We start from the raw sequence: 144,179 nt of genomic DNA, 5'->3' as shown, positions 1-144,179 counted from the left end.
TTCTATGTTTAGTGCCTCTTTCAGGAGATCTTGTAAAGCAGGCCTGGTGGTGATGAAATTCCTGAGTAATTGCTTGTTCATAAAGGATTTTATTTCTCCTTCACTTAGGAAGCTTAGTTTGGCTGGATATGAAATCCTAGGTTGAAAGTTCTTTTCTTTAAGGATGTTGAATATTGGCTCCCACTCTCTTCTGGCTTGTAGGGTTTCTGCTGAGAGATCCACCATGAGTCTGATGGGCATCCATTTCTGGGTAACCCAACGTTTCTCTCTGGCTGCCTTAGCATTTTTTCCTTCATTTCCACCCTGGTGAATCTGAAGATTATGTGCCTTGTGGTTGCTCTTCTTGAGGAATATCTTTGCGGTGTTCTCCATATTTCCTGGACTTGAATGTTGGCCTGCCTTGCTAGGTTGTGGAAGTTCTCCTGGATAATATCCTGAAGAGTGTTTTCCAGCTTGGATTCATTCTCTCCATCACATTCAGTACACCTATCAAACGTAGATTAGATCTTCTCACATAATCCCATATTTCTTGGAGGCTTTATTCATTTTTACTCTTTTTTCTCTAATCTTGGCTTCTCATTTTATTTCATTGAGTTGATGGTCAATCTCTGATATCATTTCTTCTGCTTGGTCGATTTGGCTATTGAAACTTGTGTATGCTCCATGAAGTTTTCATGTTTTGTTTTTCAGCTCCATCAATTCATTTATATTCCTCTCTAAGCTGTTTATTTTCACTAGCATTTCATCAAACCATTTTTGAAGGTTCTTAGTTTCTTTGCATTGAGTTAGAATATGATCTTTTAGCTCAGAGAAGTTTGTTATTACCCACCTTCTAAAGCCTATTTCTGTCAATTCATCAGACTCATTCTCCACCCAGCCTTGTTCCCTTACTGGTGAGGAGTTGTGATCCCTTGGAGAAGGAGAGGCATTCTGGTTTTGGGTGTTTTCATCCTTTTTGTGCTGATTTCTTCCCATCTTTGTGGATTTATCTGCCTGTGGTCTTTGTGGTTGGTGACTTTCAGATGGGGTTTTTGAGTGGACATCCTTTTTGTTGCTGATGAAGTTATTTATTTCTGTTTCTTAGTTTTCCTTCTAACAGCCATGCCCCCCTGCTGTAGGACTGCTGGAGGTCCACTCCAGACCCTGCTTGCCTGGAGATCAACTGCAGTGGCTGCAGAACAGTAAGGGTTGCTGCCAGTTTCTTCTGTTATCTTTGTCCCAGAAGGATATCCACCAGATGTCAGCCTGAGCTGTCCTTTATGAGGCATCTCTTTGGTTATACAGGGAGCAGGGAGCTGCTTGAGGAGACAGTCTGTCCCTTATAGGAGCTGAAGTGCTAAGCTGTGAGCTCTGTTTTTCTGTTCAGAGCTGCTGGGCAGGTATGTTTAAGTCTGCTGCAGCAGAAGCCATAACTGCCTTTTTTCCCCAGGTGCTCTGTCCCAGGAAAGTGGGGCTTTATTTATAAGTTTGTGTTATGCTGCTGCCTTTTTTCAGAGATGCCCTGACCAGCAAGGAGGTAGCCTAGTCACAGTCTGCCAGCAGAGGCATTGCTGAGCTGCCGTGGGCTCTGCCCTGCTGCTGTGTGAACTTCCTTGCAGTTTTGTTTATAGGAGTATAGTTAGAACTGCCTCTGTAATGGCAGCCTGCCTCAGTAATGGTGGACTGCTTTGGTAGTGGTGGAACTGCCTCATAATGGCGGATGCCCTTCCCCCCACAGAGCTGGATTGTCCCAGGTCCAGCTGTGTTTGCTGTGAAACTTTCAATCCAGAGCATTTCGGATTGCTGGTCTTTGTGGGGGTGGGACCAGCAAAGCCAGATCATGTGGCTCCCGTTTCAGCCCCATTTTTTCAGTTAGATGGGCAGCTCTGTCTCCCAGGCGTTCCAGGGCACCATTTCCAGTTGAAATGGTGCCCAGATTTGTGTGAGTTTTTGTGCGGAGACTTGCTGTGCTGGCTGAAACAGCTGTGCTGGAGACTCACGGTGCTTTTCTGCCCAGGAATCTCCTGGTCTGTGAGCAGTAAAAATTCATTTGGAAATGCTGTGATCACTCACCTTCTGTGTTTTCGCTGGGAACTGCAATCCACAGCCATTCCTATTCAGCCATCTTGGATTGAGTTCCTTTCTTTGGTGATTTTTAAGGTAAAATTTATAGGTAGTAAAATACACAAACCCTAAACATATAATCTGATGTTAAAAAAATTTTAAGTTGATAAATAATAGTTGTACTTATTTCTAGGGTACACAGGGATGTTTTCATACATATAATGTATAATGACCAGATCAGGATATCAGTGTATCCATCACCTCAAACATTTGCATTTTTTTGTGTTTGGACCATTCAATATCCTCCTTCTAGCTATTTAAAACTAATGATATATTATTGTTAATTATAGTTATCCTACAGTGGTATAACACTAGAACTTATAAGGAACATATACTCGCTCCTGTTAAGGCATAAAACATTTCTACCCTTTAGAAACTCTCTTTCTCGGTCAATCCCCCCGGAGCCAACCACTTTTCTGGTTTTGTTTCACCATTGACAGTTTTGTCTTGTGTAGAACTTTATATAAATAGATTCATACAATATGCACTCTCATAATTGGCTTCTTTTGCTTAGCATAATGTCTATGAGACTCATCTATTACACAGAAGCAGATTTTTCCCATTTGTTTCTGAGTAGTATTCCATGTTATAAATGTACCACAGTTCATTTATCCTTTTCCTTGGATTTGAGTTGTTTGCAGTTTGACTGTTATAAATAAAGCTGCTATAAATATTCTTGTACAAGTCTTTTTGTAGATATACATTCTCATTTCTCTTGGGTAAAAACCTAGATAAGTGCTGAGTCACTGGGTAGGTCCTTATTTAACTATAGAAGAAACAAACCTTCCCAAAATTGTTTTACTGTTTTACACTCCCACCAGCAATGGATGAATGTCCTGGTTGTTTCACATCCTCATCAACATTTGGTGTTTTCAGTCGTTTTATTTTTAGCCATTCTAGTAGTTTTAATTTTCATTTCTTTGACGACTGATGGCTTTGAGCATTGGCCCAAGTGAAGATTTTTGAGCATGGGCATCTCCAGGGCTTGGGTTTGGTTCTACTGTGTTCTCTCCCTTCAGTTGGATTTAGTTCAGGGAGTGGGAGTAATGGTATTGTTCTTAAAGATTTTTAGAATGAAGCTTGAAGAAATAGATCAAAAAGTTCAAGAATGTTCTTTACATTCTTAATTCGGATTTACATAACTTTTTGTTAATGAGATAAAAATTTTGTAATTAATCACGTGTATATAATTTACTTGGGCTCGTTCTGTTTTGTAAAGCTAATTTCAATTATAGATATTTATAAAGAAAATGAATATCTGGCATTGTTTACATGCTAACACTTCCAGAGTTTTTATGAAAATTATGCAAGTAGAAAGATGAATTTTCTTAGCAGCCTTTTTTATTTTTAGAAAGTAATACAAACTGTTCAAGGCTAGCATCAACATATTGCCAGACTGATAATTGTACTTGGTGTTTTCATACTTTTCTTTTATGCATTCATTTAGTATGCCCACCACATCCCTATTTGGTATTATCTACATTTTACAGATGGAGAAATGGGAGCCTCAAAGAGGTGAAGCAATTTGACTAAAGTCTCCCAGTTGGTAGCAGATCAGGAATTAAGATGAACAGGTCCGGGTCCATGCTGATTTTATTAGTAGTTATCTGGGTCTCCTCATGAGCCCAATGAGTTCTTCGACCTTAAGAAAGCAGCCTATTTGTTTGCTTCCTTTAAGTAGCATCATGAAACAGCCCAGGGGACCAGACCCAGCCAGGGATAGGGAAGGTCTACATTTGGTTAGAGGGAGGAGTGGAGGACCCAAAACTTTCAGGAAGGGGCAGATGTCTCTGTTGGCTCTTCATGGAGAGGGACTTTTCTACAGAGCATCAGAAGAGAACAGCAATGAGAACTGGGCCTTCTTGACCCTCCTTGGAGAAACAGTTGCAGGGCTGGGGTCTAGAGGAGCTCCTCTTCTATTCCCAGGTCTCAGGAATCTCTGTCAGCACAGCTAAGGTCTGGGTTGCAATGTCTCAATGGGCTGAGCCGATCCTCTGCTTCTGGATGCAGCGTTAACAATGTCTTGACCATCTCCTACCTGGTTCTCTGGCCAGATAATTTCAGTTCATTTCAAGGCAATTTCAGTTTATAGTTCTAGGCCCTTCACCTATGTCCACATCCTGGTGTTAACATTCTTATTTAGATTTTTTGTTCCTTGTTTCCAATTAAAAGGGACAGCTCAGGGAACACCCTCCAGCTACAATTTGCAAATTATTTGCCCAAAGGAAATTGATATTGATATATCTAATAATATACTTGTCCAGTGTAGATGTTTCTCAGACCACAGAACAACTTTGACTGGAATTATAGCACAGGGGGTACAAAATACTTTGTGAGGAAAAACTCTAGAAAATATTGCACAGATATGGGACTATATCATTTGTTAGTATAGACTTTTGCAAAATATAAATCTAAGGATAGGCTGCATGGGTATCCATTAAAATACGGTATCATTGGATGGTAAAAATTAGTCCGCACTTACCAGCATGAAGTATGCCTGAGGTACATAAGCGTGCCTGAGGTACGTAAGAGACTGTCGTTAAAGAGAATTTGGCTACAAACAGAATAAGAATGAAAGCACTTAAAAATCATTATGTTAGAAATGAAATCTTACTTTGTACAGTAAAATCTCAGTTATGTGATAGATATATCCCTGAAAAACTAATACTTGAAAGCATTTTACTAGACACATAAAGTCTATGGGAAGTTGGGAAATGGAAGTGTGCTTTGATGCTTGTCATTCATGTGTTAGAAGTCTGAGTAGTGCAGTGAAGCCAACAGCGATACTAACACCTATTGGTAGAGGCAAAAGGGCATCTCAGGCAGTGGTAGTTACTGGTATTAGAGACCAGATAGAAACAAGGGCTGGGATGAGGTTTGGACCTAAAAAGTCTGGAGAGACAGGGTGGGACAGTCTCAGGCCTAGGGCTTTGATGGGAAGAGAGAAGGAACAGCTATTGCAGAAGGCAGCATTCTGGGCAGACAGGCCTGGGTGCAAACAGCAGTGTGGGGACCCTAGCAAAGCATGGGAGCTCTGAAGCTTGGAGGCTAGAGAAGGAAGCCAGGAGGCAGGAGCTGGGACAAGGAGGCCTGTCTCATCTCCCTCCCACTCCTCCTTTCCTTCCTCCTCTGGAGCTGGTTGTTTAAACATCACAGAGAAATTTGCACAGCCTGGTAAGTTCTCCCTACGTGATTTCCAGCTTACAGACTTAGTTAAGACAGAAACAGCTCCGTGACGTGGAGCCTCTTGCTTGTCACAGAATGGGACTTAGCACACTAGTGACTACGATTAAAAGGAAGCCTGTAAGAGGGTTTGTTCTTTCCTGGGCAGTGTTGTCTCTGTGACCCCAGCGTGGGTATTGGGAAACATGCCATCCAAAATGAATAGTACTGACCCACCTAGCAGGATTACAATCAATCCACACAGGGCTGTTTGCTTTCCTTTCCTGTCTGAGATAAGCCTTAGAGCATCAGGAGGAGGCATTTGCCAGGGGTTGAGAACCTAGGTGGGCAGAGCCGGTGGCCATCATGGTGGACCACTGTCATCCTGGCCTATTCAGAGCACCCTCACCCCCACCCATGGCTTCCACTGGGAATTTGCTCACCCTCACCTCAATCATGCAGTACTCATGGGGTACCACATAGAGCCTATCTCCCTGCTGTCCCCAGTCCCAAGAGAACTGGTCTAGAACGGAGTTAGAGAATCTTTGCCGGGGCCAGGACTTTAAAGGGAAAGACTTTGTTAGAGCCAGAGGAGGCTTTATTTGCAGCAGTCTTCTCAAATATGCCCCAGGCTATTTGGTTTGGGTAAGATCTAGCAGGTCACATCAGTAGTCATAGAAATAATGGTGTTTACATATTTTGATCTTCAGTCAGCCAGCGCTAAAGGACTACTAATACCTACAGGATGTCAAATCCTGCTAGAATAAAAACCTAGGCAGTAGAAAGGAAAATTTTAACTGCTGTTAGAATAGTAAAATTTAGTCAAGTCCAGAAATTAAACAGCTGAGGGAAGGCCAAGTTTGGGGAAGTAGAATACCATGAGTTATTCTCCTCACCTGGCCTCTGGAGACACAAGATCAGAGAGTGTTTGTGGAGGCAGCAGCAAAGGCTAAGAGAGAGTTAAGGAAAATATGTGGAATGTGGTTGACTTCCTCTCTCCCTCCCTTTGGGGAAGGAATTGAAAGTTGGCAGCAGGCTGTATATATGTTTGTACTACTTGAATTCTTTATCATGCTAGAGTGCTGGTTTTCTATAAATAAAAAGTAATGCTGTAACAGTAACATTCAATGTGAGTGAGTTGGGCTGAGATAGACTTTCTTAAATATTGGCCAAATGCTAGAAAGTAATTTGGCAACATTTTTCAAAAGCCTTAAAACATGCATATCCCTTTTAGGAATTTATCATAAGGAAATCATCCTTGCAGGATTTTTCTAAATAGAAAAAATTAAAAACAACTTTGGAAATATCCAACAATAGGGAAATGAAAAATCAGATTAGATACCAAAATGTGAATGTGGGTCATTTCTGAGTGTGGGTCACCTCTAACTTAAGACTTTTTGGTTCAGATGGTGTTAGAATCCAGAAATTTTTTTGGAGTTCAGAAAGGTTAACGTAGACCCCTGGGGCCAGGAGAAGTGTCCTGTTATCAAACTCATTAATAGTTCTGCCTTGAAATATAGGATATTCACATTATGTGGAATAAATAAAACTATAAACATTTTCCATCAGTTCAACTCAAGTTTTGTCACCAAATTTTCAGTCTTCAGAGCTCTCACATTTCCCACTTCTGTGTAGAAAGTGCCCCAAGACAAGGCCACCTTCAAGGGGCTGATGGCCACTGAGTACCCCGTAGGATCCTCTGCCAGCAAGCAGGTGAGCCAGGGACTGTGGGTCTGTTCTGCAGGCCTGCCTTTCAGGTTTAGGGGAGCCATGTGATGGGGAAGGAGTAGAAAACCATTTTATTTCACATTTAGCATTTTCTCTGTACAGACAGTTCTCTTAGCATCAAACCCCAGAGGGGAGAATCTGGGGATCCATCCTAAACTCTCAACAGAACTTTGCATTAATGTTTAATCAAGGCACATGTTGGATATTTGCCCAACATAAGTCATTGGTTTCATCAGATCACTGTCTGAAAACACCAGCTATCTTGCACCTTCTCTTGTTGATGCACATGTTGGCTCTACTGTCACTGTTATAATCTCTCTTTATTGTCCTTTCTTCACCTGGTCACACTGCCCTGCACGTGCTCCCCTGACGCATATACACATTGTGCCTAAATCTCATTTAGTCTCGTTTTCACATCTGTCTTAAATGCCTAAATCCCCAACTTAACTCTTTCTCATTTAACCTCTTTATGGGTAGAACTGTTTCCAGGATAGAGTTCATTAGCCTTCTCTAGGGAAGTGAACTTTTTTTTGTAGTAAGTTTTTTGAGTTTACTCTATATGGTCATTAAGGCTCAAAATTTATAGCATTAGATGCTAGCTTAGAAAAATGGAAGGGGGGTGAATGATTTTTGCCTGGTTGAAGTGAAAATGTTTCTGTTTGGTAGAGAAGGGAACCCCAAGAATGATGGTTTTATTGCTATGTAGTGCACTAACTAGTTTCGTATCTAATTTAGCGATCTCATTCCCCTGTTCTCTTCTTATCACCGACTCTCTCTATATATCATTTCCTTGTGTCATCCTTTGAGCCAGTTTTTCTCATCCTGCCTTCTCTCATTAATGAATTATGTAAATCTTTTGACACATGCTCCTTATATATTTATATGAAAGTTACATTTTTAGCATTTTGAAATTGTACATTGACACCCCCAAATGTGACTGAGATTGAATTTCTCACCACTCTGGAGATTCATCAGAGCTGAATTATTCTGTGTTAGAAAAATGAAGTGATCTGGAATTTTTGCTCCTGGATATGGTGGTTTAAGGACCAGTTTCAAGAGTGGGAAATTACAGGGCCAGGGAGCAGCCCCCAATCATCATTCAAGGACAATGTTTAAAGCTTAAGACAATAAAATGGAGTGGATGGGATGGTTTCCACTGTGCAGGCCTATTACATATTTATTCATTTATTCAATCAATTTACTCACCCAGCACACATTTATCGAGAATCTACTATTTGTTAGGCACTGTCCTAGAATCTAAACAATGGGTTTGGGAAGGCAAAAGTGAAACTCCTGTTCTCTAGAAATCCTCAGAGTAATGTGGTGGGTAGACACCTAAGGGGTCAGTGGTGTAAGCATGGTGGTCAGTGCACAGAGGGTTATGAGAGCAACGTGTTGTGAGTGAGAACATGGGGATTACGAGAGCTTGCAGCACTGGCTCCTGACACATCTTGAGAGGAGGCTTCAGCTGAATCTTAGTGTAGGAATAGGGCTTAGCCACATATGAAGATGAGAAAAGACCATTCTGGGCAGAAGAACATTGAAGAAAGGAAGGAAGAGAAAACAGCTGGGGATATGTACAGAGGTTCTTGTCCCCAGAGCATCAGGTGTGATCAAGGAGTATCATGTGCTCCATAAAAAAGCTTTTATATATGGTTAATTTTCTGTGTCAACTTGACAAAGCCTGGGATGCCCAGGTAGCCATCCCAGATAGCCATTTCTGGGAGTGTTGTGAGGGTGTTTTCAGCTGACAGTGACATATGAATTGGTGGGCTGAATAAAGCAGATCACACTTCCCAAGGTGGTAGGCCTCATCCAAACCCCTTGAGGGCCTGAGTAGAACAGAATGGCAGAGGAAGGTTGCATTTCTTCTCTTTGCTTAACTGATGAGCTGACACATTGGTCTTCTCCTACCCTTGGGCTGAGACTTACACCATCGGAGTGGCTGGTTCTTAGGTCTTTGACTAAAGTTTATACCCTTGGCTTTCCTGGGTAAGGAGGGAAGCTTGTAGATGGCAGACCATGGGACTTCTTAGTCTTCATCATCATGTGAACCGATTCCTTATGATAAATCTCATTTTAAAATATATCCTCCCTCCTATTGGTTCTGTTTCTTTGGAGTTTTTAATTGATGTTTTCCTCTACTCCTACCACGTGTAGATCTTTTTTATTTTTATTTTTTCCTATCCTGTGGACATTCCTCTCTGCCAATGGAAGGAAGGGAATGAGAAATTCCTTCTCTTTTCTAATGGCATTTAAAAAAGAGTTAGCATCTTCTTCAAGGGGAAAGAATCAGAAAAGAAGCCACATTTCTGGTTTCACCTTCAAAGGTCTCTGTGTAAGAGAACTTTGTAGGAAGAAGAGTTTTCAAGGATTATGTGAGCACATTTTCCAGCCCTTCAGATTGGAAATAACTTTCGTGACTTTGGGGAAAATAACTTGAGTTTCCAGCTTAGTTTTTCTATTTTCAGAAATCCTGAGGGAACCAGTTTCAATGAACAAGTCTAGTTGTCCACTGAGTGAGGCCAGTGAAGAGTGCCCGTAAGAGGCATTTCCTTTTAGGGACTCCATTCCCCCAAACTTGGCTTGGTATCCAGCTGACACCCATGGACAACCTACTTTCAGTGGCCCGGAACTCTGGAGGCCCACTATATAGCAGAGAGTGGGGCTGAGGTGGTGATGGGTGAGGTGGTATGGGGCTGAGAACTCCTGCACCCGGGCAAGTCTGGAGGAGAAAGAGCTGGCTGAGGCTGAGATCACTCCTCTAGTGGAATGGAGTGGACTGGCTTCTTTTATTACAGCTAGTACCAGTGTCTGCTCTCCAGTCTACAGGAAGCTTGCTGCATGTTTCCCACATGTCCAGAGGAAGGTAGTGAGAGGAGGAGAGAAGCTGTGCCTCTCAGGAAGGGATTTTAGCAGGTTGGAGAGTGCAGGTCTTCTAGGCATCAAGTGTGGTCATTCCAAGTTGGCTCTTTAGGTTCTGTATCAGTTAGGAATTGAGTACGTCTATGTATTAGTTATTTATGGCTGCATAAGAAATTTAGTGTCTTAGAACAACAATAAACGTTTATTATCTCACATAGTTATTATGGATCAAATGTTTGGGAGCAGCTTACCTTGTGATTCTGACTCAGGTCTCCACTGGGATTGCACTCAAGATATAACTGGGGTTTCTGTTGTCTGAGGGCTTCATGAGCCAGGGGCTCTGTTTCCAAGTGTTTATTCACAGGACTGGCAAGTCGATGCTGGCTATTGGCAGGAGGCCTTGATTCTTGGCCATGTGGACTTTTCTGTAGGGCTGCTTACATGTCCTCATGACCTGGCAGTTGGCTTCCCCTAGAGTGAGTGATCCAGGAGAAAGCAAGGCAGAACCCAACTTGTCTTTTATGGCCCAGAAATCAAACATTGTCATTTTCTTAATATCCTGTTGGTTACACAGTTCAGTTCTATTCAACGTGTGGAAGGGCTTTACAATGGCATGAATCCTCCCAGTGGTCTCAGTGAGGACCACTGGGAGCCACCTTGGAGGTTGGCTACTAAACTCCCCTAGATTCAGGCCTGAAACAGCAAGTGATAGCGCTTTATTTTTCTCCTGTATAAAATAAGTCTGGAAGTGGAGATCGTCATGACAAGGACCCTTTATCTTTCTGTGCTCTCGTCCTTAGGGTTGCCTTATGCTTCCAAGATGGTCTCTGCAGCTGCTGTCCTCATGTCTGAGTTCCAGTTAGCAAAGGAAGGAAGAAATGCAAAAGGGCTTCCCGGATGAATCTGCTGTTTCTTTAAGAGCTTTCCTAAATGTCTCATTCAATAGCTTATGCCTATATATTATTGGCCAGAATTTAGTTTTGCGGCCATTCTTATCTACAGGTAGGCTGCAGAATGGCCTACAGGTAGGCTGTTTTTCTTCTGGGCACATTAAATCTCTGGGTGCCAGGCTTTCGTTGGTTAGGAAAAAAGGGAACATGGATTTGGGGAAGGCTCCCATTCTGTTCCCACCCCTTATCTAGGTCTTAAGACATCATGAGTCCCCTCCTGCTGACATTCTTCATACCCTTAGGGTCCCTGGTACAGACTTGGACCTCAGAAATGCTCACTCAGCTCCCTACGTTCATTCAGCGTGCTATGGTTTGGTTGTGACCTGACAAGGAGGTTGCCTTCTGAAATCGTCTCTGATTTGGCTTCTAAGCTATAAAACCGGAGGATTAAAAGTTACATCACTTAATCCTCATGACATCTCCATAAGATAGGTAGCATTATCCTCATTCTCCAAACAAGAAAAGAGATCCACAGCTGGTAAATGTAAAACAGGGCTTGAACCTGGTCCTCTCTGGCTCCAGAATAAGTGCTCTTTCCATGACAGCACTTCCTATGGACTGGGAGGGCTATTTCAGGTGGGATAATGGCAGTAATAAAGGGGCCGTAACAAGCTGTTGATAGAGGGTGTGGTTTGCTTGTTCCAAGTGGAGTACATCAGTGAAGTAGACTTTTACGATAGTCTATTTTTCCAGGATGTAATATATTTATACTAGGCTGTTGCACAGATTTCCCTTGCTCCTTTAAGGGAAATCCATTGGTTTGCCCTGACTGTGTCACAGGCTCATAAAACAAGGCAGAGATTCATGAGATAGACTGAGATCAAACTCTGATGGCACAGTCATGATCAGTGTAGTGAGTGGCTTCCAGAGGTAGCCTTGTTCTTGTTGTTGGCTTCAGGGCAGAAGGCAGTACAATGTTACTTATCAGCCAGCCATCTATCAAGATGTGGGATTTGCTCTGTGTGTTGTGTGCATGGAGGACAGAGGAAAAGAAGAGAAGAAATACAAATTTCTGCAATAAATACATGAAAGATTAATGTTTTTAATTTTTTTTATTTAACCAAGATAAATTAGTTGATACGTGCATTGGAAATGGTTCCTGGCCTCAAGAAGTTCATGATGGCATCTCTCCCATCCCCTGGGTGCTCACTGGAGGCCCAGGCCCCTCTCTGGGTGCCTCTCAGCTCCAGGGAGGTGTAATCAGCATATCCTTGGAGGGGAGCTCTTCCAATACTGACCCCCTGCATCATCTGTGTCTATTTTGACTCTTTCCTCAAATAAGCCACCCACTCTGGAGTTGGCTTACAAAGGAGTGTTGTTTCCCAGCTGTGTGTGGTCATCCTGTTGTCTGAAAAGCCTGGAGGGAAAAGGGCACAGTAGTATTGAATAACATTCAGATCCATGCTTTAGAAACATGAATTCCAGTGGAGGATGCTCTAGGACCCTTCCCTAGGGGCACTTACCTTGCTCTTTCAGAAGCTTCCTTAGCTTCTAAGTTTCGGCTCTGGCATTGGCACATCCAGGTGTGTGCACATCTCGCTGTCCAGCTCCTGAACCTCCTCCCAGCTAAGTGGGGGAGGCCTGGCTTGGTGATGACACTCGGTATGAAACAGACGACTTTGCTGTGGTCTTAACCTCCTTTCTCCTCAGATAGGTTTGACCTATGTAAAATCTCTTTCTCATGACTTTGTGATCAATAAACCTGCATGTGTCAGCTCTGCTCCGGGGCTCACAGAGTTTTTCCTCTGGCTCCTGCATCCATGTCAGGCTGAGGGGACTACTCCCCTGGGAAGCCCTCCTGATGGCAGCCGGGCCTTCTGGTAACTTTCCCCACACTCTCTGGCTGTCCTCACCATCCACCCTGTGCCCTGTACACCACTGTTTTCCTTAATGTCATTAGTTCCCTAATGTGAAATCCCAGTGGGTTCTCTATCAGTCATCCTGGGTTCTCATACCCGCAGTTGCAATCATGTTAACAGCTCCTAAAACTGACAACCGTGTGGAAACAGCTGTTATTAGTCCATACTTGCTTACAGTGTTATAAACCACAGCCAAATGCCCGCAGTGGTGGTAATAAGAGCTGCCATTTATAGAGAGCTGATAATGTGTCCGGCACTAGCATTTTATATGCTTTTAAACTTCAAGATAACCCTATGAAGTAGGAGCTGCTGTTTACAGTTGGAGAGACTGAAGTTCAGGGAGGTTAAGTACACTCCTGAGTATCACACAGTTAAGTGTCTGTCTGACTGTGGGGCTCAATACTCCCCGACTGCTGCCAGGGCAGCCATGCTACATAATGTCCCCCTGCTGCTGCTGTGACCTGTTGCCCTCTTCTGAGCATGTCACACCCAGAGTGGCTGTGGGTGGAGGCCTGGGGTCCAGCTAAGATCAGTCCAGGGAAAACTAATAATAAGACTCCTCACAGGACCCAGAACATCAATCCTGACTTGAGCATCTTTTCATACTGCCATCTTTTCTTCACCATGTTGGCTATTAGAAGAATGGCAGGGAGGAAGTCACGGCCAGGAGTTAGTTGTAACTGAAAGTTGGTATATTGCTGAAGTTTTTCAACTCCTGGTATAGGCAAAATCACGATGTGTTTGGTGGTGGAGTCAGGGAGAGGGTAAAGCAGTTTGGTTCTCTTGATTTCTTCAAGGACAGGAGGTGATGTTTGTCTCAGCCCCAGAAACAGCCACTATCTTTCTTGTTTTCATATCAGCATGGCTTTGCAGCCAGCTAGCAGCTAAGGGTGTTGCTTAGGCTCTTGAGAACCTAAGAAAGAACCTTATCTGTCCAAATAAGACATGGACCAACTATAAGGCATTATTGCAAGAAAAACTTGCCTGTGCTTTATGATTCTATATATGGTCATTCTAGTAGCTGTTGTTCTGTCCTACAAGGAAGAGGAAGGTTTGTCAAACTTTCTCAAGAAGTGAATTGCAGCACAGAATTCTGTTGACCTGTGTTCATTTTCCTCTTGAAAATTCTAGGCTGTCAAAAGCAGACAGCTTTTCCAACACAGCTGCATTATCCACAACAGCAGGACAACAATAACTCCCGCTGCCCTGGCTGTATTTCTTGGGGAGTTTGTGTGTGTATGTGTTTCTTATTCTAGTTTTCCATCTGGTGACTTTTGTTTTCTTATAAATGATGCTGTTTAAATGCTTTCCACAAATGCAATCTTGAAAATAAACACATTGAATGGACAAGAACAAAAGAGAATTCATTCTTGATGCTGATCACTGCTGAGAGATTTCCTCAGCTGCAGGGAGATAGATGAGTGGATGAGCGGATCATCTCTGTGAAATGCTGCTCACGGGTGCTGTTGGGATTGGATCCAATCAGAATGGTATTGATGGTGCCCTGTTCCTGGTACATACAGAAGGCTCAACAACTGGGCACCCATGAGCTACCAGTGGGCCTTGAAAATTTAGGAGGCTTATCTCCAGTTGGCAAGTCAAACAAGCCTGGTTTCATGACTTCTGGAACTTACTAGTTAAAAGAACCCTAAGGCTTGATTGCACTTCACCCGCAGAGATTTTCCTGTCAATTTCTTTTCCCACATTCTTCAACCACTTCCTTATGATCACTGCCTTAGTTTGGGCCCCCCAGAAGTGGATGCTGAGACAGATTTGAGCACAAGCAACTTATCTGGGAGGGGCAGAGAACACCAGTAGGGGAGGGGGACCTGGGAAACTGATTCGGGAAGGAAGGCAGCCAACAAAGGATGCAGTTCCACCAGCTTTCACAGCGGGCAGGTGGAGCTTAGTCTCCTGGGGAAGCTCTGGAAACCAATATCGAACACATACCTCAGAATATTACCACCCAAGGGAGAGGATGGGGCTGTTTATACACCAGGTTCCAGGTGCATTGGTGGAAGGCTACTCCCTAGGGAGTTTATTCTCCCGGACTTCTGGCTTTCCTTGCATGTGATTTGAGGGGTTTTCCATAGTTTTGCAAAAAGTCCCAGGCACAAGCATACAGACACACAGCTTGACGTTAGCTCAAGTCCACTGAAAGGCCTGAGGGATGTGTCTGGGGCACTGACAGCCTCTTTTTTCACTATATGCACGGCTTCAGGTGAGCAACTCCCTGGGAGTTAGAGTGATGGGGCCATGTCTGAAGGGTTTTCTCCCACTAGTGTTTTCCATTTTTTTGTTTTACCACCATCAAATTACCACACATCAGAACTATGCCCCACACACCCCTGCCTCCATCCCCTGGGTGTGAATTCTTGCTAATTGTAAAGAATCGATTCCTTGCCTTTATGGGGGAAGATGTCGAGAATCATGTTTTGACAGCTCATGCATGAACCACCATAGGGACCCCTGACCCCTAACTGCCCCATGAGGCAGCAGCTGTCTGCTGGCAGCAGGATGTCAGTTATCATGGATGGTGATGCTCCAACCCTGGCTTCCTTCCCAGGAGTATGCAACCCCCCAGAGACATGGCAGATCAAGAGTGCTGTATCAGTTATGCTGCCTTTAGTGACAGTAACAGAAAATCCCAATCAATTTGAACTGATTTAAGCAATACAGAAATGTATTTGATTTCACCAAACAGAAAATTTGGGGTAGAGTGCCCCAGGTTAATTCAGGGTCCCCAGTAGTTTCCACCTCTTTGTCTTGCCATCTGCAGCGTGGCGACTTTGTTTTCTGGTATCTCCATTGCTTGCCAAGTGGCTGCTGCAGGGCCAGGTCTCATGCACATAACGCAGACCTTCCAGACCCAGCCGCCATGCTGTGGAGGAAGCTCACACCACCCTACACAGGAGACCACAGGGAGAGGCCAAGTGTAGATGTTCTGCCCAGGAGCCAGCTGAGATCCTAGCTGACAGGCAAAATGTGAGTGAGGACACCTCTGTGTGATACCAGCTCCTGTCATCCATCACCCCCAGCCATTGAGCTTTCCCAGCTGAGGGTCCAGACATAATGGGGCAGAGACAAGCCACCCCCTTGGTACACTCTCAGAGTAACTGACCCGCAGAATCCCAGAGCGTAAGAACATAGTGCTTTATGTCACAGAGTTTTACGGTGGTTTTTAACATAACAATAGAAACTGGAACATTGCTCCCAGTGGCATTTTCCTCATTTCTGGGGAAAATCTAAGGGGAAGTTGAAGAGCTTTTGATGCTCATTACCTGCAGCTGTTTGTGTCTCAGAGAGTGGCCCAGAATCACTAGGGAATAGAAAAAAAAGTTGGCCCAGTGCCTGAACACTTGGTACGGGCCAGAAAGGCTTCTTTTTCATGGGTGACGTGTTCTGTTATCCTGGTGACACCAGGTGAGGGCTTTCTAAGAACAGTTATTGGGATCAGGCCCCACATTGGAGCACTCCTCAAAGGATAGTCTCAAAGGTTTCTGCAGACTCCAAAATCCCCGAATCTCATGACTTCTCCCCAAAGCTACTTGCCACACTGCTCCAGGTACCACCATCTCCTGTCTGAGCTACTGTAAGTGGCTGCTGAGAGATTTTCCTTCCCCACTAGACTTCATTAGCCATGAAGTGACCACAGTGGTTCTTTTACCCAAGTCAGCCCATGTATTTGATCTGCTCAGGACCACCCTCGAGTCACTCAGCATGGAAAGTCCCACTGGGTCTGTACCTCCGGCCTCTCTCTGACATGTCTCTGACATGCGTGCCCTGGTACAGCCACGATGGCCTCCTGTTGCTCCTCAAACATGCCAAGTGTTCTCTCACCTTAGGGCCTTTGCACCACTGTTCCCACCATCCAGAATGTTCTTCTCCCAAAGAGCTGCATGACTTATTCCCTCTTCAGGTTTTACATAAATGCCCCTAAATGGGCCTTCCCTGACCACCCTAAGTACACTTGCACCCTCCACCCCCATCCTTGGCTCTCTGTATTCTTTGTCTCTTTAATTTTTCTCTATGGATCTTATTCCTAGCTAACATACTATATATTTTACTTATTTATTATGTTTAGCATCTAAATGCTCCACTGGAATTATAGCCCTACAGGAGCAGGGATTTTTGCATATGTTATTCAGCCTAGAACAGTGCCTGACATATAATAGGTCCTCCATTATTATATGCTAAATGAATAACATTGCTGACGTCTCTTTAGCATCAGTTCTACATTTCAGCTTCTGGCTGGACTGTGCTGCCTGGAGGTCCTGCCAGCACCTCGGATCCACCGTCACACCCTAGGATCTAAGATCAGGCCTCCCAGGGTCCTCCACACACAGTGGGGTTGATTGGCTTAGCCTGGGTTTAAATCCCAGCTCCTCGTCACTTCCCAACGCACCCCCTCATGAGACTACCCTTTAGCATGTAATAAATGAGGAATGTAATGACAGGATATGCTGCACCCTGGGCACCCTGCCTAGCAGAGAACAAATGCTTAATAAGTGCCAGCCATTACAACTGCCATCACTGGCTACTTCTTCTCTTAAAAGAAATTCCTGTCCAGGCATGGTGGCTCACACCTGTAATCTCAGTACTTTGGGAGGCCAAAGTGGGTAGATTGCTTTAACCCAGGAAGTCAAGACCAGCCTGGTCAACATAGCGAAATCTTGCCTCTACAAAAAATACAAAAATTAGCTGGGCCTGGTGGTACCCACCTGTGGTCCCAGCTACTGAGGAGGCTGAGGTAGAAGAATTGTTTGACCCCAGGAAGTGGAAGTTGCAGTGAGCCAAGATCATGCCATTATATTCAAGCCTGGGTGAGAGACCCTGTCTCAAAAAACAAACAAACAAACAAACAAATGAACAAACAAAACAAAAGGAAAGAAAGAAATTCCTTATGTATCTTTGTTCCTGTGGTTAAGAATCATAAAGTACTTCTTGCTTTGATAAATTAATGATAACTTGACTTCTTTTTAGATTGGTTCTATTTTTTGCTTCACCTAAGGAGGGTTACAATGAATTTTTTAGGTCATGGGAAAATAATAGTGATAAATAGTGCTCTAGAGACCAAAAGACCCCAGAGCCACAAGCACTTACTCAATGCATTCTCTACCAGAAGCTGCAGTGTCTCACTGACAATAACAATGAAAATAGCTGCCGTTTATCACATGTTCAGGGCAGAGATGGTACCCAGAACCTTAGATACATCACCTGACTTAATTTTCACACTGCTCTTCCCCTACACAGGGAGTAGGTGCTGTGGTATCACTGGCATTTTAAAGAGGAAGAAATGAAACTTGGGAATTGGAATAACTTGCCCAGATCACAGAACTAGGAAAGGGGCAAAGAACCCAAACCTCAGTCCTTCGGGATCCTGTGCTTGCACCTCCCTAGAAAGGTGCACGGTTTTCCTTTTATGCACCACCGAACTCCAGCGATCCAGTTTGGTCCCTCAGCCCCTAGGCAGCCCACGGTGGGGCCCACAGCTCTGGCCTTGCCAGAATCCCTCCCTACTTATTGTTTATTGCCTTTGGTCCAGCCAGAGGTCCTTCTAAAATCCACCCTGCCTTCCACTGTCCATGCCAACCCTGGCGAGGAAGTGGAGCACAAGGCCAACCTGGGTCCTGGCCTCGTGCCTGCCCTGTGAGGTCCACGCGGCCTCCTGCCAGCAGACCTTGGTACAGCAAAGAGGGGGCCTTCCTCAGGAAACCAGGGGCCGCACATCTGAACCTGACCTCTTCCTGTATGATAGAGGATATAGTCTTTTAAAATAAGCAAAGTCATGGTTCTCAGGGAAATGTAAAATGAACACATATCAAATATTTTATTTAACTCCCTAGTTGAATGAGGGAGCGGGTAAGATGTTATATATAATTGGTTCAAAGAAGTCAAAACAACTGCAGGTTTATATGGTGTAAAGAAATGTTGAAAAACTTTATATATACACTTGAAACTTACTTTATTATTGGGGGGCAGTGCACAGAAACCAGAATGTTCTGCTGTGAGATTCGGCCACATTGCTGTATGTAGTTGAAGTTTGTTCGTTCTCATTGCTGTCTGAAAATACAGGGTGTATGCACCCATTCTGCAACTGGCAGACATTGGGGCAGTTTCCAATTTATGGTTTCAGCATCTATCTTTTGGCCCACAGAGGTACACATTTTTGTAGGGTCTGCTTAGTCTTTGAAAGAAAAGTGGTGAGTTGTTTGGCCAAGATATTTTCTTGACCCAGGCTTAACAGATGAATCAGCCTGTTTTCTCCTTTGTCATAATCAGCAATTTTTCTTTTGTACTTATTCTTCCTTGAAGTGCACCATTTCATCTGCAGGCCTCTTCAATATTGCTGAGCAAGGGCAGTGGCTGCCCTGTTATATTTTTAACATATGCAGGTGACTTATTTACATCCTGGCTCCAGACTGGCTCAGGGGTAAGGGGACATGAGCATCAGCTGCCTGAGCTGGCCAGTGAACCTGGACGCTTGGCTGACACTGACTTTTTCTCTGTTCAGACACTCAGTTGTGTTTTTCCACTCCGGAAACAGTGATTTCTGCCCCCTGCCTGTCTCTGTCTCTTGGTGGGAAATCTATGGCTAGTTGGCCTCTGCCTCTTGCTCTGCTCCTGAAATGGATACAAAAAGCAACTTTTCTCTGAACCTGTGCTTTTCAGCTTATACTTCCACATCGGGCCTTTCTTGTTTTCTCTGCCCACATGATGGGCTGGACCTTGGCAAGGTCTTTACTTTCACTGTATTTTCTTTCTTTCTCCCCAGAGCATCTGATCCTGTCTTTCTCAGAGGAATTTTCATTGTTGCTGTTTCTCCTCCATCTCTCATCCCCTCAGGCCTCATTAGTCCCTTCCTTACCTGTAAATATTTTTTTTGGTTGGGGTGGTTAATGGCCCTCCTTTCCCTAAAGTGCTCTGCTCTGACTTCCCATCAGCAAGGCAGCAAGCCCAGACCCCGGCATGGAGCAGGTCAGGCAAGAGATATATGCAGTGACTTAATAATTAGAATAGAATGGAATACAAGAACTAACAGAAAAGAGGTGTGCAGAGCCTCTGGTCCTGAGGATCAAAACGGCAGCAAAGATCGACCTTTAGCTTTGGTGCTGAGCTTCCTGATAACAAGGGCAATCAAAGAAATAAGAGATTACAGTGTTGATAATAGATACATGACAGAAAATAATTATAACCTTTTTGAAGGAGCATCTTATTTTTCTAACACTTGGGTCAGGGCCTTAAGCATAATGGGTGCTCAATAAATACTTATTTAAAGGATGAGTTAATAAGGTAAAATCACTTATTATTGCTGGCTAATATGTATTGATTACACACTATGTAGCAGAAAATTTCAAATTTGTTTCACCCAACAACCCCAATAGGTAAGCACTATGGTTCTCCCCATTTCAAATGTGGAAACCACAAAGTAACTTCTTCAAGCTCACAGCTCTTCAGTGACCAGGTTATGATGTAATTCAAGTGCCCTGCTTGGAGCCAGCCAGTAGGGAATCTCAAATGATGGAGCAAATGAGCATGTAGGGGTATTTTCATTTTACCAGACAGTAATACCAAACTGACTGGCTTTTTACTGCTGGCCCCTGGCAGGCAGCCAGCCGAGTTCAGTGAGCAGCCCTGGTAGAAACGAAGGCAGGAACACTCCCCTCTGCCGGGAGCTGCCAGGCTTCAAAGCCAGCAAATCTTTTCCCTGTGTACACCCTGCTGGCAGATGTGAGCATAGCAGGGCTCTCTCCCCACTCCTTGCAAGAGCATCCTGGAAAAGAGAATGAGGCTGAGTGAAGCTCCAGCTGCTGCTGCCTGGGCTTCCATAATTGTAGGGGAGTGGTGAATTGCCGTAACCCCAAACTGGGACCTGGGCTCTGACAAATAGAAATGTCTTAGGATCGGTCGGTTAAAATTGGTTGCTGTCCTGGCAAAACTAGTTTATGTAGTTACTAGATGTGGGGTGGAAACAATGGGACTTAGGAGAGGATGGTGAGAAACTGAAGATCATTTTTTAAAGCATTATAACACCATTCAGGGGACTCTGGGTTCTTGTCCAAGGGCCACCTACTCCAGTGTCCAAATTTGTTAGATGAGGCATTAGACTACATGACATCTAATGGTCCTTGGGTCTGAAATCTCTACCTGTAAGCTCTTTAAAGATTTGTTTAAGTAGGTCTTCTGGCTGGATCTCACATTCTCTCCCCAAAGCTGCTCCCCAGGCCTCATACCACATCTCCAGTGCTGCTCATCTGCACCCCTCTGTAGTTGGGCAACTTGCTGACTTCAGCTGCCCACCCTGACCCTCAATTTGAGCCACCATTGTATGAGGTCCCCAGGCCCTGTTCACTGAAAATGGAAATCTTATGGTTCAGAAAGAAACTAGGCTGTGCTCCTTGGTGTTGAGGCCAGCTTGCCTCTCACTTCCTGACAAGACCAAACGCAGGACAGTGGAGATGGCAAGAGCTATCAAGAAGTGAGGGGAAGGCAGCTGCTGGCACTTTCCATTGAGCAAATGGCTGAAGTTCCCAGAAAAGCTGGAGCCAAGGAACTCTGGGGAGGCACATAAAGTTGTTGTGGTCCAGGAGTGGATGCCTGAGAAGCCCAGAAATTCCCAGGGGAAATGTTGTGGGGGCCGGAGTTCCTGTGCCAGCAGTGGTGGGAGGTAGAACCAGCCATACATGGCTATTGCTGTTAGTGTGACCTCATGTTCAACCCTGGTGTTTTCTAAAGAAATAAGACTTTCCAGAGAATTTTTGTGTTTACTTTGGACCATACATATACACACATATGTTCAGCCTCAGCAGAGTCTAAGGCAGGGTTCCTGGGGTGAAGGACAAATTATTTTTCTTAATTTTCAACCCATGGGGACTGACACTTTAAAAAAATACAGTAAAATTAAATTATTAGAAAATGAAATGAAGAACACCCAAACCAGTCTCTACTCTTTTTCCTTTTCTTTCCTTCCTTCCTCCATCCTTCCCTTTTTTCTTTCTCTCTTCCTTCCTTCTCTCTTTCTCTCCTCCCTCCCTCTCTCTTTCTTTCCTTTCTTTCTCTCTATTTCCTTTCTCCCCTCTCTCCCTCCCTCCTTCCCTCCCTCCCCTCCTTCCCTCCCTCCCTCCCCTCCCTCCTTCCCTCCTTCCCTCCTTCCCTCCTTCCCTCCTTCCCTCCTTCCCTCCTTCCCTCCTTCCCTCCTTCCCTCCTTCCTTCCTTCCCTCCTTCCCTCCTTCCCTCCTTCCTTCCTTCCTTCCTTCCTTCCTTTGTCTTGTTCTGTCACCCAGGCTGGAGTGCAGTGGTGTGATCTCGGGTCACTGCACCCTGCATCTCCCAGGTGCAAGCAATTCTCTTGCCTCAGCTTCCCAAGTAGCTGGGATTACAGGCATATGCCACCATGCCTGGCTAATTTTGTATTTTTAGTGGGAATGGGGCTTCACCATGTTGGCCAGGCTGGTCTCAAACTTCTGACTTCAAATGATCCATCCCTGGCTTGGCCTTCCAGAGTGCTGGGATTACAAGCCTAAGCTACCATGCTCGGCTTCTACTCCTTTTCATGAGGCAAGTTCTCTGGTGATGTGCTTCATGATGTGGTTGTTGTTACATTGCTGTACATTTTCTAGACAGTGACTCTATAAATATGTTTATCTCACCAGGAACCCCCAAAGAGTTTGCACACTGACCCCAGCCTATGTGGGGCCAATGTGCAAACTGTTTGGGGGTTCCTGGTAAGAGAAGACATGGTCTAAGTCACTCTTACTTCTGTATTCTCTGGAGATGAAGGACAGCAGTGGGGATAGTAATTTTTAACAAATAGACATTTCCACAAAGAGCAGAGGAGCATTCACAGCACTTTATTTGTTAACACCACATTTATCAAATAACACAGCCACATTAAAGATACATTTTGTGTGCAGATGACCATGGCACTCTGAGGAATGATTGAGTTTCTTCTCGGCATCACTAGGACTCGTGTTTTCCTACTTTAAACTTGAACGTGCTTGGGATATCAGACAGTAGAAAGTACAGGAGCAATAGCACACTACGACATTTTTCTAAGACTCTACTATACTCACCCTAAAAGTCCACATCCATTTTACTTTATTGAGAAAAGCATGTCCAGAAATGGCCACAAATAGGGGCTGGCTCTTATGGGACAGTAGTCAGCTCATCACCTGTCTTTCCTATTTTCTGCTTATTTTCAGCTTTGAAGTTTAGTAACTGCATTTCATCTGTTTCTGTTTTGGTTTCAGCTACAAAGTGAATGACATTTTTAAAATTAGAAAATAAGAGTTTCACATCATGTTTAATGTTTTAGGTACATTAGCAATCTGGCTTCAAAATGTTGGGAAACACCCTGAAAATATGAAGGAAAAGACAGTCCTAAGCCCCTGAATGAAGTGTGATTTTAATGGAATGATACTGGCTTTCAGTAGACATACCAGAACTTTTACATTAAATTTAGGGATCATACAGTTATTCTAATGATACTGCCACTGCTTGGAACAGTTTTGAAATGAATTTTTGTTTCCTGGGATTGCCTTCACTGGACAATTTTGAAGAGAAATGAGTAAGAAACAGGGTTGGGCTATGCATGACAGAGGCCACTAGCCTAAAAGGCTCCATTTGAGCCAATGATTTCCTAACTTCCTGTGTCGACAGCACAATTCATGCTACTAGTGCCTTTATTAAAATAACCAAGGACCCCAAACACTGCTAAAGACATTGAAAACGATGATGAAATTAAAGTATAGTTACCAGTACATGATGAGGTTGTCTCAGAGGGCTTCTAAAGGCACACATAGTTATGGCTCTATTCATTTAGTCATCTGGTCACAATTTAAAAAGAATCCTTGCCACCCTGATCAGTCTCACTCTTTTTTTTCTAAATCAAAGACAAAGTTTGTGCATGTTCCCTGGGTGTCCTTCCCATAGTTGCTGTGTGTTACTGCCCCTTCCTCTTAGAAGTTACAATGCCTAAATTCTGCACCACATACATCACACCACTTAGCTCAACTCCAAAATCATATGTAATAAGTGGTTTAGGATCTGGCTTCCATAGGTTTATCTGTGTCATGCAGACGACCCAGTGGTCTAGAAGTTCTGGCCAACATGCCAAGTCTCCAGCACAGATGCTTCAGAGGATTCCAGTGTGAATCTACTTTAGCTTTCTTGTCGCTCCTCTGTCCCATCATGTAACCCACCCTCTCTTCCTCCCGCCTGCTTCCCCTAGGCGACATGCTCTCCAGGTTCTTCAGCCCATATCCTTCAGCTTCGTCCAGCCATTTTCCCCACTTCGTCATTGCACATCTGCTGCCCTGTCTAAATCAAGGGAAGACACCAGTCTGGAGGAGAAGTAAGGGACAATGGAGGCACAGATCACAGATCTAGGAACTGGGGGTAGAGAGGGGAGAGCCAGTGGGCAGAGGGGTCAGAGGCAGGAATGAGCAGCAGTGTGATCTGGACACTTGGAACAGGGTCTTCCTCTCACTTTATAATCTTCCCTGTGCTTCCCAGGGTCTGTGCATTTGCACCTGCATTTGTGGCCAAGCTCAGAGCACCTTTCCTAACCCATCCCTCAGTCACAGCAAAACAACCTCAACTGCTGGCTGCACTTTGTCTCTATAAACAGTGCCTCAGTAATATGAACAGAAGCAGGTTATTTAAGACCATGGATTAACAAATGAAGGTTCTGGCCAGATGATAACATAATTACTTTGGCAGACATTTTTCATTTCCCAAGAAACTACACAATATATGTCCATCACTCATAAATAATTTCTTACTCAAAATAAATGTAAATGAACTTGGCTTCTGGGCTATAAATGCAAACTGTTTAGAACTATGGTCAATCACCAGCATTTAAAGGATATGGGGTAAAAGATGGGGTCCTGACAGTAGCTTCAGGAAGTAGCTTTTCAAGCCCAAGTTGAAGCTGCAGGATTGGTTGTTTGGACAAGAGAGATGGAAGCCAGGCCTTGTAGTCAGGTCTGAGGAGTTCAGCTAAGGAAGGCAGGGGTTTGGTTATAACAGAGACTTCTCACCAGCTTCTTGCCTAGTCTGGCTGCTGGGCATAGCTACCTCTATCTAGATCAGCCTGGGCAACAGGAGACACTGTCTCTACAAAAAAATTTTTTAAAAAATTAGCTGGACATGGTGACTCGTACCTACTTAGGAGGCTGAGATGAGTCCACGAGTTTGTGGCTGCAGTGAACTATGACTATGCCACTGCAGTCCAACCTGGGTGTCAGAGCAAGACCCTGTCTCTTAAAGGAAAAGTCAATTTTCAACCACCTCACACCCATCAGGCTGGCTACTATTTAAGCAAACAAAAACAAGGCCAGGCACAGTGGCTCACACCTATAATCCCAGCACTTTGGGAGGCTGAGGCAGGCAGATCACCTGAGATCTGGAGTTTGAGACCAGCCTGAACAACATGGAGAAACCCATCTCTACTAAAAATATAAAAGTAGCTGGGCGTGGTGGCACATGCCTGTAATCCCAGCTACTTGGGAGGCTGAGGCAGGAGAATTGCTTGAACCCAGGAGACGGATGTTGCAGTGAGCTGAGATTGCACTATTGCACTATAGCCTGAACAACAACAGCGAAACTCTGTGCCCCCCACCAAGAAAAAGATAACAAAAAGAAACAGAAAATTGCACTGTTGCTGGTAATAATATAAATTGGCATAGCCATTATGGAAAACAGTAGGGTAGTTCCTAAAAAAACTAAAAATAGAATTACTGTATGATCTAGTAATTCCACTTCTGGGCATATATCTAAAATAATTGAAAGCAGGGACTTGAAGAGATATTTGTACATGTATGTTTGTAGCAGCATTATTCACAGTAGCCCAAAGTTGAAAGTAACCCAGGTGCCTATGGACAGATTAATCGATAACAAAATGAGGTATATGCATACAATGAAACATTATTCAGCCTTAAAAAAGAAAGGATATTTGGACACATGTCACGACATGTATGAAACTTGAGGACATTGTGCTAAGTGAAATAAGCCAATAAAGACAAATCCTATGTGGTTATACTTACATGAGATATCTAGAGTCATCAAATTCATAGAGACAGAAAATAGAATGGTGGTTGTCAGGGGCTTGGGAGGGAGGGAAAATGGAAATGTTTAGTTTTGCAAGATGAAAAAGTTCTGGTGAGTGGTATAGAACAGGGTGAATGTGTAGTACCACTGAGCTGTATTAACAATGGTTAATATGGTACATTTTATGTTATGTATATTTTACCACAATGAAAAAGTTTTTTAAAGGGAAAAAAAAGAGAGGCTCACGTCTTCCCATCTGTGCATCTCACAACTGTGTTATTACTGAGAGCTTGATGCCAGTCCCTTGGAAACACAAGGATGACTTAAAAACTTATGTATCAATTAATTTCCTCCAATTTTCCCTGTAATAAATAGAACCATAGTTCATCAGGAAAAGAAAAGTAACTTGAATGTAGGCCAACTAGACCAAGGCTGGCCCATGTCCAGACCTCAGAGGAGGGAAGTGCTGGAGCAATCTGCTGCATTCATCAATGGGCAAGGCCTCTTTTGCCATTTTTGCCTTGCCTTGCACAGGCAGGCTGAGATGTGGTCTTGCTTTATGGTTCAGGAGATAGGGCCAGAACCAGGCTGGCAGGGCCCTGTGCTGGGAGGCGGCCTCCAGGGCTGAACTGAGATTTAAACCCCATCCCTGGCGTGGTGGCACCACTGCAGAAGCAGCAAACAGCCTTACAGCTGGCAGCCAGTAGCCCGAGCTTCCTTGCAGGGAAAGCTAGAGTTTACTGAGCACAGCCCGGACTGAGAATAGGGAGGCCAAACTTCCAGTCCTCGCATTGCCCCAAAGAGCTCTGTGGCCACATGCAAAACATTCTTAAGCTCCTTAGAGTTTGTAGATGGTGGATTGTGCCCATTCTAGCCAGAATGTTCCATAAATCTTTGAAAACAGTAAAATCATATAAAGAATTTCCCTGAAACCCCGAGATATGATTAATTTTTAACAAGAAAAGCTGCCGGTGTTTCATCCTAATGAACCTTAGTAATTTTTATTTCCAGAATCTATATGAGGGTTTTTGAGGCTCTGACTCATTTGAGATATTCAGATGCGATGCCTGGTACTGATGGTAATTTTAAGTGTGGAAGAAAGCTGGTTATGGAGCAAAAGTTTAAAGAGGAAAATAGTAATAAGTGCAGGTATCAGTTATGTCTGTCTTGTGTGATAGTCAAATGAGCACTGGACTTGGGTTCAGAAGAGCTGGGTTCAAGTCCCCCTGATTGGGTTCAAGTTTCCCCCCTCCCCCAGCTGTCCTCTCATCCCCAGGAGCAATTCTCCACACAGCAGCCAGAAGGATTATCTTAAAACATAAATTAGGTCATAACAACCTCTGGCTTAAACCTTCTAGTGGCTTCTTAGGGCACTTAAATTGCACATACACCAGTGGTGTGCTGGTAAATGTTTAACAACTGGCTCTCTTGAAAGAGAGATCTGGGAGAAGAACCTGAGTTTGTTGTATTTGCCAATTATCATGGTATAAGTACTGCCACTATGGCCAGTTTCAAGCTATCAATTTGACATTGTTCAGTTCTCAAAACACCTGAAACTTTAAGAAGTGGCTCTCATGAGCTAGAATGAGCCAGATCCAGCAACTGTGTTTAAAATTCAGCTTCTTTCTGAGACCCTCGTGACCCAGTGTGTTCTGTCCATACTGCCAGCTTCACCTTGTTTCATGTTCCCCCTCTGATCATGACATTGCAGCCACTCTGCTTGTGTACCCTCAAATATTCCAAGCTTAATCTCACATGAGGGCCTTCTCTCTTGCTGTTCCCTCTACCTGGAACTTTCTTCTCTAGATCTTGACTAGTTATTCTTTGTCAATTTGATCTTAACTTCAGTGTGTCAGGGAGGTCTTGCCTGAGCTTCTGCTTCCAAAACAGAGCCCCCTTCCCCATTACTATCTCATCACCCAGTTTATCTGCCTCATAGCCCTTGACACTGTCTGAAATGATCTGCTTCATTATTTGTTACTTTGTTTTCGGTTTTGACATACAGGGTGCAAAGGTATAAGCACTAAGAACAAGGTCCAGCACAGAATACGTGGCAATAAATGTTTGTTGAATAAATAAATGATTAATAGGTCAAAAATAAATTATTTTTGTTATAAGGTGGGGGTTTTTTAAGCAGTAGAAAATTCCCAAATTCATTCTGACAATTTATAAAACTGGTTTAAAATTTTTTTTTTCCAGTTGACATAGTTTTCTTTCGATGTGGAGAAAAGTATACATACTCTTTTATTTTTTTTTTTGAGATGGAGTCTCGCTCTATTGCCAGGCTGGAGTGCAATGGCGTGATCTCGGCTCACTGCAACCTTCGCCTCTCAGGTTCAAGCATTTCTCCTGCCTCAGCCTCCCGAGTAGCTGGGATTACAGGCACGTGCCACCACACCCAGCTAATTTTTGTATTTTCAGTGGAGACAGGGTTTCACCGTGCTGGCCAGGATGATTTCAATCTCCTGACCTTGTGATCCGCCCCCTTCAGCCTCCCAAAGTGTTGGGATTACAGGCGTGAGCCTTCGCACCTGGCACATAACGCTTTTAAAGACAAGATTAGGGACAGTCTTCTCTTCAAAATGAATGGTTTGAAAGCCCTCTAGGCCAGGGAAAAGGAGGAGGAAGAAGAAAACAAAAATATGTAATTGGCCTATTCCTTTTCCTAAGAGCCGTGTAAAGAGGACCGACAGAAGAGTAAAGGAAGGAAACACTCTCTGAACATTGTTTTGCTGCCCCTTACGTGTTGTGTTCTCTTACTCAAGATCTACCTAACTGAAGAGCCTGGGGGCATGTGTTTTACAGATGAGTAAAACTAGGCTAGAGGAAGTTAAGCAACTTGCCCCAGGACACACAGCTGGTAAATAGTAGAATTTAATTCTAAGTTGATCAAGTTCAAGTTTTGCCTGATTATGTTATCTCCTACATAATAGGAGGTAGGCTGGCTCAGGAGCGTCTCCTCCAGAGGAAATTCTATGAATAAAGAAGCCTCATAAGAAATGATGGCAGAAATCTAACAGAAGATTTTAATTGTGAGAACCTCCGTTCTTAATTCACTGGTATGAAAGAAGAGACACATTTTCATAGTTTGAATCCTTATGAGTAGAGAGTTTGATGGGAGCTTCAGAAGAGTAGAAAAAGCACTTTTTTTTTTTTTTTTTTTTTTTTGAGACCCAGTCTCACTCTGCTGCCCAGGCTGGAGTGCAGTGGCGTGATCTAGGCTCTCTGCAACCACTGCCTCCTGGGTTCAAGCGATTCTCCTGCCTCAGCCTCCTGAGTAGCTAGGATTTCAGGCACCCACTACCACGCCTGGCTAAGTTTTGTATTTTTAGTAGAAACGGGGTTTAACCATGTTGGCCAGGCTTGTCTTGAACTCCTGACCTTGCTATCCATCCACCTTGATCTCCTGAAGTTCTGGGGTTACAAGCGTGAGCTACTGTGTCAGGCCAGTAAAAGCACTTTTAATTGATCACTATATCCAAAAGAAAGACCAGGATTACAGGGAGACTTTTCTAGTGATTTATTTGAGCAGGATAAGATCCTGCTTGGTAGCTTCCATATGTGTCACAGCTGCTGCAGCTTGATGGAATTAACAGTCTTGGGACATATGGCTACTTGGTTTGGGGTGTAGATTGGGGACATTTATGCAATAGAACAGTGTACGAGGGAAGACAGTGTTAATTGCCTTCCAAGGGCTTCCACTTAGGGTCACAGAGGAGTTATAGTCTGTGCAGGGCTGCAGAAGTCCTGCCCCAATAAGGCTGAGGACTCCACGAAGATAGGGTGCAGAGTATGATTAAGAGAGGTCTTGGATATAAAGCATGAGGATTAAAAACACCTTCTAGACTAGATCAGTGCTTCTCAATCTTTAACATGCAACCAGAGCACGTGAGGATCTCGTTGCAGTGCAGATTTGGACTCAGCAGGTCTAGGTGGGGCCTGGGCATTCCTGTTCCAACAAACTTCTAGGCAGTGCTGCTGCAACTGTTCTGGGAATCACACAGCTACATGTTTGGCTCACCTTGCTACTCAAAATGTGGACCGCCTACCTCAGCATCAGTGTGACCCAGGAGCTTGTTAGAAATGTAGAACCTCTGGCTTGGGGAGGGATAGCATTAGGAGAAATACCTAATGTAGATGACGCTGTGATGGATGCAGCAAACCACCATGGCATGTATATACCTATGTAACAAACCTGCACATTCTGCACATGTACCCCAGAACTTAAAGTATATGTAAAAAAAAAAAAAAAAAAGAAAAAAAAAAAAAAGAAATGCAGAACCTCAGGCCCTCCCCTATACACACCCACTGAGTCAGAACCTGCATTGTATCAAAATCACTAGGTGATTCACACATTAAAGCTTAGGAATTACTGCTCTAAAAATTGAGAAATGCTAGTCTGTTCTGGGGGTTCAGTGAGTCAAATGGGGCCCCAAAAGACAAGTTCACATCCAAATCCTGGAACCTGTGAATGTGACCTGATTTGGATAAAAGGATCTTTGCAGATGTAGGTTAAACACCTTGATATAAAATCATCCTGGAATACTTGGGTGGGCCCTATATCAAATGCTGTGTCCTTAGGTGAGAAGGCAGAGGGAAATTTGAGACAGAAGAGGGAAAGATACAGACAGAGGAGGAGGAGGCAGTATGACCACAGAGGCAGAGATTACAGTGATGCAGCCACAACCCAAGGCAGCCTACAGCCACCAGAGGCTAGAAGAGGCAAGGAAGAATTCTCCCACAGAGCCTGCTGACACCTTGATTTCAGGCTTCTGGCTTTCAGAATTATAAGAGAATACATTTCTGCTGTTTGAAGCCACCAGTTTGTGGTAATTTGTTGCAGCAGTTTTAGGAAACAAATATAAGGATGAAGGGCTACATTTAATCTATACAAGAGCTCATCATGATAAAATGAGGGTGGCTGCCTCTGCTTCACCAGCTCAGAATAAAAGGGTGACCTCAACCAGAGCAATTCAGGATCGTGCGTGCAGAGGGTGAGAGAAACAGGAAATAGATAACAGGAGGCTCAGAAGGAAATGAGGGAAACATGGAAGATGTATCTGTAGAGGTAGAAGAAAGAGAAGGACGAAAAGCAATTACACAGCAGGTTTGTTAGGATGGCATTCAACAGTAGGGAAAAGATGGCAAGCCTGGGGCTGGGAGACAGGCTGCTAGAGCACAGTCCTCAGAGCTGGTCCTGAGACAGGCCAAGGGGAACTGCAGAAGGAAAGAACTACAGAGGGTATTCATTATGGAAGGAGCCACAAAAGACCTGCAAGAAGTAGATATACAGGCTGCTGAGAGAGGTTAGAATGAGACCCAAGAAGGAGAACCAGGAACAATTGTGTAAAGTAGGATAAAATATGCTTTTTTGATTCATTTGGAAATGAGTTAGTCTTGTAAAAAGGCATAGTGTTACCTATCCTGGTAACTAGTGGGCATCAAATGTGATTATTAAATGCAAAATACCATATATTTGTGATCCTTATGAGTATGGCTGATTATTAAGCTAAGAGAGATTCTTCTGAAAGATGACCCCTTTGAGGCTATGTGTCCCCAAATCCAGATTTTTGGCTTACCTTAGAAAATGTCTACATCATCACCAGTTGGTTGTAGTGAGGGACACAAACCCATGGACTTGGGAAATCTTCAGTTGCATGAGTCCTGATCTCCTCCAGTTCTCCAATGAGCAGGAATATCTACCCCCGACCACCAGTCCTTGTGACCAAGATGTATCTGGCTTCCCTCACTGGGCCATGCTTTTCTTGCTTAAGTGTGTAGATTGATCATTCACTGTCTTTCAGTGGCACTTAGTAGCCTGAAAAGGCTACATTTTAGAATGTGTACATGTGTTGCCTATTCTTAGGAAATTAATAGAACGAACTTCTCTTACTGGCTCAAAGATTCACTCTGTCAATAACGGAAATGTACTGAGAGCATGCTGGGCGCCAGACATGGAGATGAGTAAAACATGGATGACTAGAGAACACATATGGATCACTTACTTTGGCTGCTTAATATAGCTGAATCAATAGAACTGGTTTGACTCACCCTTAGCTGTTGGTTGGAGAGGCAGGACAAAGTCTCATGTCGCCATTCTTAGACTTATTCCCATGGTGAAGTGGCTGCTATGAGTTATGACAGGAGCCAGAATTCCCTAGTTTCCTTAATATATGGCACTGTACCCTCCAATATTAATACTAAATTGTTGATCAATTAGACCCTACAGACACTTATTATTATACTATATTTGATTTTCCAAAGGACCAAGTCACACTTGCAGTGTATCATACAGGAAAGATCATCATAGACTTTGGAATAAGCCAAGAAGTTCACATTTCTAATCTATACTTTGCATAACTGTTGTGAGGTTTAAATGAGATAACCTGGTCTGTGGTCTGACTGATTTATAATAATTCTTTACTCTTCACACTTGCCCCAGTACCACGTGCAAAGATGTGTCAACCATTTCTGCATCATGATGGGCAGGCATTTCCATGAAGCGAGAGTTCATTTCTCTTTATCTGTTTTTTGGTTGTTTTTTAGAGGACCCTAAGTAGTAAAAGCAGCAGCTGCATTATAAGAAGGTATAAGGATGCCAGAGGCATTGGTGCCCAGAGAAAGTGCTGATTTCAGCAGGGAAGGGAGGTATTATTGAGCTCTTAGTGCCTCAGTTGGTTTGAGTATAAAACCAATGCCACTTAGAAAAAAAATTATTTGCTTCAGCAGATTATTGCAGCTTGCTCAAAAGTTGCAATAGGGAATAAAGTAATTATTTGTAAATGAAATGTGTTCCATCAACATCTTCATCCCCCTGCAACAGCAAGTTAGGGATACATGCAAATATACTAGTGTTTGGGAGCTTGCAGTCTGCCAGCTGATGCACACTGGATACCCAAATCATTCTTTCAGTGACCAAATTGTATGCTTGACTTGAAAGTGAGATGGCCTTATATACTCAATTTGCTATTAAGGCTTAGATACAAAGGGGAAAAGATGCTACTATGTTTATGTAGTAAAATAGTAACAACATAATAAAGGCATTGGAAATGACTGTAGAGTTCTTCTGGTGTAATCCATATTTACAGAGGTGGCTACTGATGTTCAGGTTGGTGAAAGGGCATGAAATCACCATCAGAATATGCACAGCTATGAAGGGAAGTTGGCAAGGTGAAATCAAACAGCCCTGGACTTGGAGCTGGGATCCCCGGAGGAGTCCTGGATCTGGCGCTTAGTGTGTGGCTTCAGCCTCTCTGGGCTTTGGTTTTCACATCAGTGAAATGGGACTTTTCCCGCCTTCCTCAATGAGTGAGGACAGGGTGCAAACAAAATGTTGGATAGTGACAGGAATGTTATTAGAGACCTTAAAACATGGGCTCAATCCAGCTCATGGATGAGAGTTGTTTGGCTGGCACTGTGTTTGGTTTGGCTGGCACTGGCATTCAGGAACACTAAACCTGAATGCCTTTAGGTGGGACATTTTCCTTGTCTCCCACAGGCTCTACTTATAGCTGGCCTGATTGTCCAATTTATGCTGCCTGCCTGGCTCCTATAAGCATTCTGATTTGGGAACCCCTGCAACCTAAACACTGCACTATAGGTGGGCCAGCTGCATGTGTGGGTGAAGTAGGTGGTATTATTTTAGGGGTATCTGGAATGTACCATCTCTTTGCCTTCCACCACTCCTCCCACAAGCCCAGCTTGCAGATGCCAGTAAAGCTTTTGTACAATTCCTTAGAAAACTAAAAACCTCTGCTATCAGGGAGGATGACATTTTGAAACTTAGCTGTGCTTGATAACTTAGGTAGACACATTTAGCAACTTTTTTTTTTTTTTTTTTTTTTTTTGAGACAGGGCCTTGCTTTGTCACTCAGGCTGGAGTGCCATGGTACTATCATAGCGCACTTTGATCTCAAACTCCTGAACTCAAGCAATCCTACCTCAGCCTCCCAAGGAGTTTATAAAAAAATGTTTTGGGAGTAATTTTTGATACTAGAACCTGAGACACTGGCTATACGTGTTAGAGTATATGTGGGTAGGGGAGGGAAACTCTACCAAGCAGGTAGCAAAGGAATAAAAATGGGTGGATGGGGGGAATAATAACCACCTCACAGTATTGTTAAGAGAAGTATATGACCTGACTGCTAAAAGGGCTTAATGTAGTAAGAAAGTAGCTACAGCTACTGTTTTCCTGGCCTGAAAGAATGAATACACTTTCACAACCCTTAGTTCTTCATCTATCCAGGCTTAGCTAGGCTAGAAGAGGAAGCCTTTGTGCCCGTGAGTCTGGCTTTGCCTCCTCCACACTAAACCCCTAGCTTATCCGCATTGGAAATAACTATGTGAGGGACTGAATATTTCATTCATATATGAAATCCTTGCCAGAAGAAGAAATTGCATAATAGCTGTCAATCATAATAGACTTATTAGCATTTGCCAATTTGGCTAAAATGTAGGCAATTTTATGGCCATCATGCAGTCTGCCTGATGCTGTGTGTTTATAGAAAATGACTATTTTTTAAAACCACTCCTTATTTTTTAATGGAGTGACAAATCTGAAATTAATTGAAATTGTGCAAAGCTGGAAGTGTTCCTGGTGGTCAGGTAATGGCAAAATGGAATCTGATAATTTCCTGTTGAGGCAACTGCTGGAATACACTCATTAGTACTACCACCTTATACTAACTAAACTTTTTCAGCACTTTCCCCTAGCTCTTTTGAGAAAGCACCTTGAAACACATGTGGGAAGTAGGGAAGGCAGGTAAAATTATCCATATTTTATAGATGAAGAAACTGAGATATTCCTTGCTTCAAATTCCTTGGACAATGAGATGGGGAATGAGCAGCCCTTCAAAGGGGTTTACCCAGCATCACATGGTGAGAGAGCTGGGGAAGTGGAATGAGACTCCTCAGCCTCTCAGCAGTTAGTACTGCTGCAAGAAGATGGCATCAGAGAGGGGCCAAGGGCTTTGGAATGAGAGGTAGACTCGAACCCAGGTTGTTCCTTTACCAGGGGAGGGCTTGGGTGCTTGGGACTCTGTCTTACCAATAGGCTGCAGGGATTACTGAGGCACTCATGCTGATGGGAAAGTTGTCATGAAGCTTAATATGAGATAATAGAAACATCTGGCACATCATCTCCTGTCCCCCTCTACTGCAAGAGAAGAGATTTGAGGGGATCATGATTCAGCCTAATTACTGAGCTCATCATTATCATGTCCTGTGCTCAGTGACAGGCTGCTGTGTACCAGCACTGTGCTAAAGAGCTCCACAGAAATTATTTCTTACAATTCTCACAGCAATGCTTGTGAGATAATTATTATCCCCATTGGACAGATGAGAAAACTGTGATATGGAGAGATGAAACAGCTTGCCCAAAGCATCTCCTTATGAAAAGTCTGAGCCCAGATTCAGGGCTCCCCTGCCTCCGTATTCGTGGAGTTGCAAAGCTGAAAGGAACTTTAAAAATTACCTGAACCACAGGAAGTCAGCTGCCATGCCTCTATTAAGACCTTCTTTACAAGAAATGTTTTGCTAACAAGTTAAAATACTGAGGTTTGTGAAACATTTGCTTTTGGTTATAAATCACAGTGGATTTGAGGTTATTCTTACGATTCTCATTTGTTTTGGGCTTTGAAATGTTTTCTTGATGGGAGAGAGAGAGGTAAAATATACTTAATGGGCTGGACTTGATGAATGGGGGTTGTCCTGTCTAAATACATTCCATTGTCTTGTTGACCTGGTAGAAACAGGGTTATGGTCTTTGACTTCCTAGAATAGGCCAATACCTGCTAAAAGCTGCAAAAAGGAAATGAGGGAGCTGAAACAGGGTTGAGCCCTGAAGGGTTAAGCCCTTGACTTTGTTTTTTGAGCTAAGAGCAACTGAAAGCCTCAAACGCTCCATTTGACTTACGACTTTCACAAGGTTTAATTTAGTATGTCTTTCAGCAAGAACAGGTGAGAGGTTCCATCCCAGAGCACAGCTGATAGATTGAAAAGGGTCCAGTCATTCTTCAGTGGGCCAATGGCACATGCTTTTGTGGAATATTAGCACTATGAACAGTGAAGGGTACTGCTTAGGAATAAAAAGTGGCAATTTCCAAGCGGTGTTTCTCAATAATGAGAGAGCTTGCCGGATGTGATTATTTCCACTTGAGAGGAGAACATGGGATCTCAATCAAGGCATGGGGGTGTCTAGTACACCAGAGGATATAGAAGGGTACAATTGTCCTTACAATTTGATAATGATGGAGTCCTTATATGCATGCATTTCACTGATAATGTACACATTTCAGTTCTTTGAGAACTGGTGAAAATGGAATCCACAGCACATTGCACATTCAAGAGTGACAGTTAAGCACTTAACAATGAGGCAGAATTCTGAAGAGATAATAGCATTTTCAAATATGTGTTTATCAGCCTACTGAAAAGCCAATGGTATTCCAAAATTCAAAGGCCAAGGCTTTATAAACATATGGGGTTTGTCTATACAGGCCAAACCGAGTGAAAAGTTAAACAACTACATAGGTAATTTGATTCTGGGAGAGGTTGCTTGGATCATTCAAACCAACACTTCCCCTCTTCCTGTCCCTCCCCCATATCCCTCATTCCCACCCCCACCCCTCCAATCTCAGTTTTCCCCCAGCATATTTTTATATCTGCAAAATAGTTACCTAGTAAAATTATACCAAACTTTCACTTTGACTGTGTAGACATAGATCTTCGCTACATATATATACAGGCAAAATACACATAAATGTCCCAAGAGTATTGGATGGGTGATGTACACGGATCAAAGTTGGGCTTCTTCCACCATGCAGCTCCAGCCAGAGGCAATATAAACAGAGTGCTACTATTTTTCAAGTGAATTAACTTGGACATGTTAAATCTCAAATCCTGGCCTTGCTTCTTGCTTTCAGGGGTCTAAAGTATTTGAATGATAGTCTAGACCTGACTACAGATCTACAGATGTATTCAGATATATATATATATTTGGACTATGCCTGTGTACCTGAATACATCTGTGTAAGTCCATATATATATATAATTATTTTATTTTCAAGATGGAGTCTTGCTCTGTCCCTAGGCTGGAGTGCAGTGGCATGATCTTGGCTCACTGCAACCTCTGCCTTCTGGATTCAAGCAATTCTTCTGCCTCAGCCTCCCAAGTAGCTGGGACTACAGGCACATGCCATCATGCCCAGCTAATTTTTGTATTTTTAGTAGAGACAGGGTTTCACCATGTTGGCCAGCATGGTCTTGATCTCTTGACCTCATGATCTGCCTGCCTTGGCCTCCCAGAGTGCTGGGATTACAGGTGTGAGCCACCGTGCCTGGAGTCCATATATTTTTAGGCCATATTGATGATCCAAATAATTTCAAGTTCAATAAACATTTTATTCTTTACTGGTGTCCATTCTTAAATTCTTGGAATACCTACCTCTTTACTTGGTTTCTGCATCAGTTGGGTATATCTCTGAGCAGAAAAGTGTATTCAGAACTGAGCTTGGGAGTGAATACAGGGAGACAGGATGGGGAGATAGGGATGGAGATGGATTACAAAAGAAAGAAAGTAGCTCCTGCTTTCAGGGAGATTACACTCTCATTTTATACTCAGCTGTTGCCTTATTACTAAACAGTAGGATGAAAAGAATAGTTAAATGGGATGGCAATGGATTTAATGGCAAATATTTACCTATTTGTAAATAAGTTTCATTTTTCAGTTTTTCAATGACATTCAGTAGAGATAGTCATATTGACTATATAACACAAGTAAAGTGGTGTTTGGAAAGTTAATCCATTCATCTGATTTCCTTTAGAAAACTAATTCCAAGGTGTGCATTTTATCCATGACCACATACAATTATGATTCAATGAACTAGATAACGTTAAATCTCTCAGGTAACAGTTACAGTTGAGGTAGGATTAAAAAATACTGCAGAGATTCTACTCTGACCATGTTCTCTATGGATCTGTTGCTCTTGGATTTTGGAGTCAAGGGAAGAAAGAGGGAGAAAATGTCGAGGGAGAAGGATAAGGGGAGGAGAGGAGCACTCAGAAGTTTGAGCCCGCCGGGTTGTAGAATTAGATACAGATGTGGAGGACTTTTTCTCTCCCAATCACTGAAGCTATGGTGAGAGTAAATCAATGCCACATTTACAGTGATATCTTGGTTAGCCACACTAATTGAGTTAAGCAACAATGGAAAATGCCAAAAGGATTTTTATTTGAATTTGAAGTATATCATGTGACTTTTTTTCTACAGCAGACACAGGGTCCTAATTATACTTAACCCAGGCTATTACTAAATTAGCTTGAATTACCTGCATCTACAGGTAATACAATGAATTGGAACACAGGCAAGTGGCTGAGGCATAAATTGACAGACTGGGAAATAATTTCCTCTGATTTAACTTTTGCCACAGACAGATCATATGTGCACAAACAGGAGTTAATTGGGCTTAATCACAGGAAGGGTTAAATGCTGAATTTGTAAGCATTTCTTCAAAGAGTATGAATGTTGCTGTCCCACTCCCACAGAAAACAAAATTAAAGTACTTTAATTCACAATAGCATGTGTGTTTGACCACAGGTACCCTGACATTGGCCTGGTCTTTCTAATCAACTTGAGTGTTTCTGCCCCAGACATAAAAATGTCCTTGGGGTGAGGCAGTAGAGCTCTAGTGGGGAACCAGACATACGTTTTGCTAATGAAGGCCCATCCTTCTCAAAGCACTTTTGGTGGAATCGGGCCTTTAAGAATACAGTTTCTTCACTGACTATTTCTCCCTCAAACTCTTGGCCTCTGCCTTTTCTCCTGTGATCTGGTTCTCTGGTGTGAATAGGAGCAGATGACCAATAGCACCCAGCTTGCTGACAACCCACAGGAGGTATGCCTATAAAATGCCATGGGTCACTGAGTTTTCACTGTAAGGATGACACTATTGGAAAGGATGGATGATTTGTATGTGAAATGAGAAATGCTTCAGAGTAGGTACTGACCAGCCTCTTTAGTGTTCCAGGCACCTGCCTGAGTTTCTTGGGGTAAAAATCATTTCCAGCATGCTTTTAGTGTGATCTGGGTGCAAGGCCAAGTCATTTGTCTTCTGTAGGCTCTCAACACACTGTCCTCCCAATGTCTTCACGTGGAATCTTCTCAGAAGCGTAACGAGAATGGATTTCATCATCACCATGGCGATGTACTTTCCTGCACAGGCACGGGGCCCAAAACCAAATGGCTGAAAGTACCTATAAGGAACCTGTGGAAATGATCAGACAGTTAGCCAGAATATTAAAGGCTAGAGTCATTCAATCTCTGTTGGATTCATTCTGAAAATATTGGTCGTTCAGAACACTCTGTTTTGGGATATCAGCCACAATGTCCCCTGCCCCCTCAGATGAACAACTGGAACTCAAATAAGCCCCTTCTCTGTCCTGTTTGATTCATCCCTTGTGATCCAACACAGGCAGACCTAACCTCAAAGAGTCCCCAGTTTGGCCTTTCATGTGCTGGTATAGAGCAATGCAAATAATCTCATTACAGCCAGTTTTAGAATAATCAGGTAGTTCTGTGGAATAGACACAGATTTACTATTGTTTTACAAGTCACTCAGGCAAAGATCATTTTTATGTGGTACCAAATAAGAGATGAAAGCAAGCAAAGATGTAGATTCCTGGCCTACTCAGTGCTAATCATCGAACTATTTTTAGTTATGTAGAAAATTAATGAGGACCACATCTGTCTTGTCCACATCTGGACTTACTGCCTGGCATATAGTAGATGTTCAATAAATTTTTGTTGACCAGTTGACTGATTTACATGGCATTATCTGGATTGCCTATGTAGAAACAAGATTAATTAGCATACTGAATTAATTAGCATCATGTTTCTACACCATATGCAAATTGAAAAAAGGCACTTAGGAAACTGCTTATTTAATTCAGATTGAAAAACATATTGCCTAAACTTTGACATAATGAAAGTGGAATATCTAGTACACATCAATCATAGAAAAAGAAAAACTGACTCTCTTCTAATTAGTAAGACCTGTTTAGAATGGGACCTGCTATTCATGGGGCCATTTGATAAACCAAAGGCACTTTGCAAAAACCAAATCTTTTGGTCTCATTTGATTTCCATCTGAAGCAGTAATGGACTTTCCTCAGATGGTGCTATAGCTGAATATGATGACATGATGACAAAGTTTAAATGGAAAAGTAGGTTGGTTGAGTTAAACAAAAATCACCTAATTTTAAGCAAATTAAGGGCCTGGTTTTTTCACCTATTTTGTGGCCACTATGCAGATACTTCTTAGAGCTGGAGACCCAGAATCCTTGGCTTGAGGATGAGTACGGGAGCCCTGCTCCAAGCTAGGGGACTTATGTGCTCCTGGTGAGGTGGCAGAGGGGAACAAGTAAGAAAAATGAAACGTTTATGGTGCAAACACAGAGAACCAGAGAGGATTTAACGCTGACATTTTCAAGAGTGGCACGCTCAGTTTTAAGGAAGGGCTCTTACATTCTTTGCAAAATTTTCAAGTGTAAATTCATTGGGTTTGGGGAAAAACTCGAGTCTATGCATCCTTCCAATATTCAGGATAATGTTTGTCCCCTTTTTCACTGGGTAGCCATCGATTACATCATCTTCTAAGGCTTTGCGCATGACCAAGTCCACAACAGGCTGGTACCGCATACTCTCATAAATGAAGTTTTCCACCACTTTTAATTTTTGTATGTCATCAATCTTTATGTCTCTCTCACCTTTGAAAACAGAAAAAAGGGATAAAGAAGGTAATGTTAGTTTCCACCTGTGATTGGCATTAAAGCTCCTACTTTTTCCATGGAACAGTTTGCTCTTGGTTAAAAAAAAAATGATGGCTCTAATTCTAATGCACACCAGCAACCAGAGCCAAATATGTTATGCTTGGTCCATAGAATGTTTTATAAAAATTCAGATAGGAAGCCAATTCCCTTGAAAACTGGAAGATTTTATAGAAAAGCCTGAATATCCAGAAAACTTGGTGACGCTGAACTTACATTCCCACATAGCAATAAACGGGCTGATGCTGAGTGGCCAATTATCTGTTTAGAGGGGGCGTACGTCCTGCAGTTCCGTCTAGAACACACCCAATCTGCTTCAAGCATTCATCTTATCTGCCTGCTTTCTGAAACCTTTGAGTTTTTGTTCCCTGCTCTAAATTATAGGGAACATTCATTTCCTCTCTTCACTTGTGAGCAAACTGGCACCACAGCCATCCCAGAGATGATGCACAGGCTGCTGCGGAGTCAAAGTCAGATGGCAGATTTGATCCATTTCAATGAAACATTCTCCTCTGATTACCTGTGCAGTCATCTGCTCATACATGTCACTGATCGTTCACCCGCCTCTCATCAAGAAGATCTTCTGCAGTAGAGTGACAAGGACATTCTTCTCCCCCACAACAAAATAGGTGCCTCAGATCAGCCCTGGGTGAGGTGGTGATTGGCCTGACACTGGTCAAAGGGGCTCAGATTACTCCCAGACATGACAAAGCTTCAGAGATGCCACTTTTGCAGAATCAAAAATAGCCCAGGGTCCTGAGGCAGCCCTGTCTCCTGTACAACCAAGCCACTGAGGAAAGGTCTAGTTTGGTCAGAGTACTCTCATGGCCCTTCCCCTTGGCACACTCAAGGGTAATGGGGTCTGTATATCTGGGGTGGGGAAGTAGGAAGGAAGATGATGGAGAAGGTGACCAAAGGTGCTCACTAGGAAGTAGTTACAGAGCCTGTGTGTAGCACACAGGAGGGAGCATGGATGTTTGCAGATGGCTCTGCTGCTTTTCCATCTTTGCAGAGGCTTTTTGAAGTGTCGGGGAACAGCAACTTGTACACGCACATTTCACCTCTCAAATAAATGTATTCAATGTGTATTAAAGGCTTATAAACTCCCTCCTTCTCTCTCTCTCTATTGAGCTTGTTTTCTTTTTCTCACCAGCCCATGAGCACATGAATGCAGCGATGGTGTTGGCTTGTTCAAGGCTATAGCCCTGCACCTGGCACAGAACCTGAGAACCTGATAGGAGGCACTTGAGAAAACATTCTGAAATTTGGAGTCCAGATGTTATTCTGGCTCATTGCTATCTACCTAGCCAGGAATCTTTCCACCTGTGTGAGGCATCTGCAGATTCCTTCTCTCACATATTTAACCCTTTGATGAAATTTCACCTTATGTTTAACCATTTCAAGCAGCACTCCAATGGTTGGAAAAAGATGAGGCCCTTCTACAAGCAAATAACTTGTTTTGCAGGGACTGTGCAAAGAGAGGGAAATCTTCATTCTGTGATACCTCTTCACACCTGTAAGAAATATGTTCCTAAAAGATTACTCATGTGAAGGAAATATCAAATGAGGAATTCTGCTTTCTCCCAAAAAGCAAGTTTGATTTCTTTCAAAGGTGGCATTGTTTCTGTAGAAGAGTGGAGCAGGATGAAACTGAAGCTGAGGCAGCACAATGAAGAGGTAGAATTGGGGAAGACCTGAGTGTGGTCCTGGGAGCTCCCCTGCAGAGGAGGAGAGGGCAGGGGAAAGGAAGGGGCCAGCATTACTGCATTGGAGTGGAGAAGGAAATGTTATCCCTCCCCTGTCTTTGCTGTCATCCTCGCCTCTTTCTTCTGCCACAGACTGGAAGTTCATTTGTGAATGGGCTGCTTGAAGCCCAGAAACACTGCTATAAATGATAGATGATCATTTCCCTGGGAGATGCAGAAGTCTTGTAACTGACAGGGTAGGCAGAACATTGTATATGATCCCATGTTTTTGTAAAATAGACAAATCCAATCATAAGTATGTGTTTGTGGGCACATAGAAAAAGATCTTAACAAACACACAGCAAACTATTAACAGTGGTTGCCATTGGAGAGTGGGGATGAGGCTAGAGAGGAGAGTAGAAGGGACTGTGGGGAATGTCTCTTACTGCTTTGCACGTCACTCTGTGGTTTAAATTCCTTCCAATGAGCATGTATTATTTTTATGATTAAAAATACGGAAAGAACTATCTTTTCAGTCTATCTGGTATAATCAACTGTGACAGAATGTCTTGCTATATTGTTTGGAGTAGATTATTTAAAAAAATTTGTGTTTGATATTAGATTCTTAGGGCACAAGAAAAACCATTCAGAAGAAATGGTTTTTTAAGCTGTATTATTTATTTGATAAATTCTTACCAACAACAGTCTGGATTTCCTTCATTATTGCCTCTTCCACATTAGGGTGCTTTGCAATCAGGAATAGCATGAAGAACAGAGAGACAGACATGGTGTCAGGAGCTGCAATCAGCATTTCCAACATGCACTGGTTCACATTCTCTCTTGTCAGGTCACCACGTTTCTGAACAATTGGAAGATGGGAAAAATTTGGAAAAATGGATCAGAGTTTCAAAAATGAGGGGAGGTGACAACGATCAACAGTCTCAGCAAAATGAAGTAATAAAAACCACATGTCTCTGTGATTGAGCGTGGACATTCTACATGACAATCTTCAGCTGAAAGATGTACAATGAGGCTGATTGTCTATGTATATAGTGTCTTCGGGCTCCCCCACCTTGTTTTCATATTTTATACTGTGACACAGAGGAGTCACAATCTTAGCAGTCAGTCTTACTAGAATGTTTCAATCTTAAAGGTCTGACTGAAAGATCTAATGTGTGGGTTTTTTGGATTGGGATTACAAAACTTCTAGAGAAAGTATTTAAAAGCAGAAATACGCAACAGTTACAAAAGGTAATCTTTACACACTTCTACACAGCTATAACATATGTGGCATGGGAATTATGGTTAGTTCAGGTCAATACCTCGGCTAAAATCAACTCAGTGGCAAAGTCTATATGTTCTTCCAGTTTCTCTTCTGTGGAAATCCTGCGTCTTTTTTCTGCCATCAGAACTTCTATGGCATCTTTCAAATCCTTGCTGGAAAAAAAGTCAAAATATAGTCTGTTTGTACTCAGTTTAGACATCTAGCGAAACAGATTTATTTGCCACGTGTTTAGGTAAAACGATCTGCTTTAATTGAATTCATTGGTGCTTATGAGTAAGTGAATTACTGTTTTATTTCTTCATAAATACCCTTAAATTATGTAGACCTTATACTTCATGTTAAGGTGCCAGTTAGCCAAGAGTTCTGTTTAGGATACTGGTAGCAAAATCAAGGCTGTGACTTCTAGCTAAGGGTTAAAAACTGATACCAAAAGGGTAAATCTAACAATGTTTTTCAATTTCTGATTTGGTGGGCACAAAGTTTAAATTAAGAAATGAAAACAAACCCGTGAATGCTGTCATATGCTCTTCAGTTTGCCACGGTTACCTTAATTTCCTTGTCTTACATTCCCATAGCCTGCTTTTTTTTTCTTTTCTTTTTTTTTTTTTTTCCCGAAATTGAGACAAAGTCTCAATGTATTGCCCAGGCTAGAGTGCAGTGTCATGATCTCAGCTCACGGCAGCGTCTGCCTCCTGGGTTCAAGGTATTCTCCTGCCTCATCCTCCTGAGTAGCTGGGATTACAGGTGCCCGCCGCCACACACAGCTCATTTTTTGTATTTTTAGTAAAGACAGGGTTTCACCACATTGATCGAGTTGGTCTCAAACTCCTGACCTCAGGTGATCCGCCTGCCTCAGCCTCCCAAAGTGCTGGGATTACAGGCATGAGTCACTGCTCCCGGCCCTCATAGCCTGCTTTTATTTGCCTAGCCCTAAAGACTGTGGAGTTTGAGATTCCTGTTCTAAACAGTAAACTCCAGTGACTAGGTATTTTTCTTGATATTTGTTCTCATGCCTCATTAGTTTCTGCCACATTATACACACTAAGTAAATATATGTTGAATGAATAACTAGCTGCATAAAAATTTATATGCATCTTGGCAGTGTGTTGAAATAATACCTGGATGGGGTGGGGTCAGGTCCCAGTTCAGGTTGTTCTCTTTCTATGTAAGCTACTTTAAATCTCTAGGCCCTACATCCTTTTAAAGTGAAGGGACCAGACTAGATGAAAAATAAGGTCACCTTGAATCTAAATTCAATTTTTCTTGTCTCTGTCCTTCAGTGTATGTGTTCATTCTCAGCGTTTTATTCACTCATCCCAGGGAACAATGTTCTGTACTATGTTAAATGTACAATAATCTTTCAAATTCTAAGTGACATGTTCACCTATACACTGAAATACCCTACTGATGCATGCATTCATCAAATGTTTGCTGAGCATCTCCTATATACAAAAAACAGATATTCATTCAGTTGGGCCGTGGTGCCCTCTTCCTAGTAGGCTGAGAATGGTCATAGCATTCCTATCTGAGCACTAGCCCCAAATGGTCTAGGAGGTGTTGGAATGCCTCTAGCCTCTAAATTCATAGAAAGTTCCTTGATGAAACTGCAGAAACCTCAGAGAAACCCTTATACAGACTCACACAATAAGTTTCTATGGGTCCATTGCCCAAGGCCAAGGCTAAACTAATGACTAAGAGCTATATAATGAACTCTTCAGACCACTACCACTGCCACCAACTCTGATTACAGTAAAGAGATGCATCTTTTATCTATTTTTTTTTTCAAGTCACAATAAGCTCTGGTGGAAATGAAATGTGTAAAGAACCAAGTGTCTAAAACATTCACCTAGTACTCATCAACCACGAGAGAATAAACAAAACAATATCAAGTTGGCTTCTTCTCTAGAAACTAATATTAATGCATTTCAAAATCCACAAGTAGAATAAAGTTACATCTTCAGACAAGCTTGGGTTCATTTAGAGATGGAGAACTTGAGATGGTTAGGAACATCTGAGGAAGATATGAACACAGGGAAGGGAGAAACTAACATATTTCGTGCCTATTATATGCCATGCTGTTTGCTAATTGCCTTACTTACATGATCTCATTAACTTATGCCCCCACTCTAGAAGAAAGGTTATATCTTATTTTGAATAACTTCGCAAGGCCATTAGAAACAGGATACAAAGTATGGCTTTCTGCTTCTAGATTCCATAGGCTCTTTACTGGTGGTTAGAGGTAGCAGTGTTTACTGACTGGCTACTTGTACTCTACAAACCCATTGATTAGTCTGTAGGCCACTGGGCATTTGTCTAGTTTTCTGCTGGATGATTCTAAGACCAAAACAAAGCCATTTAATGACAATTTCAGGACCCTCAAAACACAAGATACATAATTTTAAAAACCCACACACTTTTTAATGAAGTTAACTATATTCATTATGAAAAAATTCTATTGAGACTATTGTCAGTTCTTACAAGTTGAATTATGTTAAATTCATTCAAAAATAACACAACTATAAATGGATTCTGTGGTTCCAGTTTTTCAGATGTGCAAAGAGAATTTTGACAGATATTAATGACAGGATCAGTCAACCCCTCTCTTCAACTCAAAATACACTGGCGTGTACTAGTTCCCAAGCTGAAGCTCCCAGACCACATTCTCAGCCCCCTTGCTGAGAAGCTGCCCCGCCAAAGGCTTTTACTCTCTGGTCTGGCCAAATGCAGCCAAACTGCTGTAAAAAGTGTTTCATCGGAAACTTAACCAACAGCTCCCTTGTGGGCTCTAGAGAGCAGAAAAGTTACCAATGACATGAAGAAAAACAGCGAAGACTCAAGGGTAAAAAACCAATCCAATTGTACTCATAAATCTTCCAAAGTTGTATTACTTACACAGACTTCTCATACTTTTTGTATAGCCAAGAAATCTTAAAGAAGATGTCTGGTTTGATGAGGAGAGCTTGCCATGCATCAAAATAACCTTGGATTTTAAACACGATGGCACTTTCTGTAGGAAAAAAACCACACACACAAGAAAGCAGTTGAGCAAAATGTGAGCCTAAGAGGGGTGCTCTGTGCAGAAAACATTCCCTATAGATTGTCCTAACAGGCTAAGTTTCTAAGCTAAGCAAGGTTCCATCTTCAGTAGGGGCTTTAGCCACGTGAATACTACAGGACAAATCAAGCTCTGATTTTTTCTCCTTGCCATCCATGTTGGCAATGAGTCGCCAGTTTTCAAGTTTGTGTTTTCAAGTTTTCAGCCTAGAATCTCACATATCCTCCTTGGGCTGTGCTTCCAACTCGCTCCTGTTTCTCTGGACAAATGGAACTAGTAACTATGGCTGATATGGCCATCACTCTGGTAACTGAGAGGGCAAAAAGCAGAGCCTGGTAGGTGGCTAATAACCACATTTTAATGTCATTTGGTGTCAGGTAAGCAGAGCCATGAAGTGGACAGTTTACCTGGAGTACACACTTAATAGCTTCTAATCGTGTTCTCATGGTGCTTTGTTCACTTTTCCCTATAGCACTCATCACATAGCTTTCATAGTTATTTAAACTCAGTCCAGAGTGTAGAATTCATCTTGTGTTCTTCAATGTCTTGTCCTAAGCCTCCTGTACAATCAGCTCTCAATAAATGATCTTTAATTAAATTGAATACTAGAGGAAAGAAAACCCTTGCTTTTTCAAATTATACCAGCTAATATACAGAACAGATATTTATTTTCAACTGCTGAATACTAGTCATCGTGCTAGGCGCTTTGTGAAAGAGATTTTTAATTTAATCTTTACAATCTTGCCATGGCCATTGTGGTGTCATCCTTTTGCAGTTGAAGAAATTGTAATTCATAGAAATTCAGAAGCTTGCCCAAAACCACACAGCCAGTGTGGCTGACGGGCAGGCCCTGAGGCTGGAGCTGGTTCTGTCTGACCTCAGGACCATGTCCTTTTCTCTTTCTTGCACTGGGTCCCTTAGGCAAATTGAGAGTTCACCATGGACCCCTGTGAAAAGGGATTATGTAACTGTGGGTTGCACAGGTTTGCTGGCATCACAGTCTGGATCCAAAAATGAATGGAGAGATTTACAATTCCTTTTACATGATCCTTCCTAATGAGCAAAGCTAGAGGGGGACCAGGGAGCCTGGACTTGTAAAATATATGCGTCTCACTTTAGAAGTGATGTCTGTAGGAACAGGCGTCCCTGCCTGAAAAGAGATCAGGTGAGATAGTTTGACTAAAAATTCTTCAAGTGATTGAGGGCTCCCATCCAAATGGCCGTCAGATGAAGTTTCTACAGCTCTTGTATGGAGTAGTTGGAGTATGAGAGATGAGTCAATAGGGAGGGCTTATAGCTTGTCTATGTGTCCAAGTGTGGTATACCAGGTAGCATGTGTTCCAGGTCAGTTGGTTGGGGCAAATGTTAAAACTATGCATTGTTCCTCTGCCTCAAGTGTCCTTCCCTCGTATCTACCTGTGGCTTGTGGCCTCAACAAATTTGAGCTATGGCCAAACGTCTTCTCTGCAGAGGCCTTTCCTGACCACCTCACCATGACATCCATGCCCATGCCCACTGTCGCTCTCCTTCACACTTCCTATCCTCTTGCCCTGCTTCATTTTTCCTTCAAGGCACTTAACATTGCCTAATATGTTATTAGATTTTTTTTCTGTACACATCTCCCACTGGAATGTGAATCCCTTGAAGGCAAGAACTTTATCTGTCTAGTTGACTATTATGTCCCCAGAACCTAGAACAGTGCCTGGCATAAAATAGGCAATAAATAAACATTTGATAAATGAATGTATGAATCAACGAACACTGGTGTAAGCTAATTCAGGAAAAGTCACATTGAGTTGTACACACTTAATGTCAACAGAAGAATGGAATTAATCCTAGTGATTACTTTTTTATTGATATGTAATAGATATACATATTTAGAGGTACATGTAATATTTTTATACATTTGTATAATGTGTAATAACCAAATCAGAGTAATGAGGATATTCATCACCTTAAACATTTATCTTTTCTTTATGCTAAGAACATTCAAATTATTCTCTACTAGTGTTTGGTTATACATAGATTATTGTTTATTTTCTTCACTACACTGATTTATCTAACACTAGATCTTGTTTCTTCTATCTACCTATATTTTTGTACCCATGAATCAACTTCTCTTCATCTCTTCTCTCCCTACTACCCTTCCTGCCCTCTGGCAACCACCAAACTACTCAAATGATTGTTTGCTTTTTGGTGATGGTAGAGTAGCATGCACATTTTTAAAAAATCAGTAGAGTGATTTGGGGGATTTATAGGTTTTTAGGGGATAGTCACTATTAGGGTTACAAAATGTATGAAGTCACAATACGAGTTATGGATTTAGGAATCTTGTTTAATAAATTCTACTCCTCTTGAGGCAATATAAGGCCAATGCTTATGAATAAGAAGTAAAAAAAACTCTATTACCATTCTATTATTATAGTAAGCATTATGTCAACTATATAAATATTTAGTGGTAAATAATGTTCTAAAAGATACCTGAATGGGCTTTTGAATTTTTCTTTGTGTACGCATATTAGTAACCTTATGCACAGATTACTGAAATGGAGACTAAAACATTCTTTAAGAGTAGTACATAATATAAATGACTCTAAGAAAAAAACAAAAAAGATATATTAGAAAGAATGCCAATTTTTTAATTCCTATACTTTCCAGGTAAACTACTACAAGTCAGAATCTGTCAGAATCCCTTATAGATGAGTACAAAATCAGAATAGTGAATTCATTTTACAGAGTTAGTGTGTGGATAAAGGTCACAATGGCAATGAAAAATGTAACCCATAGAAAACAGTGTAAAACAATTAGGTATAAGTCCATTCCATTCCTGTCAGGTATTTGATCATTAGGTTAAAAAGTTATCAAAGAATTCAAGAACTTTTGCACAATGGCACAACTTTTCAAGAACTAGCTGAAATTCTGGCAGTTGCAAATTGGTTTAATCCTGCCAAAATAAAATCAAATTCTATGAGTGTGACATGAGCATGCACATGTTTTGATATTCATTTCTATATCATAGTGGGGAAAGTAGCCTTTTGAGTGAGACCTCTTGTTAAGGTTATAAATAATAAATGGCAAACATGTATATACAGCAATTTTTAATACTGTTTGGCACACACATTAGATACTATGTTAACGGCAGCTAATATCATAATTTCCATCAGCATCAGTGTCACTAGCAGTATTGACATTTTTATTTTATAGGCACAATGTTTTCATGTTTGGTAGCTTTGAGGGAGGAGCGTGTATATATGTGTATGTATGTATATGTATATATGTATGTATATATCATGCTCAAAACAACAGTTGGAAATGGTTAAATATATCAAGTTGATTAGTAATAGGATATAGTAATAACTAAATGGACTAATCACATTTGTTAAGTTTCAACTGTGGGTAGAACTCTATTTCCTAGAGCAATGAGGAGAGATACAAAAGAAATAGATGCTGGCTCCTACTTTAGGGAAATTTATATTTTATGCGTGAACAAAGCAGAAACACCAGGGAAGAAAACCCAGGAGCACTTAGAAATGTTTAAACAAGAGCAATGTAGAAAATGACATATGATTCCTTTGGTCTGCTATCTCTCCTAGCCCCTTGTTCAATAAAGGACAGAAGGTCCAGATGCAAGAGTGAAAATTTCAGTACCGTCCAAAGGGATCCTCAAGAAGAGCATGTTAGAGGTGTCCAGCATGACGCACCGCAGGAGGGTCAACACATCGACGAAGCCTGACTCATTGGTCACCTCCTCCAACCTGTCCAGGTGCGTGTTGAGGGATTCAGCACAGACTGTGACCATGCGAACAAGGCCAGGGCCTGACAGAGCTGCAAGGTACACATCAGAGAATCAGGCATCATGAACTCCAGGGCACACACACATCAGGCCATTTTGGCTTTTTATGTTGGACCTTAATTGTTCACAATTTTTAATTTAATAATTGGGTAGAAATTTTCATAATCTTTTCTTATGATTTTGTGTGGTCTCTTAATTTTCCGTAAGCATGTATCCTATGGTTAAGAATGATGAGTTGAAGGAAAGTAGGGATAAGTGTTAATTTAAACAAACTATTAAAAATTAAACTTTTCTTCATGCTCTACCCAGTTATTTATGAGATTGCAAATACATTTCATACTTGTGGTCATAAATCACAAATCAGTAATATTTCATATTTATTGCATACATTTCCCTCTAAAGATGATTTGGATTTGCCTAGGGTCATATTTATTTTGTGTTTCAACAGGTGGCAGGATATTACTGCAAAACTGGTCAAATTGGATCCTATTTGATCTAAGGTGCTTCCTGTTTAAGTGTAAAAGACTAGTCCTATAAATCCCCCAAAGTACCCTTCTCTGAGTTTTGATTTCTCTTCGAACTACTTCCAGGTTTATTCTACTCAACCAGTGGCATGGCAGCTAAGCAATTCCTTGCTTGCTTACCGGTCTTCGCTCACTGAACAGAGGGCTCTCTAAGGACAGTGAAAGCAGCTCATTAGCATTGCACTTCAAGCTAATGGTCCATGGGGCCCTCATACATATTATTTCCATAGAGGAATGAATGAATGAATGAAAACAGAATAAACTGGTTTTGATCTCACTCTTGCCCTGTTCCTGATCATCTGAGCAGTGGCTTGTGGGTCCTGATGGTAGGTGGCCTACACAGAAGGGTTTAACCCTTAAAGTGCCCCTTTCTCTCTATGTCTTAAGTTTCTTTAAGCTTCTTTTAGGAGTAATCTCTTTTTTTTTTTTAAGTCTTTTATTATTCAGATTTGCTATTAACGTCAGTCTTTGAAATGGGATGAAAAATGCTGGGAAATTTTGTAGATGTCACTCCAGAAGAAGACTATCCTCTCTCTCTCTCTCTCTCTCTCTCTCTCACACACACACACACACACACACACACACACACACACACACACAACCCCCATGCCTAAAGGTATACTTTGCAAATAAGAAAGGAAGCCTGAGGAAGCCTGAGGACTGGTCCTAGACTTTTAAGATTTCCATACATCTTGGAAGGAAGGCTGTGGTAGGAACAGGCTTTCTGACCATAGGAAGGACTTGGCAGATGTGAAAGGCCAGGATGCTGTTCTCTGGGTGACTGCCACTTCAGCAAGCAGGACAAATGGCTCAATGCTTTGTGTGGAATGGTTGACTTAGAATGTCGCTTGTGGATTTTTCCCAGGCCAATGCATGATTTGCCTCTACGTTTAAAAGTTTGAAGCCACATGCCAAACTTAACAGGCAAAAATGTAATTACATTGCTTATAGGTAGTGGTATGATATAGATATGATTTAATTTTTAAACTGTGCTAAAAAGTATTGAATCTACCCAGTCAAAAGAAAATTGGGCAAGCAATCAGCAAGTACTATCAACATGGACACACTTCTTGGCAGTTTTGGGAAGAACATGCTATTTCTTCACCCCTCGCCCCACCCTTCCCCACCTCCCAAGATGGGCCATTGCCTAAGTTGCACTTAACTATTTCCCTACAGACTCACCCAGTAAGTCAATACTTTAATTAATGTTACTGATTTAGATACCAAAACTTGTGTCAGACTTTCTACTATATCAGGAAAACCAACAGGGAGTCTAAGAGGAGATTCATTGAAAAATGCCTAGGACTCCCATTGATCACAGAAATGTCAGACATCACAGTGAACTTTCCAATAAGCAATTCGCCCCCTATTTTTTGGCATTATGAATTTGGGTCCAGTTGTGTAGCACTTTTTGTAGAAACCCTGACCTTCCATATAGAAGGCTCTCTAAAAAAAAGTCACAAAGATGTTTTGCCTAATTTCCAAGTACTGTAGGGTCTACTACTGTAGGGTCTACCCTTTCGACATCTCTTGAACCTACAGCCTCCCCTCCACCCTTTCTGCACCCCTGCAGTAGCTCCTAAATGTTCTCACTGCTCACAGTCCTGCTTCCTTCCAATTAGTCATTTACTCTGCTACCAGAGGGATTTTTATAATATGCATATATGTTCATGTCATTCTGCTTAAAATCTTTAGTGATTCTCCACGGCTTTTGAGATAAGCTCAATTCTTCGCCTTAACTGAGAGGTCTCTGGTGATCCGGCCCTGCCCTCCCCTTGACCACATCCCTGAATGTGTCTGCACCGGGCACAAGGGCTTACTGACAGGTCCCTGGATGTGTCAAGTCTATCTATTCATCTGTGCCTTTGAATATCCTGTTCTTTACTCCTAGAATGTTTGTCCTTTGTTTTCTTAATTAGCTTCTACCTTCATTTAAAACTCATTATAAGCATGCATTCCTCTGAAAAGTCTCCCTTGCCCCTCAGTGTGCTTTAGAGGCCCTGTCCTTCTGTACTTGGCATCACTCCGTGCACACTGCCAGCATTACCATCACCTAGGGTGGTATTTGGTGATGTGCTGAGCTGCCCCTTCCTAATTCAACCCCAACTCCCCCATTAAAAGTTCCTTGAGGTCAGGAACGGCATCTTTTTTGTAACTGTATCTTGACCGAGTTTAATGATGAGAACAGTAATTTGTTAAACGAATGAACTTAGAGATTCTTTTAACTAGCTCTTGCATGTCAGCCTGGAGGATATTGGTATGTAAAATTAACTATTACTAAATACTAGTTCACATATTCCTAATACACCTGAGCCCAGTGAAAAAGTCAAATGTACATTTCTATGGGATCTGACAGCATTATTTCATTTGTTCTTCACAGTAGCCCTAGAGTGCAAGTTTTACAATGTTTGTCACCTTTTTTAGATAGGAGAACTGAAATTCAGAAAGGCAAAGTGACTTGCTTAAGGTCACATAGCTAGCAAGTAGCAGTTCTGAGACTCGAACCTATAACCTGTAATACTGAGTCCTATACTTTTTCCATTAATGCATGCCATAGTTTTACAAGATATAAGGAGATTTATCTCCCCCAACATGAGTGATAGGCAGAATAACAGCACCCTAAATTTGTCTAGGTCATAATCCCCAGAACCTACTAATATGTTACCTTACATGAAAAAGGGGATTTGGAAAATATGACTAAGGTTAAGGACCTTGAGAACAGGTAGACCAAACGTAATCATGAGTTCTTAAAAGCAAAGAACTTTTCCCAGCTGAGGTCAAAGCCAGAGAGAGATGGGATGACAGAAGGTGGGTCCGAGAGACGTAACATGAAAAGGACTCAACCCACTGTTGCTGGCTTTGAAGCTGGAGGAAAGGTCCACAAGCAAAGGAATGTGGGTGGCCTCTAGAACTGGAAAAGACAAAGAAAGAGTCTCTCCTAGAGCCCCCAGAAAGGGACATAGCCTTGCCTGTGCCTTGATTTTCAGCTCATTGAGATCCATGTCAAGACTTCTGACCTACAGAACTGTGAGATAAATGTGTTATTTTAAGCCATTTAGTTTGTGGCAATTTGTTACAGCAGCAATAGGAAAGTGATACACTGGGGCCTGAAGCAAGAGTTGTTATGAGTCTTAGTGAGGGGCAGCTCTGAAGTCTGGGCTCAACAACCAGGGGGCCTAGGTCCTGGCATAGCTCTTCCTATCTTAGCAGTCACACAGAAGGCGGCTAGCTAGGTTCACAGCACGAGGTGCTGGAGGGAAGGCTGTGCATAGACAGGGCCAGACCAAAAATCATCTAGCCCCAGATTCTATCACTGATGTTTCCAGGGCATGATTATCTTTCTTGATGCTTGATAGTAACGTCAAGCGTTATTCACGTGTATTCCCCAACAGTTCTGTTTCCAGCATGATGAGGTAAAGGGGAAAAATCACTGGATAAGGAGGCTTGCAACTGGGTCTCAGCTCATCCATTATTCCCTATTTTGCCTGGGTGAAAATCATAACTTCTTTGGGACTTTATTTCCTCAGCTATTAAAATTAGAGGCTAGTTGAGACAACATATATGGTCCTTCTCAGTTCTAAAATTATCTAATTTCATTCACAGATTCCTTTCTGCTAAATCATCTGGGCTGTCAGTCAAGGACTCAGCAAACACATTGTTTGGCCATGTTTAAATGAAACATATGGGTGACATGCTAAATTCGTAACTGAAATTAAATGACTGTAAGTATATAGCTTCATCTCTTTTTTATGCCCATAAAATTGCTTTGCACATCAATAAGAAGAAAAGAATTTGCAGTGATTAAAAATTACAGGCTTTGGGGTTATATTCTAGGTCATCATTTACTAATGGTTGGATCTTGGGCAAGTGACTTAACCTCTTTATGCCTTCATTTTCTGTCAATTGTAGATGATAACATTTACCACACGGGGCTGCCATGGGATAAAAATATCAAGTGTTTAGAACCATGGCTACTATAGAGTAAAGGTATAATGTATGTTAGCTCTTCCACCTTTATTATTTGAAAGCTGTGATGCAGTAGAATTCAAAATATGATTTCAGACTGGGCATGGTGGCTCACGCCTGTAATCCCAGCACTTTGAGAGGCTGAGGCAGGTTGATTGTTTGAGACTAGCAGTTCGAGACCAGCCTGATCTCAAATGTGGCAAAACCCCAACTCTACAAAAAAATACAAAACCTAGCCAGGTGTGGTGAAAACCTGTAGTCCCAACTCCTTGGGAAGTTGAGGTGGGAGGATCACCTGAGCCTGGGAGGCAGAGATTACAGTGAGCCAAGGTCGTGCCACTTCGCTCTGGCCTGGGTGACAGAGTCAGACCCCATTCTCAATAAATAAATAAATATTTTTTAAAAAATAAAATACAATTTCAAAAAAGGCACATTCATAGCCAAAAAAGAAGGTTATAGCTAAGTACCTGCTTACCTTTCATAAAGAGGGGCCGAGTTGTTTTCCAGAGATCTGGATTGTTGTTAAATATGATGCCTTTCTCATGCATACCAATGCACTGCAGCCCAAGTTTGCTGCCGAATCGAGAGCTGTAATGATTGTGCTTCATTACATGGAACATACTTGAGGACCTGAAGAGAAAGGAAACCTTGGTGTCAATTTTTAAGGGTCAAAATGTATCACTCATGGTGATACATTTTGATTAGGAGGTAGCTCTCTTAGCAAATTCATGTTGCTCCAAAGGCAATGTGCATGATTTCAAGTATTCAGGTTGAATAAGCACTTCTGTTAGCATGAGAACATCCTTCTCCAGTTGAACTATTTCTACCTACTGACTCCCTGTTTGAACATCACAAAAGACAGAACACACACACACATACCCACATACCATTCCTTATTTCTCTTTCTTCTCTAACTTCGCCAAAATATGTCCCACTACTGGAGTCAGAGCTGCAAGGGTGTTAAAAAGCTGAACCCTCCATATCATGAGAGCCAGAAGAGCCTCCAGCCTCACTCCGGAAAATGCCACCCACTACAAGAGTGAGCCACAGAACTGGAAGTTTGTGGAATGACTGAAGTCTTGTTTTCCCAGTTTGGAAGAACTAGCAGTTTTGCCTAGTACCACTCAACTCCAGTCTCTAATCAGGCCTGTTCCCTCCAGTGGAGTGTCATTCAGGGCTTGAAAAACATCTCCTTGGGCACTTCTAGCCCTGAGCTTGGCCAGGGCCTAGCTGGGCTGGCATGCCAAGTTCACTATGATAGTAAAGGAAGCTATTCTGGGGCTCCGCATTCCATCATGACTCATCAAAGTCTCCAGGGTCACAGGGTTCTCCCATGATAAAAGATGTAATGAGTCATGAGATAGTGCAGTTTGCACAATGCTCAATTGTGTAAATTCAAGATGCGTAAGATGTCATTGGTATTATCTTGATTTCAGATGTTGTTACTTTCTTGGTGAACTTAATATTTATACAAATTTTCGTGTATTCATTGCAGCTTTGGTCCTCCTTCCCCTCTGATCTCCTGAAATTTTGTTTCACAACTGCAAATTCTCCTATTATGGAGGGTTTCAGAACCTATAGCCCTCAAAGATTAGATGTGGTTACTATAATATCTGCAACTGGTTCTCAGACAGGTTGGAGAGACTCTTGCCTCCTCCCTCTGCTAGTTGACACTTGGCTCATAAAAGGATACCTTTGCCTTAGTGAGGTTGTTCAGTTAATGCCTGCTGAAATACATTCCCAGAGGACTCTAGGACAAAAATGTGCTGCTCTGGTTTAATGGATTAGGTTGTGGGCTCAGTATTAATCCAGTTCTCACATCTGAGATATGTTCCACAGTCCTATTTAAGCTTTAAAAGTAAGTCCCTGAAATCATGGTAGTGTCAAGAAGTCAGAATAGAATCATTATTATATGAAATACAAAAATCTAGCTGGGCATGGTAGTGTGTGCCTGTAGTCCCAGCTACTTGGGGGGCTGAGGCAGGAGGATAGCTTGAGCCCTGGATGTTGAGGCTGCAGTGAGCCATGATCATGCCACTGCACTCCAGCCTGGGTGACAGAGCAAGGTCCTGTCTCAAAAAAAAAAAAAAAAAGAAAAAAAAGCAGGGTTATTATTATATAAATACCTTATTTACTCGACATTTATTTCAGGAAAAAAACCCTCTATTTTCAAATCAAAACACTATTAAATATTCTTTTGATCTGATTCCAGATAATATTCATCAAATAATCCTAAATTTTGGACATGTTTGCCTCTCCCTAGCAACAAAAACAAAAATAAAAATCCAGAGGCTTCCATTTGTATTCTAGGGAATTAATTTGTCTAATGATTCAATTTTGTCATCTATAGAAAAATTATGCCATAGGAAGGAAATAAATTGTTATGAATTAAAACATTTGAAAACTCTAGCTTTATTTACCTTCCCCTCCATCATTCTATAATTAAAGCAGAAAGTAATTAATTTGTATATTCTTTGTTCACAAACTCATATCTAAAAATTTTAAGCACTCAGAGGACAAGCAGAACACCATTTTTCTGCTCTGACCCTAGGGCTTTTGCCTCCTGTATTAATCATATTGCCCTGTCCATTTCATTTAAAAACTTGCTAATCAATTTTTAGACGAGAATAAGAAACTCCAAACATAAAACAAACCCAAGTAAATGTTTGCTAATTATTAATAATAAAAAGCCAAACTAAAATTCATGTGTCCTTTAGGGGGCGCCAAAGTCTCAGATATTTTGAATCCAAAGCTCAGACTTGTCAAGGGACAAAGCTAATCAGGTAGAAGTGATAAAGCAAGGGGATGGATGACTGGCTACAGAACAGCAGTTTAAAACAAGGTCGTTTACTAAAAGTAAGCTGGATTTATCTAACCAGAGTAAATCAGAAAAGTGAAGAAGAGAAGGTCAGTGATGAGCTAAGCTTAGACCCCAGTCCAGAGCTCCTCTGGGCAGTCGAGACAGGCCTGGCTCTGGCTTGTGGGCCAGCCAGCAACACTGCTGGAAGCGTGTTATACTGATTATTTGGGAGAGAGAGGATTTCTTACCACTGGGGAGAGTCCAACTGAGTCCCCAATCTCAGAAGGGACAGTGCATAGTGTTGGGTGTCTGGTCACTAGGGTCATTATTCCTCATTAAGAGTGACTGAGGGCAAAAGACACCTCCAAAGATGGCAAACCTATTGTCTATTCAAAATGAAAAGTAGCCAGAGAGTAAGCTCGTAGGTGATGAGGAGGAAGCCACCTGAGTTCTGGGTTTAAACAATTCACACACTTGTGGGCAGGTTTAACAGTGATACGGAGGCAATTAATGAAATAATTGGTGCCATTTTTTTGTTGTTGTTTTGAGACAGAATTTCTGTCACCCAGGCTGGAATGCAGTGGTGCAATCTCAGCTAACTGCAACCTTCAACTCCCAGGTTCACACAATTCTTGTGCCACAGCCTCCTGAATAGCTGAGATTACAGGTGCCCACCACCATGCCCGGCTGATTTTTTTGTGTATTTTTAGTACTGACGGGGTTTCACCATGTTTGCCAGGCTGGTCTCAAACTCCTGACCTCAAGTAATCTGCCCACCTTCACCTCCCAAAGTGCTGGCATTATAGGTACGAGCCACCGCACCTGGCTGGTGACAAACATTTAAGAACACTTGCCTCATGAAAGACTATTCTGTTCCATAAACCCTATCACCTTTTCACTGTCCTTCACTGCTCTAATATGCTCACTTACCCAGCTTAAATTCTAGGTGACTATAAGAGATAAACAGTCTTTATAAAAGAGGAATCTTACTGTAATCACCTAACCAAGTGATCAAATTTAACATCAGTGCTAGTGGGACAATCCGTTTCTCATCTTCCGATGTGATGTGATATGAAGTTCCTAGTACTACTGAAGCGTTACTGCAAAAATGTGCAACCTGAATCTAACCGAGTCTTTAGACCCAATTTTCCGTTTATAAGAAATATAGGGAATAGATGAATACAGTAAATGACTCCAGGATGAAACAGTGAGAGAAATTCAGAATGTGGGATGTCTTATAACTGACCTGGTTTCTTCAAAAAGTCCGTCTCATAGGGGGAAAAGTGTGGTGGGGGGATGCTTTTTCAATTTTCCTATTCATTTGATAATTTTCTTAATAGAAAATTGGGAAAAATTATCGTCGATCATTAAAGTTAGAATACCCTTCCCTGAATCCTCAACTCCCTTGACCCTCTTGTTACTTTGTCATGGTTGCCTGGTAAGACAACAACTCCAGCCAAATCCAATTCTTAGCCTATTCTATGTTTGCACCTGGCAGTTGGATTCGGTTGGGAAAAAAAGAAAAACCATGTGTGCATGCATGTGTGTGCATGAGCCCACACCCGCCTGCTGACAGGTTCTTGGTTAAATTCAAGTGGGCTCTTAGTGCCGCTGGCAGTTCTACTGCATATCCCCAGCCCATTCACTTTCTCACTCTTCTAGATGACTATTATATTCTCCCCACTCAGCTCCAGCTGAAGACTTCTCCTATTTTCCAGAAAAAATGGAAGCAACTACAAGAACATCTCCACAAGCCCCAACGACCAGGACCTGTGCCTATATATTCCACCTTCCCTCCAATTACTATGGAAATTCCATGTCCCTAATCAAGGCCAACCCATTCACTTGTCCCCAGGGACCTCTTCGCACCTCACCTTGCACATCCTTTCTTTCTCTTTCATCAACAATCATGTGATTTTCCTTCGTAATTGACCATCCCCCTCTACAACTCATATGCTGTGATTTCTCCTGTTTTAAAAATCAAAACTCATTTGCCCACACATTCCTCTCAGCTACTGTCCTATTTCCTGCCTCCTTTATGGCAAACTCATTGGAAGACTTGTCTACATTTGCTGCTTCTGATTCTTCTCCCCCTATTCTCTTTTCTGGTCAGACTTTTGCCCCCATCAGTCCATTGGAACTGCTCCCGTCAAGGTCACCTGTGACCTCCCTGTTGCTAAATGCAGTACTGAAATCTCGATGCATCCCCTTGCCCCATCAGTGGTATTTGACATGGTTCACAATTTCCCACTCCCTGATACGCATTCTTCACCTAGCTTTCAGACCTCACACTTCCTGGTTCTCTCTTCTCAGTCTGGCTGCTCCTTCTCAGTCTCTTGCTAGTTTCTGACCTATTTACACTCGAGGGTTTCAAGGTTCAGTCCTCTCTACTCATCATCTCACTCAAGTGTCGACTGGGCACGTCAAATCTAATGTGTCTGGAATGGAACCCTGATCCTTCCTCCTCCAAGACCTGCTCCACCTATCTCAGGACTCGATGTCTCCATTCAAGGTAAAACTGGACAGCACTTTAACTCTTTATTTTTTCTCTCACACCTTACATCCAATCTGTCAGGAAGTCTGTTGGTTTTGCCTTCAAAATATGTCCTGAAGTTTCCCTCATCTCTTGTCATCTCTACTGCTACCCCCTGGACCAGCCAGCGTCACCTCTTGCCTAACTGGTCTCTCTGCCCCCATCCCTTGTCCTCTTGCACCTGTTCTCAACAGAGCAGCCAGAATGATTTTGCTGAAACATAAATGAGTCATGTGTCACTCCTCTGCTCAAAGTCTTCAATGGCTTCCTTTCTCACAGTGGGTAAAAGCCAGAGTTGTTAAAATGGCCTGCAAGGCCTGACATGATTTGCTGGTAAATACTCATCTCCAGTATTCTTCCACTCAGGCTCTTGCTGTTCCTTATGTCTAGAATGCTTTTCCTCCAGGTCTCTGCATGGGCTACTTGCTCATTTCCTTTAGGTCTTTATTTAAATGCTATCTTCTCAGTGAGGGCTGCCTGAACCACCTATTTACAGTCACACCTGCGTCTCCACAACTGGTCCTCCCCCATCTTCGTTCCCTACTCTCTTTCTATGTAACACCTCTCTGCCTGATAATAGTGTCAACTATCCTGGTTTGCCCAGGACTATGCCAGTTTCAGCACTGAAAGTCCCACATCCCGGAAATACCCTGGTCCCAGGCAAACTGAAACAATTGGTCACCCTGCTGATACACTATATACTTTACTCATTTCTTGTTGAGATAGTTAACAACATATTGCTCCATGAGAGTAAGGAATTTTGGCTGGTTTGTTTACTGCTGCATTCCCAGAGCTTAGAACAATACCTGCTATACATAGCAAGTTTTCAATAAATATTTAATGGATGAATGGAGAGCCAGTAATGACTATCATAACTTAGAATTATTCAGTGCTTAATATATAATACATTCTCAGTAAATATATGTTCAAAGAATAAATGAAGGAAACCCCTGTAAATGATGTGTAAATTTGCACATCAAGACAGGTGTAAAAAATAACCCTAATTAGTATGTTACTTGCTGACAGATATGCAAATATAACCTAGATTAGCATGCTAATTGCTAATTTCCCTTTATGAGTGCTACTTTTTTTTTGTATTCATGACAAAAAGCAATCTAGGGACATATAGTGGACATATAGTGTCATATGCAGCACCTACAGACTCTCATTAAGTTAGAGCACAGCTGCCTGGGTAGCTGCCTGGGGGAACACTGCACACATCATCTATAGCTCACCAGACAGACTGTACCTCCAAGGCGCCCAGTGGCACAGGCAGCATCTCAGCAGCACACATGCCTGATTTCTCCCCTGAAGTTCTGCAGCCCCTGCTGCTTTGGGACAAAGCTAGAGGAAAAGTTGCACCGTAATTTCTACACAATTGTAATGACTATAGACCTCAAACTTTTCTAAAGAAAAAAAATCTGGCAAACTATTCAAATAAAAATAAAAATCTTTCTGAGGTCCAATGGGATCTTTTCAAGAGGTACGGGGAGTTCTGGAAGAGACTTGAAGAGCAGGCAAGGAAAGAAGATGGGGAAAAACATGTCCTATTCCCGAGGGGAGCTCAGCCTTTAACAGCAAAATTGAGCTGCTCTGAGGCAATTAAGGAGAACACAAAGACTCTGACAAGTGAAAAGCCTGAGAGGGCAGAACAAAGAAAGAACTAGAAGAGCTGGGGGTAGGGTGGATGGGTTATGGCTGCCTCTCGGTGTGCACCAGCCCTGACTTGGTGGGGGTTGTTGGAGTCACTTTCTGAATTAAGACAAGCGGAGTGGTCAGATGCCACCCCCACTGTAAGAAACAACCACTTTCAGGAATTGTCTTTGGAAATTTGGGGAATTTTGCTGGAGACCTAAGAATCTAGCATCAAAATATCTAGTATCTCAAAATGATTTCTTTCTGGGTACTGTGGTCCTTTCTCAAGTCCATCATTCCTTACTCCATTTCTAGTCTCACACCTCCTCCATCTTAGCATAAGACAAAACCAAACCTGCATCATTGTTCCCCTCACCCCCTCCTGCCCCGGGAGCTTCCTACTCCACCCCCTCTAGATGGAATGTTCTCAAACTCAGCGGTACCTGGGATTGCCTGGGGATTATTAAACACTACAGATGCCTGGGTCCTACCCCGAGAGGTTCTGAACTAAAAGTAGGGGTATGGTCTGGGCAGTGGGGCTTTGAAAAGCTCCCTGGGTGGCTCTAAGGTACAGCCAGGGTCAGAGGCACTGTGCTAGATCTTGGACTGCAGGTAGATATGCTTCTAGATAAATATCTGGTGGTCACCTCACCTGTCTGCTGAGGGAAAGAAGTGTTGGGGAAAGCAGACTCTGGGCTGGGGAGAGCTGGAAGGCAGGTGGCTATAGGGAGAAATGAAAGAGCAACAGCAAATGTCCCTACCCCCAAACCCAAATACCAGCGCTTCCAGGATATTTGTGAGACCGTAGCCAGTTGTAAGAGTGACTCAAGTACTGATTTTTAAAATGAGAACATATCAAAAACATATACTTACTTCAGTTTGGCTGACTACAGCCTAATAGACCAGGAGAAGTAAATAAAGTAATTAATTATGATCTAGTTCTTAGAGCAGTGGTTCTCAAACTCAGGTGTGCAGCACAATCACCTGCATGTAGATCACCTAAGGTCAGGAGTTCAAGACCAGCCTGACCAACATGGAGAAACCCTGTCTCTACTAAAAATACAAAATTAGCCAGGCATAGTGGCATATTCCTGTAATCCCAGCTACTCAGGAGGCTGAGGCAGGAAAATCGCTTGAACCCAGGAGGCGGAGGTTGCAGTGAGCTGAGATCGTGCCATTGCACTCCAGCCCGGGCGACAGGAGCGAAACTCTGTCTCAAAAAAAAAAAACAAAAACAAAAACAAAAAAACACAGATTGTGTGTCCTACCCCAGACTGTCTCATAGTAGGTCAGGGTGGGGCCCAAGAATGTGCATTGCTAACAAGTTCCCAGGCATATTGATCCTGCTCCTTGAGGGACCACACTTTGAAAACCACTGCATTAGAGTATTTCACAATGAACCCAGTGAAATGATGTTTCCACCTGAAGCCATTTCTGTTTAGTCGTGTAAGTGAGGTCTGCCTTAGCTACTCTTAAAAGTGGTACAACACAAAACGGAATGAAACAAACCAAAAAAGCCCAGGCCCCAAAAAATTTTGGGGTAGTTTGAAATATTTGGAAGTATTCATATAATACTGATTTCTCCCCTGCTCTCTCCTTTCAGTATCTGCTTCAAATATTTGGGCTTTGAGTATATCGCAGTGTTTTATAAGATGTAGTAGTTTACGACATGTAGTATTTTATGTATGTAATCTTGACCTGAAAAAATTATGTAGTTTCTAGAAAAGCTTTACTTACTTTTGAGCTATAGTCTTTATATCTGAATGAATAATTCTAACAAATTGGAAGACACCCTGGTCAGCTTTAGTTTGTGGGTGAAGTTCTGTTACGGATTACAAATATAAGAATGTATTGAGACAATGTCTGCAGATAGCTTTGCTAAAAGTCTACTAAAGATAGCTGAACGTCTAGGGAAATACGCCATCTTTGAAATTCTCCATTTTCTAAGATCAATAAACAAGAAAACAAGTGTTTTACCAAACTAGTTCTTTATAGTCAATTCCTATTTGGTTAACCATAGAACTAATTCGATCTGCTTGTTATCCACAAAATATAACAATGCAGAGAAGGAGGACACCATTTTTTAAAATGGGTAATATTGTTCCTGATTTATGTAAGATCACTCCGCTGGGATACTGGCATAAAGTCATAAATGGGAGAGCAGCATGTGAATGACTTCTTTTTCTACCGTCCATTCTTTTATTTCTTTTCTTTTTTTTCTTTAATCAGATTCAGCCAAGGTCAGCTTACTGTCTGCTCTTTTAGAGGTGCTCAGTTGCTTGGTGGGAGAATAGCAAATTGCTAACCAGATACCTCTGTCCCAGGTTTTATTTCATTTTTAAAAGACAGGGTCTTGCTCTGTGACACAGACTATAGTGCAGTGGTGTCTTGGGCTTTATTTTTGTTTTCTATGGTTGTTTTTGTTTGTTTGTTTGGCTTGGTTCTTTTTAATGTTTATTTGACCAAAAAACTTGGAAAAACAGAAAAGAGTATGTTTTGTCAAAATCAAATTATCTGGCTTCTAAGTTTCCACATTCACTGATCACAGAGATTTTAAATAATTTCCCAACTTTCCAGAGTTCTTTATTTATGTACTGCTGGCTTCAATTCAGGCAAAACCCAATTCTTCTGTTTGCAATGTTAGATTTCTAGGGATTGCTCACCTTCATTTCAGTGGTAAAAATATAGCATCAGAAACAAACACGTCAAGATTTAAAATAAAATTGTCCTAAGTGGAAAAAACTCCAGCATCAATTTAAAAAGTATGTCTTCGATTATGAACAGACTCACTTGCTGATAATGAGTGTTTCCTCTCCAGAGATCCAGACTCTCATGAATTCTCCATACATCCGGTTGTAGTAATTGCAGGCATTGCCGATCCCCATCCACAGGAATCTGCCGTGGGAGATGAGGGGTCCAATTCCCATGCAGTAGCCGGGACCTAGGACAGGCATCACAGCACAATAAGCAACTTAGCCATACCAAAAATAGCAACTGCTTTGTGTTGCTCCTGTTTTTTTTTTTTTTTCTCTTTTATAGCTAAATGTTCTTTATCTCTGATGTGTATCTGTGAATCACGAATAAAGTGAAACTAAACAAAAGCCTCACGCTTAACATGAGGCACTTCTCCCCTCCATGAGTAAAAAGGAGTTCAGTGTCCACGCCACACTAGTTTTATTTGGTCTCAATCATTTCAGTCTGAATGAACTGGGGTGTGTGTGCTAATTTCTTCCCATGTTAACTGGTGTTAGTGAGTTTTGAATACAAGTCAATTGGTGTGTTTGGTAGCAAACATGGAAACACTGACAAGTGACAAGCCAGCAGATCTGTTTGGTGCCTAGTTTTTTCTGGAAACTTTCAATTTGAGTGCCCCAGTTGACAGAATGGGTGGGTTAAAACTGGTCTGCAGTTTTGTAGGAAATCTTTCAACCGAAAGACACAAGATCTACAAAGAGAATGTCCAATCCAAGAACATCTATTTCTTTTTCTTTTTTTTTGAGACTGAGTCTTGCTCTGCTGCCCAGGCTGGAGTGCAGTGGTACGATCTCAGCTCCTGGGTTCAAGCAATTCTCTGCCTCAGCCTCCTGAGTAGCTGGGATTATAGGTGCCCACCACTACACCCGGCTAATTTTTGTATTTTTATTAGAGACAGAGTTTCACGATGTTGGCCAGGCTGGTCTTGAACTTCTGACCTGATGATCCATCCACCTCGGCCTCCCAAAGTGCCGAGATTAAAGATGTGAGCCACCACACCTGGCCCAGCTATTTCTTTTATTCCCCTCAAAAAAGACTCCATTTAAGAAAGGTTCTTAAGCTAAATCTCTTAGGCAAAATAAAGATAAGAGTTGAGGAGTCAGGCAATGGGTCTTTCAGCCTCTATACCGGAGTTTGAGTCCCATGATCTAGTTTTAGCCAAGGGTAGTGGCCACTTCGCAACCTTTCTTATGCAGAGGATGGCAGAATTGTAAAGAACACGAATCCAGGGAAGAACTAGAGAATTTACTGTTGCTTTTATCAGAGAACAAACTTGGTAGTTTGATTTTACTGGTGGTGGTAAAAAGTTAGATTAAAAAGTTTTAGAATGTTTTTCGGAATTGTCAGGTAGTAGTTTTTCTAAATCTTTCTCTAATTCCATTCTGTCAGTGAAATCATTCTGAAGCCAAAACACACCTAAACTATTTGAGATAGCATTCTCACCTTATGGGCAAGAATTGTGTAATAATCTACATAGCATGAGCTTTTGCTTGAATCATCTGAATTGGATGTTTAGTCCCAGACACAGCAAATAGTGTTGAGTCTTTTACTTTGCAATAGCTGAGTTAATATGAGTAAGACTGTCAGCTCTTTTTTCCCTTTAAATAGATAATCTTTGTTAATACCTATGGAACCAAAATATGGTCTAATGTTACTAATCTTATGATTATTTTAGTAACACTACATTACACAGTAGATGACTGACTTTGTATTAAAATAATTCCATTAAGCTCTTTAAAAGATTTCCATAGCAGATTTGATTGAATATGTATTTACTTAAACTGTCATTAGATATATTAACCTTTAATCAATAAATATATGCATAATATAATACCTTACTGGATATTTATAGTTTGGCACACTGTAGATGCTCAACAAATGTTTCCTGAATAAATTTCAAAAATTAATTAGGCATGTGTATCTAATGTAAAGGACGAAGTTTTAAATGCCATCCCTTTTTTTTTTTTTTTTTTTTTTGAGACAGAGTCTTACTCTGTTTCCCAGGCTGGAGTGCACGGGTGCTATCTCAGCTCACTGCAACCTCTGCCTCCCAGGTTCAAGAGATTCTCCTGCCTCAGCCTCCCGAGTAGCTGGGACTATAGGCACGAGCCACCACACCCAGCCCGCCATGTAAAAAAATCTTAATATTTGCGACCTGCCATTCAAATGTAAGCTATGACGCAGGAGAGATATATCTACTGAAAAAGGGAGATTGAACCCTGTGCTTAGATTAAGAACCTGAATGTTCTAACCAGAAGAGAACTAGAGTTTTGAGTTCTTAGCAACCAGTTGTATATCAGCTTAATTCATCCAGCAAACACTGGTATAGATACTACTGGTATAGATACTAACTCCAAATTAGGAACTGGAGACGTTATAAGTATAATGGTCCTCATCAGAGTCTGGGAGCAGGAGAGGAGAGTGTGTGAAAAATAATTACAAAATAGAAGAATTTTAATACAGTGTTACCTTTTCATTTACGTGTATATCTTATGCCCCTCACCCGCCCTCCAGCTGGAGAGGAGAATGTTGGAGAAAGGTAGAGACTTTGGTAAAATATTAAGGAAATATGCTGGTCATATCCACGTTAAGCTGCTCTCTGCTTCTCAGATTTGGGAATGTTTATCTAGGCAGCCAGTGATTGTGGGAGCCTCTTTCATACCCTAAAAGGAGCAGCAAATACTTTGCTGCATTTTTGTACAGAGACAACCTCCTTGGAGCCAACAGCTGGGACCTCTCCCCAGCTGTCCAACACCATAGAGAAACCTGTGTGCACATATACATTCAGAACAGTCCTGTTCACAATAGCCTCAAACTAAAGACACCTCAAGTACCTCTCAACAGTGCAGCTGACAATTAAACCATGAGATATTTATATAACTCAATACCTATGGCAATGAAAATGAGCTATGCCTGCATGCTGCAATGTGGATGAATCCTACAACTATACTGTTGAGCAAAAAAAGCAAGATAAAAGAATACATAATGTATGAATTGACTGCTAAAATGTTTTAAACAAGGCAAAATTTACCTGTATTGTCTGGGGATGTGAAATTATATGGCAAAATTATAAAAAAGCAAGAGAGTGACTGTCACAAAATCAAAGATTATTTCAAAAACAGTGTTTTCCTCTGGAGGGAGAGTGATTGCAAAGGCACACGAGGAGCTTCTGGAACAATGATAACATCTTCTTATTCGGGCTGCCCTGTGATGGCAAATTTGTCACTGCACTGTGTACTTTTCTGTGAAATATTGTCTTAACAAGATAAAGAGGAATGTCGGTTGCCATGCTTTTTTTTTTTTTGCCCCCTAGTGCTCTGCTCTGGGATGTGGCACCCAGGGCAGAGTGTGGCATCTGGAGGGAGAGGACCCTTGTTTAGAGTTGGGGATGGCTATATGTCCTTGGGGGAGGGAAAGCTGCTAGTGCCAGGTGTTTGTGAGTCCTGACCCAGATCAGTAGACTGGGGGCAATTTTTCAGAACTGAAGCTCCCAACTCCGTGCCCCCAGCCACTCCTCCTCCCCGACAGGAATGACTCTTTCCTCAGGACTTTCATAGCCCCTACCTGGCACAAAGTCCAGTCAACCACCTAGGTGTTTGTCCCTGACTGATTTTACCATTTGCATATAATCCCCTCGGGGCAGAAACTGCATCTCTTTCATCTTCTCACACCTCCTCCCTTCCCTTAGCTGGAGAACAGGGCTTCTCAGTAAATACCCACAGAAGCAGCTTAGTTATGAGCCCAGCTTCATCACTTACTAGTTGTGCGACTCTTTGATTCTCAGTTTTGTCATCGACAAAATAGATACAAACACACCAACCTCACCAGAGAAAATGGGCATGAAACAACTGCTTTGTAAATAATAACTCACTTAAGGGCTTTACATCATTATAAGTTCGTAAGTCCGGCTTTCACTGGTCCTGAGCTTTCTTGTTTCTGAGCTTCCCCCAAACCTCAAAACCGAGAACCTAGAGAGGCACTGATTTGAGGGAGCTGGCAGGAGCTCAGGAGCATTGATCAGCAAAACCACCCTAAACAAGGCCAATTTTCTTACCTTCCCTCCCCCAACCAGAAACCACAGGATCTCGCCACTAGCGGATTCTAACTAGACCTTCTGCTTTCACAGTGTGAAACTAGAAACTACCTGGCTAGCAAAATGATCATCAACGTGGGCTTTAGGACTTCCCAGTGGTCCCTCTGTGTTCCCACTTCCTGTCCAGCTGGTGAGCTGACAAGCCATTTCCTTTCTCTGGCCTTTAACCCTTCACTTGTAAAACGAGGAGTTTGAAATCCATGGCTTCTCATGCTTGTCAAAGCACTTTGCCTGGGCAAGGCAGATCAACTCCCTGGGTCTCAGTTTCACCTTCTGTCAAATGCAGGGGTTAGGCTCATATCTGTGGCTCTCAACCTTGGCTGCTGATGAAAAATCAGGAAGGAAGATTAAAAAAAAAAACCCAAACTAGTTGAGACGCTACCTCAGAGAGTGCTGAGAATCACTGTGCTACTCGTTCTGACTGTCAGTGGATGCAGCTTCACGGCCCTGACCCAGAAGTGGCGGACAGAGTGAGGTGCTGCCTACTCTCCCACTGATCCAGAGCTTCAGGGCTGCTGGTTCTCAGGCTTGTCCCCAACAGGCTGACCTCCTTGGTCAAGGGTCCCAGGAAATTCCATCAGTGCTGATTAGCATTAGCAGCTGGGGGTACTTTTTAAAAATGCATGTTTCTAGGCCTGAAGAGTCTGATTCAAAGTCAGGAGCAGGGCCCAGGGACAGAAATTTTAACAAGCTCCTACCTCCTAGGTGTTCTTACATAGACTAAAAGCTTGAGAATCTGTGGCTCACTGGATGAGCAATGCTGCATGGGCAATGCTGGACTCTCCTGGCCTGATTCTCTGATAATACAGACAAATTAGAATTCGGCACCTGGGCCTATGAAGGGAAGAAGAGAAAAAGGTGTTCCACACCCCCCATCTCCTCACCCCACCCTGACCGTTCACTGACCCTGACCTAGAAGCCCCCTTGGGAGAGGAGAAATCCAGTGAGGAAGGGCCACACTGGGGAAGAGAGTTCAAGTTAAGACCATGAAACAGTCTTCCCTTAGCTCTGAGCCTGCCTTCTCTGGAGTTGACCATGTCAGGGAGCAGAGAACAAAATTAACTAAATGTTCCTTTAAGCTGGGCATTAAAATAATCTAAAATATCAGGCTGAATCACGCAAAGACAGGCAATTATCTGGAATGTTAAAAAGAATCCAGACACAGAGCATTTTGTGCCAGCCCCACGCTCCCATTCTGATCCCACTGAGAAGAGGCCCACCACACTTACCAATATGTAATAAGTATACTCTTAAAGTCTCATCATGTATCTTATGGAATTGGGAATAGGTTTGTCTGCAATAAGGCATTTTCCCTGAAAACTAAAGAAGCGGGTCTGAAATTTCAGATCATTCTGAATTAATCTGATATCTGATCATTGCAGCATTAATGGTGGAGGGGTAAGGGTTTTCTATTGGGTTTATCTGGATAATTATATTATTCGTCACATATGATTGACCCACAGATCTTGTTGAAGATTCTAACGGGGTGTGATGTTCCAAGAGCACTGGAGTGGTCCCCATTTTTCTCCCACTGCCTGGATACCATTCAACCCTATGGGAACCGGGCAGTGGGAGAAAAATGGGGACCATTATCACCACATTCCCAAGAATAAGAGAAAATGATGAGTGGAATAAAGAGAAGGGATACATACCAGACAAAGAGGGGACATGGAGGAAGCAGAGTGAGAGAGAGGAGGAAAGCGGGAGAGAAGGCATTCCAGAGACATTTTCACCTTCAGAACAAAACTGCAATCTATTTTTTAAAAGTTAACCAGAAAACCCCGGAATTTTGCTTTATCCCACCCCACCTTCAGCTTGTTTTAAAGGGTATTTGTGCCACATCTACTTTACCAAAGCAGAGTGCAGACTGGAAGGGATTATCTAAGATATTTTTTAAGTGCTTTCATTTAACGTGTGCAGATAATTGGTCTGAACATTTTCACCCAAGTTCTCAATTGCTAACATGGCCATAGTCTTCAGAGATGTTTTCAGGTTTGCTTTTTGTCCTTTTGCAAAATTTTCTTTACCATCATGGACCAAAAGCCCAAGTAAATAACCTCCTTAGATACAGAAAAAAATGACTGACTTACCTGGTATTGAGGATGTGCCCTCATAATTCCACACCAAGAGAAAAAGGCCAGTGAGCAGCAGGATTGGCATGGTGGCAGCAGGCATGGCTTCAGGCACCATGCTGGTGATGTTATAATGCATTGGGTTCAGCATTTCCAAAACCATCTTGTGTTCCTTTACCTCAGAGAAGGCAATTTAGAGTCCTGTGGAAATCAAAGGGGCAGAAAAATTACAGAGTCCCCTAAAAGGTTCATCTATAACTCTCGTGGCTTCAGAGGGTGCTGCACAGCACCGATTCACTTAGTGTTTTATAATGTGATCTGACATTTAGACAAGACTAATTTATGGTTACAAGTCAAAACACGGAAGCCCAAGAAAGATCTTTTGGCTTGAATTGCAGCATTTCTGACCTTGGTAGAGTCTCAGGTTCCTTTAGACACTTGTTCTGATAGAACCTTATCATCTTGCCCTTGAGTGGGTAGAGTGACATGCATTCCCAATTGAAAGCAAAATTCCTTGCCAAAATATAAGAAAACAAAGCTCATTCCAGAGGTGGAGTCATTTTGTGACTTCATCAGCAGGTTTTGTTTAGGCAATCTTCCCTTCAAGCCAAATCAACTTAAAATAAAAACAAAACAAACAAAAAAAAGCAATCCCCCAACTCTCTTTTTTGACCAAAATTACTTTTTTGATCAAAATACTAAGTTTCTACAGTAAGAACACGTTTCTCGGGCATTGTTGAGGTCTTCTCAGAGTCTTCCATCAGTTCATCTGTTGAATTCAAAGTGACTAACTCAGGGCATCTCTAGTGACTTTAATGAAGATCTAAAATCTCCTGCACTGTGGGCCGGATTTAGCAGTGTCCCTAGGGACTAATGCCAACTGTAGTGTGGAAAAAAGAATTGCAGAGGAAGAATAAAGGGAGAAGAGAAAGAAAGGAATGGGGAAGGAGGAAGAAAGAGAGGACAGGCGGAATGGGATGCCACAGAAAGAGGCTCAGGTGCCACTCAGCAACCTCACTCAAAGAGCTGCTAACATCCTGTGCGAGCCAACCAATTTTCAGTTTGATGTGCTGGTTCTCCTGTGTTTTTCAACAACATGCCATTGAGTCTGTCTTTTTCAGCAAGGTTTTGTAATACCTGTACTCTTAGAACAGAGTTTCTGGGTTGGTAGGTAGTTTGTAGCTGAAGAGGTGTAGGTTGAACAAATTTGTATAGTGAGGAAAGATGCATCATTAAATGCTTTTTCAGTGGCAGATGACATGCTCAAAGGTTTGCCTTTATTTAGATAGTACCTACAATTTTCAGGACTTGAAATGGTTCTCAAGCAGACATGGGCTGGGTTTCACCTAGTAATAAAATTCTAGATTCATAGCCAGGGCTTCTAATTGGATATCAGGGGCTCTGTGAAACTCCTTGAAACACTGCATAAAATATTGTATCAGCTCATGTGCACATTCGAGGGGAGAAAGGCCACAACTTTCATCAGATTCTTAAGGACTATGTAATTGTATTTCTCCTCTGAGCCATATGAGATCTTAAAGTCCAAAGACTGATTTCTGGCAAGTACAAAAATTTTACAACATAGTTGAATTTATCCAGTTGCTTCATCATTTTGTTTATATTATTCTACCATTTAACTAATCATTAATGCTTGGGTGTAGGGCACTGAAAATGGCTGTGCTTATGTTGAACAGTTTTGTTGTCATTTTTTAATATATATAAGTTGAGACTAAAAAGTCAGCCTTGTGACTGTTATCATCTGGTTCCTTTCCTGATGACAAGCTATTTTTAACAGGTTGAGCTTTTGAATGTCTAGAGCGGAATTTGACATCATTCTGAGTAAGCTCTATGTGACTTTCTTGACAGCCGGGACCCTTGAAGTTTCAAGTTATGTTGATGAAACCTGAAACCATTGTTCAAAGCATAAATGAGGAAAGTGGTTACGACAAAAAGGATGAAGATGTCCCACAGGAGGTGATGCCAGCAAAAACCTTCACATTAAAGGAACTCTCAGAGGTATTTCACAACATTGAAAGCAAAGAGTATAAGATGTTGGAAGCTGATGCACATTTATAAAGGACTACGGCAATTCACTGGCATAGAAAAAATGCTCCCTCAGTATCATCATAAGTTATGCAAAGAAAAGTAGGCAAGAACTTTTAAAACCTCTTAGTTTATTTTTACAAAGAAAGAAAACACTTAAAATCTTGCATTTAGCAAGTTAAGCAGCTTGCTCTAGGGCACCCAGCTCATATGTGACACAGCTGGAATTGGAACCTAGGGGGTCTGTCTCCAGAGCCCATGCTCTTTATCATGCCATTTTGCTACCTATTATGGGATTTATTCTCCACACTCATGGACTTTTCATTTATGTTCACTCCTGGGCTATTTAGAATGATTCCTTTTAAAGGATTAAGCTTTATGGACTTCTGAGTGCCACAACTGGAAAGGTCCTTTGAGATTCTCTCCTGACTGCACGTTGGTTTTCCTGTTCAGTGGGGCATTCTAATGGGCCACACAGGTAGGTTGAACAGAAGCCTTCAAATAGCAGTACAGGAGTATAGGAAGATCCAGAACTTCACAGAGGCTGTTTATACATCCCCTCAGCCAGTAACACCCTCCCCTCAGCCCCAAATGTATATACACATGCGCACAGTTGTCAGGTACTATGCATTTCAGACCATCTCAAGTGCCTGGGTCTCCACTGCCTTCTGAGGGTCATTTCCTTAGGTCCTACCATTGTTATTTGCAGAGTGTTCTCTGCCTGCTCAGGCATCCCACGTTGGCCTGGTACCAAGCAGGGTCTCTGACCACTTGATGCACTAGGCCTGTGTGCCTGTGCTCCATGGAGCCTACTAACATCTTCATTCAGTGTCCCACCAACCTCGGCATAAGGAAATGCCAGTCCTATACCCAAAGTCCTCAGCCTAAGTCAGGGCAAAGGCCTATGGAGACACAGTAGAGCCTAGGTGTCCTGGTGATCTGGGGGTCTGAACACATTCTGGGTCCCATAGTGCCATGAAGGACTCCTAGATCCCCTAGTACAGCTACAACCCTAACCCTAGCCTTCCACAGGGAGGGAGGCAGGCCCTGGCATGGCAGAAGTGCTGCCTAGCATATCCAGACCCTGCTAAATCCCACCTTTTAGCATGGAGGGCACTGGCCCAGCAGGGAAATAGACCCAGCTACCCTGGATCTAAGGGCTGGGTGCCAAGCTTGCACTCTCTCTTATTCTCTCCAGCAAACCTGGCCCATTCCTCTTTCACACCCCAACTCCTATAGAAATGCATCTTTTTCCTATCCATTTCCTCTTACCTCCTGACTTCTGCCTGATTGCACTAATACCTGTCTCAGAGCTGATACATGACCTTTCTACTGCCTGATCCATACCTCTTCCTCCTCTATGTTTGTTCTTGATCTCATTCTGTGGCGTTGGACCCATTTGGCCACTCCTACTCCTTGTATCTGTGCTCCAATGATGGTTGTGGCACGCTTCTCCCATTGTTTCTTCTGTTCCTTTACAGCTGTTCTTCCTCTGTCAGACCCCCAAACCATGAGCATCTCTCCAGCCTAAAGCACTTACCCTTTCTGCTTTATTCTCCTTTTGAGAACTCATTATTCTCATTATTTTCCTGTCATCAGCTCTTACCTCTGTGAGGGCACTTCTCCCTATTCCCTTCCTGGCCCTGTCCTCTCCATCTCTGAAGCGCTGACTTCCTAGTGAACTCAGCTATGCAGATATTTCACCATTACTCCACAGTTACATCTAAAACCCAGTCTGTCAACCTCCTCCTGACCTTCTTCCTTTGCCCTAACTAGTTGTTTTTTTTTGAGACAGAGTCCTGCTCTGTCACCCAAGCTGGAGTACAGTGGTGGCACAATCTCAGCTCATTGCAACCTCCACCTCCCGGGTTCCAGCAATTCTCCTGTCTCAGCTTCCCAAGTAGCTGGGATTTTAGGCATGCACCACCATGCCCAGCTAATTTTTTTAGTAGGGATGAAGTTTCACCATGTTGGCCAGGCTAGTCTCAAACTTCTGACCCAAGTGATTCGAGCTCTAACCTTCTTATACATCATTGCCCCATCATCCAGCCTCAAAATCTTATTTTGCACTTCCCTTTTCCCTTTACTTTCCTACCGTATCCCTCTCCATCCCAGCCTAACCATATCCAGTCACAAAGTTCTAGGCATCGTCCCTTAAAATGTTGTGTCCCTGTCTCAAGATACATCCCTGTATTTTTTAAAATCTTCTGGCTTATATCTTAACGTTTATAATAGGCCTTAACCCTACTGTCTGCTCTATTCATGATCAAAGCGTATCTCAGTGGTCAGTTGAAGGCAAATTCATGGCTTCCCTCTTTGCCAAAAATTACCCCCACCTCAAACTCTTTTAAAATTAATTGCTCTCAAAAACCTCTGTTGTGAAAAATCTGTTGGGATTCCTGGTGGGCCCTCGATCCTCTCTTGGCAGTCCCAAGCTCTAATGCCTTCAAGGGCAACACAGGTGACATGAATGTGGAGGGTGGGGGACGGACTGTAGCACATTCTAGAACACAGCCCTTCTCTCAAAGGACCAGGTGCGATGCCAAACAAACCACCTCTTCATGAGCCCAGTTGAGACTCCAGCCCATTTGCCGCCATTACTCAGTATCTGAATCAAACCGTCAAAACCTTCACAGAGCTACACACTGGGAACTAGTCACTTGTGTTCTTTTTGCAAACACCTTTGTCTAACCTTGCTTTGGTGCTAGGCAGTAAGCTAACTCTGAGTGACTTTGTAAGGTCAGCCATAGGGAACTCACCATTTTATCTAAAGAAAGGATGTTGTCAAGAGCAATAGGTAAAATCACTGATTATTATTCTGAGTGGATGTATTTTTGTAAATTTCCTCACATCTCTTACAGGGTAAAATGAGGCATTAATTCATGAAAAGTCAAATTATTCAATCCGTTTCCTCTCCTTTTAGAAGGTGAATTCCCCAAGGATGGGGATCCGTGTGTCTCTCCTTCTTGACTGTATTCCAGTTCTAGAACAGTATCCAGGCCTTCATACATGCTTGCTACAAACCTATTGCCTGAGTTTGCACTGTCTCCGGCTTTGTCTGGCTTTTATTCTCCATTGTAAACTCCCCAGACCAGACCTTCTGTTTCACTGTGTTCTGCACATTGCTGCCAGATAGCTTTTCAACTCAGCTTTCATCATGTCAGTCCTCTGCTAAAAACCCTTCTTTGCTTCCAGTTGCCTGCAAGGCTTCCAAATTAATTTTTTTTTTTTTTTTTTTTTTTTTTTGAGATGGTGTCTTGCTCTGTCACTCAGGCTGGAGTGCAGTAGTCAGATCTCGGCTCACTGCAACCTCTGCCTCCCAGGTTCAAGTGATTCTCCTGCCTCAGCCTCTGAAGGACTGCCTTCAGGGCAACCTTCAGAGCAGCTGGGATTACAGGCACTTGCCCGCTACCATGCTTAGCTAATTTTTGTATTTATAGTAGAGATGGGGTTTCACCATTTTGGCCAGGCTGGTCTCGAACTTCTGACTTCAGGTAATCCCCCCACCTTGGGCTCCCAAAGAGCTGGGATTACAGGTATGAGCTACCATGCCCATCCCCAAATTCATCTTGATCCAATCTTCTTTCTTGGTTGTCTCCCCTCAAAAATCTGACTCCTGCTTTACCACAACATCTTACCTGCTCAGTTCTTCCTCCTCCATGTCTCCCTGCTCATCCAGTTCTGTCCCACTGATTTCCCATAATAAGTCTGCTTCTTCCTCTCCTTGCCTGAGCCATCTCTTACCTGGTATTAATACCCCTCCTCTTTTTCTCTCTGACATGGATCTTAGACTACTCTTGCTTTTGACTGCCAAGGCACTATATAAATCAGAGTCTTGGAGGGTTTCACTAAATAGACATTTATGAGAAATCTTGTCTGAGCAGGGTACTGCATTCAGACATTCAGTTTACTTTTTAGACATGAGAGGGAGTAAGATAAGCAAGCTGAAGGTGCTGCTAGCTAGGACATCTTACGAGAATCACAGTTCTCTAGAAAGACATACAGAGGTGCCCATGAACTTCTACATCAAGGAGGCACAGGGTATCAGAACTGGAACCACTTACATAAGATTCAGGGAAGGTCACTTGTCAATGGTCACGTAAAAGCAGGGAAGTGATATGATTTCCATCCCCTGGCACTGGGGTCATGACACTTGAGGTTCCAGTTATTCTTCCTAGCAAGCTTCCAAGTGATTTCCTGAGAAATTCTTGTTCTGGAGCAGGAGCGATACAATACAAACCAACAAGAAGAACGCAGATAGATACACATGGTGTGGTTGGCCTGGACTGCCTTCAGGGCAAATGCCTTTTCCACTTAGTACTTCCCATCTCTGCTATAGTCTCTGACTGACCATTTGTGTGGAATGAGCAAAAAGTCCTGAGGGCACCAATGGGAGACCTCAGCTCCTAGGGTTCTACCCACATAGGGAAGACTATTGACAGTGTATGAAAGGTACCTGCTGCTAAACCCCACATTTCACATGTGTGTGCAGACCCAAAGCTCTTGGGCATCCATCAGACAGGACCGCAGCTTTCTCACTCATCTCTGAGGTCCCATGACTTCTAGAACAACTCTTGCCCCAGGAGGTGCTCCATGTGGGTTCATGGAATCACTCCTTCCTTCACAAAGACTTATTGGCTGACCACCAGCAAACCTGGGACTTGGGCATATTTCCAGGGTGCCCTTATCTCAGCTTGCATCTTTCCTTGTCTGATGGTGCCTCTGGTTCCTCAGATACCTAATCCATTGTCTTCCCAGTGGGCTGCATCTGGTAGCGTCTCCCACAGAAATTTTTTTGAAACACAGTGAGAAATGACTGTCTTAAAAGACTTCTTGATCAATAAAGGCATTTCAGGCCATGGGACAAAGTGGAGGGCATTATTTGGGGAGCAGAGGCCCACCATTGGCCTATTGAATTGGGGTGGATCCCCCAGATCCTTATTGCATTGGGGTTGCCTGACACCCAAACCGTGGTTTTTCTCATAAGGAGTCTGGCCTCAAGTTGAGGAGGCGGCAAAAAGGGCCAGCCAGGGATTGTCCAACAACAGCAGTCATTTTTCTAAGAAATTTCCCACCACTTCACTTTCGACTCAATTTTATATGACCTAACAGGTTACCTGGCTCCAGAGAAGATAAAGAGTTGGAATTTTCCAGCCAAAATTGGGCTTTTAACCCGAAAAGGGAAAAGGCCGAAGTTACAACATCACGAGAGCAGGCTTTGGGGTCAGATGAGCTGAGTATAGTCCCAGAGACCTGCTTCCTTCCCAGGCCTGCTGCACCCTGGCTGAGGGAGTACACTAAAGCCACCTCAGGACTCTCGGGTGAGGGCAAAAGGGAAATCTCTGGAGCCAAACGCCAGTGGCAGTGTCTGTCATTTCTCCAGCTGTAAGGTCTCTGCGGCACCTGGAGTTGTGGGATTCCTTGCCTCTGGTAGCAAAGACAGAAGGTCCCCAGGTGGATACACAATCTTTAGGGCAGCACAGATGCTGCCAGCCAGAGGCCCCTGAACCTCTTTCTGTGGCAGAATCCAGAGCCATGCCTCAGTCTTGGCGTCCAAGATTTATCGCACTGTGGTCCCAAGTGGCCTGGCTTCCTTCCACTCATCTATCCTTCCACTCTACTTACCAAGAACTTCTGATAAGTTCTTGTAACAGCAGAAACAGGGGATGTCTTTCAGTATTCCCACAGCCTAAGTTTCTCCAGAGTGAGGACCCCCACCTTGCTCCTCTCTCTAGCCACAAGCGCCTCACATGCAGTAAGTGCTCAGTAAATGTGAAATGAGTGAACCAACGGTTAGCATCTTAAGCCTTTTAGACCTGGGGTCGTCAAAGAACGATGCATTCACATATCCTCAGAGGGATGTTTGCCTTCTTCACATCTAAGCAGTGATTCCAGATGCCAAGTCCCAGCAATGCAGTGGCCCATAGCTACCACCCAAACAGTCAGATAGCAGCACCACTGCTGGCCTTTCCTTGAGAGCTTATCTGTTGTTTAATGAACAGACTGTGAGGCCGTAGAGATGTCCTAGAGCAGGGACACTCTGGCAAGGAAGCCCCTGGCTGACCCCAGAGTGCTGGGGCCACCTAGCCTCTCTGGACGTCCATTTTCTTATCTATAAAGCAAGGGGGTTGAGCCACAGGGCCTCTCTTATCTCTGTATCTGCTGCCCAGCATTCTTACCCTTTGTCTTAGCTGCCCTTCCCCAGCCCTTTCCCATGCCTTTGCCCTGCCGCCTTCCTTAGTTCTTTTCTTACACATTGTCTTAGGCCAGCCAGTGGTGCCTGAAGGCCCAGGTATGAAGAGATATACTGAGACATCAGGGAAGCTGGGGTGCACATGGCCCATTATTGCCACCTTCTCTATCTCTTCTCATTTTCTTTAGAGTCCCAGACCCATTGTGGGAATCCAGTGAAAGTGTTGGAATCTCACTCTGGAGAAAGACTCGGGAATCAACATGCAAAGCTTTTAGTATAATTCTGGGATCCTGGACACCCTAAGGCCCATCCACAGACCTCAGATTAACAACTCCTGGGTCCAGTTCTTTTCTCAACCTTCTGCCTCAGCTGTCCAATGTCCCAGAGGCTCTTTCTAGATTGAAACTGCCTTCACTGACCAGTAGAAAGTTGTTTCCAGGTTGTAAGTGAATACAATTTCTCTTGAAGATTTTCCATTTTAACTGGACCCCAAATTACAGTTCTTCATGGGGTGTTACATTCTTCAGTTCACAGAACAAGTGAGAAAGGTTTAAGGAGAGAGTGAGGGGCACATTTGGTGTGCTGATACCCCATCTGTGGCTCCTCAGACTGACACTGTCCATGGCCACACTGTAGCCCTGCAGGAGCATCAGGGCTCATGGGATCTCCAGGCTTCTGCCAAGGAGGGTTCCAGTGCATAGAGGGCACATGGAGGGCACACATGTGGAGGCCACTCTCTTCACCCCCAACACTGAGTAAATCTGCAGTGTCCTAGCCACTGTTCTATGCTCTAGGAATATGGGGAAATGAGGTTGTTGCTCTTACAGAGTTAATCTGGGCAAGATAGAGCCACCCATATCACCCTAAGTCAGATTGCACAAGTGTTCAACCAGAGGCATAAACAGCTATGAAGAGAGAGGAAAAAGTGACTACCCTAGGAAGGTCATGTATGGCTTTATAAGCAGGCCTTGAAGAAGACGCATTATTCTGCAAGCTACCAAGTTGAGGAAGGGCGTAACAGGTAGAGAGAATGAGAAACAAATTGGCAGAGGGAAACTCAGCTGCTTCTGCATCCCTTCCCCCACCCCATTCACTTTCCTGGGTCCAGAGGGACCCGCTGTCACTATGTCCATGCTAGATCTCTGCCTCAGGTTCTTCATTAGAAAAAATGGGTGAAATAATGGTATTTCTTGATGTGGTTACTAGGAGGAAGAAATGAGATAATGCCTGTAAAGGCCATGTCAGGTTTCTAGCACATGGTAAAACTTCAGTAAACGTATTGAGTCTCCAGTAAGAGCAGAGGTAATAATGGACAGTCCTGGGACTAGCTGGAAGAAATAGTGTGGACTGGAGTTTGCCCTCAGGGGTCCCTAAAGAGCTGTATGCTTTTTGACAGGTCACTGTATCTGTCTTGAGAACATGGAGCAGGCTGGGAAGCGGGGAAGTCTTTTAGCTCCCAATACATCCCTGTTGTCACAGCTATATTAGGGATTATGTGAGAGCCGTCAGGTCACTGGACACACTTGTGGGATTGTTGACATTTGCCTCCGGTGCCCCTTCCCACCCACACTTCCTTTTCTGTGTCATTTCCCCACATTTTCTATCCACCCACTATCCTCTACCCTGACAGAGGAAATTACCTCATCAACACAATTCATATCCAGGGGCTAATCCTTCAACTTGTTCTCCCTCCTGGGATATTTTCGTGTTAACATGTACCTGGAGCAGTTCCTAATGATCATTAAGAAAAGGTTTGGCACCGTCTCAGCTCTAGGGAAGCCTGTAGTCTACTGGGAGAGAAAAACTAAGAAGCTTGGTACTGTTGACAAGTACAAAGAGATATTAGCATACAGACCAAAGAAGGCTTCACAGGAATGATGGTACTTGTTCTGGGCCTTGAAATGTGGCTGAGATTTTGATGGCAAGTAGAGGAGAGGTCTTTGCAATACTGGAGGTAGGAGTGTGTAAAGCAGTTGGGGGATGATAAGAATGAAGAAGCTGGATTTGTGTTGGGAAGCAGTAATGTCTGTGGTGGAACCATAAGTAGAAAGGCAGTTGATAAGGGAGGATACAGGAGAGGCAGTGCTCTCTTAGTTGACCCCTGTTTTCTAATTTGCCCATGACTTCCCATTTGGTGAAACAAGGAAACTAGAGAAAGTTTTGAGAAAGACACAGCAAACTCAACTCGCTAAACTGTCTGTGGGTGCTGACAGGTGAGGCAGGCATCTTCAGAAGTCTATTATGAGCCTTGCAAAAAATGTTTAAATTTTTCATCTTCATTGCAAATGACACTTGGTTGCAAATGACCTTTGGCTGCTTTCCAAATTAAGTCTGTCTTCAGTGATTGATTGAAGGATTGGCCCCAGTGAGATATCTGTATATGACTTTTTAGTTTTGAGACTTCAGTCTTCAGCTCTTGCTTAAATATTTGACTATTGCCCCACTCCCCACCTCCATTCTCACCCTTTTTCCTTCTTAGAATACCAGTTAGACAAACATTCAGTCTCATGGATTTACCCCTCATATTTCTTGCCTGCTTCCTCAGATTTTTCATCTCTTTTCTCTTTTTTCTGCGTTCTGGGATAATTCCTTGGTTGACTCTTCCAATCCAGTTTGTCATCTGTTTGTCCTTTCAGACCATCCATTTACATTTTTATTTCAAAAATCAAAATATTAATGCCCATTTTCTGTTTATGTGTTTATGGATGCAATATCTGCTTGTATCTCTGATGCTAACAATGTATTCCTGAGTCCTATTTTTGATTGATCAGCAAGCCTCCTCCCGTAAAAACTCCATTTACAACTTGCGACTTCCTTTCAAGGTGCTGACATTCCTCAAATGCACAGTGACTACTTGATATGTGCTCATTTGTGGCTGAAATTTCCGGTTAGTCATTTGGCTAACAGGAAAAATCAAACGAGATGGATCGAAGGGAGCTGTGGGGTCCTATAGGAGTATGTAACAGAAAACCCTCCAGAACCTCAAACAGGGTCATGTGCTCCCTTAAGCTGAGTCTTAAGGATGAGTGGGTATATTTGCCAGGAGAAGAAATGGCAAAAAGGTGGTGACTTATTCCAAGGAAAGAAGACAGTGTGTTCAAAGGCCCCAATGGTGAGGAAGGCAATGTTCTTACCAAAAGTAGGAAATCGCCCTCTTTCCAAATTAGGTAAGCATTATTCAGTAATTGGGGGGCAAACACAATTTGTCCTAAGGGTCTCTGGAACAGCTGAGCAGTCAATTCCCACATGCTTTCTACCCAGCAGGGTATGGGGAGTGGAAGGGAGAGTAGCCCCAGTGCAGGTGGGCTTGCACTAATTGATATTTTCACCATTTCTCATTAAAGTTACTTATCACATGGGAGACAGAGAAAGGTCCCTTGTCTCTACAAAAACCAAGTTAAAGTAATTCAAATGAATCCAAATTGTGTTTGCCCCCAGAATAATGGTAAGACAGTTCTCCAAATGCAAAGGCTAAACCTTGGAACTAACCTTCCTCGACATCTTTAACAATGCGTTCAAAGAGGGAGTGATGGCACAGATGCCAGGGCTGCAGCAGACTGACATTCTTTAGAGGTGGAGAGAAATACACAGATGGGGAGAAGCCACAGGGAGCTAGTATGAGTGGACAGAGAAGAGACAAAGATAGGTGACGCATTTTGTGAAAAAACTGACCCAAATTACGTTTATGATTCATCCATTTTCTAACTCTCCTAGAATCCTGAACTCCAAATAAGTGCAATGCATGGTGTTAGGATTCCAGTATTGCAGGGAGGAGGACAGGTAGGAAGGACACTGAAAGAATATTGTTTTTGCCTTTAATGATACAGCTAGAGAGAAGGGCATGAATACAGATGAAAATAGCAAAGCTTTATGTGATAAACACCACAGGAAATATCTACTTTGATATGCAAATTATCAAAATAGAACAGTGAAAGGCAACGGGAATCAGCAGCTGTCTCCCCGTTAGGCAATGCTTCCTGTCTGGTGAAATCACTAGGATTTTGCTGGAACTAGATGGTGGCATGCTCTAGGTGATGATATACAACACAGAGTCAGATGTATTTTGAGTGTTTTCCCAGAAATACTAATCCTAAAGGGTTGCTAAAGCCTTAGTGATATTGGGAAATTTTTGGAAAAGCATTAAATGTGAAGTCAGAGAAAGCCCATAGAGACTAACCCACAGCATATCTGAGGTAAACCATGCTATCATATGCATCCACTGTGACTAAAATCATTTGGTTCCTCTTAAAAGGATAAAGCAGGGCCACACAGATAGCTTGGAAAGAGGTTAACGGAAACTAGCTGAGCTGGAGTGAGATTATCATGAGTTTTCAGGATATTGAGTCATTTCGAAGTCAGAGGTGGTATCTCAGGCTGTCCCAAAGTTAAGAAATTGTTTACTTCAAAATCAGAGGAAGGAACAGGCCAAGATCATCCAAGACCTTAGACTTCTGTAATCTTATCAGAGAAATGAGTAATGGGTATTATTAATATGACCTACCACAACTTTGTAAAAAAGCAAAAAGAAGAAGATAATGCTTTTGGTCAATTAATATTAATTACAAGTCAAGGAAATAAGGAAAGCAAGTGTGTTCCTTCAATGCGTGGGTTTTTTTTTTAGCAGTTTCGTTACAGATGGCACAATGCCTTGATATAGCCAACTGCATGAGCACTTGTGTCGCATACACCTGGCAATAAAATTGACCATTTGAACAAAGTGCTCTGGGGGTTAAGAGGAAGGAAACAGTCACTTTCCCTGGGGTAGTCAAGGAGAGTTTCATAGAGGTCATGGTGGAGGAATAAGATTCTAAGGAGAGAAGTGTAGGGCAGGTTCTCCCTGGGAGTGAGAACAGCATGCATGCAAGGGCCCACTGGAGAAGATGAAGGGTGAAGGAATAGAGTCTTCAGGTTCTGGGCCACCTCTCATGGCCCACCGTCTCACCCCCAATCAATTGTTATTTCATCTCTGAAAGTCTGTTCTCTCCCCTCTCCTCTCTATTCTCAATGCCATCTGTGAGTAAAGGCTTTCGTCAGCCACCTCCTGAAACAGAATCACAACAAATCACCCTGCCCCTATTCTCTCCTCCTGCCAGTTCTTCCTTACTGCTGACAGTTAGCCTTCCAAAATCTATAGAGTTTGCCATGTCATGCCTAGACTCACAGATCTGAAGACTCCTTACCCCTCTGATGCTAGGGTTTTTATATTATTATTAATATAGGATTTCCCCACTTCTGGCAAAAGAAACTACTTGATTTCCTGTTCTACAATAAAGAGGATGTAGCTGCACATTTAAATTCGGAGAAAGGCTGCAGTGATATGTCCTAGCTCTTAGAAAACTTCATGATACTTGCTTTGGCCTGCAGCGGACAGAGCATGAGCCCATTGGGTGGGTACAAGTTGGTGTTGAAGCTGACAAAATGGATTATGGAAATGGTGAATAAAAAAAGACATTGCTTGTACTCCTGGAGCTTATAGTCCAGGAAGGGAGACAGGCAAAATACAGATAGTCACCCAAAATAAGTACTTAATTTCAGTTCTGTGATGGAAAAAGTAAGATTTTAGGAAAGATTAAACCAGTGACCTAACTTTGGCCACTGTAGAGATGGTATTTAAATTCTTGAGAGAAACCGAAATTGCCAGGGAGAATATGTTGTGAGATGAGCTCCCAAAGAACTCAAGAATTTAGAATTTGATAGGAGAGTAGCAGGCAAAATAAAATAAAATAAATAAATAAATAAATAAATCCTCAGAAAGAACAGTTATAAGGTATAAATAAAACAAACAAAAACCTATTTTGTTACTGAAGCCAAGAGGAGAGAGTGTTTCAAGAAGGAAGATCTGGTTAACTGTATGAAGTGCTGCTGAGCGGTCAAGTCAGATGAAGGCAGAACATGGACATTTGATAAAGCAAGCGAATGACTGGTGACCACAGCAAGACAGTTCCTGCAAATGTGGTGAAGCAGGAAGCCAGAAAAGAAAGGAGAGGTGGAGATAAAGTAGAGCCAGTGCCTATGTATAATGGTCAAAAAGCATGGCTGTACAAGGACAATAGACAGAATGAGTGATAACTTGACAGAGACGTGGAGTTAGGGAAGTTTTCACTTGCTTGGTTTTGTTTGTGATAGTGGATGCTTACATATATTTGAGTGCTGAAGAGAAGAATCCAATGGTAAGGAAGAGATTGAAGATTTGGAAAAGAGAGGGTATAGATGATGGAACAAGAGCCCTGACCAGGGAGGAAGGGATGGGATCCAGGTACCTGTGAGGGACTGTCCTTGACTGGAGGTGGTGATGAGAGGAGAGGACAGGAGCAAATGCAGTGGATGCATTCTCCCTCCCAGGTGGCTTCTTCAGGAAGAAGGGGTTGCAAGCATTCCAACTCTGAGAGGAAGAAATGAAATTGTGATTGTGAACGTGGAGGGAGCTTCTAGAAAGGCATGGTAAACCTGCTAGGCAGTGTGGAGGTCCCAACTGAGTTTGGAGAGCATAAAGTTTGAGCCATGACAAAATGCCCAGTTGTGTCACATTTTCCAGTAATTCTGATCTGTTCAGGCAACAGGCATGAGTAGGTCTGGGAACAAATGCGAGGCAAACAAAGGATTTAGTGGTATTTTGAGGACATTGTAGGAAGAACCATGCCCTCTGCGCTAAATACAGAAGAAAATGAAGATAGGAGAAGATTTATGGACATAGGAAAAGTAGAGGGACCATTGGCTTGGAAATCTCATTGAGACTGGAGAACTGCTGTAGTCAGGGGACTTGAGCAAGGTAGCTGGAGGTTGGTGGTGAGAGGATGAGATTTCAGAAGAACAGTTTTTGATGATGACAAGGTCACCGCTGTGGCATGTGAGTGTGTGCTGAGGTGAAAGGACAAAGAAAAGCACTAAAGGTGCAGTCATCATGGAACTGGGCATTAGGGCATTGGTCGGATGAGCCACAAGGACATTCAGTTACTTAGAATGATGGCAGGAGTCAGAAGGAGAGGGTAGGACCCCGAGAAAGACACCAAAGTCTTTGGTTAGTAGGGGAGACAGGGTGAATTGGTGGATGGTGTGAACCTTACAGGAGATTTCAGTCTTTTAGAAAGAAAGAGTAACCGTCAAGGGACAGCAGTAAGGTGCCTGAAAGACACCAACACCAGCTCTCAGCACTGAAACTGGAGAATTTATTATTGAAAATGCAGGGCAGCAGGAAAAATGCAGTCTTCAGGGGCCAGCCCCAATACAGTGAGGAGATAGAGTGGGAAGGATCACCAGGGAACGGGAACAGTTGGATGGAGCTGGGGAGACAGGGAACAGGAGCTGGGTGTGGTACAGACAGAAAGCAGTAGCAGTCCCTTGGTGACAGCTGTAGCACATCATTCAGTGAAGTCTGGAGTTACTTGATAGCCTCAAATGAGTCCAATTAGTATCAGTTTGGATACTTCATAGAGATCAAGGCCACCCCTAAATTAGGATAGCTGTAGTTTCCAGGTCATGGTTTCTGAGTCTCTGAGTTCATTAATGTATGTCACTTCAGAGCGCACAGATGATAAATTATACAAAACCAATGTAGGATTGTGTCACCAACTTTACAGAAATAACACATAAGTAATCAGACATTCAAGCCAATTATACTTTCTTATGTTTTGCAAATCCTATTTCATCCATCTTTCCAGTTTCATCTCCTGCCACATGCCCTGCGCTCCACCCAGCTCTGTCAAACGGGGCCTAACTTCCCAAGCACACTTCCCCGTTTGGGCTTCCAAGGCTATGTGTGTGGTGTTCTCTACCCAGTATAGCTTCCCATCCTGGATTCCACCCCTGGGCTGGGGGCAGGTCAGACAGCATTCCATGTCCTGTCTTCCCTCTGAGATGTTGATCTGGTTACCCTTTATTCCCTCCCCACATTAAGTCAGCTGAGCATTTTTCATTGCCTCAGAGAAGCAGAAAGCAGATGGAAAAAAAATATTTTGAGTTTCAGAATCCTATTGGCTGCAATAATGGATTGAAAAATTAAAAGGGATGGGGATAGAAAGTCTCCTTGGGCTGGAGGAAGAAAGAGAGGCGGAGGGAGGCGAGTTGCTCGGGTCAGGGCTCTCTGTGGGAACCCGGGGAAAAGCACATTGCTCTCAGATGTCCCAGTCCCAACTGCAGTTTCCTGTCATTAACCCATTCAACCTGCTCACCTGTCTTCTTTTTGCTTATACTGACTTTTACATTTGCTTTCACTGTCTTTATGTAAAATTTTGGCTATCTTAAATTTTTAAAGTCCAGGTAGCAGGCATCTTTTAAGAAAAAAAATCAGATCTGGCTCCAGAGGAATCACATTACCTCATAGCAACACCCATTTGTCCCGAGCCAGGACTGCCCTCTTTCCACAGTGCCAACCATTCCTGGATGGTTTATTATACTCTGATTGTTACCTGCCTTCCCTTTTTAGCTGTTTGAGCTTCATTCCAATCCCTGGATACCTGCTGAGCCAGTCAGGCTACAGGCTGGAGGATATGCCTGGTCTCGATAAATCTAGTGATAGCTCCAGAAACAGAGCAAATCTAGTTTTTGGCAAACTTCAGGGAGATGACTGGCTTCCTTTGTGCAAAGGTAAAAGAAGCTTCTGTTTTCTCCCAAAGTCTCCCCAGCTGTGTAGCCCACAGCCAGCTGAGGAAAGACTTTGCTCTCACCTCACAAAAAGTTTCCAGATCCAACCAACCCTTCTCTGCCAGGCTGGGAGAAGAGCAAAGAGAAGTGAATACATGAGGATGTACCTACATACCACCCGTGTATGCCGTCTACATACTTATACAAGGCACCTGCATTTCTATGGACAAAGCAGAGCAAACACTAGATGGAGCATCTTAAGAGGTTAAACTATGTACCCAAGGTCTCACAGCTAATTAGTGACAGAGTTTGGAGCCCAGGCCACCTGTCTCTCTTTCCAGCCAGTGCCCCTAAAGAGGCTATTGCTTTGTCCTGACTAGAGAAGGACTGAGTGGGAAGCCTCCACCCCCATGGCAGGAGAAGGAGCACCTCCTTCCTCACCCAGACGAAGGTGGACAAGCTTTTGCCAGGCCTTTCAACCCTCGGAGTCAAGGATTCATGCACAAATTCTATCAGGCCCTAAACACTTTTATTGGAACTTTCCAAGTTTATTTTTATTTTGAAATTCCAGGCGTTTACTCCATGTGTAGGACATGTTTCCTAAAAACAGCTCATCTCTGCTCTTGCCCGTTTAGTATAAGCTCTCAAAGGCAGCCCTGGACTGTGTGCAGAAACCTGGAGGCAAAGAACTGAAAAATCACAGCGGTCCCCTCATCTGTGGAAAGCCCCAGGGCAAGTCACGGGAAGCTTTCCCGGATCTAGTCTTCCGCTCTCTTGGTGTCATTGGGTCATTTATTGTCTGACTAGGAGTTTTCATTCTGGAAGGGAAGGCATTGCTAGTGAGCTTGACACATTTTACTATGCTCTCCACGATGTGGCTGTTGTCATGGTTACTTTTTTCACCAAATTGAGACCCTCAGCCTTATTCCACACTGGAGAGGAAGTCAAAGAACAGGGCAGTCTGCATCCAGAAGAAAATCTGAGGCGGGCAGGAACTTTCCCTGCTTCTACCCAGACACATTCCCTGCTCTAGGGAGCAAGGCTGCCCTCCGTTCGTGGCTTTTCATGACAAAGCTTGGGTCTTTGTCGCTCCCAAGCAGGGCGAATCGAGACACATTTTTGTTGGACGTTTTCAGGAGCAAAACCAGCTCCTCTGCTTGTGTCCATTCACAGCTGGAGCAGCCCAGGCACTAGGCGAGGCAGGAGGGCCGCGAGCTGTCTCCAGCCGGACGCCTGTTGTCGGTGCCGCCTACGGAATCTACTTGGCCCAGTGCAAAATAAAAACGCGGGGCCCTTGTGCAAAAAGCAGAAAAAAAGCCTTTCCCTTTTTCCGTGCTCTTTCTGTCCACCTGTCTTGGCCGGTTTTATTTGCTAGTCAATGCTGTACTCCCTTGGGCACGGGGATACTGGCGGGGCAAAGGCCGACCTGGCAAAGGCGACCCGGCGCTGCAGCACCGTCGGCCCCCTGGCTGTGCGCCCAGGCCTGCGCCACCCCGTGTCCGTGCCTGGCCACTGCCCAGGGAGGAGGGCAGCCGTGTTCACCAGGTGGGGGCTCAGAACCGGTCTCTAAAAGACGCAGGAGACGTGACCGGTGTGAGACAAGAGTACAAGCTGTCAAGCATCCGCTGTCTCATTGCACTTCACATACAAAAACTCAGATTCAAAGACAAAATGATGAAGAATTTCACATGGTAACTGCAGAGCATTAAACTCCAGATGCGACCCCTTCTGAGCGTGGGACCCTATGGCGGATCGCTATTGGTTGAAAACAGCCCTGCCTGCTCCCCAGGCCCCGGGGAGGGGTCCTCCCTGCGCCCACCGCCGCTGAGCAGGCGAGAGCACTCGAAGGAGCCTGAGCGCCACAACTGGCTGGCACTAGGCATTGCTCCGCCTTCGCCCCTCCCCAACTTGGAGAAGAAGCAGATACTTAGTAGATAAATATGAAAGCAAAGTACCACATCAGTTCCCCCTAGGTTTCTTCCAGAGCACGTGTCAAATCCTTTTACTGTAGAGGTGAGATTGGTTTCCTTCCATCAGACCCAACCTTCCCCCACCCCATTTGAAGGACTTCGCCAAAGCATAAGTAACATGCAATAAATCTCAAATATTTAGTGTACTATCTTATGAGCTCTAACATACACACTCGCACTTGTGAAGCCATTACCAAAATCAAGATGGCATTTAATTTCCATCACTCGCTTGTCATCCATCCTTCCTCCACCCCCATCCGCAGATAACTACTGATTTGCTCCCTGTCTCTATTGGTCAGTTTGTGCTTTCTGCAATTCTATTGTCATTATAATCAGTCTGTATTCTTTTTTGTCTGGCTGCTTTTACTTAGCTATTTTGAGATTTATTCTTATTGTTCATATCAATAATTTTGTTCCTTAATATTGCCGAGTAGTATTCAATTGCATAGCTATGCCACAGTTTATCCATTCACTTCTTAAGGAACATTTTGATTGTTTCCTTCTCTCTTTTTTTTTTTTTTTTTTTTTTTGACTGTTTCAAGCAAGGCTATGATGGTCGTCAGTGTGGACATATATTTCACTTGCTGTATAGCAGGTGTATGTTTAACTTTTTAAGAAACTGCCAAATTATCTTCCAAAGTTCCACTGCATTTCCACCAGTCGTATATAAGAATTCTGTTTGCTTCACATTCTCAGTCTTTGAATTTTAGCCATTCCAGAGGTATCTGATTGTGATCTTAATTTGCATCTTCTTGTTACTAATAATTTTGAACATTTTCCAATCAACCTACTGGCCATTCATGTATCTTTTATGAAGCATCTGGTCAAATCGTTTTTCCCCATTAAAAAAATGGGGTTGTCTTATTAAGTTTTTTGTTTTTTATATATTCTGGATTCAAGTTCTTTGTCTGATATGTTTGTTTTGAATGCTTTCACCTAGTCTGTGCTCTGCTTTATTTTCTTTGTGTCAGTTGAGGATCAAAAGTTTTAAATTTTTTATCAAGTTTGTCAGGTGTTTTTATGGCTCATGCTTTTTTTGTATTCTGAGAGACCTTTGTCTACTCCAAGGTCACCTCCTGTTTTCTTCTAGAAGTGTAATCCTTTTAGGTTTTATATGTAAGTCTATGATCCATTTTGAGTTAAATTTTGTATGTGGTATGAGGTAAGGGTTAATAGGGTTATTTTTTCTCTCTATGGGTATATCCAGCACCATTTGTTGAAAAGTCCCCCTTTTTTCCCCATTAAATTGAATTCCCTTAGTACCTTTGTTAAAAATTGGCAATATACATGTGAGTGTATTTCTGGATTTTCTGTTCTGTTCCATTAATTTATATATATATATATATATATTTTTTTTTTTTTGCCAACATGAAACTCTTTTGATTACTGTAGCTATAATAAGTCTTGAAATATAAAGGCAAGGTTAGTAACTTGAAGGTTGAACTCTCCAAGTTGTTTCTTTAAAAAAAAAAAATTATGAGGTTGCCATGGAGGTGCACTGCTCAAATCTCCTTAAAACAACTGCTGCTACTACCACTGCTACTACTATCTGGAGCATAGTTGACAGCTCCACCCTATGCATTCACCACCATGTTCACAGAAAGGCCATGTTTCTCTGGGTAGTTCCTAAACAACCACAAGCATGCTAAAGGTACTGGTGGTAGCCCATTCCAGTCCAGGCAGGACTCTTCCAGCAAGCAGCCTTTGCTTGGGGGTTCCCCGCTGCTGGCTGCAACTCTCTCAGAGCTACGCTGTAATCTGAAGCCCTTTCCACACAACTCTCCTGTTCTTCTCTTCTTTCAAGGATTTCAGACCTGCAGTGGGGGCTGAAAGCTTTCTGGCTTACTCCCGCTCCCTCCCTTTTTATCCTTCCCAGTCATTTGCCCCTGTAAACCTTTTGTATGTTTAATGCAGTCTTGTCTTTAAGACCTGCTTCTTAAAGATTCCTAACAAACACGCACATTGGTTATTCCAGGTCTTTTGCATTTGCATATATATTTTAGAAATCAGCTTGTGAAATTCTACCCCAAAAATCCTGATGCAATTTGAAGTGGCAGTTCATTCGCTCTATAGATCAATAGAGCCAATTATCCACGAACATGATAATTCCTTTTCAATTTCTTTCAGTAATGTTTTGTAATTTCTGGTGTAGAGATATTAGACATCTTTTATTAGATTTATTCCTAAGTATTTTTGTTTGTTTTTGGTACTACTGTATGAAATTGTTTTAAAGTTTTTATGTTCCAATTGACTGCTGACAGTATATAAGAATACAATTGAATTTTGTATGTTAACCTTGTACCCTGAAACCTTGCTGAATTTATTAATAGTCCCAGTAGTTTGGTCTCTGCTTCCTCCCCCGCCTGCTTAAACAAAAGCTTTTGGGGGATCCCAGTGCTCTGGTAAGCCTAGGGTGTGGGTAACCAGAGGTCCCCCAGTCAGTATCCCTCTCCCTGCCTGGAACCTCTTCACCCTCAGAGACAGCTTCTAGAAGTTGCCGAAGAAACTTCATACTCCAAGTAACAGTATAAGCAACCACTGTTGTAGGGAAATTGGTATTTACTGAGCACCTCCCCCCACATTTTATAGGCATCTTATCTCATTTTAGTCTTTAAAATTAAAAAAGGAAACCTCTGTGTGAGATAAGTAGAAGTAGGTCCATTTTAAAGATGAAGAAGTAGAGATTAAATCTCTTTGACAGGGTCTCAACAGTTGGTTTCTTTCTGAGGAAAGACCAAAATCTATCCATCTGACTCCAGAGTTCATGCTCCTTCCTCCCACTGCAAGCTGATTATCCTCAGGCCACACAGGCAGACAGATTTCAAAATGGGTCTCTGCTGAGGCCCAGGTCTTTAGACTGACTGTCTTGTGTTCATTCAGCACGTGGCCCTGTGGGTCTGGAGGCCTGACTAGGCTCTGATATTCCACCCCCACAACGCCTGCCACGAAGTCTGGTTTCCTAGCTTCCTGTTCCTCCTAAATAGCTTTGTGAGGATACCAATAGCCTCCCTCTCACCCTGTCTGATGAACTTGTGCAATACTAAGCATTTTTTTTTTTTTTTTACTTCCCTTCTGCCTTTACAGAGAACATCTCCTAGGAACCAGGTGGCTCAGTTTGGTTCTGTTTCTTTTCCTCAAGTCTGTGGTCACTTCTCACTCATACTCTGTCCTGATTCTTTTTGTATCCCCCTCTCCTTAATCACCCAGGTCATGCAGTCTGTGGTCTCCAGATCTTCCGTTCTGTCCCTCTCTCATTCCTAGAGATGCTCTTTCAAGTACCTGGAGGAGCAAGACCCCTCTAACCAAGCCTGCCAGTCACCTAAAGTTCTGACTACCAGGTTAACCCTAGTGTACCTGTAAAACCATTATAATACCTTGAAATTTCTAATAGTTTTAACATCTAAATGATGTTTTCCAGATTGTTCCCCTGTCTTCCTGTACTCTCAGAAGAGTACATCTTTTCTGAGACCCAGTGTGTCTTGATTCATAGTTTGGGTGATGTATTTAACTTCTCCAAAAAATGTTCTCACTTGGATGGACACTTTACAAGATCTAAACCTTGTTGACAAACAAGCCGCACCATAATTCCACCCACACAGGTAGCTAAGCCTTAAAGTTCTCTGTAGTTCTAGGGATCCCAGCATCCTTTTGGTCTTCTTTCCTTCTTCTCCTCTCCCATATCCACTCACTGAGCCTAGCCCATTGTTTGAACTAGTCTTGGATTAGGCTGTATACTCTGTGGCTACTGCCACTCTGATTGATTAGTCCACGGATTTCCAAAGACCGATCTTCTAGTTGTATTATCCCCTCATCAGGGTCAATGTTATTTTGACAAAAATCTTTTCCTCTGGCACTGTTTAAGTCATAGGTAATGATTTAAACTTCTTCAAGACAAAGATCATGTCTTATTTAACTTTATAGCACCAGCATCTAGACCAGTGCCAGGTACGTCATTTGAATGCAATAAAAATGGCTTAAGTGGCCCTTTTCTTTTACCTAGAGTTTCCAGATAAAAGAAGACTTTCTTTGTACTAGGTAGGGAGTGGAACTAGGCACGTGCTCTCCACAGCAGGTGTGTGGTGTCAATGTGCCAGCTATATACATCAATAGCACCACTCACCAGGCAGGAACTCAAGCAGGGTGAACGTGCTGATTAGAGACAAGGACCCTTGGGAAGTAGAGGCATGAAGATTACTTTTGCACAAGGATTATTACTGATTTTCGTACAAAAATTGAACCTATTACTGGGATTCTTTTCAGACTTCCTGAGCTGCCCACCAGCCCTCTGACTCACAACTGCAGGAATTAACCATAGATATCCCTGAGGAGGGAGGGAATGGAAAAAGAAATGGGAGGTTGCTTCTTAAGCCTCTTGGGAGCATTAGTCTCTCCTCTGGGGAATGGACTCAAGTGTAACAGGTGAAGAGCTCTCTCCGTATTCACGATGATCATGCCAAATTCAAGGCAGACCACCTCAGAATCTCTATCTGCCTACAAATACCATCATATTTCCCAGTTGTAGGAAAGAGCCACAGTGTTTCCAGCCAAAGACTTTAGTTTGAGTCCCACCTACATGAACTGTCTGGCTTTGGGCACAATACTCCAGATGTCTGAGTGATGCAAGTATCACAAGAAATAGAGATGCACAGAGTGTTTATTCCAGAACTGCCTATAGCCACCCTGTCCCTCACGCCTCTATATATCATCTCCTACCCACAGACCAGTTCGGGGAAGGTTGTTTTTTAATGACCTCACTTTTTTTAATGACCTAAGACTGATCCCTCTATCAGGGGTATTTGAAGAAGGGGCAACACCGTAAGCCAGAGGGGACAGCTTACTGAAATCCTGCAACTTTGAAGTGACATCCTTGGGAGACAGCTCTACTTTCTCTGTCGTCTTCTCATCCCAACTCCCAGGCCTGCCCTAGCCATGCCTGGGCTCTCCTTCCTTCACCTTAACTTGGCATGTCATGTGACCCATTCTGGATCGTGGTTTGGCTTCTGCTCTGCTTGTGCAGTCCCTAACTGTTGTGGCCTGGGTTGGGGTGGGAGGGGACACCCCAGGACTGTTCACACAGAAAGAGAACCTCAAAGAGTCCTACCCCACTTCATTTGGGATGTGCATCATGGCAAGAAACGGTGCCATGCCCCGTGGCTACCATGGCCACAGCCTAACCGAGCACCCACCTCTGTTTCATAGCCAATGGCAAGCCTTGAAAACACAGGACCTGAGTCACTCCAACCAACAGAACCAGTGGTTAAGGATCCTATTCTCTGAAAAGATGCCTGAATCTCTACCCCCAGCCCAACCACTTAAAGCAAAAACCAGGGCTTTTGCTTTACTAAGACCAGAGGGACTATTTAGCATCAGTTTTAAATTGCAGCTTGTGGTACTGTGACACAAGGCAAATACACAGGCTTGGGAGTGAGGATATCCTGGGTTGAAATTCAACTTTGCCATTCACTGTTCAGGTAACACATTGGCAAACTGCTGGGTCTGGCTTTGGCACATGTGAAATGGGGACACTGGCACCTCTGCATAGTTGCCTTAAAGATGATCAAAACTGTACATTGCAAATTGCCCAGCCCTCATCAAGCACCTAACTCAGAGTGACTGCTCTTTTTTTTTTTCTTGCTTCCTTCTCACCAGAGAAAGACTAAATTATCTGAAGCATGGCTCATTTATAAAAGTTTTTTTAAAAATCTTCCAAAAGGCCAATCATGTAGTAATTGAACAAGTTTCTGCCTGATTGTTTCCATTCAGGCAGTAAGGTGTCCAGAATAAATGGATTCATTTGCAACACAGATCACCCCCATAGCAAGGACTGCTTACAGTGTGCCTGACGGCTGATGCGTCCCCCTCCCCCCGCCCACCCCACACCAGATTCCAGCCTGAGGTTTGAAGGAAAAGAGCCATCTAGTTTGTCTAGGACTTTTAGACACTAAATAAAGATTATGTTGGAAACTATCATTCACAAGATTAAAACTATCCTTTTTCCTGGGAAGCTCTCACTGATAGAGAGGCTTGTTTTGATTTCCTCATTTTTATTGAGACCAGTCATATGCACGCACATGTATGTGAATGTGTGCGTGTGTGTCTCAGAAGTAACTAATCCCAACACAGCAGAATGATTTGGCTCAGTCTACAGCAGCCAGTCTAATCAGAGTATTTCATAGTGTATCTCCCGTCTCGCAGGTGTTTGTCCATCTCTGTCAGATGGCTCATTCAGCCAGCCAAAATGATAAGCTCTACAGTCCCGTTGACCTCCTTGTTTCCTCAGGTATAGATAAAACTCAGAACACACAAACCTCAAAAGACACAGTGACTAGATTTTAAGAACCACTGCAAAAACTTATCTGCCACTTGCAATATAAATGTTATCATACCTTTGCTTTCATTTTAAAACCCTTCATATTTTAGGATACTACAGTACTGTTAAAACTGAAAACATATCCAGACACAGCCAACACAAGTTACATCTTACAATTATTTATGCAAGTTTCTTAACTTTAAAGCCACAAACCATTTCTACAATAATTACCATACTGCAAGTACATAAAATTTTAGTTTTGAAGGACAAGACTATATGCTTCTCTGTCATTTCGTAGTGCATTGCTTTAAAAGCATTTCTGCAGTTCAACCCAAAACACCCAATTTTCTAACTTCCAAGCAAAGCCATCACAAAAATGAATTCTTCTGCCTGAAGTTCATAGTAGTAACAGAAATAAAGGTCATAAGCAGCTTTAAAATCAAATGTAACCATATTGTGCTGTTGAGGTGACTTTGCTTAGAGTAGCAACTGTAAGTCCCAAAATTTCTGGGACTGTGTTGGTTTTGAATGCCCTGACTCGTTACCAAGCTTTGTATTCAGACAAAGCTTCCCATTTTCTGGTTCCAAGAAGATGTCTGCATAACAGTTCAATTTAAAGAGGCATTTGCACCTCAGAAAGGGCACCAAAATGAAAGAAAGAATGAAAGAACGAAAGAAAGAGAGAAAGAGAGAAAAAAGATAGAAAAAGAGAGAGACAAAGAGAGAAAGTGGTAAAAGCAGTTCTTATAAAAAATGAAACGATGTGTCACTATCTCAACTTGTCTTTATTGAAAATAAAATTTTCTAATCTGTTTTCTTAGATCTGCAGTATCTCTATGTAACATTGTTTCCAAGCTCAGTTAGGAGGATTTTTATTTCACCCCCCATAAAACATCTCATTTTTATGCCCTTTAAGCACCCCAAGTGGGTTTATAATTAAGCTTGTGCTTAATTGAAGGAGTATAGATAAAATAACAATTGTTTCTCATTTCTAATTCCAATTTTCTGCAAAGACATTTAAGTAGTCAATTTCTGGGTACCTGAAAAAAGCAAACAAGGTACAGATGCCTGTAATTTTTCCTATTTTTAGTTTTGGAATGAATCTTTTTTTACGGCAATTAAAGCGAATGAAAAAACCAGTCCTTGAACACTTGCAGCAAAAGACTATCACTTGCTACTGAAATTGACATTGGATTAAAAAGCTAAGGTTTGAAAGTAAAATTATTTTGCTACTCTTTAAATATTTAAACAGTTTTAAAATACACTAGAAAATAAATACACATATTTCCCTAATAGTGCACACCACATGGGTGACATTCTGTTTGCTCTTATTTTTGCCACAATGTGGATTTTTTCCCATCAAATGAAAACCTACAGAAATAAACGCTGAAACAAATAGTAGATTGTTCCCCTCCTTCCCTTCTCATGCCAATGAAATACTTCAAGTGAACTGTTTCCTGATCACAAAAATCATGTTTTTTTTAAATCAACAAGCAGTTATTTAAAAAAATACATACTATTATTAAAAGTTAGCCAAGACCAACTAGTAAGACCTCAAAATGAACATATTTCAAAGAATTTTGTTCTCTTCAATAGTTGCATGAGTTTTGTTATGTTTTTTTTTTTTTTCCAGGAAAATGTGCAAATATCAAGGTTACCTGGGTCTGCTGGTCACTTCTAGTTTTTGGACTCTTGAAGATGGTGAGTTTTGCTAATGCTGCGCGGCCGTTTAGGAACCGGGTGGCTTTTCTGGCAATCACTCTTCATGTGCCATCTTTTATAAAGGTGCTTCTTGTTGCTAAGAGATCAGTTGCTTGGAGACCAAACCATTAAAAAAATATATATGTCAGGGGCCAACATAAATTATAACCAAATTTTGTCATTTCAGCTCGCCCTCTGAATGTTTGGCTTTTGTAATAGATCGTAGCGTACCAAAAGAAGCCAATTACTAATCACAAATAGAAAGCTGACCATGAAGAGGAGAAAAGATCTGTGTGTACGCTCCCATGAACAGAGAGTAATGCCATGCCTCCCTTCCGTGGAGGTACATCGTCGCTGGGCTCTCTGAAACTTTGGCTCCTCATGGGGGGTCCTAGACAGATGCTGGAAATATAGATTTACACACACACACAGATAGCTGTCCCAGGGAAACTTGAGTGCAGGCTTGAGTATGAAGACATGGCAATTGTGGAGCTACTTTATAGTCTTTTCCTAAGGAAAATTAAGAGAAAAATGCGATGCTTAGGAAAATGTAAGTTGGAAATCTGAAGTGATCTTAGCCTTCAGCCAGATGTTTTTATGTGTGAACATGATTGTCACTGCATCAGGTTCAGTTGTGTACACCTGGGGCTTACAGGGGTGCTTGGATAAAAATCTCTCTACCTTTTATTTTCTCTCCTGTACTGAGATACAGCATTAGCTGAGAGGGAAAATAGAATCGGTTAAGTAAGGTAAGGGTTGGCTTGGGAGAAGGCGCCTTTCTCTCTCTTTTCCTGGTAATACCGCCCCTTGAGACCCTCCCCTCAAATTTACTGTTGGCTAAATACTGTCCCACATAGGGATATTTACATTTTAGGAATATATTTTTAAACGAAGGACTCAAGTTCCTTCGAGATTTAAGGGAATAGTGGCATTCCAAGCTTCTTAACAGGTAGGATGCAAGATCTTTTGGGGCAAAATAAAACTGGATACGACCCTCCACTGGATAGCACCATAACACACCTCCTTCTGCATATCTCCTTCTTCTGCCTCCCCCATTCTCCAAGGTCTCTGTGACTCTGTCCTGGGTGAAAAGCAAGCAAATAAGAGACCGAAGACTTGTATTAAAATCAAAATGAGAAGTGAAAAGAGTACCTAGTGTCTTAAAGATGTGCGCCCTGCCCAGCCTCCACAGTGCTTGCCATTCTAGAAGCCTTCAGGCCCCCAGCCTGATTCGGAAGGCATTCTGGAATGAACCCACCGCACAGGAGAGGACAAGGTGAGACTTGGGGGCTGGGGTGGGAGCCCAGCAGGAGGATGAGAAGGTTCTCATTCCACTTTGCAGTGCTGGTCACTGTCAGATTGGCATCTACTCCCACACCCCCGGCTACAGAGTAGGTGGAAGACCCACAACCAGCCTGAATGTGAAGTAGAGACATATACCAGGAAAAAAGAGAAGAATGATGCCCTGTGTAAGTGGGATGTAGCTAAGGCTCAGAAGAAATTTCCTCAGCAAGAGGAAAGGAAACACTGACTTCCCCCCCCAACCCAAGCTATGAGTCAAAATTGATGGCGACTCCAATGATATCCACATTTTCTCTTCAAGTCTCTTCCTTCTAATTCTGCAAATTTCTCTTTGTGGCTTATATTTTGGGCTAGAAATGGAAGCAGAAAGGAAAGGCTAGGAAGGAATTAGCGGTGGAAAAGGCAAGAGAAATAATAATGCCTGGGTATACAGTTGGTGCTGAGGACATGCTGGGTGAAGGAATGAGAGGGAAGAGAGAAGACTGAAAGACAAAAAGGCTGTGAACTTGACTTTATGTTCCTTGAGGGCAGAAACTATAGCATTCTCTTTTCCCAATTCCAAGTATTTGCACAGGGCTTTTTTTTATTTAGAATGTGATTAAATGTTTTTGCTAATTTCGAACTCAAAGGAGAAAGAGAGAGAGAAGGGATGGGTCTAAGGGGGTTGAACTGTTACTCCATCCTAAACCCCATGTGACTGGCTCCCTGCGTAAGAGCTTGCTCTGCTCATGTTTGTACTTTGGTCCTAGATATAAAACTAAAAGCCTGCCTTTCTTATCTATCCATCCAGATCTCTCCATTTTGGGGGGCTCTGGTTTGACTCTTTCTGCCTTGAGGCCATTTGCCTTGGACTCTTAGCTTTGATCTCTAGGACATGACGTCCTACACCTCCTTTTGGCTACTTCCTTCCTATCAGGAGGTGACTCGGGCACCATTCTGGCTGCTAGTCCTTGGCAGGCTCCAGGTTCTCATCTGCCTGGGTGGAGGTAGAGAGAGGCCGGGATCTGTAATGAGCCCTTGCCCTCACTCACTGTGCTGTGGAGAAGAAAACCGGCTTGGACCCATGAGGGCTCGGCTTACAAATGTTCCAACTTGAAGCTTGGAGAAAAAAAATTGGTACAGATGTAACTACATCAAGGAATGCAGTCCAGTGTCATATTGGGGCGTGCAGTGTGGCAGGCCAACTGTCCACAGGTGCCTGGACCACAGCACTCCCACATCCTGACCCACCACTGCTAGAAAGCTGCCCAGCCCACACAAGCTCCATCTTCCAGTCTCAGGAATGGGAAGCCAGAACAGCAGGCGCCTGCCTCCTGAGCCAGGAGACAGGACGGTGTCTATTGCCTGCTGCCCAACTGCTGCTTACTCCCCCAGGACTTGGCCTCTCCCAGTAGAAAATTCAGCAGACACTGTTTTTAGGAATACTCACTATACAGCTCCTTCTACCTTAGGAAGGACCCGGTCCTATCCCAGGAAGACTCCAGTGTAGTGACCACAACTCTATTTCTCCAGGAAACTGTTCCTAGAAGAGGCCAAATGGCCTGAAAAGAAACATGACTAGGTAAGAATAGAGGCTATGCCAGATGTTTGGGGCACTCTCTGGAGATTCCTAGGGCAGCAAGCATAGCTCATACTATGCTTGCTGAATATAAGTGTATAAGACACTTACACCAAGCTTGGCCATTACCACACAAGGGAGCGTTTTCCAAGCCCTTTCGGGGGCCATGTGCTCTACAGGAACCTATTCTGAAGAGCCAGAGCGCTGCAAGCAGGAGAGGAGAATTTGCCTGGAGAAGTCACATCCAGACATTCAGCCCAGCAGCTCCTATGGAAGAGCAGGACTTGAGCAGCAGGGGGCAGCAAAGCACAACCGCCTCCTTCAGCTGAGCCCTAGGGCAGCCCTGGGAGGCAGGTGGTGAGGGGCGGGAGAATCAGCCTCCCAGGGGACAGCTAGTAGGCTGCTCAGAGGTACTGCAACCAAGTTTGCCCCTTGTTGGTTGCCTCTCTGAATTCTGAAAAATCTTTGTCATAGTCCACGGGGACCTCTGGAATGAGAATATCTGAGACAGAAATGCTGTAGTCAAGGAGGAGCAAACCTCAAGACACGTAGTGATAGCTGCCCTCGCTGATTTCACCCCTTTTTCCAGTCTCACATCATCCTTGCAGATAGAGCTCCTAAGACATGACACTTCATCTTCTCTTTTTGGCACCAGTCGCCACAGTCGCACTCCGTAGAAAGATCTCTAACCACCTTACTTGCCCCCATCCAGATGGCACCGGCTTTGTCGGGTATCCGTGTCTCCACGTGCATACCCGTCAGTTCTCCAGTAACCACCTAAAGAGAAGGTCAGACCCACTGTACCACTTGGATTCTTGGGAAAGATTCCCCCTCTCACCCACAGTGGGCCTGATCCAACTCTCCAGGAGAAGTCATCTACCACAGCTCTACCCCTCTCTCCTGTTGGGACACCTCTTCTCTCCCTTGTTCTCCCTTCTTACCCCTGCCAGAGAAAACCTGACTTCCTTCCTCACCCAAATCCCCAGAGTTCTGGTCACACCAACACCCTGGCAGCCACCCTGCCTCAGGGAGCTACAGCAACCTTTCCAGGAAGACCTCCAAGACACTCTCTGACATGTTGAAGACCACAGTGAAGAGTGCCCCAACCACCCCTGGCCTCCAAAACAATCACAAATACACAACTCATCTTCTTAGCTTAGACATCAAGGTGGGAAGCTCCTGGGGCTGCCATTTGTATGATAATCAATGCAACAAAAGATCGGAGCCTAATAAGCACCCTGACACACTCCAATTTCACTGCTTTTCTTGGAGAAAACCATGGTATTCTCCCCATAGATTGCTTGGCTCTGGTTGACCCTCTTCAGAGCTGGTAATTTACCTCTGGTTGCTGCCTGTCAATGCTCAGGTATTAATTATGCTCATCTATAAGTAGTTGACTGAGTGAGAAGAGACAGGGAATGGGAAACAGGAGCGAATGTGATATGGTAGGGGAAACGTGAAAGAAAACAGGCCAAATGTCCTCTTGAACTTACAAGGCACTGTGGCCCCATGAGTGCAGACCTTAGTATTCACACTGAACAAATTCCACAGCAAGCCACCAACTTCTAAGATCTAATCCACAAGATAAAAAATTGGGGATAATTACTAAATTGCAACACAGTTACATGCCAACCATGATGTTTTAGCAAAGTATAACAATTAAAATGTGCCAAATTCTTGCTTATAAATCAAGCTAGTCTCTATTCTCCTCTTTCCTGACCTGTGCAATCTGCCTTTCCTCTTTCTACCTGCATGGTCCGCCCAACACCTCTCATTTGCACATACATTTTCTTTCTTCTACCCCTCCACACACCATAGCTCAAATCTGGGACATCTTTAGATGAGGTGGCCTCAAACAAAGGCCAGGAAGCACTCAGTTAAACTTATATCTTCAGGCACTTGTTTGGTTTTTGTTCTTTTCCCCAGAAGGCCGATTCCTATCTGACCCACAGTGCGGTACCAGCCGGCCAGTAGGGTACAAAGTGCATATTCCATTTAGCACGTTGCATTTCAAAGTCAAGTGTGCCCTGACTACTAAGCACGGCCAAAGCCCATGGCGTAAGGGAAGTCTCCTTGGACAGCAAAAAGGGAATCCTCCCCAGGAAAAACAAAGACCTTCCCACCATGAGTACCTCCTTAAGAAGATACCACCACTTCCTCCATCCTACTTCCACCTCATTCAGGGTTTCCCAGCTTGTTTTCATTCTGCAGACCTGTTGCTTTGTGCCTGTGCAGCAAGGCAATCTGATGAAAATCACCCAGAAGGAAAGAAAAGGCAGGGACTCATTTACAGGAGGATACACTGGCTGACGTACTGGTGAGAAGTTGACCCCGACCCAGGAGATCTTGAGAGAAGTAAGCCTCGGCGGATTCAGAATATGCCTCTAGATGGCCTCTAGAGGGGACAGGGGGTCACTCTAGTCTTGCCAAGGCTGATTCTAAAAGAAAGAGCTTTCGGCTGAACCTACCCACCACGTTCATCTGTGAGGCGTGTGGGATCAGTAGAGGGCAGGGTCGGCAAGACTAAAGCCACCAGCAAGTGTCCCACCTGCACATGACCTATCCAATGACAACCAGTGCACATAGTGAGGAGTTCGAGATTCAAAATTCTAATCTAAAAATAGGGCTTTAGGAATGAGCAAGAAAATTCATTAGTCCTTCCCTTTTTGCCTATCTTGTTCTTCCCGGCACCCCTGGACACACCCAATCAAAATAATGGAGGATATATCCTTTCAGAAGAAACAACCGAGGCTCCTCGGCCAAGAAAGAAGAAGGCTAAATAAAAGTTGCTTGGGGGTTCACCCTATTGTCTCCCACAGGCGTTGCTAACACAATGCGAACCTGGATACCTGTGTTCTCTGGCAAATCAGGCAGGTCTGTTTGGAACTGGCCAGGAAAGAAAGCCCACTTGAACTTGGGGCCTCTACAAACCAGGCTGTCTCACATGCTACAAGTGCCACTTCCTTGAAGCTGTGTGGGCCTCGCCAGCACTCTTGGAGAGCCACAACTCAGACACCGGTATCACTGCTGTGCAGAAAGCAGCCCCTCTTACACAGTCTTTGTCTCCTTGGCCCAAACACCTTTCCCCCTCACTCTGCCCTGGCCAGGTCTCCATCCTATTACCCTCAAATGGCCTCACCTTCCCCTCATGCCCTCCAACTAGTTTTTCAGTTAAGACCCCTAAAGTGATTATTAAACTGACTCTTGGTTTTCTTCAATGGTCTGGGGCTAACACTATAAAATGAAACAGAAGCACCACCCCCTTGGTGCCCGACCCAAAGCAGTCCCAGGTTGCCAGCCAATTTTATTGGCAGCTAAAGTCTTAGAGGTGAGTTGAAGGTGGAATGTTCAGAAGTCCAGTGCCTCAGTGGAATAGTCCATGGATGGATAAATTTGACATGTGTAAGCTAAAGAGTACTATGGGAGTAAAACATGAATAACAGAGAGCTGCTTTTGTGTATTGCTTTCAAAGCGCTGTAAGTTTGACTAAGTGTCTTAAGGCACTGGATTCTCTATTTTCCCCAGTCTAGCTCTCCTACAGCAATCACGAGCCTCTCAAGACTAAGGACCATGTCTTACTCATCTTCCTACCCCTGGCCTGCTGCTATCAGTAGCTCTCTACAGTTGTGCAGTGATTTTTGAATGAGTGAAACTGCTTACCTTTTGCCTCCTTTCCCCAGCCCCTACCTTCCCTGGCCCTCCTCAGGTCCTGACAGCTGAGTTATCTGTGTGCTCAATCCTGCTACACTCCCAGCCCAATCTGGAGACAGGAATTCTTGTTCAAGCTGCCACTGCTCTGCCCACTGACAAAGTGTGGCACCAACTCCCTGCCCACCTCCCAAGGTCCACCCCTGGGGCTGGCCACTAGTGTTCCACAGCTGCTACTTGAGTCACAGCTTCTCCACCATCCCACACCCTTCTGGGGTTGCTGAAACCTGGAGTCTTGCACCACAGGGTTCACCACTGCGTTCCTGGTTCATCTAATGGAGCTTCCTCATTTCAGATCAGCAGTCTGGTCCAGCTCCATCCTCTCAGCCTTTGGCATGCTCCTGTGGCCCACTACAGAGAAAGTGTCTGCTTAGCCTCCTCCTTTATTCTTGTCCCCACTCACTCTCCCATCCTTGCGTTTTCCTGAAAATCAGAGCCTGGATCTGACCTCCTGGCCCCACAGCCTGCTCCTTGTTAAACGCAGACTGTCCTCAGGCATGACAGCTCCGCTCTGGGCTCTGCCTTGCTCCTCTGGTGAGACACCCTTCCCCCATATCCTACTGTCCATTACAAAATTGCATGGGGGATCTCTGTGCCCTTCACCCTCCCAGCTGGCCCTACCTCTAGCATCTAGCCCACTGCTGATGATGGAACCCTGCTGTCTCCCAGCCTATCTTGCCAACCTTCACCATGAGCAAGAGATCTGTAATGCGGCAGTGACCTCCCCACACACAACTGCATTCCGACCTCCTTCTTGAAGTGCCAAGAGAAATGAAGGTGAACTAAGTGCAGGGGGTGGAGTTGTTCTCAAACGAGGTCATTGCTACAGATCTAGGGTTTTTGGTTAGTTGCATTCTTTGTGGAAGGACAGGGTGGCGGGGTACAGGTCCCCAACAGGCAGACATGCTGAATTGTCTAAGACAATCCTACTCCCTGTGGTACTGTTATTTTTTTTTTCAATGAAGGTAATTTACCTCATGCTTTTCTAATACACAAATCTTTACATTTCAAATGCCTTGTTAGATTATATACAAGATTCCAAAAACGTCTTTGAAGAATTCCTTTTCAAATCATAAATTTGGGAAGAGGGACCTGGAATAAGCAAGCTGACTGGGCCACTGCTTATGCCATTCCCACCACAATTCTGGGCATGGAGTAGCTCTCCCAGATCCCCTGCCCCGACTCCTGCTGCAGGCTTCACATTCCCAGAGCCACACTCTCATCCACAGGCACGTGAACTTGGCTCTGCTTGTCATCAGTCTGGGTTCCTTCCCATAGGAGGCTTTTAAACCAACCTGTCTCATACTGGCTGGGTCCTTTGGGGCCTTCAGCAATGCTATAATGACAGGTGTTTGCCTACAGCTTCTCACTATGCCCTCTTTTCTCCCCACTCTCCAGCCAGCCAGGATTCCTGGGCATCCTCTCCCTGCTCCTTGCCAAAGAATTTTCTCAAGTCATTGATCTCTTCTTGTACTGGGAGGCAACTCTGTTACCTTCTCTGGAACCATTTGCATTTGAAGCCTGTTTGGAGTGAATCAAGGACTGAAAGCTCACCCCGTGGAGGGAATTTTTAATATTTAAGCTAGAAAGGTAGGGAGATGAGAGAGGTCTAGGATAGAGTGGGAGGGGCTGGGGAAGAGTCTTCTTCCAGCTCCCCAACATCCTACCCTACATTCATGGAACCAGGCCCAGCAGAGGCTGGTGAAGGCCAAGCCTGAATAGTGCCCCAACCTCCCAACATGACCCTGTCCCCCACTAAATGCCAGGCCTACTACTAAGCGAGTGGAAGTGATATAGCAGGCCTGAAATGAGGCTGAGTTGCAAAACCATCTTTTGAGTGTGGTCTCCTCTGGGATTGCAGCCCCCATGAGCCCACACTCCCCTAATTCCTCAGAGTTTCCATTTAAGGTTCCATTCAGTTTCCCAGGAACTACCTGGGAATCTTGCTGAAACCTGTCTCGCTTTGCATAGTGCCTGGCATATAGTAAGCACTCAGTAAATGTTAGCTATTGATAATAAAAAGAAGAAACCCAGGATAGCATCCGTGGGGTGCTTGCATAGAGGCTGCTAAGAGCAGACCATGGAGGTGAACAGCAAAGTTCTCAGCACATGGTGGACCATTCATTTACTGTTTCTGAACCGGAGGAAGTTTTGGTTCTTTAAAGTGGAGAAAGAATACCTTCTGACAAAATGATAACGATAAGAGCCCTTTTTTATTCCTAAGTCTTCAGAAGAGTGAAAAGGGTTTTCCATGAACTCACTACATATCCTGTTCAGTGCCTAAGATGGAGATTTACACTTGTTTTCTGTCTTGGCTGTGAAGATTTCACTGGGCCAGGTTATATAGGGAGCTTTCAGAGGACCTGGCACTTTCTATGGAAAGGGGTAAGCATAGGGAGGTGTGTCAAACCAATTAAGCAGGTACATGCCTAAAGCCAGGGAAGATAAAGACGAACAGTTGAGGGGCCACCCTGAGCATTAACCTAGAAGCCCAGGACCACTGCACTACCTTCTTCCTCACCTTCAAGTTGCTCTATACATAGAGGTTGAGATTTTGCTTCTATTTCCCAAGACTCTGGACTTCCAGCTGGTCCTCTAGTGATGCCCTGGCTTTTAAGCAGCTTGGCAGGGGATCAGTCATTGATCTTCCTGCCTAGGATCTTTGTCCTGAGGACAAGAGCCCAGCTCCTAGGTACAGGTGAAGCCCCATTTCTCTTTGAGCATCATTAGGGCCCTAGACCATTGCTCCAACATCCAGATTGGAGGCTTTTGGATAGATGTTGGCTAGCCTGGTTACTCAACCCCCTTGGATTCTGTCACTGAGATCCCAGCATGCCACGTGATTGAGCCAGCCTAAGTCTGGCAGAAAACTAGGTTTGAGGCAGATCATTAAAAACCTTGAAAGTAAAGGTGTGGAACTGAGAGTGGGGGCACTGGCGCATTTTGGGTGGGAATATGATCTGAAACATGCTTCAGGCAGTAGTGGCAGGCAGGGAGGGTCAGGTGGGCAGAGCCTAAAGGCCGAGAGACTGGTCGCATGGGCCCAGATGACTCCCCTCAATATGGAAAGGAGAGGACCAACATGAGAGGTGTTTCCAGATAAATGGGCATGGGGAGGTGTAAGGGAGGAGAAAGTACATTATTACAATGAAAAACCAGATGATTCCAAACCCACTGTAGAGGGGAAAGGTTCATGCTAATAAGAAATAGGGAAGGAGACCAGCATTTGACAAGTGCTTATTGTATAAAGAGCATTGGCAGCATTCACAGAACATGAGAAAAAAGGACTTCATTTCAAAGGCCACACAGAAAAGGGTACAACTAGGATTCCAACCTAGGTGTATGACCCCACCGTCTTGATGTATTTTTCCAAAGAAGCCGCATAGAGAGGAAAGGACCAACGTAGAGATGACAGCCTTGAACGTGTTGAAATGTGGTCATCGAGGACTGCACATGAGATCCCCTGAGATGACTCTGGGAGTCTGTGGCAGAGTCGTTATCATGGAAACCCCAAGAGTGGGCCAAATCTCCAATACAGAAGATAGAGATTAGGGAACAAAGCTCAGGTTAAAACAATGAGCAATATGTTGAGCTTAGGCACTAATGAGCGATACGTTCAGCTTAGGCACAGAAAAGCAGCTGTGAGGGTAGAGGTAACCTGGAGGGCTCATTTAACTGGAGTCCAAGGAAGAAAGTAGAAAAAAAGGAAAGAGAAACCATCAGCTTAGAACACTTTACACTGACAAATAGGGTGGGAAAACAAGAAAAGCCCTGCTGCTTCAGCAGTCAAACGCACTGTGACCTCTCCTGCCAGCCACTCACTCAGTCAGGTGCAAGGCAGAGAAGCTATTGAGACAGCAAGTGTGGACTCTTCTTTCAAGAAATTTGGCAGTAAAAGAAGGAGGAGAGCCCTAAGGAAGGTTTGAAGAACGTGGAGGAACTCTTCTTTGGAGTAGCCTAACAATCAAATTGGACAGGCGTAGCCACTCTACTCTCAACCTTGGTGATGATCCAGAAGAGAAATCATCCCCATCTAGGTTAATTACTGGCCCTGAACAGACTGAACCTTAGTGGCAACCATTTTATAATGTTTCTCCTTTCAGCCCCAACTCCTTGCTGGTAGCGAGTTTATAATCACTACCAGCCTGCAGAATAATTTATTTCAACACAATGCTGGGCTCCTGGGCGTCATCCAGTCCAGCCCTCCACTCCCCACTGCAATGGGATCGACCCAGCATGTGAAGGCAAGGTGCCTTGTAGATCCCACATCTATGGAAAGCTTTCAGCACTTTCAAAAACTGGCAATCATCTCTGTCACAGGGTTAGTCTGTCCTTTGGCACATGCCTTTCAAAGGCCTTGAGCCTATGATTTGGGAAGGTAGCTGTCTGGGGAGAACAGCGTTAAATAAACCTCAGAGGATAGCTTCCTTCACTTGCACAGGGGACCAAGCAAGCTGAAATCCTGCTCCTGCTTTCCTGCCAAGCTTTGTATCCATCTGGATGGGACACCTCTTCCTAAATTGCACAAAGGAGTACAGGGTAGTGGGGGTCCTGCCTATACATTTATACTGGGGGAAGGTTAGGGTCCTTCTTCATGGGTGGAAAGTAGCCTTTTTTCTTTAAAGAGAAGACATTTCCTTTGACTGGGCCCTTTAGTGGACACAGGCCTGGTCCCCAAACACCAGGTTTCTCTGCTTAACATTGTGGGGCATGGCTGGGAGAACACGGATTGAGTGCTTCACTGCCCATGGTGTCTTGGGTAGAAGAGGCCAGCCTCCAGAAGAAGTGACTAAATAAAGCCAGGGAAAGGACAGAGACAACTGGCTGAGCTGTGGGAACAAGGCTTAAGGGTTCAGTGCCTTACAATAGACTTTGGGGACTTGGGGGAAAGGGTGGGAGGGGGGCGAGGGACAAAAGACAACACACTGGGTACCCTGCACACTGCTTGGGTGATGGGTGCCCCAAAATACCAGATGTGCCACTAAAGAACTTGTGCATGTAACCAAACACCACCTGTTTCCCCAAAACCTGTTAAAATAATAATAAATTAAAAGAGTTCAATGCCTGGTGCACAGTATTGTCAACAGCAGAATTTGCACAGTTGAAAACCAAATTATTAGCAAGTGTGAGCTAAGAACTCCCTGGAATGAGCCAGCCAAGACCAGACTACAAGAGGTTAAATCATGTGAAAACTCTTATTTTTAAATGGAACTACATTTGGTCAAGAACCACTTGTGTAGGGTGTGTCTTCAAATCCAATATTGTTGCCATTTGCCAGAGAAAATGTGCTTTAATTCCTTGATGCAAAAGAATGTCTGATACATTGTATAATGAAACTAGAATAATTGAGCTACTTGTTCCTTACAAAGATCTCTAGCTGAATACTCAAAATTCTTTAGCAGCTGAGTGGGCTTGGAGTGAATTAACAACGTTTTTTTTTTTTGTTTTTTTTTTTTTTAATTAATTTGAGGTAGGACACAAAATTTACAATAGAATTTTTTGTGAAGTACTGCTAAAGCCTTTTTACTCCAAGAGGGATCATACATTATTCTTTGTTGACAATGCCAGGGTGATTCAGAAGGACAAGTAAAATGTTAGCCAAGGCATTACACAGGAGTGCAGACCAGCCCCACTCCAGCTCCTCTTCTCTCAGTTTCCTTAGGATCCTTCATTACCCGCAGCCCTCTACCCCTCCGCGCAGCCTATCATTCCTCTCTATGGAGTTGCTGCCAGACTGCCTTGTCTCACTGTAACTGGAACATCTATTTTCCCCATGAATTTGTGAGGCCTGCAAAGGCAGAGGCTGTGCCTTACTAACGTCCTAGTCCTCAAAAGCACACAACAGAGTACGACACCCAGGAGGCTCTCAGGAGGCATTGCTGTTGCAAATAGACAGCTGGGGTTAGGTAAGACACTGTGGGATATAATGAAAAGTTCTATTGAATGGAATGTAAAGGAAAAACCAAGTCCAAATTCAGAAAGACCGATGTGGGGCAGCACAGAAGCACGGTCTTAGCGTCTTCCCATCTCCTGTGCAGATAAAAGAACTTGCAAGTTGAGCTGGTTCCCTCGGGTCCAGTTCTGGATAACTTTGGGTGAGCTGGCCAAGCCCTTCCATTATGAAGCCCAGGCAGCACAGAGGTCTGCGGAAGGGCAGAGAAGAGTGAGAAGAGAGAGAAGTGACACAGTCAAGTGTGGCCAGACCAAGAAAGGCAGGTGAAAGCATGTCTCTGGGAGTGCGTGAACATTCTCAAGAACACAGGTTGAGGACGACAACGACCAAGGACAGACTCCTGGATTTCCAGAAGCTGCTTGATCATTCTTGCATACATTCCAGAGAGGAGAGGCTAGAAGCTGGATGGCAGGGAGGCCAGAGGGGCTGGGGCCCGGGACAAAGACTGCATCTTTCTAGAGCCAGCATGAAGGGGACTAGGTGGGGATAGCAGCAAGGGGAGGTTGGCAAGTCAGTTAGGGGCCAGGGAAGGGAAACAGAGGTGGGAGCTTTATTTAGGAGTAACCCTCTGGGCAGGGGTTTTTGTAGAAGAGGCCTTGAGGGAATCTGAGGAGCAGAGAAAAAGTGTGTTCTTCCCTTGAGACCTGAGGGAAAGAGAAAGGAATAGATGTTGATTCGACACGCTTTTGTGAGTCTTCCGCCTTTCCCAAGTCAAGGTGGCACGTGGGGGTATGGCAGGGATGGAGACCTTCACAATTACTTCTCTGTGGTGTGGGAAGTTTCTAAAAAGAACAGGCCGGCACTCATTTGGATCCGTAGGCCTTTGTCAGAAGACACTGGCCCCTTAAATTGGTGGTCCCCAGCGTGAATCCATGGGGCCAATGTATGTGCGGGGGGAAATACGCTAAAATTGCGGACAATGAGGAAGATTTTTCATAGTGCTAAATTCAGTTTAAAGGGTTGTTCCTTTATGCTGAGTTTATATTCTCTCTTTTTGGGTATTAGAATGCTTCATGTTTGCTGAACATTAAACAATGGTGGTAGATTTGAGTTTTTTCCCTCAATGTCCTTACTCAGCAAAATTTAAAAGTGATGTTCTTAGTGGGTCCTTCCTCCCACCACCATTTATTTTTCGTATTCCTGTTTGTAAAATAAATTATTGGGGAGCAATTGCTCTAAAACTAATGTTTATACACCTTTACAGTTTTAAAAGACAATTTTCAAAAAATGAAGTATTTTTGAACACCCAAGAAGAGAGGTTTCTGGTTTGCTCTCCTGGTCAGGATTTACAACCTCATGCCAGTGTACCAGTTGGATTACAAACTGTTTTCTGTGAGCCCTGCTTAAAAATGGGTAGGGGGCCAGGACTTTTTGCCTGAACTGTTTCCAAAAGGGCCAAGTGACGACTTTTGCGTCCGTCTCTCTCTAGAGACACCCATGGACAGGTTTGAGTGAGGAACAGGTTCATGCAGCCCTGGGATCCCAGACCTTTAGACCTGGAAGAAGTTTAGAGTTTATCTTGCCCACATGATTCTGATGGAGCAGATTCACTCAAGGCTGTGCAACCAACTGGTGGCAGGGCCGAGACAGGCCCAGACTCCAAACACTCCACCCAGCTCTCCCCTCATCTCCACATGTCCCTGGCTTAGGGTGACACCAGCCTCCTCTTCAACAGATGAGCCTCAAGCCAAAAGACAGCGGCCTTTGCCCAGCATGCTAGGTCCACCGGGGGAGACAGAGTCCCATGGAGTAAAGCACATTTTCTCCTTTGTCATAATGGCTGTTTGCCTCAAGCCTTCAATCCCTTCCTGATTGTGTGACTCAGAGCTGCTGCAGCCTCTCATTCCCCTACAAGAGGGGCTTTCAGTGACCCGCGGGTCAGTTCTAAGACCCAGGCTTTCATAAGCTACCTCAGCCTCCATGATTTCAGCAAGGCTTTCCTGCAGACACCACCACTGCTCTGCTCCCTCTCCTGTCTCCCTCCCTGTTCAGTGTCTACCCCAGTAGGGGTATCTTGTCTCTAGTGAGCTCTATCTGGTGTGGGTCCCGGTTCTCCTATGTTGGCACTAAAATTCTCATTTGTAGTCTTCGAGGCTGAAAGATCACAAATGACAAAAACACCCCTAGGCTTGGTGGGGGCCTAACACACTAACCTCACAATGTGACTGCAGGGACGTTATGAAGGAGGGACATTAAGAGAAGATTTGGACTTCTCTGAGGAATGGGGGAAGACGCAGGCAAGCTTCACAGAGAAGACATTGAAGAGCTGGGTGTTGAAGGAGGAGTTAGAGGTAGGGAGAGAACCTTCCAAGTCTGGTTCCCTGCCCCTGGGTATTGAATTTACCCCGGAAAGCAAAGCAGGAGCTGGAGGACAGCACTGCATCAGGAGTCCAGGAGGACTCACCAGCTGGAATGCCGCCACTATTGGGGTGGTGTAAGAACCAGATGTTCCTTCCTTACTGATTTGGAATATGCTACCAGCTGATACTTCGGAGTTATCTGTCCACTGACTATAACCTCCACTGATTTAGTAACCCAATGCCTTGAAAGTTCCTCTGTGTTTGGGGCTTGTTTAATGACCTTATTTAGAGTTTGTAGAGTCATTTAGTTTTACGGAGCCCATGCTATGAAAAATAAAGTGTAATAACCGAAGCTCATTGAAACAAAGAAATCCAGAAACATATTCTACTGATCTTTGTGAAAAGATCATTCACATAGGAAGCAGGAAGAGTTGGCTTCTAGCTCCGGATCAGCTAAGTGCCTCAGCCCTAAATCATCATCCACTTTACTTTCTCATCTGTAGAAATTTCTAGGGAGGGAAAAAGCAGACTAGATGATTTCTAAGGACTCTTCCAGCTTGGCCATTTTTAGGATTAAATTCAAGGGGTTACTTTTTTAAACAGCAGTCCAGATCATTCCCTTCCATGCCCATCAATCACTTTTAGCATTTGCTTCCGTGGCTCTGAATTCCCTGCTTTCTCAGGAACTCTTAGCATTAGTAGTTTGTTGACTTAAAAATAGCTCAACTGCTGCTGTTCATCATCCTACATTAGCTACTGCTGAGGAGGAGCCAGCAGGGCTGAAGGAAGTTAGAAAAAAGAAGCTGAGTCTGGGGCAAAGAATCACCCCTAGGATAATGGGATCACTACTTTTTCTTAAATGAGCAAAGAAGGCCTGAGCTCATTGCTAATGTGAGTTTGCCCACATAGCTAGTGGGAAGTTGGGAGGGGGTGGCTGGTACCAGGCACCCCATCTGCCATCCCCATACTCCATGAAGGTTTGCTGGAATTGGCAAGGGCTTCTGCCCCAAAGAGCTTCATAGAGAGGTGAGGGGCCTTCTGCCAAGACACAGTACCTTTCCTTCTGAGGCCCTGTGTACTCATTTCCATTGTTGATGGGCATCTTCTGTCTGATGGGCTACTGGGCTTCTTGCCACCACCAGGGATTCCATCTGATCCCTGGTTTACATGGCTTTCTGTTGAGGAAATAAACTCACACTCGTCCCTGCCTCCAACAAGACAAAGGCGATTCATTCATAGGAGCTGCTGCCCAGCTGACAGATGTTTTGGCCCTCATACCCTGCAGCCAGACATGCTGTGACCCCAAAGGTGAAAGGCTCTGTCACCCATTCTCATCCCCCGTTGGCCACTTGCTACCCAGGATCATCCAAGAATTTTGACATTTGTCTTTCCTCCCCTACTCCTGCCTCCACAGCTCTTAGTGGCTCTTAGAGCTCTTTCCAATGTGGCCTTTGGTCAGGACAGCTGGAGAATGGAAAAGATGGGCCATGTGATCAGGGCTGCTTTGCCACAGCTGCTCAGATTCTGTATTTGCAGACCTAACTGTGCCTTTGCAAAGAAAAGGCCATGAGGAGTGTGTTCGTGCAGTTCTGCACACACAGAGAAAGCAAGCTCGATGAGAAGTTCCTATACAGGGATTTAATGGCAGCTGAAAAAACAAGTGCCACCATACCGGCTCATCCCAGCCTCCATGCCCAGCAATCTCCTACTGACTTATTCTCAGCCCAGCAGGGAAGATAAGACCTTCACTAACATGCTCACTTTTAGAGTGTGACAAGCACCCAACCAAATGGCTGTTGGGTCCAGAGGAGGGAACATTGACCTCTCACTTAGTATTATCTAAAGGAACTTCACAGGAAGTGGTGTTTGAGCTGAACTGAGAGGAGAGGTAGGATTTCACTGGGCAGAAATGGGGATGAGAGCACTTTCATTCATGCAGTTACATTTCTTTTGAAAGCAAGAGAATGCACAGCCAATCTGAGCAATGGGAAGAGTGAAATGGCAACCGGTCATGAAATGGTAACCAGTCTAGGCAGGACCAAACCACTGTCAGTGTGCTTCTGCAGCATGTCTGCCAGCCCCCTTCAAGTCCTGTGCTACCGGGAAGTACTGACCCCGGTTTGAGTAAAACTCTTATTTAGATGATTTTCTTCATAGAAATCCATTAAAAGGGTTTTAAGGAGGAAGCGACTCCTAAGGAGCCCTTAAAAGAGAAGGCAAATCCATGATCTCAACTTCTCGTCTAGGCTCTGTAGAGTCTGCCAACATTTTTCTACACAATGTACTGTGTTCTATGCTTATAAACTAAACTATCACAAACAAGAGGACCACATGCAGGCTATTAGCTTCTCATTACGGGTTAAGACTCTCAAGAAATCACTCTGTTGCTTTTCAAATGCTTTCATAGGAGAGATCATCTCTGGAGAATATGGTTGGGTGTGATACAAGTTTGAGTCACCTATGGGGACATTGAGTGAAACTGACCCCTTATTCCTCAATCGTCAAGGCAGAGAGTTTCAAAAAGACCACCACAAAGGGTCTGCTCCTCCCACTATGCCTGCCAAGCCTGGAGCTCCAGAACCCCCTGTGCCAGCAGCCTGCTGCATATGAGCAGTACTATCAGCAGCTCCTCCTCCAACCCTATACTGGGAACCAGCTCCTGCTGCCTTTCCCGCCAAGGAATACGCTTGCCCCCAAATTACAACCCTATTTCTGTGCCTTTCTTGTTGTATCAAATGTGTGGGGATCCATATTCATGCAAACTTTTTAGTTTAAAAATATATGGTAATGAGGACATTCCTCAAAGAAAATGGTCACCCAGCGAGACACAATGGTAGGCCCCAAACTGAATCTGGACACCAGGATTATTGAAGGTCGGCAAAGTGTTTGTGGAGAAACAGCAGGAAGGAAAAAGAGGTGAGCAGAAGAACAGGAAGCTAAGAAAGGGAACTACCTTTCCAGGGAAGACAATTATACCAAGAAAACAGGGTGGTGGGGAAGCTGTCAGAAGAGAAGTCAGATCCAAAGGGGACTGCCACATTGAGCATCAAAGAGGTATTTTGCAGGGGATTGGAATGGTCATAGGAAAACTGGACTTTTGAAGCAACCTACTGCAGGTCAGACAGAAGCTGGAGAGACCAGCTAAAAGTACAGCTATGTGAAGAAATTCCCCAGAAGGCAGTTTCTCACACTGGACTTGGCTATGTTGCCTCCTCTCTCTCATACCCTGAGATTCTTCGTACTCTAGCGCTGTTCTTGCCCCTCAAAGGCAGACATTGAGCATAAAACTGAGATAGCACAAAGTTTCCTTTCCAAGTTAGATCAACTTAGCCTTTCTGGTCCTGACTTGACCAGAGGCAGGTTTCATCTCATTTTGGATGCAGGGACTATACCTCTAAGACCAAGGCTCCTTCCGCCAAGCCAGGTACATAAAAAGTGAAGTAGAAAATGAATGCTCTTCCCCTCCCAAGGGGTCTTAGGATTGGAGGCCAGAGTCCTGCATACTGATACCTTCTTGGGCTGATCCCCCACATGCCTGCCTTCTCTTCTTTTTCTGGCCATCCAAGATGTGCTACTTCCTCTGGCCTGAGCCATCTGCTCTTCATCCTTTGATTGACTAGACCTGATTTGTCTGTCAGCTTCTATTTTGTCCCATATCACTGGGTTGCTTTGTCTTTGCAAGGCTAGGGTTACTGCTGGCTAAATTCAGCCCATTGGGAATGACTAGAATCCTGGGAATATACTGGTTATGCTGGGATTTAGGAACAGAAGTCCAAAGCATGTGGTGCCACCAAAGGTCAAACAAAAATTATTCTTGAAATTTGCACAAATATTATGAAAAGAGTTAAGATTTGGGGAATTATTTCCCTGTCAGAGAAGAATGTGTTTTACAAGATTTCTGCTGTAACCTCCACGAAACGTAGAGTTGCAATTCTAAAACAGTAACAGTGGGGAAAAAAGAACTGGGTACAACAAAGAATAGGCTTCTTAATTTCCCCCTTTATCACCCAGTTACCTCATTTTGATCACCGAGTTACCTTAATACCTTCTTGATCATTTTGGGGGTTTCTCATCCAAGTAACCTCATTTCATGTTCTTGCCATCTAATGTCACCTCCAGTCCTTTTTCTCACCTCTGCCTGCCCTCATACTTTTTATGGTACATGTCCATTCTGGCTCTGCTGACAGGCATGAGCTAGTCAATAATCGGGAACTATCATGAAAACAGTCCTGGGCATATTCACTTTGTGGGGTTTTCCATCTGCCATTCTCCTGTGAATTCCCCTAGAGGGAATTCAATGACCAAGAGGCCTTGCCTAGTCCCAAAGGTGTGTCATTGGCACCACCTGGGAATCACAGACTCAGAGAATCATGGGGCCCAGGGTTGGTTTAACTTGGTCAAATCCAAGTCTGAGTTCTCAACTTTTAGCCAATTACTCCTCCCAAATAGCAGCCTATTTTCATCAGGGCAAAGGTAGACAAAATGTTAAAGCAGGCAATGCGTGATCTTTGGTGTCCTCTTACTAGAGAAGGTAGCCAGGGTCTCCTTGGCCTCTTACCCTTCTCCAGCCTTCCCCACTCCCTGATGTCCTCACAGATCAGTCTCAGACTGAAGGTGTCTGGCTCCATAACTAGCACCACCTGCAACCTCTGCCTGTGAAAATTCTCCTGAGATCTTTTGAGGTCCAGCTCAAATGCAACCTCCTGTGAAGGTCTTCTTTGAGTCCACCCCACATCTTTCTCTCTTCTGAAGGCCCACAGCCCTTGAAATTGCCCTAGCTGTATGTAGTTGGCACTTTTTGCCACTAGACAATAAGCTCCTCGAGGGCAAGGTCCATGTCTGATTCATCTATGGGTCCCCTGCAGGGCTATGTCCTGTAAAGCAACAAGGGGGCTCGAAGGCATGGCTGGGTGAGGCATGAGGCTCTAACTCTGCCAGTACTCTACAAGGAGCTCAGGCCAGGAGTCTCTTTCTTCCTGAGGTTGGTAATTTCCCTTTCCTCTCAGTCTTACTCCCAACCCTGGAGGACCTCTCTCTTTCACGGTCTTCAGCCAACTGTCACTGGGTGACAGAATCCTTTGGAAGTCTTCAGCTGTTAACAGTTTAGAATGTCACTGTTCCCAGGAGCCTTTGCACTGAACAGTGGAGACGGGGTGGGCAGATGTGGAGGGGTAAAAGAGGTGAGGGTGGGAATCTTTACTCATCAGTAAAGATTCTTTACTCACCTACATCTCCTACTCGGCCTCCCAAAGTGCTGGGATCACAAGCGTGAGCCATCACGCCTGGCTGTGTCTTTTCCTTTCAATGTAGGATGTCACTCATGAGCATCAATTCTTCACTGCATTAAAGAATGTGTGATCCTGGAAGATGCCTGAGTATAGAATTGTGAGGGTGTGGCCTATGTCTTATATCTCCTGAAACTCAGTTAGCAGAGAAGAATGGAGAAAGTGATCATAAGGTTATGATTGTCTCAAAACCAAATGCAAATAATATTACTTTGAGCTGTGAAGCACAACGTGCCACAGAGAGGGGCATATAGGATGATGGCAGTGATAGACAGGGACGCTGAACAAAAAGGGCTTTGAACCTAGTGAGACCCTGAGCAGAGGAGCCAGCTGGTACCATGAGATAATAAATTTGTACCTGTGTTTTTGTCAGTTTCTTTGTTTGTTTGGATATGGAATCTCTCTCACTCTGTCACCCAAGATGGAGTGCAATGGTGCGATCTCAGCTCAATGCAACCTCTACCCCCAGGTTCAAGCAATTCTCCTGCTTCAGCCTCCTGTGTAGCTGGGACTACAGGCATGCATCACCATGCCCAGCTAATTTTTGTATTTTTAGTAGAGACTGGGTTTCGCTATGTTGGCCAGGCTGGTCTCAAACTCCTGACCTCAGGTGATCCATCCACCTTGGCCTCCCAAAGTGCTGGGATTACAGGCATGAGCCATTGCACCCCACCTTGTACTGTTTTAAATCAATAAGTTTTGTTAACTACATAGCAACAGAAAATATCATCAATATTTGTGTATCTATTCCATGAATAAGCATGGTACTGTGCCATGATGATATCTACAACACAGAAGCAAATTACAGTGGGTAAAGAGGAAAGTAAATGTTGAGGACTGAAGGATGCAAGATCTAGGGCACTATGAGAAGCTGGGAAGCAAAAAAGCATCCTGGCTGGCTGGAATCATTCTGCCAGCAGTGTTGAAATACAGTCAAGAAAGAAAACCTGCTTTCCTCCTTAGGAGAGCAGCATTTGAATTCCCCTAGCAGGGATTAAACCCAAAGTCTCCTTCACAAGCATAGTGCTCAGTGGTGCCACCTATGGCTCCGTGACTTCTGCCCAAGAAGAGCTTGGTAGAGAGAGTGGAATCCAGGCAGAGGTGAGGTGTACACTCTCAGGTGGCATTGACAGTGTGTTTCAGTCAAAGGCAAATGCTTCACTCCTGGCCCATGAATGACACTTTGATTTCAGAATTTAATTGTTTCCTAAGACTTTCTTTCATTTCATTACTTGCTCTCAAAGTCACAGAAACAAGCACTGCCATTTCGTGGTGCATTCCCAGTTCTTTGAGAATATTGGAGAAATAAAACCACAACCAGCTTATTTTTCCTCCCAAAGAGTCAATGTTTGGGTTTTCTTTCTTCTTTTTTTACATTTCTGGAAGGGTCAGAGCAGTTTTTAAACCTGGTGAATCATTTTAATGTTTGAATAATTTAAAAGGGTTAAAAGGGACTATTTCCTTAATATTGGAAATAATTAGAAGTTATATGATTTGCACAGGAAGAACAAAAAGCTTTAAAAACACACACACACACCCTCTATCTCCTTTCCTTGCCCCATCTCAAGGGCCCTAAATCCCCACTGGTAACATTTTTAATGACAAAGTTATCGTTATGAAATTGCAAAGCTCTAGTAGATTGAATAACAGAATACTAAGTATTATTCTGTGAGAAAGCATGGCAGTGGGCCGCAATGATGTCTACAACACATAAGCAAATTATAGACATAGAAAGACAATTAACAATACAGCATGAGGAGTGCACACAATCAAAGGTGGAATTGCTAAGGAGGAGGGAAATTATCTAGAGTCCAAGTGACCAGACCTAAGTCCATGGAAGGATGGATGTTTGGCCATCAGTGGTAAGGAATGAGAAGGAGAGAGCTGAAGAGGCACGGGTAAAGGTGGGAAGGTCAGAAGGGTCTAGACATATTTGTGTAGCAATAATAAGTAAAGCAGGTAATAGTAAACCAGAGATAATAAGTAAGCCACGTGGTATTCATAACAGGAAGTAGGGGAGATGTTTGGAAAAGCAATCAATAGTGGAAGTTTTGATCACCTTGTCTAGACCTTTCCAATCTGCAATGGAAAGCCACTGGAGGCTTTTGGAGCCAACAAAAGCAAATGTGCCATGAAGGTCCATGATTAGTAGTGTTTGGTTTTGTTTAGATTGGTGGCAGAGAGCCTGGTGAGAGTTTATGGCAATGTGTTGAGGACCCAGCCAGGGCAGTGGCAGTGGAAAGGAGAGGAGAATGTGGCATTCAAAATACGATATGCAGAAAAATCAAAGGGACATGATGCCACTCTAGAAAAATCTATTGATGTCACAAGGCTTCAAAGGTTTTGGCTGGGATCTTGCTTGTCTGATGGGGGACAAGTTGTCTCAGGCAATCTTCCTTTCTCTTTGCAGAAGAATACAATTTGAGTGTGCTTACCCTAACATTCTTACAAAATTAGCTAATGACTAATTGAGAATGTTGGAGATTTAAAAAATTAGTCACATCTGGCACAGAGCATGGTAATGGCATGAAAGAGCTGCTCAGGGCAAGTATGAGACAACTTTTGAGGATGCTCTTTGGGTGCAGGTTGGTGCCAAAAGGTGCTGCACAAGCCCTCAGTTACCATGGGCTCCCGTATATTATCATCTTTGGTTCCCAGCTAAGCTGTCAGTGTCTGGGTTTGCCTCAGTTTCCTTCTCATGGAAATAGGACCTCAAAAGAGAAATGTCTGTGATTAGCCCTAATGCCAGTTCATTTCTGCTCCCCCCCACCACTTGACTTTGTTCTTGCCTCCTCTCTGCAGTAGTTGTGAAACTGAGCCATCGCCTGCTGCCTTGTGCCTGGAGATCAGTGGAACAAAGGACATGGAGACACTAAAGGTAAGAGCTAACACTTATTGAGCACCTACAGTATACCAAGCCCTCTTCTAGAAACAAATGGACACAAAGTGCTTGGCACATTGCCTGGCACAGTCAGGCTCCATCAAGGTTCATTTGCTAGTTCTCCCTGCTATTAAATGAGAAAGAAGACATGAGGAAGTGGGAGAAAAGGAGCCAGAAAGGGAGGGTAGGAGACTGGCAAGGAGAAGCCCTGACTGCTCTGGAATGCAACATGCAGGTTCCCTCAACCCTCCTGGAGTAGGAGGAGAAGCTGCCCCTCACTGACCACTCAGGAAGGAGAGACACCTCCCATGTCAATGCCCCCTGCTCTCCTTGGGTCAGAGCCAACACCAAGGACAGGTGGGGATAGAAGAAATGACTCTTCTCCCTTGGGCTGCCTCTGATGGAGCCCCATCAGTCCTCTGTTCCCAACTTAACCCTCCTGATCAGAGGAAAATGTCCTGGAAAACAATCCCTGCCTTCCCTTGTGTTTTCTTCCTTTGTTTAGTTTCTGCATCCTTTTAGTTTTTTTAAAGAGGGGAATAAGCACTTGATTGAATTATACTCCAAGGAGATATAGGTCTGGAGAACCTGGGATCTGGCTTCCCAGCAGGCATCTTCTTCTCTCATGAGCTCCCAAGACTCTGGTGTCGATGGTAAGGTCTCCTTTCCCCAAACTCCTCCCCAGTATGGCTCATGTGTCACTTAGAAGACTGCTGGGGCTCTAGTGGTATGAAGAGGTACACATTCAGACCCCAAAGTCTTACAGGCTGGTGCAGTAGGTAAACTAGATCAACAAAACCCACACTCATGAAACCTGGATTCTATATTATTATTATTATTTTAAAAGATGGGGTTTTACCATGTTGGCCAGGATGGTCTCAAACTCCTGACTTCATGATCCACCTGCCTCAGCCTCCCAAAGTGTTGGGATTACAGGTGTGAGCCACCACGCCTGGCCAAAACCTGGATTCTAGTCTACAATTTGCCAGCTAATACCTGGAAAAAATCACATCACTTCTGAGTCTTGGTCTCCTCATCTACCATATAGGAAACACAGCACTTATCACACAGGCCTACTGATTGCTGTGAGTGTGGTAAGTTAACTCATGCACAGGGTCCCCTTGCTGGCACATGGCACCTACTTATGCTAGCTAAATGGCTGAACCCCTATTCTTCCCTCCCACCTTCTACCTCATTTCCCAGATCCAGTGCTCTGGCATTACATCAATGCAGAAAGAGAAGGTAAGTGCTTTCAAAGATAAAAGGCAGCACAGGTGGACTGGGGAGTGTTATGGACTGAATGTTTCTGTCCCCCCAAAATTCACATGTTGGAATTGAATCCCCAATGTGATAGTATTAGGTGGTGGGGCCTTTTGAGGTGGTTAGGTCATGAGGGTTGAGCCCTCATGAATTGGATTGGTGCCTCTATAAGAAGAGGTACCAGACAGCTTTTTAAGCCCTCTGTCCACTATGTGAGAATATAACAAAAGTTGGCGGAGACCCTTGCCAGAACCTGCCCCTGCTAGCACCTTGATCTCAGATTTCTAGCCTCCAGAACTATGAGAAATAAATGTCTGTAGGTTAAGCTACCCTGTCTATGGTAATTTGTTACAGTGGTGTGAACTAAGACAAAGGTATGGTTAATCTGCTTTATGAAGGATTATCTCCTTGCCAGATGGCCCCTAACTCCCCCACTCTTTATTTTTAAATATCAGGTGCCACCTGCTAAAAGCACTGTCTGAACACTCTCCGTTGTCTACACTTCCCTTTTGAGTTCTCCAGCCCCAAACCAGACTGTGTTCTCTTAAGTGTGTGTTTAATAGGCAAGAAGACTATTACTCACAGGTAATCTAGGTATTTGTAGAGTTCACAAAACAAAAGGAGCACTTTACAGGCTGTTTTTGAATATACAGTGCTTTGCTGTTGGTTCCTCTCAGAGGAGAGAAGCAATGATACTAGAAAGGCCAAACTCCATAATCAGGCTAGGAATCAGGCTAGGAAATGCTCTCTGACAATGTGCTGTGGTTCTGGGACCCACAGGATGCCTTGGGAAAGAAGTTTTAAAGCTTGGATCCTAAATTTTTACTCCAAATCCCTTTATTCCACTCACCTATGAGCTCCTTAAGGGTGGGCACCATGTCTTAGTCATTTTTGTATCTCCAGGACATAGCCTATGGTGGGCACCCAATAAGTCTTGGTTGAATGAACATTGCTTCAAGTGTCTACCCAAATAAGGTAGAAAACTTGAAGCCATAGACTCCTCGGACCTGCCACCACCAGCCCAGGGAATATGGGATTCCCAAATACAGGTTCTATTGTGGGATTCTGTCCATGAAAGTCCTGGGGCAGCACTAACCAAAAAAGATGAATTCCAAGTGCTTTGCTCAACTTCTAGTTCCAACCAAGTGAAAGGCACGCATTACACACTATCTCCCTCACTGATTACAACCAAAGACTCTCAGCAAAATACAAAAAAACAATTAACTTAGGTCTCTGAGACGTCCTCTAAAAGCAGCTAGATTGTGAGGAGAAGTCAAAATTCTATGAATGAGCAATATGGAGATGGTGAATTTCCTGGAATTTGTTTCCTCCTGGCTTTGACCCAAGAGTGAGCTGAATCATGAAACCGCCACGTCCTGTCATAGACATCAATGACCCCAAGAAATGGCCCATCTTTCTGGATAATCTGGAAAGGGGTCCCCTGCAAGACAGAAAGTGGAGGGAAAATCATTGTCTTTTTTTTCTCTCTCAGCTCTGCCCCACGGTCAGGTGCAGCCCCCAAACTGCACCACCACCACCTTGGCAGCAGCTTGAGCACTAAAATCTCAAGAGAAAATCTGTCCCTCTGGGTAGAGAAGTTCAGAAAAGGGGTCCCTGTTAAGTCAAGAGTATCAGGTGAGTTCTCACTTTTTTCCTCTTGCACTTTGCTCTAAGGTCTGGCCAAGTGACATGAAACTTTGTGGCATCATCAGCCACTTCGGTGCTGAGAGTAATTCATCCTTCTAGCCAGAGGACCAGGAAAAGAAGCTGGTCCTTTTTCTGCAAGAAGGAAATCTCTCAGAGGAAAGAGCGGGAGAAAGGGATTCCATGTAGGAGCCAACACAAGTCCTGAGCTCACCTGCAAGATGTGCCTCTGTGGAACATACCCAGACAGCAAAACAAAGGCTTTGGAAGCTGAGCTGACATGGAAACCACTGCTTACAAAATGTGAGACAGAACTTGCTGTTGAACTTAATGGGGTGGATTGCCTGCCAAAATGAAACAAAACTCAACATGCTTTATGATTTTAACAGGACCAGAGTCTCATAATATACTATATGAAATGTCCTGGATATAGCTGAAAACTACCCAGCATGATAAGAGCCAGGAAAACATGACCAGTTGTCAAGGGAAAAGATAAGACAATGTTGGAATTAGAAAAGAATGCTTTAAAGAATCTATTATAATCATCCTGTGTGACGTAAAGGTGAATGCTCTTACAATGAATGGCAAAACAGAAGTTCTCAGTCAAGCAAGAGAAATTATATAAAAACAAGTGGAAATATTAGAACTGAAAAACACAGTCTCTAAAATAAATTCACTGGATGGGCCCGATACCAGAATGCAAATGACAGACGTAGTGTCAGTAGACTAGAAGGTAGATCAACAGAAATTATCTAATCTGAAAGATAAAAAAGTACTTGAAAAATAATGAATAGAGCCTCAAGGATCTGTGGGACAATACCAAGTGGTCTAACGTTCAAGTCATTGGAGTCCTTAAAGGCAAGGCGAAAGAGATTAGTATAGAAAAAAATATTTGGAAAAACAATGGCTGAAAACTTCCCAGATTTGATGACTGACATAAATTTAAGATTCAAGTAGCTCATTAAACCTCTAGCAGTATAAACATAAACAGAACTGAACATCCCACAACTCCCTACCTTCCTACCCACCAGTGCCCTCCCCATCACTTGTCTGGACTCTGAAAGCATCTGAGCTTTTGACCCTGGGGTAAGGGAAAGAGCACAGGAATCGGAATCAGAGCCCTGGGGATTTTAACCCTGGCTCACTGGCTCATGTGTGAGATCTGGAGAAAACCAGTCCTTCTGCCTGGGCCTCAGTTCCTCACCAGAAAAAATCACAGGGTTGAACTAGACATTCTTCCAAGTCCCTTTCAGTTCTAAAATACCACCCTTTATGAACTCCTCTGTGCACTTCTTCTGTTCAAAAATAATATTATATATCAAACTCTAATGCTATGAAACAAAAAACTACTTTTCTGCCAAGAGTCTTTTCAGTCCTCATAGTGGTGCAAGTGACTGAAATGAAGATGGTCACAGAGCAGAACCAAAAATGGAGTTTCATAGCAACCAGAATGGAAGTCAGCTTTCCCCAGCAGCTTCCGGGGAAGCCCTGAAAGCACCATGGGAAGCCTGGAATTCACTGGAAAGGACAGGAAGCTCTGTAGAGAACTTTTCATTTTCAATAAATGCATTTCTGGTTTCATCATGTTTTCCAGAGGCTAAGGCACGGAACATAATGCCCCTATTGCCTTGGACTCTGAGTTTGACGTCTAGTCTGTCAGACTACGTTAACTCACCCACATGTGTAAACATGTTAACAAGCAGCATTTGCATAGCATTTTACAGTTTACAGAACAGCTCCACAAGCATTACCTCTTTTCATCCTCCCAACCTCTAAGGTAGGTGGTAGCAATCATCTGTTTCCTCGGCGGAAACAGTCTGAGAGAAGTGGACGTTTTCCTCCAGACCATCCAGCCCTAGCTCGTCTGGCTTCCAATTTTGTCCTCTTTCCCGTCACCAAGAACCAGAGTCCTGGATAATGCCGGAGCCATGCTGTGAGCGCCAGCCATTGTGCGATTATCCCACATTTGCAGAACAGGCTGGAGAAGATTCAGACCTTCTCAGCTCGTTCCTCCAGACAGAAACGCGGTGCTGATAGCTGGCTCCAAGAGTCTTCTGTCCCACTTCCATTCCCTCATTTGCCCGGAAGCAAACAGCTTGGCTTGGAGAGGCTCTCTGTGTTAGACACAGCAAGTTTTTCATTCCCACACCCCACACATGACGGCTCTTTTGAAAATATCTTTCCTCCCTTCCCTCCAGCTGCTTGTGAAGGTGCAGGGCTTTAACTCAAGCAGACTTGGGGACGGACAAGACTCCGTCAGGTTTCACCATTGATTGCCCTTGAAGAGCTTTGTGGCTTGGCCCCCACTTGCTCTCTTCTCTGCCAAGGCGTTGTGGTTCCCTCCAGCTCTTGCACCTTCTTGTGGCCCTGACTCTGCCCTGATGTGCTGGAGGTCATTCTTCCCTCCTTTCACGAGTCATTTTCAGTTAATTTACTGGTGTATTGTCTCTTCATTTTCAAGAAAACATATAAAGCAGTCTCTGTGAGTGTGATGATTCACGGCATGCTGTGAGTGTGATGAGTCATGGCATGCTGCCATCATTCCAGAACAAAAAGAAGTCAAAAGGTGGGTGGGTTCATTTCATCCACAAGGGAGTAAGTCTTCTTTGTTTTATTCTCTTCTTTGTTTTACCCTTGATGACTAATTCAACCTGAATCAAAGCTGAGTAGTCTTGGCCTTCAAATAGCAGGGGGGAAGAGGGGTGTAGGGGAGCACAGTGGAGGCACCACCTAAACTGGGGCCATAGGCCTGAACCTTAGGGGCCATGTTCTTATGGCATGGGGCCTGCAGTAGGGGCTGAGAAAACAGAGAGGTAGCATGGTGGCATGGTGAGCCCTCGTTAGTGTTCAGATCTCGGTTGTCCCATCTACAAAAGAGTCCAGGCCAGGCTCAGTGGCTCATGTCTGTAATCCCAGCACTTTGGGAGGCTGAGCCAGGGGGATCACTTGAGGTCAGGAGTTCAAGACCAGCCTGGCCAACATGGTGAAACCCTGTCTCTACTAAAAATACAAATTATTTGGGCATGGTAGTGGGCACCTATAATCCTAGCTACTCAGGAAGCTGAGGCAGGAGAATCACTTGAACCCGGGAGGTGGAGGTTGCAGTGAGCTGAGATCACACCACTCCAGCCTGGGCGACAGAGCAAGACTCTACAAAAGAAAAACAAAAAACCCTCAAAAGGATCACACAAGAGTGGGTTGGGAAAGGGCTGGGGTGTGTGGCCTCCATGTAAATATTTCCCTACTCACTGTGCTTTCCTACCTAGGAATTGGAACTTTCATTCAAGAAAGGAAGTTAAACCCTCACCTGGCTTAGGTACCTGGAGAGATGGAGAAATCAGGCTTTGCTGTCAGACAGACTCAGGTGTGGATACTTCCTTTGCTCCTTCCTGGCTCTGTAACCCTAGAATAATTAATCTCTCTGAATCTCAGTTTTGAGAGGTTGAGTAATTATTTTAGGGCCACACAGCCAGGAAGGAGCAGAGAGAGTATCTAAACCTAAGTTTTCCACAGCCTTGGATTCATGTCGTCTCCCTGATGGCTTTGCAGCCCTTGCTCACCAGTGCGTCCTGGCAGGCAGGGCTCCACAGGAGCCTAGATGTAGTAAAGCAACACCTGGGACAGTAGCTGTCAACATGGGGAGTAGGGCACAGCAGGAGGCCTACGAGAATAAAAGTACTGATTTTGAGAAAGAGGGACTTTTCATCTTTGTCACGGTGGAAGCCAGCATCTGTGAGGTTTCAGGTATGCTGGGCTGTCTAGTGGTCCACAGACCCCTTGAGGTTCCTACACAGGTAGCCCAGGGGTCCATAAAGAGCTCTGTACCATTCTGGGAGAGTGAGAAGATTCATCTCCACAGTCTTTCCTTTCAATAAGAGTTTTAGTAGCACCCCCTGGAGAATCAGCTCTTTGGGAGTCTCCCAAGAACACCATGACCAAACCATGCTAAACAAATCACACACTGTTCTGCCTCAGAATTTTAACTTGCATCATTGTTTAGCCTGGAATGCCCTCTCTACCCACCAAAATCCTACCCATATCTAACACCCAGCTCCAATCCCAACTCTTCTAGGAAGTCTTTCAGACTCTCTCTAGCCCACAGCAATTGTTCCTTGCTCAAAACACATGGTCGTGCCACCATTTTCTTCCTGGAGAATGGCTATTGCTTTTGTTAGCCTCTGTCTTTGTTTCTTCATAAATGTTGGTTTCCTCCATCTTCCTCATTTTCTACTTCTGGCCAAGGCACCAAACCTGCCGGATGTACTGTTTAAAGATCTCTCAAATCCCTCAACCTCTCTGCACCTCTTGTGGCTCTCTCCTGGTTCAAGCCACCATCACTGCAACAGCTCCTTACTGACCTCTCTGAATCTGGTCCTACTTGCTTTCATCCACTGTCTACCCTGAGGCCAGAGGTCTCTAACATACAAATCTGCTTCAAGCCTGTTACCTCATTTGAGATAACACAGAAACTCTCCAATAGGCCTTTCAAAGTCCTTCAGTTACTGGCCCCTGCCTACCTTTCTGGTTGTGTTCCTCAACATTCCCCACCTTCACCACCACCATCCCCCAGGCCTGCCCGCAGTCTGGTCAGAAGGTTATGCATGCTCCTGCACATTCTCTCCGCCTGGAATATGCTTCCATCCCACCCACCACACCCTTCATGGGTTACACTTACTCAGTCTTCGGGTTTCTACTGCAATGATATCTCACCCACTCAGCCTTGCCCACCGACCCCAGTCTATACCCAGAGTACCCTGCTCCCTCCCCATCATTGCAGTCTTCATTCCATTTTGTAGTTGCCTGTTTACTTGCCTCTGTCCCCCACTAGACTATAAGCAATTTTAGAGCAAGAACCATATCTGCAGTTTACTGTTGTATACCAGTGCCATGATTCTTGCTCTAACCCAGTGCCAGGCCCAGTGCCTACCGCTAGTAGAGGCTCAAGAAATAATTTTTGAATAAATGAATGAAAAGTAGAATGAACCTATACATCCAGACCCTCAAGGGCAGTGACCATTCCTCATGCTTCCCTGGATCTCCCTTCAGTGCCTAATTCAGGACCCTGCAGATTCTGGGTGCCAAGGAAAGGAAGAGATTGTTTGCTCTTAGCAGAATGGCCTCATTAGTTTAATAGTATGCTCCTCTATTTCTTCATGTTTCGCTCTCTTCAGATGGAAGCTTTCTGAACTACGTGCTGGCGGGAATGTGGCTGACAATAAGGAGACCTGGATCTGCCTCCAAGGGTGCTGGCGGAGCAGGGCCCTCATGCAGGGTTAGGAGATGCACAGAATTCAGGACCTCCAGGTGACAGCAGAACCTGAATGCTCATGGAGGAAGAAGCCCTGATGGAGTCCAGAAACGCACATTCCAGTTCTGACTTCTTCACCATTCAGCTAGGCCGTCTTGGGCACATCATTTAGCCTCACTGGTGTTCAGTTCCCTCCGTAGTAAAATATGGCAAGGTAAGGGGAAGAACCAACAATTTATCTTCACTTACAACTCTGAGTTATTATTTTATGAAAAAAATATGTTGGCTGGGCGTGGTGGCTTATGCATGTCTGTAATCCGAGCACTTTGGGAGACTGAGACAGGAGGATTGCTTGAGCCAGGAGTTCAAGACCAGCCTGGGCAACATAGTGAGACCCTGCCTCTACAAAGAACTAAAAACATGTCACCATATTTCCACTAGAGGTCAAGAAGAAATGGGCTGTTTTTGGCCTAAAAATCAGGACAATTAACTCATCTAAAATGAGTTAAGTGTTTTGTAATAATAATCTCATATATCAGATAGGGCTTTAAACTTCATAGTGAGTTTTTATATTTTTTGTTCTTTCAGTAACTGTGGCAGAGGCAACTATATGGGTTGCCAATACCCATTCTCCCACTCTCCCCTATCAATCTTATAATCTTATTAGAAATGGCAATATGGCCAGGCATGGAGGCTTAGGCCCACCCCTGAAATCCCAACTCTTTGGAAGGCCAAAGCGGGTAGACTGCTTGGGCCTAGGAGTTGGATAGCAGCCTGGGCAGCATAGGGAGATCCCTGTCTCAGAAAAAGAAGGAAAGAAGGGATGGCAATATGCCCCGTTAAAAACTACATTCCCAGCCTCTTTTGCAGCTAGATAATGACCATGTGACTAAGTTCTAGCCAAAAAGCTATAAGCAGAGGTGTCATTTAGGAAGCCTCCCTCAAGGAAGAGAATACATGCTTAGCTCTCTTCATCCTCCGCTGGCTGAATGAGAATAAGACATCTGAAACCCAGGCAGCCATATGGGACTATGAGGTAAGGTGCTGAGAGTGCTGGTGCGGCAAGACAGAGGGATCGTGGGTCCCCAGCACAAGGAGCCACCTTCCCAGTCCTGGGCCATCCTCCCTTTGGGCTTCTTTGGCATAAGAGAAAAATCACTTCTAACTTGCTAAACAACTATTATTTTTGTTTTCCTGTCCCATGTAATCAAACCTAATCCTAACTGAGAAAGCAATGATCTGCTTTATGCAAGACCCTGTGCTAGATGCTACAGGGGATGCCAAAGAATATGGGCTTTACATAGACAGAGACTTGGGCAAGAACATTTTGTCTAGGGGCAAAAAAGTGCCCAGTAGAGTTTGGTGTGGCAGAACCACATAGGCATGAAGAGGACTCATGGGAGATGCGGTGAGGGAGTATGATGGAAGATTCTTAAATGCCAGGCTAGTGAGTCTGGAGTTCATCCTGTGACAGACAGAGCAGATGACCTTGTTCCAATGTACAAATGGAGAAGCCCAGGCCTCAGCAGGTTGAAGGACTTGTCCAGGGTCACCCAGCCAGGGAGTGACAGAGCCCATCTCAATTCTCCTGACACTTGGTCCAGTGCTATCCTTCAATTCTGTCCTCTTTGAGAGAATCTGGGGCAGACAGAGTAAGAATAGAGGTTTCACACTTTGACCCACCCCCATAACACTCCAACATGTTCAATAGGGGGCTTTGGGGGTTGCCAGAAGTCTAGGATCTGGACCTATCTTTAACTCAGAGCTCCCTCCTGGGCCTCCCGTGTAGCTCCCCCTCACAAGGCCATCTTAGCCAAGGTGCTATCCCACTATGTGGTAAGTACCAGTGAGTCTATCACAGTGCTGGGTGCTTTAGGTACATGATCTAATTTACTGCCCTCAACAGCCTAAAATATTTTTTAAAAAAATTTTACAGGTGAAGATGAAGAAACTGAAGATCTAAGAAATGAAGGCACCTACTCAAAGCCCCTCAGTTGATAGCAAAGTGGAGCTATAAAGCCATGTTTGTTCAACTCCAAAGGTAAGTTCCTAGCACCACATTCTAATGTCTTCCTGATCCTCACCAAAGCATAGAACAGTCTCCTGTCCCTGTTCAGATTCCCAAGGACTTACCTGGTTTGATGGGCTGACCTGTGCCAGGGACCTCCTATGAGGCTCCAGCTGGTTACATTCTACCTGGAGCCAGGAGCCAGTTTCCCTCCAGCAATCACATCACTCATGCCCTGCCCATGACCCCACATGGGTCAGGGACCTCCTGGAGAGGGGGCAGGCCCCTGCCTTCTGTGGCCTCAGTCTTCCTGGAACTCTTACTCTTGGCTGGTCATGGGGCAGGGGTGTCAGAGTTTCTTCAATCTAGGTTCTAGAGCTTACAGATTCCGGAGAGCTGTTTCCTGGAATTGGGGATGCTCTGTTTTTTGTGTCCTGACTGGCTGTCATGGTTAGAATGCATTTATTATGAATTGAGCTGACATTCTTTTGGGAAACAACTGGTCATTAGAACTGAGTCTTCTCTCATTACCAGCATTTGGAAAGTTGAGTTTCATTTTGTCGGTCATTCAGTGTGCATCTTTCCAATAATGTGGTATGTCCAGCATTCCAGCGTGAATCACAGATTTCCCCAAGTAGACCATACAGCTTTCTTTTGGAACTTTCACAGGAAACACCCTTAGATGTAGCCTGCAGAGCTGAAGGCAACAGATGAACCTCAGCCCCTCTGTATTGATTGCCCAACTCTGAGGAGCCCAGCACTTTGCCCTCAGTTGTCACCAGCCCACACATTCCTGTCTGGCACAGCCTCCCTTCCCATTGGCCAAACTCTCACTATTTCTTTTCGTGCTCCACCTGTCTCACCCCTACACCCTTTCCCTTAATCAGGCTGAAGTTGGAATGTGTTCACCCAATTTTATTATAACTAAATATATTCAGCTTAGTCTGAGCTTTAGCAGATTTTCATAGTTATTAATGGAATATTCATCTATTTCCTTATAAACACTGTAATCAACATTCCCATTCTCAATGCACTACTTAAAGTATCTGAAGATCAGACACTTTGAGTAATTTAAATTTATGACAAAGTTTTCTGAAGATATAAGCAGATTCTGTTAGACACAGATGCACATACAATTCTTACAAACACTTTCATGCACTGTAGAATGATCAAAATATCTGACCAGAGCCTGTCACTCTACTTTGTAGACATTCTTACAAACAGCTCTTATCTAATCCTCATAACCCATCACCTGTCACCCATAAGTGACACTTAAACCATTAGATCCACACAATTACTGAAAGCTTGCTTCTTCATTGGTTACAGGAATCTCATGAAAATCTTGTCTTCATATTATATAGCAAGACTTTGGGCTTAGGCATCCTTGTAGGACAAATAAGCAGTTAATGAGCATGAAAGGCCTTTGAACCCTATGTAGCCCTGCATGTATGCAAGCTGCTCTATCTGCTCTGTTCATGTCCAATTCAGTAGACATTCATTGAAGAGCCACCCTGGGAGGATCCAGGGTGGCTCTTCAATGAATGTCTACTGAATTGGACATGAACAGAGCAGATAGACAGCACTAAGGACTGATCCTCTGGCCCGAGAGGCCCATGAAAGAGTGTCCAGGCAGGCTGGACTATGCTGAGAAGGGGGAAGGCCTGGACCCTCACTGAGTGGAAAGGAACCCAAAAGGAAGGGAAATCCATCAACATCCTGTGAACTAAATGGACAGAAATTCTGTTTAGGAAAAAAACCATGATAAATAAAATTCCTGAGAGCAGCTGCTAAGTCAAGGAGCACCACACACGTCCTCTTCTGCAAGAGAATGAGAAGATGGATCCACAGCTCCCATCCCATATCTGCATCTGACATGGCCTTCCCACCCCAGGCCATGGGTCAGACCTGGCTCCACAGGCAAAGGGGCTGCTTAGGCCAGACTTGAAATAGACTGAGTGGAAACCTGCAAGCCCCTTCTGCCTCCCTGGGCATGGAAAGGTGCTGTCAGTGAGTTTGGAGATCTCTACCCTTGTCAGAGGAAGGTGTCCTAGTCACAAGGTAGGCCAGGTGTCTGTGGCCGAGAGCTGAGCAGACAACAAGCGGCCAGTGGAGGCTTTCATCTGAACTGTGCAGCCCTTACCTGACTGGGAAGCACAAGTGATAATTAGTAGTGAGTTACTTTATGTAATGCCTCTCTATTTTTGTGTGCTATATTTAGAGAAACAAACTGCTTTGGCATTTAGAGATAAATTTTATGTAAGAGTTTGTAGCTGCTGCTGCTGCTGTTGTTACTGTTCATCATCTAGATAATAAAAGCAAACTAGAAATACTCAAATGCCAGTGCCACCACCAAATATATAAAATACATCGTAGGCCCCTTTCAGTCATCCTATTCTTAACTTTTAGGAAGAGCCTTTGTCACAATCGGATGCTTGACAAAATGTTTTCCATCCTTGTATCACCTCCACCCCCTGCTTCCCCATTAGGATTTTGCAAGTGCATTCGATTGTAACAACCTAACTCACCAGGTGGCGTTGGGCCAGTCCCTACTGCATTGGGTCTCACCAGCTGGATGCAGGACCTCTCAGTTTCCCTCCCACTGTGGAGACTTTTTCAGCTCCATGAGTCCATAACCAGTGATCCCATTAGGAAACAATGCAGTTTCTAGAATTTTATGTCTGTAGGGAACACATCCACTTCTGGCTGAACTGTCCCTAAATGCTGCTAACACAGAGCTTCCAAACTTTCAAGCCTCAATAATGGCTCCAAGGAATTCAGTGTTCTGAATTCTGCACCAAATGAATGCTGGAGCTACATGAAGGGACCTGGATAGGCATTAGTTGGCTTGGTTCGAAGAAGGAACTTGACCTATTGCCTTCTTCCTGTTTTCCCTTGCAGTGGCCTCCAGGGCTGCTGTTTCTGGACATCTCCCCAAACCCCTACCACCATGTTATCACCACCCTGAGAGTCCAGGCCCTTGGGTGGCCCACAATTGCTCACCACGCCTGGCCTTTCTCCAGCCCTCTCTCTCCTTGCCTGCTGAGGAGCTCCTTCTTATAGAAGCTGCCCTTAGGTAGGGAGTTAGCCACACTCAGGCATAATACTTCCTAAAGAATTTAAGTGCGTATGTCCTAGGGAGGGGAAAAAATCAATTAAGCTTCCAAAGAAATTAGAGTAGTAGAACTTGTGGCATCAGTGATAAACGGAGATGGAAATGTTTTATGGCATGAAAGCCTTCCAGCACAAAATTTTTGGATTTGGGTGTGTCTCTACTCTTTTTTTTTTTTTTTTCAACCATGTGGTCTTGGGAAATTTATTTAGCCACTGTGAAAGTCAATGTCTGTGACTAAAATGGCTACGGAGCCATGGACTCATGAGATAATGTGAAAGTGCTTGCGAACTGTAAAGCTCAGCACAGACCTCCAAGTCCGTGCCCCGCCCCCAGCACCCTGCCTCCTCCTCTGCCGGGGTGTCATCTCCATCTCAGCCCTGACCCTCAGAGCCCTGGGAAGAAGAGGGAGGAGGTGCACTGGTGCTTTCCCTCCCCACCTTCCCACACTGCATGCCCTCCCCACCTCCCAACTAACCACAGGGATCTCCAAATGTTGCTTTGTGTATGTGGATTTTTCCCCCCAAGAACACTCCAAATTTCTGGAATCCACAGGCTGAATTTCACCACAGGGTTTCTGACACCGCCTTTAAAAGGACAACGGGACTCTGTGCCAAAGCAGAAGGGAGGAGGGTCTGTGTGGAGCTTTTCTACGTCGTGGCTAAAATCAGGGGACCTGTGGACCTTGCTGCTGCTGCTTTTTTTTTTTTTTTTTTAACCTATCAAAAAACATGTCCCTTCTAAGAATATTCACAGAATCTCTCAGCTCCCTCCACCCAAAGACTGGGCAGTGTGACGACAGGCTTGGTCCAATATTACAATCAAGCAGCACTTGGAATGGATTCCCACATCTGGAGGCCAGTCAGAAGACACCCCACCAGCCCCAAAAAGAGTAGACACAGGTATCTATTTAAAGGTAGACATTTCTGGTCGTTGCCAAAAATTAATATTTTATAAAGCCATAACTTCTTGGGAATTATTCTAGTTATTTCTAGTTACCATTAGCCTCATATAATAATATTTTGTTCCTAAATAAGTTTAGGAATTTTTGCAAAGATGCTAACATAGAAATAAGAATGAAAAAACAAAACCAATTTATAGGCTACTAGAACATTGTAAAAAGAGGGGCCATCACATTAATTGAGCCCTAGTCTGAGGAACTAAGTAATGCACCCTGTGTGACAATGTGATAGACCAATCAGGGTCTATCTGAACCAGTTCTCCTAATCCAGGCCAGCTCCTGGCTGCTTAAGAATAAAATGGCAATAAAATAATATAAAATAAAACATAATTATGAGCCAAAAATAAAAAATAACTTTAAAGCTGGTTAAAAGTGAAATGTCTATTTAAATCCAACTAACAAACAAACACATAGAAATTAAAATTAAGTGAAAAAAAGCAATGGGAGATGTAAATTTCAGAAGGTAGAGTCAATGTTAACTGGAAATCCTTTAAGCTGTCCACTGATCTGGAATTTTTGCTCTCAGGTCTAGGGACCCTAGGGGTTATAATTCTGAGGTGGAAGTGATTCTGTGTTGGAGAAACAAAAGTCAGAGGCAAAACAATAACAAAATTCTGGGGTTTGTTACAAACTAAAGTCAAAAGTAGATCTGTAACCTCATTTTTGATGAAAATGACAAAGCCAGATAAGTTAAAGAAAATACTTCCTTTCCCCTCCTCACAAAAGGGAACAAAATACCAGTTACAAGGAAAAGAAAATAATTAACAGAATTCCTGAACCAGATAAACTTTCCAAGTTTAGGGCACACAGTTATGTGTTTGTAGTCTTAGCTGCTTGGGAGGCCAGAGGACTGCTTGAGCCCAGGAGGCTGAGGCCAGCTTGGGTAACAAGCAAGAGACCCTATCTCAAAAAAATTCCCCACTTGCCTAGGGTAAATGTCCAAATCAAATTGTTACAGGGCAAAGCCCTTCTAGTGGTTATGAACAGCAAGCTGTAGACAGATGTCCTGTGGGTGTTCTTTGCTGGCAGGGTGTATGGGTTGCGAGGACTGAGAAGTCTGGGAAGAAAGAATCCCTTTGTAAGGACTTGCAGCCCAGAGATACTCGCCTCAGCTGCCATCCACTTTGCTTGCTCTAGCCTCTTGGGCTAGCAGAGTATGACACTAACCATGAGGACTGAGCCTTGTAGTTATCCCACAAGTACAGATGCTCCTTGACTTACCAGGGTGCTACGTCCCGATATGCCCAGTGTATGTTGGAAATAGTGTAAGTTGAAAGTGCATTGAGTCCACCTAACCTACCAAACATCATAGCTTAGCCCAGCCTGCCCTAAATGTGCTCAGAACACTTACATTAGCCTGCAATTGGGAAAATCATTTAATATAAAGCCCATTTTATAATATGGTATTGATTAGCTCTTATAATTTATTGAATACTGTATTGAAAGTGAGAAACAGAATAGTTGTATGGGTACTCAAAGTACAGTTTCTACTAAAGGTGAACTTCACACCATCGTAAAACTGAAACATAATAAGTTGAATCATTATAAGTCAGTAGTGTCTATAATTAAGATCATTCCTGAGTCCTCCCCAAATTTTCCCAGTTTAATTAGGGTAGATGTCCAAACCAGATTGCCACAGAGTAAAGATTTGTCTTACTGAGCACTGTCACCTCAATGCATAGTTAGTTTAGCCCTGGACCTCCCAAGGCCCAGCTTCCAAGTGGCCAGAGGCAAAGCTCTTCTAGAAAAAGAAAAGAAGAGAATTGCATGGGCAGCATCAGATGTCCAGAACTCCTGAACAATGAAAATGAGACCAGAACAAAACTCATAATAACCCAACATAGACCTTATAGTTAAAGAATTCTTGCTGTAGAATTTTCAACTACAATAACGTTTAGAATGTGGCTCAACTTTAAGCATTATACTAGTAAATTCCAGTGATCTAGACTTTCAATTTTCTTTATCAGATTTGTCCAAAATCATGCTAAGCACTTAAAGAAAGGAACAATGTATATATGACACAGTGGCGTCCTTGAAACTAAAAAAATTACAAGTTTTGGAATAGAATGGAGTTGTATAACAGAAAATGTTCTTTTTCAAGTTCATTGGCCAGAAACAATAGAATTTTAAACCTGGAAGAAACTTTAATATGACACTCAGGTTTAAGATAGTGATACCATCTAACAAAATGAGATACAGGGCTTTGGAAGGAGCCAGGGCAGTGAAATGCCCGAAAGTGCAAATGCCTTTAACTTCGTGGTGTATCTACTATAAACACATTGCTGTGTAATTCCTTTGAATCATTGTTTACTGCATTTCATTGAACCATAGGCTTTTAAACCTGGAAATATAACCTAGTTTGCCCATGGCCATACAACTGGTTGTGGGGAAAGTCAGGCATCAGGCTCAGTCTTTTGAATCCAAACCCAGAACTGTTTTCCGTACTTCCACTACATACCCAATAACTCTGCATATACCACTAATCATCCAAAAGCAGCTCGTATTTTGGTTTCCAGCAGTCAAGAAAAGGTCTTAATCATCTAGCATCTTGAAAGAATAAACATGAGTAACATTTAGAAGTACAGTTACCTAGGACTTAGTCCAGTCCTAAAGCCAGTGGGTGATCCATGGTGCCATATGCCAGGCTGGTTACTGCCCAGATCTCTCCTGTTTGTGTTCATCACTGTTCTCCATTTCTTTCAGAATCAAGCGCCAGGGCTAATTAAACTCCCGAGTAAAGCCCAAGGCACCATTAGGGGCTCAGCTGGTGAGCTGGCTGGTGGAAAGCACAAAGCATTCTCCTGTGTTTGATTTGCACAGACACAGGAGATTAAATTAGTAGAGCCATCTAATGTTCCCACCCCCCAAATCATGCATGCATGTATGTATGCATGCATTCATCCATCCATTCATTCACTAATTCATTTGACATTCTTTTTTTTTTTTTTTTTTTTTTTTTTTTTGAGACAGAATCGTGCTCTGTCATGCAGTGACATGATCTCATCTAACCGCAACATTTGCCTCTGGGGGGATTCAAGCAATTCTCCTGCCTCAGCCTCCTGAATAACTGAGACTATAGGCACATACCACACCCAGCTAATTTTTGCATTTTTAGTAGAGGTGGGGTTTCACCATGTTGCTCAGGCTGCTCTCAAACTCCTGGTCTCAAGCGATCCACCCATCTTGATCTCTCAAAGTGCTGGGATTACAGATGTGAGCCACCATGCCTGGCCCATTTGACATTCTTAATGAATGCCTTAGGACATAGAACACATCCATTTCTTCCCTCAAGGAGTTTACAGTCATTTTGAGAACATAAGAAATGAATTCATGAAGAAAAAGTTAAGTTGCAACAAGTGTGAGCAGAACAGAGAAGTGTAGAAAGAGTCTTCTCAATGTGGAGCTGATCAGGGAGGCCTTCATGGAGGAGGCAGGGCCTGAAAGCTCCTGGGAGGAACTGGGTGTGAAGCCTCTTGATTCTATTATTCCATTCCTTGGCAGAACAGAGAAATAGTCCAGTGACACTGAGGAGTAGGATTTATCAGTCAGCTGCTTGGGGGCTTAATCTCTGAAGTTTCCTCAAAGTGAAAAATAAGGTTATCAAGGACCCAGTGTCTTCAGGATCCAGTGTCCACAGGCCCCTTGGGGCTTAGCCCAACAGACAGAAGAATGTTCTTCACAGGCACTAGTTCAGTTAGAATAGTGGCTGTCTGCCACATCATACTCAGTGTGCCTTCTTATAACACAAGACTCCATCTTGGAAAAAACCAAACAAATGCAAACGAACAAGTACACGTAACTTGTAACTCTCCTTTTGTTATGCTCAAATGAAACCCATAGATAATATATCTACCTACACACAAAATTTCCTCCCGAAATTCATCATGTCAAAAAAATGTAATACACTCACTGTGTTTTAATCAAGAAACAAAATCAATTGTATAGAAAAATAAGCATTTCAGGATCCCAAGATGGCTGAATAAGAGGCAGCTCCGGAAAGCAGCTCCTAGCGAGAGAGATGCAGAAGCTGAGTGGTCTCCAAGATTCCAAACAAGGTACCAGGCTAATTTTGTGGGTCTGGTTGGACAGTGGGTGTAAACCAAATAGGGCAAGTTGAGACAAGGTGGGCCACTGCCCCACCCGAGAGGTGCATGTAACCAACTGGAGGACCGGGGATCTCCCACTTTGGGACCTCAGTTCGGATACAGCGCTCCACCCAAGCCCTCTACAACCCACAGAACAGGAGATCTTCGCAGGGCTGAAAAGCTTCAGCTAGCTGCCTGAACAGGGTAGAACAGCAACTTTGGCCAGCATGGGGTCTGTCAGCATAGATCTAGGCGGAAGCACTGACTGACATGAAAGCCAGAAAGCCGGATGGATGGAGCCATCCACCCCCCAGAAAGAAGGGGAACAGAAAACAGGGAAACAGCCCATACGGCAGGATGGGTCCCCCCACCTGCACAAAGCCCAGCAGGCTAAAAAACTCTCACTCCAGAGTTTCGCACCCAGAACATCAGTTAGACAGCAATCAGGAATGATTGAGCTTGGTGGGGAGAAGGGAAGCCACCATTGCAGAAGCCCACCTAATCACCTAATTTTCCTGAGTAAATAAAAGACACACCAGCTCCACTGAATTGGTGGCAACCCTCTGCAGCACCTCTGCAGGCAGACAAAGGAAAGGCCGCCTCCCCAAGCAGCTACCTGAGATCAAAACTATATAAATCCAAGAGATAGGGAGAAACCAGTGCAAGAAGAATGAAACCATCAAAAACCAGAACGTCTCTCCCCCACCATGATATCATGACTCCTCACTAGCAAGGAAACAAAGCAGGACAGAGAACAAATTCGATGAATTGACAGAAGCAGGCTTCAGAAGGTAGGTAATAACAAACTTAAGTTAAAGGAACGTGTTCTATCCCAATGCAAAGAAACTAAAAACCTTGAAAAAAGCTTAGAAAAAATCCTAACTAGAATAACCAGGTTAGAGAAGAACATAAATGACTTGATGGAGCTGAAAAACACAGCACAAGAACTTCAAAAAGCATACACAAGTTTCAATAGTTGAATACATCAAGCAGAAGAAAGGATATAAGAGATTGAAGATCAACTCCATGAAATAAAATCAGAAGGCAAGAAAACAGAAAAAAGAGTGAAAAGAAATGAACAAAGCCTTCAAGAAATATGGGATTATGTGAAAAGACCTAATCTATGCTTGATCGGTGTACCAGAAGATGACAGGGAGAATGAATCCAAGCTGGAAAACACTCTTCAGGATATTATCCAGGAGAACTTCCCCAATCTAGCAAGGCAGGCCAACATTCAAATCTAGGAAATACAGAGAACACCGCAATGATACTCCTCTAGAATAGCAACCCCAAGGCACATAATCATCAGATTCACCAGGGTTGAAACAGAGGAAAAAATACTAAGGGCAGCCAGAGAGAAAGATCAGGTCACCCACAAAGGGAAGCACATCACACGCACAGCGGATCTCTTGGCAGAAACCCAACAAGCCAGAAAAGAGTGGGGCCAATATCGAACATCCTTAAAGAAAGAATTTTCAACCCAGAATTTCATATCCAGCCAAATTAAGCTTCATAAGTGATGGAGAAACAAAATCCTTTATGGACAAGCAATTGCTGAGAGATTTTGTCACTACCAGACCTGCCCTACAAGAGCTCCTGAAGGAAGCACAAAACACAGAAAGGAAAAGCCAGAACCAGCCACTGCAAAAAAGAATCAAATGGTAAAGACCAACGGTGCAATGAAGAAATTACACCAACCAAAGGACAAACCAGTAATAAAATGGGAGGATCAAATTCACACATAACAATATTAACATTAAATGTAAACAAATGAAATGCCCCAATTAAAAGACACAGACTGAAAAATTAGATAAAAAAACAAGAATCATCAGTGTGCTGTATTCAGGAGACACATCTCACATGCAAAGACACACATAGACTCAAAATAAAGGGATAGAAGAAGATTTACCAAGCAAATGGAAAGCAAAAAAAAAAAAAAAAAAAAAAAGCAGGGGTGACAATCCTAGTCTCTGATAAAACAGACTTTAAACCAACAAAAATCAAAAGAGACAAAGAAGGGCATTGCATAACGGTAAAAGGATCAATACAACAAGAAGAGTGAAGTATTCTAAATATATATGCACCCAATACAGGGCACCCAGATACATAAAGCAAATCCTTCATGACCTACAAAGAAACTTAGACTCTTGCATAATAATAATGGGAGACTTTAACACTCCACTGTCAATATTAGATAGACCAACGAGACAGAAAATCAACAAGGAAATCCAGGACTTGAACGCAGATCTGGACCAAGTGAACTTGATAGACATTTACAGAACTCTCAACCCCAAATCCACAGAGTATACATTCTTCTCAGCACCACATCACACTTACTCTAAAATTGACCACAAAATTGGAAGTAAATCACTCCTCAGAAATACAGAAGAATGGAAATCATAACAAACAGTCTCTCAGACCACAGGGCAATCAAATTAGAACTCAGGATTAAGAAACTCACTCAGAACCTCACAACTTCATGGAAACTGAACAACTGGCTCCTGAATGTCGACTAGATAAACAATGAGATAAAGGCAGAAATAAAGATGTTATTCGAAACCAATGAGAATGAAGACACAACATACCAGAATCTCTGGGACACATTTAAAGCAGTGTCTAGAGGGAAATTCATAGCAGTAAATGCCCACATGAGGAGGAAGGAAAGGTCTAAAATCAACACCCTATCATCAAAATTGAAAGAGTTAGAGGAGCGAGATCAAAAAAACTCAAAAGCTAACAGAAGACAAGAAATAACTAAGAGCAGAGCAGAACTGAAGAAGACAGAGGCACAAAAAACCCTTCAAAAAAATCAACAAATCCAGGAGCTAGTTTTCTGAAAACATCAACAAAATAGATAGATCGCCAGCCAGACTAATAAAAAAGAAAAGAGAGAAGAATCCAATAGATACAATAAAAAACAATAAAGGGGACATCACCACTGATTCCACGGAAAAACAAACTACTGTCAAGAGATTGCTATAGACAACTCTATGCACACAAACCAGTAAATCTGGAAGAAATGGATAAATTCCTGGACACTTGCACTCTTCCAAGACTAAACCAGGAAGAAGTTGAAACCCTGAATAGACCAGTAACAAGGGCTGAAGTTGAGGCAGCAATTAATAGCCTACAAGCAAAAAAAAAAAAAAAAAAAAAAAAAAAAAAAAAAAAAAGCCCACATCCAGACAGGTTTACAGCTGAATTCTACCAGACATACAAAGAGGAACTGGTACCATTCCTTCTGAAACTATTCCAAACAATCCCAAAAGAGGGAATTCTCCCCAACTCGTTTTATGAGACCAACATCATCCTAATACCAAAACTGGGCAGAGATGCAAAAAAAAGAAAAGAAAAAGAAAATTTCAGGCCAATATCCATGATGAACATCAACACGAAAATCTTCAATAAAATACTGGCAAACAGAATGTAACAGCAAATCAATAAGCTTATTCATCATGATCAAGTAGGCTTCATCCCAGGGATGCAAGGCTGGTTCACCATACACAAGTCTATAAATGTAATCCATCATATAAACAGAACCAAAGACAAAAACCACATGATTATCTCAATATATGCAGAAAAGACCTTTGACAAAATTCAACAGCCCTTTATGCTAAAAACCCTCAATAAACTAGGTATCAATGGAACTTATCACAAATTAATAAAAGTTATTTATGACAAACCCACAACCAATATCATACTGAACAGGAAAAACCTGGAAGCATTCTCTTTGAAATCTGGCACAAGACAAGGATGCCCTCTCTCACCACTCTTATTCAATGTATTATTGGAAGTTCTAGCCAGAGCAATCAGGCAATAAAAAGAAATAAAGGTATTCAATTAGGAAAAGCGGAACCAAATTATCTCTGTTTGCAGATGACATGACTGTATATTTAGAAGACCCCATTGTCTCAGCCCAAAATCTCCTGAAACTGATAAGCAACTTCAGCAAAGTCTCAGGATACAAAATCAAGGTAGAGAAATCACAAGCATTCCTATACACCAATAACAGAAAAACAGAGCCAAATCAAAAGTGAACTCCCATTCATGATCTCTACAAAGAGAATAAAATACCTAGGAATACAACTAATGAAGGATGTAAAGGACCTCTTCAAGGAGAACTACAAACCACTGCTCAATGAAATAAGAGGACACAAACAGATGGAAAAACATTCCATGCTCATGGTTGGGAAGAATCAACATTGCGAAAATGGCCATACTGCCCAAAGTAATTTATAGATTCAATGCTATACCCATCAAGCTACATATGACCTTCTTCACATAACTGGAAAAAACCACTTCAAACTTCCTATGTAACCAAAAGAGAGCCTGTGTAGCCAAAACAATCTTAAGCAAAAAGAACAAAGCTGGAGGTATCATGCTGCCTGACTTCAAACTATACTACAAGGCCACAGTAATCAAAACAGCATGGTACTGGTACCAAAAACAGAGACACAGACCAATGAAATAGAACAGAGGCCTCGGAAGCAACACCATACATCTACAATCATCTGATCTTTGACAAACCTGAGTAAAACAAGCAATGGAGAAAGGATTCCCTGTTTAATAAATGGTGTTGGGAAAACTGGCTAGCAATGTGCAGAAAGCAGAAACTGGGCCCCTTCCTGACATCTTACACTAAAATTGACTCCAGATAGATCAAAGATCTAAACATAAGACCTAACACCATAAAAATCCTAGAAGAAAACCTAGGCAAAACTATTTAGGACATAGCTATAGGCAAGGACTTCATGGCTAAAACACCAAAAGCAAGGGCAACAGAAGCCAAAATAGACAAATGGGATCCAATTAAACTCCAGAGCTTCTGTACAGCAAAGGAAACAATCATTAGAGTGAACTGGCAACCAACAGAATGGTAAAAAAATTTTGCAATCTACCCATCTGACAAAGGGCTAATATCCAGAATCTACAAAGAACTAAAACAGATTTACAAGAGAAAAACAAACAAACCCATTCAAAAGTGGGCAAAGGATATGAACAGACACTTTTCAAAAGAAGACATCTATGAGGCCAACAAACGTATGAAAAGATGCTCATCATCACTGGTCATTAGAGAAATGCAAATCAAAACCACATTGAGATACCGTTTCACCCCAGTTAGAATGGCGATCATTAAAAAATCTGGAGACAATAGATGCTGGAGAGGATGTGGAGAAATAGGAACACTTTTACATTGTTGGTGGGAGTGCAAATTAGTGCAACCATTGTGGAAGACAGTGTGGCAATTCCTCAAGGACCTAGAAATAGAAATACCATTTTACCCAGCAATCCCATTATTGGGTATACTCAAAGAGTTGTAAATTGTTCTATATTAGAGACATATGTAC

The 144,179-nt window shown here is 43.4% G+C and overlaps 1 protein-coding gene and 1 long non-coding RNA gene across 3 annotated transcripts; one reads left to right on the top strand and one right to left on the bottom strand.

Moving 5' to 3' along the window:
* Nucleotides 1-37,434: 37,434 nt before the first annotated feature.
* On the bottom strand, nt 37,435-125,564 carry CYP19A1 (cytochrome P450 family 19 subfamily A member 1). Of its 2 annotated transcripts, none has more exons than XM_074393603.1 (10): nt 125,172-125,564; nt 70,751-70,933; nt 64,604-64,754; nt 55,321-55,475; nt 50,211-50,387; nt 46,400-46,514; nt 43,545-43,659; nt 42,919-43,081; nt 40,236-40,477; nt 37,435-38,976 (listed from the first exon to the last, which is right to left on the bottom strand). In XM_074393603.1, exons 2-10 carry the CDS (start codon nt 70,893-70,895, stop codon nt 38,728-38,730), a joined length of 1,512 nt encoding a protein of 503 aa, XP_074249704.1. In that variant the 5' UTR covers nt 70,896-70,933; nt 125,172-125,564; the 3' UTR covers nt 37,435-38,727. The 2 variants fall into 2 exon arrangements, with proteins under 2 accessions (XP_074249704.1, XP_003928902.1); XM_003928853.3 differs by lacking the exon at nt 125,172-125,564 and adding an exon at nt 97,487-97,646.
* On the top strand, nt 50,159-99,023 carry LOC141583595 (uncharacterized). The gene is made up of 5 exons (XR_012516259.1): nt 50,159-50,325; nt 54,483-54,601; nt 72,599-72,748; nt 97,462-97,529; nt 98,594-99,023. It is a non-coding gene; the product is annotated as an uncharacterized LOC141583595 (long non-coding RNA).
* Nucleotides 125,565-144,179: the final 18,615 nt, after the last annotated feature.

The sequence above is a fragment of the Saimiri boliviensis genome, chromosome 2 (assembly GCF_048565385.1).
Source record: "Saimiri boliviensis isolate mSaiBol1 chromosome 2, mSaiBol1.pri, whole genome shotgun sequence".
Classification (NCBI taxonomy): domain Eukaryota; kingdom Metazoa; phylum Chordata; class Mammalia; order Primates; family Cebidae; genus Saimiri; species Saimiri boliviensis.
Note: the sequence above shows the minus strand (reverse complement) of the source record. Positions and strands in the feature narration are given on the sequence as shown.

Excerpts from the sequence above, each read along its gene's own strand:
- CYP19A1 (XM_074393603.1), bottom strand. The coding sequence starts at position 70,895 with ATGGTTTTGGAAATGCTGAACCCAATGCATTATAACATCACCAGCATG. Across the intron at positions 43,660-46,399 it reads AAAAAGTATGAGAAGTCTGT|CAAGGATTTGAAAGATGCCA; the intron begins GTAAGTAATACA and ends CTTTTTTTCCAG. Across the intron at positions 38,977-40,235 it reads TTGAAAATTTTGCAAAGAAT|GTTCCTTATAGGTACTTTCA; the intron begins GTAAGAGCCCTT and ends TCATTTCCACAG.